Genomic DNA, 120,725 nt, shown 5'->3' with positions numbered 1-120,725 from the left:
GCAGGGGATTGAAATTAGACAGTCATTCAGATAAGTTCTGTTCTATAGTAAAGATGAATCAAAATTTAGCTAAGTTCTACCGAAATCCCGAGGTTCCAAGTAGCTTCGGTGGCCCGGAAGCTTTACACCGTGCTTTAAAAGGAAAATATAGTAGAAAAAATATAAAAAAATGGTTAACTCAAAAAGATTCTTATACACTTCATAAACCGGTTAAGCATAAATTCAAAAAGAATCGTGTGTTTGTAAACGATATTGATAAACAATTTCAGGCAGATCTGGCTGATATGCAATCCTTATCAGGGTTTAATAAAGGCTACAAGTACTTATTAACCTGTATTGACATATTCTCAAAATTTGCGTGGGCAATACCCTTAAAAGATAAGTCTGGAAAAAATGTTAAGTCTGCACTAGAATCTATTTTTAAAAAAAGAAAGCCTAAAGTTTTACAAACAGATGCTGGCACAGAATTTACAAATAAAATAGTTCAGAACTATTTAAAAAATATGAATGTCAAATATTTTTCGACCAATAATGAAACTAAAGCCAGTATAGTTGAAAGGTTTAACCGTACAATAAAAACAAAAATGTGGAAATACTTCACAGAATTTAATACTAAGAATTACATTGATGTTATAGATAAACTAATATATAGCTATAATCATTCATATCATCGATCGATTAAAATGGAACCTGCTTCCGTAAATAAACAAAATATGAAACAGGTATTACATAATTTGTATGGTACTCCAACAAACGAGGAATCTAAAATACCCAAACTTAAAATTGGTGATCTTGTACGCATAAGTAAGAAAAAACTTCACTTTGAAAAGGGATATGAACAAAATTGGAGTGTAGAACTTTTTAAAATTTATGAAATCATGCAAAGAATTCCAGTTGTTTATAAATTGAAAGATTTGGGGGGTGAAGAGATAAAAGGTACTTTCTACGAAGCAGAACTGCAAAAAGTAAAAGATTCAGGCTTCTATCCAGTCGAAAAAGTGCTTAAAGAAAGAAAAAGACGAGGAGTAACTGAATATTTTGTCAAATTTATGGGTTATCCTGAAAAATTTAATGCTTGGGTAACTGATATTCAAAAAGTATAAATAGTAGAACTTGTTTATTACAGATTCATTTTCAAAAATGTCTTTCTACGTAACATTGCCTTCTGATAGTTCCATGCAATTCTTTCCTGAAAACAAATTATCTCATTTTAAGGCTCAATTACCTGTTCCAGTTGATTTAAATGGACAATGGGAAGTAGGACTGTCTGAAATAATCTATCCTCATTCATGGTATAACGTTAATGAAACTAATAATTATTTTCTATATAAAATTAGTAATGGCAATATCACATCGACTGTTAAGAAAACAATTGACGTGGGTTGTTATGAATCAATGTTCGATATTGTATCAGCTATACAACTCACTTTACCAAAAAATCCTAGTCGGTTTACATTACATTATAATAAAGCTACGAAGCGAGTAAAAATTAATGCAGTGGAGGGTAGCAGTCTTCATTTAGAGAAGTTAGGTGAATTGCTAGGATTTCAACGTGATACAATCATAACGGGTAGCATGAAAAGTGAATTTGCTGCAGATGCATTGTCTAACTTTTCCGTTTTTTACGTTTACTCAGATTTAATTTCACCACAAATTGTAGGCGATATACAAGCCCCTTTATTACGAATCGTTCGAATCAAAGGAGAAGATGGGGAAACGATTAGTCAGTATTACGATAGACCACAATACTTACCGTTAATGAGGCATTCATTCCAAACTATTCAAGTTGAGCTGAGACTCAATTCAGGAGATTTTGTTCCCTTTGAAAGAGGTAAAGTGATTATAGTACTACATTTTCGTCTGAGGCAAATACTATAAATAGTATACAACAATTAGTGTATCCTCATTTAATGATATAGCCATCAAGATGAATGCACCATATGTTTGCTGCACTAAAAAGTTTGAAGACCATTATGCGAGTCAAATTGGCTCGGGATTAGCCTATTATAAAGGTGCTAATTTCCAAAAAGGTTATGGAATCGGAGGGATATTTCGTCGATTATTTAGAGCGGCATTACCTTTTTTAGTAAAAGGAGGTAAAACTGTTGCAAAAGAAGCATTAATAACGGGCAGTCGTGTCGCGTCGGATGTATTGTCAGGAGAAAATTTTAAAGAAGCACTAAAAACAAGAAGTAAAGAAAGCGGAAAGAATTTAACTCAAAAAGCCCTCGATAAAGTACAGTCAATGGTAGGGAAAGGAGGATATAAAAGAAAGCGTAAGAAAAAGAAAACAATCATTTCCTCCAAAGCACGTAAAGTGAGTGGACGCGATATATTCGACCCGTAATAATGACATTTCTATTGAAAGATCCCCTCGAATGCGTGAAGTCGGAATTGGAACTTTTTAATTTACCCGGAACTCAAACAGTTATTCAAGATGGGCAGTGGATACAATTTCATCCACTTTCTAATGTTTTCGGTAACGCACCTGTGGAGTTTCACATTTCTGGAAGTGGAGAAGACTATATAGATCTCAGTCAAACGCAACTATATGTGAAAGCGAAAATAGTGAAAGCTAACAATTCAGCTATCACTAAAGATGATACTATAGGACCTGTGAATTTATTTCTTCATTCTTTATTTTCTCAAGTAGATGTATCCCTAAATGATCGCGTGGTTTCTAATTCGAATAATACCTACCCTTATCGAGCGTATATTGAGACGCTCTTAAACCATGGATATGATAGCAAAACTTCTCAATTAACAGCTGAATTATTTTACAAAGATAATGAAGATGGACTCAAGAAAAGAACTGAATTTTTTAAAGAAAGTGCTACAGTAGAAATGATTGGCTGTATTCATTCAGATTTATTTTATCAAGATCGTCTCTTACTTAATTTAGTGGATTTGAAAATAAAATTAATGCGAAGCAAGCCTGAATTTTGTTTACAGGGATCTGAAGGTTTTAAAGTTGTATTAGATCATGTTTCCTTATTCATTCGAAAAGTACGTGTTAACCCCGGAGTTATTCTTGGTCATGCTAAGGCACTGGAGAAAACAAGTGCAAAATATCCTATTAATAGAGTTCTTTGCAAAGTGTATTCGATTCCTAAAGGAAGCATGTCTTTCATTCAAGATAACATATTTTCAGGACAAATGCCAAAAAAAATTATTGTAGGATGTGTAGAAAATGACGCTTTTCATGGAACATTTGCGAAATCACCCTACGAATTTAAACATTTTAATTTAAATTTTATCGGAGTGTATGTAGACGGACAACCCGTACCACACAATCCTTTGGAACTTGATTTTTCTCAAAATCAATATATACGTGCCTATCAAACTCTTTTTGTTGGAACAGATCGAATGGGTCAAGACAGAGGAATATTTATTTCCAGAGAAGAATATAAGAACTCTAATACATTATTCGGATTTAATCTTTCACCGGATTTATGTTCAGGAGAACATTTAAATTTAATAAAGCACAGTAATTTGCGATTAGAACTAAAATTCAGTCAATCATTAGAACACACAGTATGTGTTATCATTTTTGCTGAGTTTGAAAACTTAATTGAAATAAACAAGTCTAGAAATATTTTGTATGATTTCGGAAACTAAAGAATGGATGGATTGCAGCTATTTCATATTTTATCTAAAGAAAAGATGACATCCCCTTATTTTCGAGGGGTGTATTCTATAGACACCCTACCGATTTTACAAGAAAATTCGTGTGTGATAATGAACTCTGATGAATCCTCCCAACCTGGAACCCACTGGTTGGGTATATTTATCAATGAGAAGAACGAGTTAGAATTGTATGACTCCTATGGCAGACCACCCAGCTTTTACGGCATGAATACTTCTCCTTACTCAGCTGTACAATGGAATTCTAAAGTATATCAATCACTGACTTCAAATGTGTGCGGTCAATATTGTATTTATTTTCTACTTAAACGCTGTCAAGGGTATTCTATGTTTCATATTTTAAATCAGTTGTATATAAATGATTTTCGAGTGTATCAATTTGTAAAAAAAAGATATGGTGTAAGATTTGTGTTTAGAAAATAAAAATAAATTAGAAAATTTAAAAATTGTGTATGCTTTTCTATTGTTTCATTTTTTTATTTCCTTACTTAAAAAAAAAAAAGAAAGTCTAGCATTTTTATTTATATTAAAATTATTATTTTCAAATCATATTTTTAAAAAAAAAATAAATAAATAAATAAATAAAAAAAGCTAATTTCGAAAAGTAATATTTAAAAAAAAAAATAATAATTTCGAAAAGAAATTATACCTAAGAAAAAGTTTCTTAAAAAAAAAAATTTCGATTTAACCGAAATCTATAAATATTGTTTAATTTCTTTTCTAAATATAAAATTTTTATCTGAAAAAGGAAACTTTGAAGATAATGACAAAGACAAAAAGTTTGCATTAATAAATATTTATTTTTTTAAAGTTTCAACCAGGCATTTCTGCGAGCATACATAACAGGTTTCTTAACAATTTTGTTTTTACTATACAATTTTTTATTTACGTCTAAATGTGTCGGTAATTGAACATCATTTAATGTTTTTAAAAATACATTTCTCCCCACTGGAGCTGATTTTCGATTTCGCAAAAAGTCATTTATAAGATTTACTATGTTGCTTCCAGGAACAGCCTTGTCTTCGTGAATAATTTCACCTTTAGTATTCCAAAGGAGAGATTCATTGCTCTTTAAAAATTCGTATAAATCTTTAGCTTTTTCTTGAAATCGAGGTGGAACTACAGTTAGAATTTTTTCCTCCAAGTCCTCTGTTTCCTTTTTAATATTTGAAGAATCCTCTTCTGCAGACGCAACTATAGGATTTTCTTTATTCGGAATTTCCTGCTCATTCGTTTGAGGTTCTGGTTTATTCGGTTTCAAAATTGAAAAATGTGTATACTTCTGTAATATTTGTAAATACAGAGCTGCTTTCTCGTGATCTGCTAAATCCTTATTCTGTAATATATTTTTCATTTGTTGATCTAATTCAGATAAGTGTTCTTGAACTTGAACCCTGTCTTCTGGAACTAGTACAAATTTCTTACTGTGCTCCATGAATTAAAGAACTAATAATTGATATAGCAGCTGGTAATAAAATAGACAAAAATCCTTCCCCTTTTTGAATAATAATTTTCTTTTTCTTATACAGGGGTATCTTTTTGTTTGAAAGTTTTCGCAAGCTTTCTTTAAAAGGGTATAATCGACTTTTTTGAGTTTTTGTCAGGGTAATGTTTCCTCGCAGCACGTTTAACACACACTCACACAAAGTTTTTATCTCAGTTTTTGAACACTTTTTCAAAAGAGACTTTGAGTTTTTAGTTTTAGAAATTAATTTTAAGAGCTGTAAAGTTTGTTCAGTACACACTGACATCTTGTAATCAAATGATTGATGTAATTATTATTCGAGTCTATTTATCATTCTCTAAAAATCTAGCAAAAGCTTTCACCTTATTGAGTGCGCACCTATTAAAATTAGAAGTGTGAATGGAACAAGAGTTTAAATTTCTACCTAATTGATCAATTTTTGGACATCCTACATCTTCTAAATTTTTACAAAATCTTCCAATCAAAAATTCTATAAATCTCTTTTTCTCTAATCCTTTAACATAAATCTGAGTGAATATATTAGACAAAAAATTCACCACGGTGTGCAGTTGGTGATATGGTAGTTCTCCTTCATCCCATTCTATTGAATGCATATGTTTTGTTACCCATTTATATTGAAATTTTTGATGATGAGTAAGTTCTTCGAAAGAACAGGGGGGAAGAAAATGAAAATTACCGACGAAGGAATTACTATTTACGGCCTGAAAAGCAAGTTCCTTCACGATATAGCCCCCTGAAGGTAATTGAAACCCCTCGAAATCTATAATGACAGCAGACATGTTACTTCCACAAATTCGTTTGCTTTAATAATATTATCGTGGTTGGTAAACATAATAAGTATCTCCAGGAAACAAACCTGTACGCATGCGTAAAGTTTCATCCGTATCACTTTTTAAATCTAATAATAAATAAGAATATGGTTTAAATGTTGCGTCTTCAAAGCTTTCTTGAAAGAACTTTAAGTTGCTAGGATATAATTGACGACCTAGATGTGTTATTTGAGATTGATCTCTCCGATTCTTAAATAATACGAGATAATGTGCGTTTAGGGATATTTCCCGAATTTCCTTCCCTTTATGAAAAATGTTTTGAACAATGAATATAACTGAAATGTTTTGGTGGTGAGAATATTTTGTGAAAATTTTAGTTAATTTGGAATTATTTCCTAATTCACTCATTAAATCATCCAGTATAATTAGAGTGTCATGCAGTTGGCGTAAATTGGATGGAATCCCTTCATAAAAAGTTATGTTTTTCATTTCAGAGTATGATTTCTGATAAACACCAAATTATATTTTTAGGAAAAGGATTAATCATTTTAAAATTAATAAGTTTCTTAACGAATTCTGTTTTTCCACACCCGGATGGACCCCCAACGATCATTGAAAATGGCCCCTTCATACGTAAAATATCCATTTTTTTTTTTCTGTTTCCTTTTAAGAATTATGTGCGATGAACTTTTTCTGTAGCAGCTGTCAGAGAATAAATTTAAAGATAAAAAAATATTGATGTCATTAAATACATGCAATTTAAAAATAAAATAAAAGTGGTATTAAAAATAAAAGTAATTGATATAAAAAGAAAAAAAAACATGAAACTATTATGATAGAATAATAATAAAGTTTTTATTCAAACATCAATGAATCATATTTAGAAGCATATAAATACAAGTAATTTTTTTTCAATCATTGATTCACAATGAGTAATGTCCAAACGGTAAAGTATTTATACCATCGGGGAGCACATGTCTTTTTTGATCTTTAGGCGAAAGAGCTAATTTATTAGCTTTAATTGAAAAAACCTGATGTTTGGTTGAACGAATTAGATTCATGGTGGTCATCTTATTCTTGTTAAGAAACAGACAGTTCTGATAATCTTCGAAGGAAATCTTATTCCTAATGACTGATTTTTTGATGCCTTTTAATTTCTTCGTAACTTCGCCTTCAATTTTATAGGCATATGATTTCGATCTTAAACCGATAAACTCGGTCATTATTTTTCCCTGGCATTCATCTTTCATCTTACCAAGCACTTTTTTATTTATTCGGGGCATTTGATAAGGATTATTAGCTGGATAGTCTGAGGTATCGTAATGCGATATATCATTTTTGATATCCTCATAGATGTTAGATGTTTCAATGCTGTATACGAAACTGTCCGTATCCATGTATAAAAGATGTAAGTTCTCCCCATACTTTGGCTTCATGTTTTCATAGTGGAATGAGTACATTAATATTTTCGAGATGTCTAAAATACTCATTCCAATAGCAATAGGCTTGTTAAAAACGAGATGTGTTTTTTGCATGTGGAAAGCAACCAAATTTTCACTGAAAATGGTTCTATCGTGAAAATTAGGTTTTGCTATCAATTTTTCAGCCTTTTTTCCATTAGAACAGAGCCTCACATCTACCCTCTTCCGGATGTTTTCCATAGTCTTGCCGAATATGGAGTTGTTCATGAGCTTATAAAAGCTCTTTTCGAAATCATTTTTGGATAGAGATCGCTTCTGTGTATTCAAATCTATATATGGTTTTAAGAACGGGGCTTGATCAAATTGTAACACCCGGTGAACTTTTTTTACTTCCAACCCAAATTTCAAGCATTGCTTTAAATTTCTATAGTGTATGACATAACCTTTTTTTTCCCAAAAAGTAGTCATCAATCTTTTTTCTGTGCAATCGGGAGGTAATGCAGTTTCAGGGGCAAAAGGCAAATCAGAGTGGGCATCATGAATTGTGTCAGGATATAGAAGATCAACTTCTAAAATGTATCCCCGGCTATTATCATCAGAAATTTGGGTGATGTCGACCGTTTGCGGGTCAACCCATTTAAAATTTTTAAGGGGTAGGGGTTGGGACATAGCCCAACCATAAAGATTATTGGCATCTAGGTACATGATATAATTATCGGGCTTTGAACTATCATAATCGATCATAAATTTGTTATTTGCTCTTGCATAACGCTTCGAACATTGCGAAATTCCTCCCCTCGTTCCCTTTTCTACAAAAAGTAGCATGTCGTAATCTTGAAATATCTCTATTTCTATTTTTGTTATTTTAAGCATGGCATCCCAAGATAAACCCGGGGACGTATAGTACCACGCGGGATCTAATGAGTAAGTACCCATACAAACTTTACGGAAATTTTGAAAAATGTCCACTAGAAGTAGAACATCAGTTTTTAAATAATGATCAGAATAGTCGCCGAGTGTTGTAAAATTAAAAGTATTCCAAATTTCACATGCATAAGCGTACTCATCGTCTGTGATGGGCTCTTCATTTAATTTGTTAAAAAAACATTCTTTAGGGGGTAGAGATCTCTCGCTAAATTTGCTATGATCAACTATATAATCATAAGGGAAAACACCTTTTCTGAGGATTAGTGAGACTTTGTCTACGGGAAAAAATTGCCGAACTGAATGGAAGTCATTTGAATTGAGATTTTTGGATAATTCATCCAAACCGCTTGGCATGAAGCGAAACGAATCTAGGAAGCGAATTTTGAAGCCACCTTTAATCTTTTTTGAGAAAGATATATATTTCTCGGTATTTTGAGGAATGACATCAATATCTTCCTCATCTTCTCCTAGTTCTCTTACAAAAAGATGACTATCATAACCGCTTAAGTTATGAAAGAAAACTGGCAGGAAATCCGGGATCTTTGCCTTCAAATTACAACGAGCACAGCTTGCTCCTCTATAACGACCAGTAACATGACAATGATCATGAACCTAAAAAAATTTTAATCATCTGAATATATATAAATAAAGAATATGTTTTTTTTTTTTTTTTTAAATTTAAAAACTATATTTTTGCTTGATTCATGCGATTATTTTATGTAATATTTTTTTACTATTTTTTAACTAATGTTTAGTTTATTTATATCAAGAAATATTTGAAAGACATAAGAAATATTTGTTTTTACTCTTTTTATTTATTTATTTATTTATTTTATCTTTTTTTTTTTTGTTTTCCTTTAAAAAAAATTGTATTTTAGTTAACCTAAAAAAGAAGAAGAAAAATTTCCCAGCATATCTGTTAAAATATACGTATAATCATAAATTCTAATCTAACACAATAGACTATAATAAGTTCTTTTTTTTTTTTTTTGTTTACATTAGGCTAATATATATTACTACATATATTTTTAGTTAGAATACCAACGAGATAAATTTTGTTCTTATAATTTAAGTAATAAAAGAAAAAATTATATTAAGAATGTTACTTACTTTAATATTTTCCGGCGAGAACTTTTTCTGGCACATATAGCAGCACGCAGCGGTCTCATACTCCTCTATTTCTAACAAAGAAAGAGATTGCATAGGTATAGTGTTCTTGTAGATTGTTTGGATTTCTCGAGCTTCCTCTTGCATAGCTTTGAAGAACACTTTGGCTGCATCAGGCCCTCTGTATAAAACTGGATCTTTGTAATGACCTCCACAATAGGTAATATAATAGCAAAAACTATATGGCTCATGTTTTTGGTAAGCAGACATGTATGAATGTTCATTGGAGGGATCACAAGTGTCGATTGGTTTCGTGAAACTTTCAAAATCAGCAAAAGCCACGTAGGGCACCTCGAAAGTATGCCTAACATTTTCAAACGTTAAAGTTTTGTCTTTGGGCATTTCCACTCGAATGGCATCATGCTGTTGACAGTCCTTCTGATGTTTCAAAAGTAGCTCTGAACTACCAAAATGCAGTAGACATAGTTTACAGATAAATTTCCTATGATAATTTAAGGAAATCTGTGTGGATACCAGACGAGAAAGATCTTTTATCCAAGTGTAATGTGAAGTGGAGTCGGAAGTTATGTATAACAAGTCCACATGCCTTTCTCGTTCTTCCTTGGTGATAACCAATGGAAACACTTTCATTTTTTTGTCTAAACCGTATACATTGATAGATATATCGTTCATTTTCTCGAACTTCTTAATGTCCATGAGTTTTACGGGGAACTCTAAACCATCAAACTTTAACTCGTGTAAAAATTGTTCATAATGCATCGTTCTATAAGGATGATTATGGTGATCTGTCACAGGGTGTAGTGCAGAAAGAACTGCCCATTCAAAACAGCGATTGTCATTGTTTTGAATATTCAAAACGGCATGTTTCCTTTTGATGACGGCTGGGAGTTCAATGTAAGTAGAACCTCTTAGGGGATTATATTTGTTGACTCTCACTTCCAAAGAGAGTATCTCTTTTAAAACCCATCCTGACTCTTTCAGCAGAAATTCTTCGCTTTCTCGAATTAATTTTTCCATGGTCCATGAATATAATTCCCTTAAATCTGTCGATTGAACCACAACCGTGTTTTTTGTCTTGAAGCACTTTTCTTCAGTCAGCGGGACAGGACCCATTGTGTTTTCATAAATGCACATCAATCGACAATTAACTTTTAAATCATTTTCAGACAATTCGCGAATGATGAGCTCAATTACTTCTTCTTGAAGAGAATTTAAAAATTCTCTAATGTCTTTGAGTCCGTCCCAATTTTCAATGTTCCAAGTTTTCACCCGATTGTTTAAAGCTGTTACATTGGGCCTGCGTAGTTCCTGTCTATGGGCTGTGCTGGTGCTTGCTTCTCCAACTCCCGAAAAAGGTATTTTAGTTTTCTTAAGTGCTGGTGCATTTGAAGCTTCAGCATTAGATGCTTTCCTTTTACAATGTAATTTAACATGCTTCAAAAGTACGTCACGACGACTAAAATTTCCACCACAGTGATCACACTGATGAATTTCCTTATTATGTTTAGATCGCTGATGACGATATAGGCTTTTCCTGGCAGTAAATGTAGTGCCACATTGATCACAAACAATTTTATCGTTCTCCATCTTAATTTCGTAAAATCAGATACAGATATATATATTCTGTTTCATAATCTTTAAATTAAAAAATCACGTGCGAATAAATCGTATTATTGAATCGTTCTAGTTTTACTAGAGAGCTTATACTGAATCTTCACTGGTTAAAACACGTTTTGAGTAGGTGGAGCAAAAACTTGCGAATCACATTGTCAGCTATCAAAAAGCGAGAACGATAGGTATTGGTAAAGTGCTTCTTAGGTGGTCCACTTACTATTGTTAGTACTATTCATGATGTATGACAGTAACATTTATTCTATATTTTTAAACATATCTGTACGTCCTGTTTGAATTTTTACTACGTGGTGGGTAGAAATAACGTGTTGAACCGTGTATATTCATTGTGTTTTTTGAGAGTGAAGAAATACCTTTTCTATTGTAATACTTATCGACCACCCTTCTCGCAGAATCAAGATTCAACAGGATAAGACATGGACCTCCTTCTGGAATACAATCTTCTGCAAACTTTCCATTACTCTAAAGTAGAAAAAAAAAAAGAAAAATGCTTTTAATTACATAATAAAGATTATAATACTTTCAACAGTGAAAAAAAAAAATATATTAAATTTTACTTTTATTACTTACATTTGAAACTTTCGTTCTTAACTTCTTGTTGAACTCAGTTGTAGATGATTCACTTATATCTCCAATCTTTCTCTTCTCGCTGCTTATATTAACCATTATCAATGTTAAATGTGCGTCGCTACCGAGAAACGAGAGTTGTGTGCTTGTAAACTAAGAACTCCAAAATGATAATACTATAATTGCAGAGAATGCTGTTGCCATTCTAACAAAGTAAAATAAGTAATATCCAATGATAAAATTTGAAACAGTCACGTGACTAACATGTCAGTAAAAAGAACTGAATTCAATACTCATACGTCATGGACCAAGACCAACCCTGTTGAATCTTGTTTGAACTGGATATCTCACGATTCGTAGCGTGTAAAAGTGAAAATGATATTACATCATCAATTTAGAAGCGTCATTGTGGAGCCGTTGCCATTTTTATTAATATAAATAAAGTGTTGCCACAACTCTAAAGTAATATTAAAATAGAAACTGTAAGTAAAAATCAAAGTAGCTAGTTCGTAAGGCGGGCAGAAATAGTCAGTGCTGCCGTGTCATAATAAAATCAACAAAAAAGATTAAACTGAAATTTTATCCGTAACCGCGTGCGAGTTTAAACTTATTTCCTTAAAACTATAAGTGTTCCTTGTATCTGTATGCGTCTTTGGGATACTGGTTAGCGTGCCTGAAAAACCAGTATCTCATGGAAGCATTTTGCCCTGGAGATGGTGAGTTCGAATCCTCAATTAAATATGAGCATTTATATTATTTATTTTTAATAATTAAATTTTTCCAATTTAAATGAACGAAATTAGTAAATATTTTTGACACTAGATGGCACCATCAATACAAACATTTATATCTAGAAATTAGTTGCTATTTTAATCACTAGATGGCGTCACTAAATGATACCACCGAAAATTAGGCAGTGCCAGTAGATGGCACCACCGAAAATTAGGCGGTGCCAGTAGATGGCACCACTAGCTGGTACCACTCGAAAATCATGAGGTGTCAAAGAAAACCGTCTTCCTATTTTTTTAAAACCAAAACTTAATTAAGTGTTGCCATCCTTAATAGTAATTTTATATAAATGAATGTTGCCACCGCTAAAAAATAATAATAAAAAAAAGGAAATCCGAAACTTATTTTATAAGCGGGCAGAAATAAGCAAGATGACAGAAATAGGTTAAAATGGACTGTTTTTTAAAAATCGAAATCGAAACTGAAAAAGAAAATCGAAACCTATGCTTAATTATGTGTTGCCACCGGAATTTAGAAACTTTAGAAACCGAAACTAAATTAAGTGTTGCCACCGGAAGTAAGAAACTTTAGAAACCGAAACTAAATTAAGTGTTGCCACCGGAAGTAAGAAACTTTGGAAACCGAAACCAAAACTAAATCAGGAGGGGAAACAACTCAACTCAACTCAGCATCAGGAGGGAAACAACTCAACTCAACTCAGCAGCAGGAGGGAAACAACTCAACTCAACTCAGCAGCAGGAGGGAAACAACTCAACTCAACTCGACGGCACCTTCGGCACCGTCGGCGCAGAAACGGCAAAAAGTAACTACTGGTTATGTTAATACATCTACAATTTAGTAGTAAGAATTATGAAGTAGAAAGAATTGAGAATAATATTATTTGTATATACGAGCGTTGTACGTTACGAGCGAGGTTCCATTCAATATATGTATATATTTTGTTTTGCTAGTTTCAGTTAAATAATTTTTTTTTTACTTTCGTTAATTTTTAAATTTAATTAAATTTGAAACCTTGTGTATTGAATCTTATCCTTATCATGTATTGCATTATTGAATGTATTTGCGGTTCCATTGCAGTATAGATATTTTGTTTTTAAATTGAAGCAAGAATTTTATGTTAAAAACCTGAAGAAAAAAAAGTATTATTCTGAAAAAGAAAATTCATTGCTGCTGAAAAAGAAAATTTCACAATCCTCTGAAAAATGAAAAGTCAGTAAACACATAGAAAGAAAAACAAAAATGTGTAACAAACTAATTACATTTATTCAAACAAATATATTTAAATAATTAAAATAAATTAAAAATCATAACTACAAAAATCCTTCCTTGCAGCAGCAATGCATTCATCCAATCGAATATTTTTTTAAATAGTTCTCACTTAAAAAGTCAATTAATGGTTCTTGATCTCGGAACAACTTGTGATTGTGATCTAGCTCAAAGTCTCTGGCTATTGCCACAACATTGAGATACATATAAGACTCATTAAAGTCTCTGATGGAGACTAAGTCAGAGATTTCAATCTCTTCGTCGCAAATTCGCGTAGGTGGGCTAAGACCTTTCTTTTCACCTATGTGTTTGTATAACACTATAGCAAGACAACGATTCATATCACCCTCTGCTTCTTCATAGCGAGCACTGTTGGGTTTCTATATTGGTAATATACGTTTTGACACCATTTTAAGAGTTTTTAAAAAGTCTCTGTGCTTGTACTTCAAGGTAATGTAACTGGAGATCACATTATCGTAAACTCTACGGATGGAGTGCCATTGGGCGTAGGTGATATCTAAACGACTTTTCGAAGTTTCAAAAAAGAATAAGATATCGTCGTAAACTTATTCTTGATCTAAGATCTCGTTTTCGAAAAGAATATTTAAGTCAATTGATCCAAAGAAGGAGCCACTAGAAATTTTGCTGTTGGAGAAATAGTCTTAATTGGTAATGACAACAAAAAACGTTTGAATTGGCCCTTAAGTAAAATAGTGGAGCTAATAACTGGAAAAGATGGGAAAATTCGTACTCTTAAGCTCCGCTGTAATACCAACATACTAATCAGACCTGTTGGTAGAATCTATTCTTTACAAGTTCCAGCAGATTCCATCTTGGAAACAACACCATGTTCTTGTAGTGAACCATTAGTAGCTCCTGACAGCGAGTTTTCTGCAGATCCAGCCCTATAAACTACTGTTCCTTCGGCAACCAGTGATCGGGCTCAAGGGCCTCTCCTCCCACTCATGAGTGACAGAGTGTCCAAGTATGGACGTAAGATAAAAAATGCCAAACCGGCTGGGATTTGACATCGGAACCCACGTTACTTTGCAAAGGTTCTACAAAAGAAGAGACTTAACTAGACAATTTTGCACATCAATGTGTGTTCTATCAGAACAAGAGTTAGTGAAACTCTCGGGTGACCTCGATCTACAAAAAAAGATCGCATCCTCTACCCTCTTATTTATATAGACAAATGTGTTTCCCAGGTGCTGTGCTGAATGAAGTGGAAAAACACCAACTTTCAACAATTCCAACTTCCTTGGAACTCTAAGATGCTGTGGATGTGCTCACTACCTCACTGTTGGAGTTATTTAAGGAGCACATCGAGGCGAATGTGAACACGGTATTCCAGTGTTTTGGATGTGCTGAAAATTACGCGAATCAACTTGGACAAGAATGCATGACATTCAATAACAAGCACAAACTTTTAAGCTGTGAAGATATAGCCATTTTAAGCATTGATTTAAATCAGTTGAGTCAAGACTTTGTGAACATAAACACCCACATTTTAAACTACATAAATTCAGACTTTTTTTCAAAACTGAATGAATGTGGAGATGTTAATAAGTAATGCTGAAGACTTGTATGTAGCGTCGGACCCTCAATTTTTCTGTATTTTCCTCGGAATGTTGCGCCATTCTTCTTGCTCTACAATTTCTTTCGAAACAAATGCACAAAAAATTGTTTATCTTTTCTGACTCAAAAAGCTGTATTGATGCTATAAAAAATTTCAGCAGTAAACCACACTCTATTATACCACATATTTTAAATTTATACATTGAACTCACTAACAATAACTACGAAATAATATTTGGTTGGATTCCAGGACATATGGGCATTAAGGGTAACGAAACAGCAGACTCAATAGCCAAATCGACTCACAATCTTACAAATAAACCACACTGTTTACCTGACATTCGAAATTTAGTGGCAGACGCTCTTACCCAACTCAGACAGACCAACTGGAATAATGAATTAAACAACAAATTACATGAGATCAAATCAGATATTAAACCATTTGCACCACTGACTAACTACAACAGAAAAACCCAGGTACCTATCAACAGACTACGCATTGGGCACACCCACTTGGACACACAAATATTTAATTTTAAATGAAGCACCTCCACAATGCAATTTTTGCAAAGAGTCTCTTACAGTAAAACATTTTCTGACCCAGTGTATGAAATTTAAATCTAAAAGACGACAGTACTTTAACTGTGACTTTCCGACTTTATCATTTTTACTTGGAGACACACCTCATCCAAATTTTATACTGTACATCAAACATATCGGATTTTACAATTTGATTTAGTACAGATATAACCTAGTTGACAAATTTTAAATTAGTTGTTTTAATTTTGAACAAGTTGCTCATTTCAGCCTAATTGTTCTGATTTTAACAAAGCTACAGTAATTTCTACCTAGGTTTGGGCGTGGTATAGCCAAAATAGCAAAATAGCGGTATAGCAAAATTTACATCAATCAATCAGTCAATATATATATATATATATATATATATATATATATATATATATATATATATATATATATATATATATATATATATATTAATTATATATATATATATATATATATATATATATATATATATAATTAATTATATATATATTATTAATTATATATATATATATATATATATATATATATATATATATATAATTAAATATATATATATACTAGAGGGCTCCGCCCCCTGCTCGCCAACCCCCGGAGAATTGCTTCGCAATTCTTGCTTGGTTTGCTTCGCAAAACCAAGAATGCTTTGATTTCATATATTTCAATATTAAACTGAATATTAACTGTTATCATTGAAAAGAATTAATTTTCTTAAATGCAGAATAAGCAGTGTGTCAATGTCACTTTTTTTCGTTGACTACAGTTCCTTCTATGTTCTATTTGTTCTCTAAATGAGCCAAAATTGTCAGAAATTAACATCAATGTGCAGATATAACCTTAATATGAAACTTGTTTAAAAAAAATGATAATCACAATAATACAGACTTTGTCCCAAAGAAATGAATATATTTTTAACACATTTAATTCAATATATATATATATATATATATATATATATATATATATATGCAAACACTATAATATTTTTCAATAAGCAATATTGTTAAGAACAGGGTAATTTTTAAAAAAATATTTTAATAATATTCAGCAAAATAACTATAAATGAAAACATTAATTTTGCGGAATTAAAATAAACAATGCACCAATAGCATTTTCTTTACGCTAAATACATTTATAAATTTGACATTATATATATATGTTATAATATTTCTCTATATACAATATTGTTAATGACAGGATCATCTTTAATAAATATTTTAATGTTCTCCTTCGTTGTGCATCTTGACAATGCCACATATAATTGACCATGAGAAAAAATAGGCCGTTCAATATATAGCCCAACTTTATCGAAAGTTTGGCCCTGGGCCTTATTAATTGTTAAGGCATAAGCTAATCTAACAGGAAATTGTCGTCGATAAAGCACAAATGGTAAGGAAGAATTACTTGATAATGTATTTAATTCTATTCTTGGAAGATTGACAATACTACCATTTTTATTACCAGTAGCAATTTGGCAAGTCAATACTCTTTTCCCTATTTTAAGAACAGTCAATCGAGTTCCATTGCAAAGGCCATCAACAATAGATATGTTCCTGATCAGCATTACAATGCATCCAACTTTTAATTTGAGCTGATGAGGTGGCAGTCCCGGGAGATTTATGGAGTTTAAATATTCAATAGAATACCTTAAAGTAGCTTCTTCTTCTCTCCCGTCTGATTTATCTACTCCATATAGTGTGGCCTTATCAATACTATAACTTATAACCTCTTCACCTGGCACACGTGATAAAATATTTTCATTAACTTTGTTAACTTCATCATTTTGCGGTGATAATATGATGTGATTAATGAAGTTAGTATTAAGACAATCGATTTTTTCAAAAAACCAAGAAATGATATCTTTACAATAAAGATCAGGAGTGCTTGCATCAAGATGTAAAAGTTCTCCATTGCCAATTGTCAACAACCAATTGGCAAATTCTTGGTTACCAGCTTTAACTCTCATATTAATTGTCAAATGGAGGATTTCAAAAAATGGCCAAAGAAAAGAGTATTTTATAGTTTCATTAATAACCTGCATATGTGTAGCTTTTTTAATGACAGGTAACACTTGTCGAAAATCTCCACCTAAAATGATTATCTTACCACCAAATGGTATCTCATTAGCTAGAAGATCACGAAAAGTTCTATCGATCATTTCTATTGCTTTTCTGGGAATCATACTTGCTTCGTCCCATATAATAACGTCAACATTTTTTAAGCGAATCTCATCACATTTTTTTAAAATACAAATCCCATCGTCACTTAGATCAATAGGCAGATTAAAAAATCTGTGTGAAGTAGTTCCAGATGGAAGTAACATTGACGCAATGCCAGTCCAAGCTACACAAGCAACTTTCATGCTCTTTGACACAAAATAATGATATAATCCTTTATATAGGAAGGTTTTGCCAGTTCCTCCTGGACCATCGATAAAAAACAAGTCCGCTTTCGATTAGCTTTCGCATTGAGTTGCGACTTTTTAGTAATGTTAGGTCTTTTCTTTTTAGGCATTACTTGTAAATAAACAAATCGAATTAAGATTTAAAACCAGATTAAACTTACGAATTAACGTTTTAGAAAACAAATAATCAGATTAATCAATATATCAATACGAAATAAGTTGAGATGTTGTAAAACTGAAGAATGAAATTCTAACTATTTTGTGATTGGTTGCATCTCTGAAAAAGAAAATTCAGACTTGTAAATCGCTTTTTTAAGCTTGCCGTTTTCAGACATGTGATTGGCTGTTGTGAACGGCGGTTATTCTTCATTATTAACTGCAAAATCGTGCTTTAAAACTAAAATAAATAAAAATTTAAAATTATGTAAAAGATTTGAATGCCCTAAATGTCTTCCCTGAAAGATTCTGAATGAATTGATTCCTTAATCTTAGATTTTCATCACGTAGTTAAAAAGTTTTTCAGGGGACAAAATTAACTGCAAAAACTTTTTTTTAGAATATATATATATATATATATATATATATATATATATATATATATATATATATATTCCTTTTTTCCTTCTCTCTCCTTTAGAATGCAATTGAATGATTTGTATAATGACCCTGCACTACCGGGAAGTTTTGGTGGGGTGGAATCTTTGTTTCGTTCCATGAAGGGAAAAGTGTCTCGGAAGGAGATAAGAAAATGGATATAGTCTCAAAATTCGTATACTCTTCACAAAGGAGTGAGAAGTAATTTTAAGAGGAATAGGGTAATGGTTAGCGGTAAGAATATTCCGTTTAAATCTGATATAGCAGATTTAAAAGGGATAACGAGGTTCAATGATGGTTATCGCTACATCTTAACATGTATTGATAAATTTTTAAGTATGTCTGGTCTAAAGGCGGGGAAAATTTAGCATAGCAGTAAGAACCATAATTTACTTCTTTTCTTAAAAGATTTAGAATTACAGCTTGAAGATCCATTAAATGGTACTTATGCCTTAATGCGTTGTTTTCAAGGAAAGGACATAATGAGGAGCGTGAATTAGCTACCTCCTTTTTTCGCAGTTGCAATGCTATATCTCTAAATTGTAATAGTTTGGGAGAGCAAATTAATTGTGCCATCGCGAAAATTATTTCATCATTCGATGAATTTATCGATAGAGGGAGTGGGTGGATTTTGGAGGAGGTGAACTATTTAGAATTAAATACTTCAAAATACGTACCGTTAAGCGGTTCATCTTATATTCCTCTTCCCCTTGAAATAGCGAAGAAGAAAGCGGTTTTAAACATAAATTCTGACTCTGTTTCCTCTGGGCAATTTTAGCAAGCCTCCACCCGTGTAATGATACCAAGAATGCGAATCGCTTTAGCAAATATAGAGAGTTCGAGCATGAGCTAAATTTAACAGGCATAACGCTCCCCATGAAATTAAACCAAATATCTAAATTTGAAAAGTTAAATATTTTGTCAATAAATGTATTCCGTCTTGAGGAAAGTAACATATTTCCCCTTCACTTATCTACAAATCGATCCGATGTACATCATATTAATCTCTTACTGATAACGCAACATTTTTTGTTTAATTAAAAGCATGAGTAGATTGCTATTTTACTTAACTGCGCATAGGGCGGCCACTTTTCATTGTGACTTTTGTCTCCATCGCTTTTACTCTAGAAGTGCACTCGATGATCATATTACCGATTGAAAAGAACATAAAATACAAAAAATAGCAATGCCTAGCGAGGAGGATCGTATTTTAAAATTCAAATCAGTGCATGTGACGCATAAAATACCCTATGTCATCTACGCTGACTTCGAGTGCATTTTAGAGCAAACTACCTTAATTTAGGATCGCACACAGAAATTAATTCTCGGCATGTTCCTTGCGAATATATTTACGTCATTATAGACATTGAAGGGAAATGCGTTAAGCCACCACTCGTATATCACGGGAAAACGCTGCAGAACATTTTATGCATTGTTTATTAGGTGAAGAGAAAATGATTCTAGATTTGCTTTCCATCAATAAGCAAATGCGGTTGTCTGCAGTGGAACAACAGGCATTTTTAAACGAAACCCACTGTTTCGTCTGTAAAGAGCCATTAGGTAGTGAATGAGTTAGGGACCACTGTCATATTACATCTCAATATCGCGGTGCATTGCATCCAAGTTGCAATTTAAATTATAAGTTGATAAAAAAATTCCAGTTATCTTTCACAACTTAAAAGGGTAGGACAGTCATCAATTTATTAAAACTTTAAGCAAAATTGGAAGGAAAAAAAAATCATGTATTGCAACTAACGCGCAAAAGTTTATCACATTCTCCGTCGGTCATCTTCAATTTTTAGATTCATTCCAATTTTACTGGCCTCCCTGGATAAATTAGTCTCCAATTTAGATGATGACGAATTTCCCGTGTTATCTTCCCAATTTCCCAACGATCAGCTTCCCCTTTTAAAGCGTGTTTACCCCTATGAATATTTCGATTGCATGAGTAAATTTGATGAAACTCAATTACCTCCACGTGAGAGTTTCTTCAATAGTTTAAATGATGAGCAGATTAGCGAATCAGAGTACAATCATGCACGCGCTGTATTCCAAACTTTCAACATGCAAACATTGAAAGACTACCATAATCTGTACGTAAAAACAGATACACTCCTTCTCGCCGACGTATTCGAGAAATTTAGAGCTTTGTGCTTAGATTGACCCAATTCATTGTTATACCGCTCCAGGGGTCAGTTTGGTCAGCTGTTTAAAGATGACCAAAGTAGAATTGCAGCTGCTAACGGATCCAACTATGCATCTCTTTGTCGAAAAAGGGATACGAGGTGGGGTTTCAATGATCTCAAATCGCTATGCCGCAGGCTAACAATTAGTATATGAGTGGTGGCTATGACGCGAACATTCCCTCCTCTTATATTGTATATCTAGATTATAACAACTTGTATGGGGGAGCAATGCTGTCCCACTTACCAACAAAAGATTTTCATTGATCTGAAAATTTAGATGTCAGTGAAAATGACATTTTAAACATGACTGATGGATGATCAAGAGGAGGGGATGATATTAGAAGTAGACTTAGAATATCCTGCAGGCCTCCATGATTTACCAGTAGCGCCTGAGCAACACCTACTAGAAGGTCAAGGCCTGCTGGCTGAACAATTTCTACTCCGTGACGTCACGAAGAGAAGGCAATAGTGTCTAAAGTAGGAACGCCATTTAAAGCGAATATTTACAAGTATATTTGCGGCAAAATTTGATTATAAACCGAAGATTTCAAGAGTTATCGAAGTAAGTAAAAGTTACTATTTTTTTTTATGAATGTGTTATGTTTGATTTCAATAGATTTTCCTCTAATATGTTATAAATTAAGTTTGAAATCAGAATGAAAGCATGTATATAATTTAACTTGCATTGGTGTTATGTTGTGAGACGTTATTTAAGTCTATAATGTATTTAGTATATGTGTTCTCTCATCTATTTCCATTTGGATTATAACATAACTTAATTTAGTATTCAAATATAAAATTACAAAATAATTCGATTGAATTTTATATTCATACTACATGAGCTAAAACATCTTAAATGAATCTAAGCGATTTATATGGACTTCTCAAAATTTTAAATAGCCCTAGAATTGTTTATAAAATATATTAGTTACAATCGAATATGTTTTACTGCTTAACTTTTTAGTGTTTGTAAGAATAAAATATGCAATTTCTTGAAATACTAATATGATGTTTCTAATGTTTTGTACATCATGTAAGTTAGATTAGAGATTTGTATATATTTTTCTCAGTAAAAATACCAAATAATTTGAAATGTAGAATTAGCTGTTGGTATAATTTTACCAATATTTTAAAACTGCATTTCACTAATTATTATAAACAAGAATTACAAAGAAATTTAAACTGTTTTGGTGTTGAAAAGTAGTTATTTTTAACTCTAATGAAATTAAATTTTAACACATTTTAGTACAAAAATACCAGATGTGTTTATCTGAAGAATAATGATACAAATTACATTTGTTTATATTTAGCTATTAAAATTTTAAATTTAATATGCCTGAGAAGAATTTTAATATTGAAGAAATTCTAAATGTACCAACATTTCTGGATAAAAATATTAGTTTCTAATACTATAACAAGGTTTGGTGTCTTTGTTAACATATAATTCTTCTAGTGTGCTGTTAAAATACTTTTAAAAAAGTTTTTTGAATAAAGACAATTTTTAACAATAAATTCTTTAATTGAATTTTATAGATTGTTGACTACATTTACCAGAACTTTGTTTTTATTTATCAAAACTGTAGAAAATTTATTTGAGAATCAGTTAATTAGAAAATATATTTTGTAAAAACAATTTTTGGAAAAAAAAATTAATTTTCATTATTCTAATTGCAAATTAAGGTATTGATAAATACTTTATTTACAGCCATGAGTCTTAATGTCTATTTATTTTTCAGGCGTCAAGCATGGTTTATTTTTGTTGTGTCCCGATGTGTCGTGGGAACTATGATGAAGAGAATAAAGTTTCCATATTTCGGTTCCCTCAAGACGCAGAACTGCAGCAATTGTGGTTGAGAAAAATCCCGAGGAAAAACTACAAAATAACTGCTCACTCAAGGGTAAGATTTGATCATTTTTAAATTTAAATGTCAATTTTCATATAATTTCTTATTATTTAATACTTTTATTTTACTCAATGATGAAAGGGTTTATGCTAACATCATTCTTATTCACATTTTGAATTTAATTTTTTTTTTATTTTGAGCGATAATAATAATAGCTGCTAATAATAATTTGAGAAATATATATAATATCTTCTATTAATTCAAGGAAATTCATTTTTTTTTTCATTAATAAGCATTTATTTGATATAAATTAATTATAGTTGCATTGATCTCATTGAACATAAAAAAAGCAACGGTACAAAGTGTTATTTAACTTTCCTTTTATTATAGGCACTTATTTGATATAAATTAATTACAGTTAAATCTAGTAAACAAATAGACATCATTAAACATAAAAAAGCAACCAAACATCAAAAGTGTTATTTTAAGATAAATAAATAAAAAATCACCTTATGCGTATCTGTGGTTGCTCAAACTGAAGAAATCTTCTGGTTATAAATGCCAATAATAATAATAATAATAATCAAAATACAAAACAATTAAAATTTAGAAACAAAAAAAAAAAAACTTAAATTCAATTATATTATATTGTGAATATTCATTATGTGTCATTAATTATAGGTATGTGAAAAACATGTTCGGGCAGAAGATATCAGAAGAGAGGCCTCCCACTTTGATGAAAAGACTGGAAAATATATTTCCTACACACTGGACCGGCCTGTGCTGGAGAGAGAGGCAGTTCCCTGCCTGTTCGAGAACTGCCCGTCTTATCTGTCCTCAGCCAGTTCTTCAAGAGAAGCTGCCAAAAAGCAGAAAATTGAAGAACTACAACTAGCTGAGGTAATAAAAGCTAGTGAAGAGGCAGCTACGTTGTACGATTTAAGTAATTCTTTTGACTCGCTGTCAAAGCTGAAAAGGCTGCTAGGTGATAAAATTCTGCCGAAAAACTGGCATGCTTTTTTTAACAGGACAAAGCAGGTGAACTTTTTGAACTTTTCTGATGAAGATGTACCAAATGTTTTATATGTTGTAACTGTATATGATAATTTATGTATGCATATTAGTTTTAAAGGCCAGAAACTGCTAAGACATGATGGTAAAAAATTACCTATAGCTGTTGGCCAAATAAATGACATTTTTGATACATTGGAATGTCTTGAAAAGCAACAAATTGATTCGAAAGATCCAATTACTTATTATTTGGAAATGGTTGAATCTTTGTTTACTTCTTTGAAGGATACTGTTGAGGATAAACATAAGATTTCCCTTGATTTTATTTTAGAGCAATTAAACTTTTTAATGTGTAAGCCTGAGAGGTTTAGGAATTCTTCTAATACTTTAATCCTCTCTTGCTTGTTATTTTACATTTCCCCCCAAGCGTACAAATTCTTGCGTCAGTCTGGTACTAAATCCTCTAACGTTTCAAAATTAATTCCTAATTTAAAAGAAAAGAACCATTACATTTTACATTACAGAAATTTAAAGTTATATTTACAATTAGGATTGCGATTAAAGAAAATACATAAAATTTTATGTTTTAAACAGTGTTATGTTGGTATGTTTAAATTATTTTTGTTAGTTATTTATGGACACAACTTTATTTTTTTTTGGGCACCGCGTTTTAATTTAAATAATCTTATTCTGTATTTTAATCTATTTTTTACTTTAATCAACAACACCATCCGATTTTCACCTACACCCCTATCCTTTAACACCTTCCAATATTTTTCCTTCACCCCTACTTGAGAATGGATTGCTTCACAGGTGTGAAGAGTCGAACGATAGTAGCGCCGCCTTTGGCGCGGATGAATACACGAGCGGGAAAAAGAGCGACAATTCGTTTTTAGGCAATTCCTGTGCTGACGACTCTTGGTGAACGGGACGGAGGGATGATGCGGGGGTGGCCGGCCACGCGCGCTTTAGGATAAGTCCTTTACTTTTATTTATTTTTTTAAATTTTTTTGTTGTTATTTTATTTTTATGTGATGTTAACTAAAGAAAAAAATGATTATCTTTAAATAATCTGCAGACCTGATATGTCAAGTCATGTAGCAGTAAACTAACTCTTTTTAAATTGTAAACTAACTTGACTTATGATTAAGTTCTTTAAATAAAAACATTTAGTCTAGATTAGTTATGTTGTTGGATGTGAATCCTTTAAGCTTAATTTACCTTAATCCTTTAAGCTTAATCTTTTCAGCTAATCAAGATTATTATTGCAGTAATAGTAAACGTGCTAGTAATTTTAAATTAACTTAAGTCACTTCTACATGTTAGATCTAGTAAATTATGTTAGTTAAAGTTAAAAATTCTCACAACGCAATATTTTAGTTAATCATTTTTGATTCCTTAAATATATTTTTCTCTATTCAAAAATAAGATATAACAACAGGAAGCTTGGCTTCAACCATTTATTAACTTTAATACCGATATGAGGAAAAGAGCGAAAAACTCTTTCGACAAAGATTTTTATAAATTGAAGAACAATAGTGTTTTTGGCAAAACTATGGAGAATCTTCGAAATCGTGAAAATATAGACATTGTAATTGATAAGAAAAAAGCACTAAATATGATTGCCTCTCCTTTTCGATATTTCAACATCATAGATGATAATTTGGTTATTATTTCGCGACATGTCACATCTCTTACTCTGAATCGACCATTGTACACGGGCTTTTTCGTCTTAGATATCAGTAAGATATTTATCGATGAATTTCTCTACCTACACATAAAAAATAAATATGGTTCTAATGCAAAATTGCTATTTACGGATACAGATTCGCTCTGCTACGAAATTCGAACTGAAGATAGTTACCACGACATGCTCGAAAATATAGATTTATATGATACATCAGACTATCCCCAAAACCATTTTTTGTACAGCGATAAAAACAAGAAAGTCCTCGGAAAATTAAAGACGAATTACACGGCGTTATAGTGTTTGTTGGACTCCGTTCCAAAATGTACTCTTTGTCAAGCGAGGAGGGCGAGAAAGAAACAGCTAAAGGTGTAGTCAAAAATGTTAGAGAAAAAAAATTAAAACATAGTAATTATAAGAAATGTCTTTTCGAGAAAACATGAAATCCGTCGTCTCGAAAAATCATCAGCTTTATTTCGTAACTACAAATAAAATAGCTCTTTGTCCTCTCGACGACAAAAGGTATGCAGCGGATCGTCTCGCCATTACGGCTATAACGAACTATCCTGGAACGCCGGTTTGGCGTGAACATTCAAAGTTGGCAACCCTGCCACAGAGACTGTTTTCCCGCATTCGGGTTACAGCTTCGACCAGTGTATCGTCGTAATTTTCACGTTCGTGCTAAGACACGTGTTTATTTTATTCAAGATGTAAATTTCCTAATTTCCTATTTCATTAAATATGTTTAACTTTTTATCTATGACTGGCATATATTAATTTCCTTTTAGATGTTTATTTAACTTTAAGTATTAATCTTTAAGTAATTAATTTAATTGCATGTGGCTTACCCATGTGCACTTAGGTACATTTTGGAAAATGGATGTGACACATTGGCTCATGATCATTTCAAAATTAACACAATGTAATTTAAGTGTTCATTTAATTAATTCATTAACTGCGTCTCTTTATTTCGTTTAGTAACTTCATCAATTATATTTTAATTATTTTATTGATTTATTTATTACAATTTTTGCGAATTGAAGTAATAACAGTAATAATAATAAACAATTAAATATATGTTATTGAATGTAAGTCATCAATATACAACTATCTATTTCATTTTATTTATGCCTTTTAATAATGTGTAAAGTTTATAATTGTTGTATACAGTAGAAATGCTACTCCACCTGTTTATGTATTAAACACTCCACTTTTCTGTTCCCTCAAAATTGTTTCTGTGAATGAGGGCTTTTGTAAAAACTATTTGTTTGTATTCTTAACAAATCCTGTAAATAAAGGTGTTTATTCATTTTATATTTTTGTTCGTATTTACTTTATAATTTTTATATTTCTTTTGAATGACTCAGTTAAGTGATTTAATACTTTAAAAAAAACATTCATTATTCATTTTATAGGATAATTGCTTAGAGATAATTTTATTTTCCTTGCATTATTTCAAACTGTTACTCGTCATTCATCCTCAGGTAATATATTCATATATCTACATAATTTTTTAAAATCACAAATTAAATTATGTAAAACAAAATTAAAATATATTTATTAAATTAGTTTAAGGGGACACGGTACTTTCAAATCATCAAATTTTCGAAAAAATTTTTTTGGCTAAAATTGTGAAGAAAATGATGCTTTATCACATGGTGTTGAAATTTTTCAGTTACGATGATTTTTAACGATTTTATGGCGAATTTTCGAAAAAGTGGGCGTGGCCGTTTTGACAGTTCAGAAGCTGTCACGTTTGTTTACATTCTAGTTTTCAAGCATATTTCTATTTTTTTGTCTAGATTTTAATAATTATTATTATAAATATTTTAATTACTATATTTAAACAGTCTGGCAACATATACTTTAACTTTAACCGTGCTTTTGTTTACATCTTTGCATTTGTTTATGTTTATTTTTCGCGACGTTTGGTATAATTTTGAACTCGTGTAAAATACTCTAATCGTTGATTTCTTTCGTTATGTTTTCATTTTTATTGTTTTATTTTCGTTTTTTACTGTTTTATTTTCATTTTTTATTGTTATCTCTTTGTTTTTACTGTTGCGTTTTTTTTGGAAAACCATGGATAAAATCAATTCTAGATGGCACAAACCGAAACCTCACCGGAGTAAAAAGCATATAAGGGCTATTGAAAATGCTAGAAAAAGATGGAATAAACCATCTACTGTTCCTCTGAGCTCAGTAGATGACACTGGAAAATCTTCTGAACTCAATGATTCCAGAACTGTAAAAAAATTAAAACTTTTTTCTGATACTGCCTGTACTAGTGATTTGCCATCATCTACCACAACATTGATATATGATGAAATGTGGTCCCCTCTGCTGAAAGATCTGAAATGTGGTAACTGTGATCAGCACAGCCTAAATGTCAGAAAGACAACAGAATATGGATTTGCTGCAAAGATAAACATTTTCTGTGAAGCATGCGGAAAAGAATACTCCAGCACATTCTCCAGTCCACGCTTGGAGAACGAAAAGAAATTTGCTGCGAACAAAAGTGCTGTGGCAGCTTTTCTGAGTTTTGGTAAAGGTCACACGGCTATTGAAAAATTTGCCGGAAACATGGGCCTCAACCCAATGAATCGAAAGACATTCGATTCATATGTATCGTGCTTGGCCGAAGAAAATAAAACTTTCAAAAATGATGTTCTCGAGAAATGCAGGTCAAAAGTGAGAGATGAATATGAAAGATTGAGCGAAGAGGAAGAAAGCGTTGATAAAGTAATCAACATTGGGGTATCCTTCGACGGCACCTGGCAAAAACGTGGCCATAGTTCATTATACGGCATTGGCTGCGTCATCGATATTCTTACTGGAATTGTATTAGACTTTGAAGTTGTATCGAAGTACTGTCACTTGTGTGAAGTGACTAAAATGGAACTCGATGCTTCTTCTCCTGAGTTTGATATCTGGTTTCAAGCTCATAAAACTTCCGGTTTATGTGATAAGAACTTTGATGGCTCATCAAATGCGATGGAAATGCACGCAGCTGGCATTTTGTGGTGTCGCTCTGTGGAAAACTGCAGCATGCGTTACACCACTCTTCTCTCAGATGGTGATTTTTCGAAAACCTTTTCGCATTTGAAAGGGTTGAACATTTATGAAGGCTTTGATATCGAAAGAGAAGAGTGTGTAAATCATGTTGCAAAGAGACTTGGTACAGCGCTTCGCAACAAAGTGAAGGGTGTAACTTTGGGGGGCAAGCGAAAAGGGCATTTGACTGATGCATTGATAGCAAGGCTTACCAACTATTATCGAAAAGTAATAACTTCAAATGCCCCTGATATAGATGCCATGAAAACTTCCATTTTCGCTTCCTTATATCATTGCTCTTCCACCGACAGTAAGCCGAAGCACTTCAAATGCCCACAAGGTGAAACTTCATGGTGTTTCTTCAACCGAGTTAAAGCTCTTGGTGAGAAAGCACCAAGTCACTCCAAAATGAAAGCTCCCCTTAACGATAGTATTGTTCCTGAAATTCTGCCTGTCTATCAGCGATTAGCTTGTGACGACTTGTTGAAGCGCTGCACATCAGGGCAAACACAAAATGCAAACGAAAGTTTGCATAGTGTGATATGGCAACTGTGCCCAAAGGATGTGTTCGTTTCGAAACGTCGGCTGGAAATGGCTGTAACAAATGCCATTAGCCAATATAATGTGGGAAGTGTGGCAACTGCAGCGATAAAAAGTAACACTTCATTTTTTAAGGTTGCCCACAAAATAGATGCTCGTAGGATCAAGCAAAGTGTCAGGCGGCAATCTAGTGCTTACAAAAAGGCAGCCAAAGAAAAAAAATACAACAAAAAAAGTGCTGATAGTAAAGTAAAAAAGACTGAAGGTGTAACATACAGCCGTGGAGCATTTTGATGTATAGAACATTTACATCCATGAACACAAATTTTTTTTACCCTTTATGCTGGATATGGTCATATATATTTGTTATGGGTGATGTGTAGTGTACTCACTACGAATCATGCCACACATTTTTATTGAAAAGCAATCATTGTAAAATTTTATCTGTTTATTATTTTTTGTTATTATAGTTTGTATTTACTATAATAGTTTTTTTTATAATGTCTTTTGCTTTTTGTTTACATTTGAAACTACAAAACATTTTACAGCATGCATTAAATGGAATTATTTTTACTACGCATTTGTGCTGGCAATAATATAGTATTTATTACTATAAGAAACAAACAGGAAGGTATTGTTATGTTTTATGTATGATATTATCTCTTTGAACTATATTTGGCTCGTTTACACATAAAAATTCTTTTTTTTCAATAAAATTGTCTGTAAGATTCCTCCTGTTCTTCGTAATCAGAGCCTGAATTTGTGAGGAATTTGCTTTAAATTTCTTCTTCTGTTTTATATGTGTATCATAAAGAATTTGTATCAATACTTCTTATGAAACTATGATTAAAAAATCTTTTGCACTGGCTTAATTGCAGCTAGAAGCAAAAATTGTCGACATGTTAATACTTTGATAAAATGCATAACGAGAACTCTTTTCTCGTAAAAAGGCAAGCATTATACATTTCCTGGTAATAATATAGTGTTTATCTCTATAAGAAACATACAGGATGGTGTTAATATGTTTGTTGTATAATTTTATCACTCTTTGAGGAATGTATGGTTCATTTACACAAATAAATTTGTTTTTCTCTGATAACTTTTTTTGTGTATTTTCCGTCTTTTGTTTGAAGGGCGTGTCTGAATTTTTGACTGATTTGCCTAAAACTTTTTCTACTGTCTCATATAAGTATTATAAATAAAGTTGTGCATGAGTTTTTATGAAACTATCTTTTAAAAAAAAATTGTAGTGGTTTAATTATAGCGAGAAGAAAAAATTTTTGAAAAAAAATTATCGATAGTGAAAAAAAAATTTTTTTTTTCAAAAACTAATAAAATTAAACAATAACTGTTTGCAAGAAAGTGTTTATATTATCATTACCAGCGGGTGACCGAGCTCCGCTCGGAGAAAACAGGTATCGAAGCTAACTCGAAGATTTAAATTTTCAATTGTGATTTATCAAAACAATACATGCCATAAGAAAATTTGTGAAACCATTGGTGAAAAGATAACCGGTTAAAGTGCACCATTGTAAACTATCTAAACAAAGTTTGGAAAGGGAACTATTCTATACAAAGGTAAAGTTTGAAAAGTCATAGGAAATTAAATGTAATTGATAACAAAAAATTATACAATTAAAGACACTGTTCACAACGAATTCGTAAATTTGCTTCCGTTCATCCGCTTCTTGAAAATTCTTGTCCAGGAAAAGGCGTCGATGAGAGAGGTATTGTCGAGCATAAAAGACGATGTAAACTCCGCAGGAAGACGCGTCATCTTGGTTGTAAGCGTTGCGAGGTTTCACGATGCATCCTTTCAGCTTTTCATTCGTAACAACGGTATTCAAAACGTGTCGCAGTATTTTTCTCAAAACAGCATCGATGGGCTGCGGGTTGTCGACTGGATCGCAGACTAATAGTTGACGTTGTCCATAGCTTGCTTCGTAAATTCCTAGCATCCAGTGCTCTCCTCTATCCATTTGAGCTCTCTTGTGAATGGGAATGAGTAGCACGTCGAATCCTTGTTGAACGCCGTATAGATAGTTGGAAGCCTTGTTCTGGTCGCTGATATCGTTGAGAAGAGCCATTCCTTCATAAGCGCCATCCGCTGTTGTAACGTAGAAGCGTGCGACAAATTCAGGGTGAAGTACGGCAACTTTGACGGTCGGGTAAGCTTGTTCGGCGTAATGGAGAAGCATTCTGACAATCTTCTAGTTGTCCATTTGCGGGTAGAATTGAGTTGATCGCTTGTTGTTCCAAAATTCCGGCTCCTTGAAGAATTTCAAGTAGAGGTGCGTTCTGCATGTTGAAAATGTAGCTTGAAATCTGATGAATGTTGAAATGTCGGACTTTGTTGACGGTGATTTTAACACAAAAGTTAAACTTTTCTCCACTTTGATAAATGTAAACTAATGCGAACCTTACAATTAAATTGTTAATTCCTTCGTATATTATTGGTTTAAGTTGTCGAAAGTTAATATTTCAATTGTAAGGTTCGCATTAGCATACATTTATAAGAGTGGAGAAAAGTATCTATAGCCATTATGGCGAACTAATAAAGTTTGAAAATATCCTATCTGTAACTCCGAACTGCTCGTGACCGTAGCGCTTCAAAACCGGCGCCAATCGATTCCTCGTGGCCAAAAACCCCAGACCCCCAAGTTTACCGGAGTTTATTAATTCTGGGGCGATTTTCGACTTGGCAACCATTCCTCGTATTATAGTATAAGATATGTTTTAGGAAAATTTTTAATAATATTTGGGTGAAATTTCAGGCGCGGCGTTAAATTTTTGTGTTTTTCCATATTTTCCTATTTTTTAGAAAATATTATCAAAAATGTTTCAAATTAGCTTAATATTTAAAATTTAACAAAGATATATGTAAATAATGCTAAAATACGTTAAATTAGAGTAAAAAAAAAGTTTTTTTAAAATCTTCATCCGAAGGTACCGTGTCCCCTTAAGAAATACTTTTACTTAATTACATTGATAAACAACGAGTAAAAATATAATCTACTCCGTGCAAGGGTTTCATTTTTATAAAAGCAACTGAAAAACAACATGTATTGATTATCCATTTACATGTCTCAATAGTATAGAGGTTAGGACGAGCGTTTAACCACTATGCTATTGAGACATTTTAAGTCGAAGTGATGAGGTTGCTGTTTCGAGGCTTGTCTCATACATCTTTATGTATAATTTATTTTTCAAATATCTCTTCATTTTTTTAAACTTCACTGTTTAACCTGTAGATGTCGCCATGAGCATCATAATTTTTTTTTTTTTTTTTAATATTTTCCATTTCACGCAATTAAAGATGAAGTTTCTTCACCAGGTGGCAGCATGAGCAATGATATAAACTAAAAATTAATCAACTGAAAGAAAAGAGTAAAACTTTATATTTCTAATTGCTCTACGTACATTCCTACCATGTTGGTTAGCGTCGTGGCTAAATCAGCATAGTAGGAATGTATTTTATGCCAAGATCATGAGATTGGGGGTTCGAAACTTAATTTAAATATCTTTATTTATGTACACATAAATATTTTTACTCTATTTAAATAGACAATGGTAACTATTTTATTCACTCGATGTCAGTAGGAGCAACAAACAAAACAGCTTTGAATATTTTCATTTTCTTAGAGTTTAGTTCCTCATTCTTACACTAGGTGGAGCCATGTGTATTGAAAAAGTTAATTAAAATTTAAAAATAAAAAAAACTTCTTTGACCGGAAAGAACTGATAAGTCGCGAGGTCATTGAACTAAGTGAGGTAGAATCCCCAAATGAGGGAGTATCTCAAGGTAGTGATTGAAGTCGTGAGGTCATAGACCTTAAGTGAGGCAAAACCTCCTTTTTTCCACTACTCATGTGAACGAATATTTAGCCACGTTACCAAAATACTAACTCAGTTTCGATCTTCTTTAACGAAACAAAACTTAGAAAACTTATGACAATTAAGGCAAATCAAAAAGAGTTATGCTTCCAAAGAAATTTTGATAATAATTTTTTAAATAATGCTACATCAGCAACATCTGCAGTTTTAAAGCAGTAGCAGTTTTAAAAAAAATGTATTAAGTATTGTATTCATTATTGACATATTTTGTTCATTTTGATACTCTTCCTAAATTTTAAAAAATCAAAGGATATGTTAATATAATTCTAAAGAACCTTATATTTTATAGTAAGAACACATATCCTCATTAGTCAGTGTCAGAACCTTATTGTGATCTATTTTATTTAATGTAAATAATATATTTTGAAATAAACTTCTTGTAAGAAATGTGAATCAGGTTTAATTTTTAATATTGCGCTATGTCGTGATGCAAAAAGAGTCTCCTGCTTTTTTAGTTTCTAAGGTTGGCAGGTCTGCAACATGAAGATACTTAACATGATAGTATTTAGCGATTATTTCAGTTAACTTACATTTAGAAGGCAGTAAAAAGGGATGTTTACTCGAGTACGATAATTGAGAATTTTCTAGTCTGCCACCCACTCTCAATAACCCTTCTTCATCTAAAATAGGTGATAGATTAAAGATCTCACTTTTATTATAAACGCTACCTCCCGACTTTAGAGCAGTTAATTCTTTTGGAAACTCTTGCTCCTGCAAGCAGCGAATTAGATAGGTTTCAGCATTGGACAATTCTTCTACCTTCAGAGGACCAAGAATCCTTTTCTCTGGATTTCTCAAGTTATGAATGTACCTGTAAAGATAACTACAAATTCGAACTATAGTTAAAAATCTATTGCTACGATTAATCAGATTATCAAAAAAGGTTTTGTCATGATTTAAAGTCAAGACTGTAGTTTCTACTGAGTTTTTGGATTTTAGTTCTGGTAAATATTCTTCTTCATTTGGCACTGGACAGTAAAATTCACTCACAAGTTCATCGGACAACAAAAATGAAGGACCATGCCACCACTTTTTGCTGTGTAGAAGCGATTCTGCACTGAGACCTCTTGTCAACAAGTCTGCGGGATTTTTTTTCCGGCGCAGTGAAACCAAGTATTAAGATCAGTCAGCTTAGTGATTTCTCGAACACGATTAGCGACGAATTGTTTCCATTTTTTCTGAGATCCTCTAATCCAAAACAAAACTACTTTTGAATCGGTCCAATAGAACACTGCGCACTGTCTTTTCTGATTGATGATTTTCAGCACTTTGGAACTCAGACGTGCAGCTACTAAGGCTCCTAGAAGCTCAAGTCGAGGCAAAGTAACTCCTTTTAGTGGTGCAACTCTGCTTTTCGAAGTAACGAAATTTACATACACTTTGTCTTGTATTTCTCATATCTCTTTCTCCAGCAATTTCGTCATAATGTTTTTTTTTTGTTTTTTTTTCAAATTCTTTTTTTAAATATTTTATTTATTTCCATTTTATTTTTTCTGAAATCAACAAGAATTTTGACTGATGATTTCTAAATTTATAATAATTTTCATTGTTGACAAACTATTTGAGAACAATTTTTTTAAATCGAAATCGAAAAATGAATGCTTTTGGTAATTAAAAAATAAATTTTAGGCGATAATTGAAAAAATAATAATATGATTAAGTTACATTTCATTTATCTAGTTACCTTTTTTTTTCCCTTTCTTTCTTGATAATAGGTTCATGATCATAACCATATTAATGGACGGTATCGTGGGGCAAGCTGTTCTCGATGCAACATCAAAGCTAAGATCCCTGACTTTTTGCCTGTATTTTTTCACAATTTAAGTGGTTATGATAGCCATCTATTTGTAAGAGAGTTAGGGACTGATGAGAAAGATATAGACGTTATTCCCCAAAACACTGAAAAACATATTTCGTTTTCAAAAAAAATTGAAGGTGGGTTCAAAATTCGCTTTCTGGAATTTAAATTTATGTCCAGTAGTATCGATGAACTATCAAAAAATCTTGCTCGAGATGACTTTCAAACAGTCCAGCGTTTTTTCCCGATAGATAAAGTCCCACTTATTCTAAGAAAAGGAGTATTTCCCTATGATTATGTCACCGAACATGAAAAATTTAGTGAAACGACCCTCCCAACGAAAGAAAATTTTTACAATGAGTTAAATGAGCAAGATTTGTCAGAAGAAGACTACGAACATGCAAAACAAGTATGGTATGAAATGAATTGTAAAAATCTCGGCGAATATTCCGATCTTTATCTTAAAACAGACGTTTTGCTTTTAGCAGATATTTTTGAAAATTTCCGTAAAGAGTGCATGGCAACATACGCGTTAGATCCGGCGTGGTATTACACATGTCCTGGGATGCAATGTTGAAAATGTCTAAAATAGAAATTGAATTGTTTGATGATTATGAAATGATACTTTTTATTGAAAAGGGGAGCAGGGGGGGAATTTCACAATGCTCTAAACGTTATGCACTTGCAAATAACCAATATACGGAAGATTATGATAAGTCTAAGCCGGATACATACCTTCTTTACCTTGATGCCAATAATTTATACCGGTGGGCTATGTCCCAGCCCCACCCCTTAAAAAATTTTAAATGGGTCGATCCTCAAAAAATAGACGTAAATCAAACACCAGATAACAGTAACCAAGGTTATATTTTAGAAGTCGATCTTCTGTATCCAACCGAGCTTCATGATGAGCACTCAGATTTACCTTTTGCATGTGAGAGTGCCATCCCCCCAAATTGCAAAGAAAAAAGATTACTTACCACTCTATGGAATAAAAAAAATTATGTAATACATTATCGAAATCTCAAACAATGTTTACAATTTGGCTTAAAGTTAGAAAAAATTCATAGAGTTCTAGAATTCGATATATAGATTTAAATACTAAAAAGAGAGCAGAGTCTAAATCTGATTTCCAGAAAAATTTTTACAAGCTTATGAATAATTCCATCTTTGGGAAAACAATGGAGAATATCCGGAAAAGAGTCGATGTAAGACTATGTTCTAGCGTAAAAAAAATGTGAAAAATTAATTGCAAAGCCTAACTTTCTTGATCGGACAATATTCTGTGAAAAACTAGTAGGATTTCACATGCAAAAAACCCACCTTCAGTTTAACAAGCCCATAGCAATCGGAATGAGCATATTGGAACTATCTAAAACTCTAATGTACTCATTCGATTATGAGAAAATGAAACCGAAATATTTGGATTTCATTAGCCTATTATATATGGACACAGACAGTTTTATTTATAGTATTGAGACATCCAATGTATATGAAGATATAAAAAGTGACATTGAATCATATGATACATCCGATTACGCTATTGGAAATCCGTACGGAATTCCGAGGATAAATAAAAAAAATTTGGGAAAAATGAAAGATGAGTGTCGAGGAAAAATTATGTCAGAATTTTTAGGAATACGCTCGAAATTATATGCCTACAAAGTTGAAGGGGAAGTCACTAAAAAGTTAAAAGGCATAAAAAAGTCTACTATCCAAAATAAAATCACTTTTAATGACTATAAGAACTGTCTGTTCCATAATAAAGAGCTAATGACATCCATGAATTTAATTCGCTCAAAAAGACATGAAGTCTTTTCTGTAAAGGCTCATAAACTAGCCTTATCTCCTCAGGATCAGAAGAGATATGTCTTACCTGATGGTATAAATACTTTACCTTTTGGGCACTATGCCATTGAAAATGTATAACTTTATATTTTTATATCAAACATTAAAAAATCTTTAACTGTCTGAAATTGGTTGTTCTGTTTATTCATGTTTTCTTTCAATATTTTCCCAGTTTTACTTTTAAAATTATTTTATTTAGTCTAATATTAGTAATGTTGGTATATTTTCTAATTGAAAAAGCAAAATATTTTTAAGTGAGATGGATACGTTAAAGTTAAAGTCGCCTTTCACAATGATCGTTGCGGGTCCAACTGGGTGTGGGAAATCTGAATTTGTGAAGAAGCTCATTAATTATAGAATGATAAATCCTTTTCCTAAAAATACAATTTGGTGCTATGGAGTGTTTCAAAATCTTTATACGAAAATACCGGGAGTTATATTTAACGAAGGAATTCCTTCCAATATAAATAAATTAACTGATACTTTAATTATAATCGATGATTTAATGAGTGAGTTAGGTGGTGACTCGAGATTAACTAAAATGTTTACAAAGGGATCACATCACCAAAACCTTTCAATTATATTCATTGTTCAAAACATATTTCATAAAGGTAAAGAAATGAGAGAAATCTCTTTAAACTCACATTACTTAGTGCTTTTTAAAAATCCGAGAGATCGATCACAAGTAGCTCATTTAGGGAGACAATTATACCCATCAAAATCAAAATTTTTTCAAGAAAGCTTTGAAGACGCAACATTTAAACCATATTCTTATTTATTATTAGATTTAAAAAGTGATACGGATGAATCTTTACGCATGCGTACAGCTTTGTTTCCTGGAGATACTTATTATGTTTACCAACCACGATAATATTATTAAAGCAAACGAATTTGTGGAAGTAACATGTCTGCTGTCGTTATAGATTTCGAGGGGTTTCAATTACCTTCAGGGGGCTATATCGCAAAGGAACTTGCTTTTCAGGCAGTAAATAGTAATTCCTTCGTCGGTAATTTTCATTTTCTTCCCCCCTGTTCTTTCGAAGAACTTACTTACCATCAAAAATTTCAATATAAATGGGCAACAAAACATATACATTTAATAGAATGGGATGAAGGAGAACTACCATATCACCAACTACGCACCGTTGTGAATTTTTTGTCTAATATATTCACTCAGATTTATGTTAAAGGATTAGAGAAAAAGAGATTTATAGAATTTTTGATTGGAAGACCTTGTAAAAATTTAGAAGATATAGGATGTCCAAAAATTAATCAATTAGGTATAAATTTAAACTCTTGTTCCATGCACACTTCTAATTTTAAAAGGTGCGCACTCAATAAGGTGAAAGCTTTTGCTAGATTCTTAGAGAACGATAAATAGACTCTAATAATAATTACATCCTTCATTTGATTACAAGATGTCAGTGTGTACTGAACAAACTTTACAGCTCTTAAAATTAATTTCTAAAACTAAAAATTCTGAGTCACTTTTGAAAAAGTGTTCAAAGAGTGAGATAAAAACTTTGTGTGAGTGTGTATTAAACGTGTTGTCTGGAAACATTATCCTAACAAAAGTTCAAAAAAGTCGATTTTACCCTTTTAAAGAAAGCTTGCGAAAACTTTCAAATAAAAAGATACCCCTATATAAGAAAAAGAAAATTATTATTCAAAAGGGGGAAGGATTTTTGTCTATTTTATTACCGGCTGCTATATCAATTATTAGTTCTTTAATTCATGGAGCACAGTAAGAAATTTGTATTAGTTCCAGAAGACAGGGTTCAGGTTCAAGAACACTTATCAGAATTAGATCAACAAATGAAAAATATTTTACAGAATAAGGATTTAACAGATGACGAGAAAGCAGCTCAGTATTTACAAATAGTGCAGAAATATACACATTTTTCAATTTTGAAACCCGAACCTCAAGCGAATGAGCAGGAAATTCCGAATAAAGAGAATCCTATAGTTGCGTCTGCAGAAAATGATCCTTTAAACATCAAAAAAGAAACAGAGAACTTGGAGGAAAAAATTCTAACTGTAGTTCCCCCTCGATTTCAAGAAAAGCTCAAGATTTATACGAATTTTTAAAAAGTAATGAATCTTTCCTTTGGAATACTAAAGGTGAAATTATTCATGAAGATAAAGCTGTTCCTTGAAGTAATATAGTAAATCTTATAAATGACTTTTTACGAAACAGAAAATCAGCTCCAGTGGGAAGAAATGTATTTTTAAAAACATTAAATGATGTTCAATTACCGGCACATTTAGACGTAAATAAAAAATTGTATAGTAAAAATAAAGGAGATGTATTCATGCCATAAAAGCTGGGTGGCCTACCATACGAATCATACAATTCTAACTCGTTCTTCTTATTGATAAATATACCCAGCCAGTGAGTTCCAGTCTGTGAGGATTCGTCAGAGTTCATTATCGCACACGAATTTTCTTGTAGAATCGGTAGGGTGTCTATAGAATACACACCTCGAAAATAAGGGGACGTCATCTTTTCTTTAGATAAAATATGAAATAGCTGTAATCCATCCATTCTTTAGTATCCGAAATCGTATAAAATATTTCTAGATTTGTTTATTTCAATTAAGTTTTCAAACTCAGCAAAAATGATAACACGGTTCTAGGGGTGTTTCACCGAACGTACCACCTGCGGTCTTTACCCTCACCCCAACAGAATGAAAGGAACCCCTGAAGTAGGTATACTGACATCGAAAACAAGTGCAGGGGTTAACATACGATAGATTTTTGGCATAACACTATGAAGTCAAAAATCTCGCCAGTGATATGCTTGTAAACTACACCTTCCCTCTTACACACGAATTAGCTGCGCATGCTCGACAAATCGAAACCAAAAATCGAAATACTAGATCAGTTGTGACTAGTATTGATGTCTGTAAGTATTTGTTTAAGGAAAGTTACTTGTAAGTTATAAGCTACGCACATTTCTCACTAATATGTATCTTCATACAAGGTCTGGCTATTAATTTCCAGGACTCATGGAATAACTCAGAAGAAAAAAAAAACACATAGCCATTTAATATTATTCGAAGTAATCCCCATCAGCCGTAATACACGTCTGTGCTCGGCTGTACAAATTTCGGAAAGAAGTTTTAGAGTCCACTTTTGGAATGCTCTTTATTAGTGACGTTACAGTTTTCGTGAAGGCTTCGACATTCTGAAATCTTGTTCACTTCAGTGAATTTTTCTGCTTAAGAAACAGGAAAAAGTGTGTGCTAGGTCTGGCGGGTATGGTGGATGCTGCGACTCAACGACACCATGCTGAGATGAGAATCGCCACACAGCAAACGCAATGTGTGGACGCGAACTTTTTCAATTGTTTCCGGCTTGCGTGCGAACTGCGGCCGAACTGTGTGCGGATCATCCTCCACGCTTTCGCGTTCGAAAGCGTTTAAACCATTCAAAAGTTCTTGAGCGAGATAATGCTTCCTTGCCGTAAACTTGTTTTAACAATTCGTAGGTTTCTGCAGCTGTCTTGCACAATTTGAAGCAAAATTTAATGTTAATTCTTTGCTCCATTTCACTTCGACAACAGGAATTTAAGAGCTCCGTTTTAATGCGCCGTTCCACGAGAACCACTCACTTCAGAATGGCGCCGATTGCACTGAACATGCGCTAGAAAACACTCTTCAATATGCAATCATTAGCGCCATCTTCCGGCTTTTCTTTCTCCTACAGTTACGTCAGTCCTGGAAATTAATAGCCGGACCTTGTATATCATAGTCAATCGACTTAATTTTTTTTAGTTCATTTTTAGCATGGAATTTTAGGCAATTCATTAGGCATTTTTTCTCTCGTTATAATGGATACAAATACTTTTCATTTTATGCCCTCAAAGAGAGGAGGTAGAGTGTTAATATTCGAAGAGGAAATTTTTAACATTTTGAAAAAAAAAGGGGAGACTACCTATTGGAGATGCTCCCAATTTTGGAAATGTGGGTGCACTGCACGTGTAACGTTGAAAAAAGACATGTTTCACTCTCGAGCGGAAAACCATAACCATTCTTCAAGTGAAGGAAAAATAGCTGCTCGGAGTTTCAAAGAAAAGTTAAAAACTAGAGCAGCTGGAGAAACTGGTACTCCAATATCAAGATTATACAAGTAAGTTTCTAATGTTTTAATGATTCTAATGTTTTTGTGAAAGTCATTCAAAATGCGAGCGCTAAAAAATTTGCAATTTTATGTATGTAGTTAAACTATGTAAATATATATATAAATAAATTTTTTTTTTGTAAAAATTCAAATATAGTTTTAATAATTTCTTTACAACTAAGCCAACTGTTTTTAGATATTTTTGTCCCATTAATGTTAGTTTTATATTTTGCACTTTCATTAAAAATAAATAAATGCAAAAAATAATTAACACATATTTTTATTTACTTTAATAGTGATGATAAAATTTTAATAGTAAAGTAACAATATTTTGCTGTAAATAATGCAATCTCAGAAAAATTTTGATACACAAAATAATTGAATTGTTTATGAAAAAAATTTAAAACTTATATTTTTATTTATTCAAACTAAAATTTTGAGATTATTCATATTTCTCACAAATTTCGACAATAGAAATTATATTGTAAAAAAATGTAAACAATTTTTAAATTTCTGTAGTGAGAGTGATTAAAATTACAAATAACTAAATCATTTTAATATATTTATGCGACAAATATATTAAAATTATTTAGTTTATTTATGCGACAAATGTTTTGTGCCTTTCCTACATCTTGAGTGCTTATTTACTGACAGAATGGATATGTAAAAAGATATTTTTTTGTGCTTTTAGTAATAAAATATAAAATTTTAGATCTTAAAAATGATATTAATGCTTATGATATTAATTAGAGAAAGGCTATAGTACAAATTAAATTTAATCTGAAATGGCAAGAAACTGTGAAGTTTTTTTTCTTCCTAATTCCATTACATGATTCACCAAGCTTACTCATTGGGCTAGAATATATATATATATATATATTATTTTTTTGTTAAAAATTATATTTAGTATATATTGTTTTTTGTACTTAGACAGTCAAAAGTAGTTCATTTCCATATTTATTTTTTAATAATAATTTTTTAATAAATTTTTCCTTGCGCAAAGAAAGCACTATATTGCAATTCGCTATTTTTTTTAAAAGGTTATAATTTGTAGCAAACAATTATTTCATTACAAAGAGAGTCTTACAATATAGATTATAAGTATACTTACTGTAAAATAATATAGATTAACAAAGTAGAATAGAAACTTTTTTCCCATTTTAATAGCATATAATAAGTTATTTGTACAATATATTTATTAGCCATGCTTATTCAATAGCGAATTGTCAATGTTTAATTTTTACTTGGCATAAATATTTAAAACTCCAATTCTGATTTAAATAAATAATTTTAAAACATCTATAATGAATCCAGGTATTATTTAGTATAATTTTTTTATGCATGCTTAGATTTCTTTTTCCTTTGAAACAACATTATTCTAAGTTTAAAAAATTATGCTAGTATCTAATATAATTCACATTTGCATGCATTATTTTTCTTTAAACTGATTTGTTCCTGTCTTTTTCTGAAATTTTAGTGAAGAGATCGGTAAATTAGCTACCTCTGCTGAAGCAGCTGCCAATCTTCCGTCATATGACTCAATTAAACAATGCCTGTATAAAGTGAGACATAAAGAAAGGCCTAATCTTCCTCATAGTTTAGATGATTTGGTTTTGCCTCAAAAATAACAGTATGTGCGAGATAGAAAATTTTTGATGGTGGACGACGGCTCAGGAAAGGATCGCCTATTGGTAAATATTAAAATTTATAAATCAATCACATTTTGTGAGTTATAAATAAATTAGAAATGTTTTTTTTTTTTTTTTTTTTTAAATTTAGTTTAGACGGAATGATCTTTTTAGATAATTATAAAGGAAAGACTTGTTGATTGGATTATATTTTATTGTTCATATATGGAAGGGTATGAATGGAGAAATCTACAAAGTGTACATTTTATTACATTATATGAGTAAAATAATTATAACTCAACTATACTAAAACTGAGCAATTCATTTTTTTAACTGTTAGTAAAATATATCTTTCTTCACAGAAGGTTTTTGAATGCTTAGTAGTAAAATTATAGTTACACATTGAAATTTTTCTGTTGAAATGATTTGTTTTTAATTGTTGGATATATTGTTTTTAATTATGGAATTAAAAAATAATTGCTGGATATATTGTTTTTAATTATGGAATTAAAAATAATAGCCGAAACAGAAAAGGGTTATAATATGACTAAAATTTTTTACAAATAACTTTTCGTAATAATAACCATTTGAAATTAGGAACATTTACATACGATGATCATCAAGTAATATCTAAAAACAAATGTTCCCTTAAAAACCGAGTAGTTCTACTGTAATGTTTTCATTGCTATAAATTTTGATGTTAGTGAAAATCAGCAGAGTGATTTTACATGTTCTTATGATATGGTTTAATATTTTTAAGTCAAGCATACTTTTACGCCTTTTTGAAAAATATCTTCTGGCAGTAGCTAAGTTTATAAAGTTAGGTGTTTTATATTATTCTTTCTCATATGGATTTGATTTTTAGTCATTTTTCTTCCCACTGTAAAAGATTCAAAAGTTTAATTACATACAATCACGGAAATTTTAAAAAATATAATTGATTTGCTTTAAGCTACAGATAACATTTTGTTACAATATCATAATGAATATTGCATTTAATATTTATAAATTGTGTAAATATAAACAAAATATAAAATTAATAATCTTTTTTTAAGAAAAACTTTTCATGCCACAATTACAAGAACAACAAAAAGCATTATATACAATTTTTATTTGGCCTATTAATAATATGTTCATTGGAGGAAGCAATAACTATTGATAGGGTTGATAACTGAGTAATAATTTATTAATCATGAGAAAACATTTCAAATGAAAAATTTTCTTTAATCAACAGATAAAAACAATTATTCTTCATTAATAAATTTTTGAAAGAACCAACCATCTTAAAGAAATATTGGAAAAAAGGAACTTGACATTCTTTGGAGGCAATGTTTAAAAAATAAACATTCGGATGCATGGTGCATGCAATATTGCACATTTGTAAAGCAAAATTGTAGGGAAAAAGCATTTTTGCTATATTACGAATGCAGCCAATAAAAATATTCTTTATAATTGTATGCATGTGTCTGTTAAAAAAGTTTAAGTCATACGTGTTTTGAGATTCACAACCATTTAAAATTTCTTTTATCTTTTTAGATATTCTGCACTGAGGAGAATTTAAAAGTGCTATGTTCTGCCAATAAACTGTGGATGGATGGGACGTTTAAGATTGTTCCTAGATTGTTTAAACAATTATATACCATCCATGCACAGTTTAGAGGCGAAATATTTCCTCTAGTGTTTTGTCTCCTGCCCGACAAAAAAAAAGTACGTACAAGAGGATGCTTCAGAGCATTAAAGCTGAAGCCACCAAACTACAGTTGAATATGAATCCTGAATCATGCCTCCTGGATTTTGAGCGTGGGGTTATGAGCATCTTGGAAGAGGAGTTGCCAACTTCTTCGGTGAAAGGGTGTTTTTTTTCATTATACCCAGAGCATTTGGAGAAAGGTAAATACAAACATTTACAAAATTTAGTTTCTATACACAAAATTAAGTTCATTTGCATCAGCATTTTTTTAAAAATTTCAATGCAAGTATCTTGCAATACAGTTTTATTTATTAGTAAATAAGAAAAATTTAATTAACAAGAACTCCCTTTTATTATGTTTCTTGTTCTAAAATTAACCTTTTATATTTCATTATTTTTTTTTTTAAATCTTATAATTTCTGCATCAAGACATCTATTTAAAAAAAAAAAAAATAATAATTATTATTATTTTTAAATATATTCAAGGTCCAGAAGTTTCAAGAAATCATCGATCACGTTTATGTATAAAAATTTGTCTCTTTTATTTAAAAATATTAGAACTAGAATTTATTCTTGACATTTTTTTTTATTTGTTTATAAGTAATTATAAATTTAAATTATGCAGCGTATATTTATTTAGAATTTTATGTTTTTAAGATATCAATGATTTAAATTTATCAAGACATAAAATTTTTGAAATGCATCATTAGAGATTTTACTCGAGAAATTTTCTGGATTTTTGAGTTGGCTCACAATCACTCCGGATTATTAGTTTTATATTTATTTTTCACCTTTTATATAATGTTCAGATAAAATTATGATATAATTTGAGTAAAAAGGTTTTGGACAGGACATATAAATCGTGGATTAAACCATTTTGTCCTAAACCTTGCCAACCCTGATCTAAATAGAATTATAAAACACGCTAACGGCTGTTACCTGCTACACAAAACATATTTTCTTACTAAATATGCCCAAAGGTTTGATTACTATAGAAATTTTAATTTAATAATAAAGCTTGTTTCATTTAAAAATCCTCCTGAAGCATTTTTCTTTCTTTTAAAAAAAATCTTTTTTTTTTTCACGTATTTTTGTATTTAAAAGTCAACTAATGTTGACATTTATAACATTGTGTCATACTTTTACACATAATTTACAAAAATAATTAAATTCAAATGTGACACCTAATAAAATTGCAAGGAAATATTTTACTTTCTTTCAGGTTCAGAGTCTCATATGTTCAGTACATAATAAAGCGGACCACGCGGAATTACTTTTGATCGAATAGTCGGATTCAGAGGCCCTGGGGGAGATGGGGGCCACTGGTCGGATCTTAATATTCTAAGACTCAACCTAAATGGCTCGGGGGAAGGGTGAGCTCAAATTTTCTAATTAATAAGGGCAGACGATATTTTAAGTTTCTAAAACAACACAAAAATATTTTTACTCTAAATAAACATACATGTTCTTTGACGGATTTTGATTTTTGATCCCCTAAAGAAAGGAGGTAGCCGCAATCTCGTAAATATGGTTGGACGCTTGTACGTACTTTAACCTTATGCATATTTTAAAATATCTCGAGAACATTTAAATGAAAATAAAAAAATTGCATTGAATTATAATATTCGTTTATCCAAAGGTTATTTTATGAAGGGTTAACTAATTAGTACTAAATATGCTAACATATGTATTAAATATTATACTTATATAATTTGTGAGTATTAAAACACCAATGCTAATTAGCTTAACTACCGAAACCTTGGAAATAAGTGTTTTACTTCCTCTCGAAAGGGACATGTATCGAAGATAATTACTTGACACAGGTAAATTTTGAAGAGTATGAGTTAGCCATGAAGAATAGCATCACACCAAGCAATGCTGAATGCATTTATTTTTTATTCTTATGAAATGAATTACACAAAACGAGTTTTTATTTCAATAACGTAAAGCCACCAATAAGGATGCATTATTAAATAAAAGCTATATTAATTGAGTCAGTGTGCGGGTGGGTGACCACTTGGATCAGTCTGCGTAGGGACCGAGGGTGTGCGGTATTGGTCCTCGTTAAACTGTTTCTACCGTAAAGTGCTCGACTTCGCGTGCAGGTCGTTGGGCTACCGAAGCGGGGGTGCCATTCCCTCTGCAGAGGATCAAAATTGTGATGGCATGTCTTCGGATCATCCTCAGGGATGTTTCCCAGACCGTCGCCAATAGCCCATTGTGCAGCTCTAGTGCGACGTAAATGGACAACAACAGCTATATTAATTAAAGAACTTAGTAGAAAAACGAGGTAAGTGATGTTCGTATAACAAAAAAAAAATGCATCCGAACTATTTCATCGCCAATTTTTATTAGAAGCCGGGATAAAATTCTCTTCTTTATTTTATTTACCTGTGCCATATTTGAAATGAAAATCTTGTAAGCATACTGAAAACTTATGCGCTTGAGTGAAGTTAAGATTAAAATTAAAGTTTAAAAAAATTAATTGATGATTAAAATGAATCATTTAAGCAACCACTATTCATATTGACGCAACCACTTTTTGTTATTTTTTTTCATTCATAATTTTCTCCTAAAAATGTCACTTACCTGGTTCTTCCATTAAGCTCTTTAATTGTGTCGATATATGTTTTCCAGTTTTGAGCAAGATATATTTTATTTAAATTATATTTTTTTTAAGTTTTTTTCCCAAGTTTTTTTTTTTTTTCTAGTATAAGATAGGTCAAATTCAGTTTGGAAAATGATTACTTCAAATATACGGGGAAAGTAGAAAATTGAAACTGATGTACTTTAGTACTATTTGTAGTTATATCATTAATTTTCATCACATCGGTAAAGATTTTTTAATAATGTAATGGGAAATCCAATGTTAAAGAAGAAAAAAAAATCAAAAAAATATATCTTTTTTCTGAATTCTAAAGTTGTTCATTATTATACATATTTTATTAGTTAAGAATACTCTAAATGCCTTTGTTTGCGAGAGATTAATTAGTCAAATAATTTCTGAGAAATCGAATTTTGAAAAATTTGTATTTGTTATTTAATTTCTCAGAAGCGATTTGACATACTTCACTCGACAGATTTTTTTCAATCACACACGCACACACACATATATATATATATATATATACACAAATAATATAAAATAGAAAAATATAAAACTATTGAAGGGAAACAGAAAACTCTTTCTCAATACACATATTTTGCTATAATTAAATGCGATATTTCTGCACTAATTAATTAGTACATTTGAAGTACCCCCACCCTTGGACCTTCAAGATTGAGTCCTTGAGCATGAAGCTCCTATTATTAGATCAAAAGACCGTTTTTGTATTTTGCGTATTGTGCATCATACAGAAATTCAAAATTAAATCTAGCGTTGTTATGAAAAAAAATCATACTTAATATTTTGGAATTGTCCTATGACTGCAACACAAATTAAATGATCGCGTTAAACGTTTTTAATATTTTAAAAACTTCTCTCTTTGATTTTATGTAAGGACAGTGTTACATTAATATCTATGATTTTTTTTTTCTAATCACACATAATTTTTTAATGAATAGCAGATTATTAAAAATGCAATGTATTTTTATAAGCAATAATTGGTCATGTCTATTCGTTTTGAGCTCTATTATATCGTGAGAATTACATTTTATTGATTGTTCAGATTGTTTACAGTCAGAAATTAATTATTTTTATTAAATAACAGCTTACTTTAATTATTAATAAGGAATAATATTTATTTCTAAGTAGACAAATTGTTCTTTTTATTAAACTTAGAGCAAGATTTTCATGTGTGGAAAACTTTAAATTGCAACGATGAATAATTAAATCAGTTTCCCATAATCCCTCCTTCACTTCCTTAACCATTTTAACATAGATAAATCAATTTCCTTTTTGAGTCATTTGAAGTGAAAGTATTAGAGTCTGATAAAAAAATTTTGTAATTATTTTATATTTCTAACAATAATCAACTGTGACTTCAAATACGCTTAAAAGCAATATTATTAAAATAATATTGCTTTTAATTAATATTGCTTAAAATTGTTATAATTTAAAACAAGTCTATTTTTGATGCTTTTTTTAATAGCTAAGCCAAGATGTTTACGCACATTAAATAATGTTTCTGTTTCGAATCTTATAAAAATAAATCGAATAAAAAATACAGAATACTTTATTTTAATAAAGTGTACTAATTCGGGTTAGGAAGCTCATTACCGGCTCAAAATTAAACAAGAGAATAATTATAATTCTTCAGAAACAAAGAAGTTATAAAGTGAATGATTTTAAATTAAAAAAAATAAATAAATAAATAAATAAACTTCCTTGTCATTCTAGAAATAAAATCTTGTTCTTTTAAGTAATAAACAAAACCAAGTATAATAAAATAAATTAATTAAAAAAATAAATTAATAAAAAAGGTCAAAGTGGGCAAACTTTCAAAGAAAGTTTTCAGATTTAGTTTTAGTTTCTTTCTCGAGAATCATATATTCTCCTCGTACTTCGACAGCAGACGACTACAAACGAATATACCGGTTATGTTTTAAGAAAGAGCCATTCCTTCCTATAAACTTTCACCTTTGGCGATCATCATTTGGCATATACTCGGGCGAAAAAGAGTGCCAATCTAGTAGGTAATAAAACCTAGACTTAGTTGAGAGTATGATGATTGATCATCCCCACGCCCATAAAAAGGGGGAAGCAGAGACATTCGGTGAAACACCCCTGACACGGATAACACATACTGTGTGTTCTAATGATTGACTGAATTTTAGTTCTAATCGCAAATTACTGTGCTTTATTAAATTTAAATGTTCTCCTGAACACCTGAAATCCGGTGAAAGATTAAATCCGAATAATGTATTAGAGTTCTTATATTCTTCTCTGGAAATAAATATTCCTCTGTCTTGACCCATTCGATCTGTCCCAACAAATAGAGTTTGATAGGCACGTATATATTGATTTTGAGAAAAATCAAGTTCCAAAGGATTGTGTGGTACGGGTTGTCCGTCTACATACACTCCGATAAAATTTAAATTAAAATGTTTAAATTCGTAGGGAGATTTTGCAAATGTTCCATGAAAAGCGTCATTTTCTACACATCCTACAATAATTTTTTTTGGCATTTGTCCTGAAAATATGTTATCTTGAATGAAAGACATGCTTCCTTTAAGAATCGAATACACTTTGCAAAGAACTCTATTAAGGTATCTGCCTACGTTGAAACGACTGATTTTGACAAAAAAATCGTTTTTCTGTTTATTGCATTTTTGAAAAATATAGACTTTTAGGAATCCGAAAAGGTTTTACTTTTAAATTTTTGATAATTCTGAGCAAAGTTATAGCCGATTTAGAAACCGGAAGTTACATTCCGAAACACCGGAAGTGAACTCAAAATGTCAAATTGAATACAAATAATGTCATTTTTTGACGTTTCTTTTTCTATTCGCGATCGCAACGCTCGAGTACGCCGTCTAGCGGGAGCCTGTAAATATCAGACATTAATTTATCACGTTTTCATTTAGTTCCATCAAAGTCATTGACTGAACCAGACGCCATTTTTTAGCAGCAAATAAGAAACAATATTTCCCTAAGTAAAAGGCCAAAGAACTTGAAAAAAATCTCCAGAATATTAGTAAATCTTTCAGGAACAGAACACGGCAAACATTTGAAGAGAAATTAATCAATAATTTTTAATTTCTATTATCAACAAACTTGCAACTGATGACTTCCGATTTCGGATACTGTTACAGATGTGTGTATTAAGGTAAAATGCATTTCTTCTGTCTTCAATTCATTACGAATTAAAGTGAAGTCAACATTGCTTTCGTCATTCCAGTGAATAAATATGAATTCAGAACATACAGAATTGTAATAGTTATAGCATATTCTTCTTCGTTATAGAATAGTATATATTTCTGTATCCATATAATTCGGAAAACAACAATAAAAAATTATCCAAGTTACTTGAAATAGTGCCATTTGTGCTGATTCTTAATTAATTTTAATCGTTTTCTTTAGTTTTGAAAGAATAAGTTCAACTAGAATTCAGCTATTCTGTTTTTAGCTACATATTCAAATTCATATCAATTATAAAATTTTACTGTGTAGTATGTTATCTAAAAGTAATGAAGGGATAAACTATGCATATATTATTTGAGAATAAAGTTTTCAAACAAGGAACTTATCATTTTGGAATTCTCCGGGAATTATAAATCAGGTAAGTGCAATGATTTTTACAATAAAAAATTTGCTTGTAAATATTTTTTTTTTCATTTGATGTTGGTTCTCTACAGAATGGTTTTTTACGTCTGATTAAGAACTATAAGAATAATAAAAAAAGAAACAATATGAAAGTTTTTATTTCAATGTAAAGAATTCTTAAAATCGTTTTTTTATCCTAAGAATTCTTTATTTTCCGTTTTTTAGTTTATAATTTTTTGATAAAAATTGTTCTCAAAATACTTTTTCTGAAAAATTAAATGGTATAACATTATGTGTTTATGTATACTTCTTGTATATTCCAATGTTTGAAGTAATATGATTCAGAAAAGTATGGAATAAAAATTCGGTACTTATTAACGCCACCGCCGCTACAGATTTGGCGGTTTTTAAGTGCCGCCAATCTACACTTAAAATTTTTGCGACAATTCATAAAATAAAACACTTTATTTAAAATCAAAATAGTTAATCGGATTTCGGTGGAAAATGAGCCGATATAGAGTTTAGCATAGATTCAAAACAATCATATCGCCATATGAACTCTGATAAATAAGATTCCAAATGAAATAACATTTCCAAAACGTACGTTTACCAAGATAAAGTTTTATGTTGTGGGAATTGGTACATTTTCGTTTTTTCGGTAAAATATTTCCCTCCTGAAAAAATAAAATTGCTTCTTGTTTTGTTTTTGGCAAATCCCAAAGACGAATTTTCGTAGCACTAAAAATGGCGACAAAAAAGAATTGTTTTTTTTTGTTTTTGTTTCGTCGGCATTCTTTATTTTACGTTTCTTAGTTTCTAAATAATGATTTTTATTGAAACTTGAAATTTTTTGATAAAAATTGTTGTCAAAAAACTTTGCTTACAAAATTAAATTTCATAAAATTATGAGGCTTATGTATACTTTTTGTTCATTTTAATTTTTGAAGTAATATGATTCTTAAAACTATAGAATGTAAAGTTTAAATGGGCCTTTCATGTTATATCATTAAATTTAGTAATACTATTTCTCGGGAAATTAGGTTTTAACTCTTATAAGAAATATACATATTTTTTTCTGTTAATGTACAAATATTTTTCCGATGCGTTTTGGATATTCCTTCTCTAATAAAAAGAGATACCATTTAGTTTTCGTTTGCAGAAGAAAGAATATCAAGCATTTTTCTTTTTTAAATTTAATTAGCCACAATAAAGAAGGAGCGTTGCAATGCTACACGCTACGTTAACGACGTCTCCAGAGTAACTGAATGACGGTTCATATAGAAATCGCAGGTAAGCGGCTCACACAACAACGCCCCCTACAGTTCGTTGCGATCGCGAATTTTGATTAAAACAGTACAAAAAACATTTTTTTTAAATAATTACAAATATATTGTATTTAAAATAAAATCATAAGTTTTAATATTTTATTGAATGTCAACTTCTTTTAGTTTGATAGTTTGTTTACTTTTAGCGATATTTTGTGATAGTCTGTTAGGTTCTCTCAATTTATTATTCAGTATCACAGTAAATTTTCATATATATATTTTATTTTACCAATTTAATTTTAACTTACTATGGTAAAATCACGATCAGCATCAAAAAGATCTAAGAAAAGATCGTTCTATGGAAATCGTTTTACTGCTAATGCAAACAGTAATAATTTGTCTAGCACTGATGAATTAAAAACTGCAAGTGCTTTGAAATTAAGCCTTGAAAATGAAAATGGACAGCAAAATGTGGACAGCAGTGCTGAATTATTGGAGGGTAATAGAATTTTTGATATTTCATTGCTGATATCTGTCATTTCTATTTTGTGCTGCCCAACTTGTTTTGGAAATGAGTTAAAAATGACAGAGGATTCAAGATTTGGAACTACTTCAAATTTTTCAATTTCTTGTAAGTGTGGATTTGTTAAAGCATTCTCATCAAAATGATTGTTAAATGGATTTGTTAAAGCATTCTCACCAAAGCATTCGCTGTGGAGTGTCTGTGGATGGAACGTGGCAGCGACGTGGACATACATCTCTAAATGGTTGTGTATCTGTTATAGCTGTAGATACCGGAAAAGTTGTTGATATTGAACTAATGTCTCAGTACTGCCGGATTTGCAATAAAAAACAAGAAAAAGAACATCAATGTGTAAACCACAAAGGATCATCTGGAAGTATGGAAGTTGTGGGTGTTGAAAGAATATTTAACAGGTCTCATAAAACTCGTGGTCTAAAATATACAGAGTATTTTGGGGATGGAGACTGTAAAGCGTTTTCTGCAGTGAAAGATGTTTATGGTGAAAACTCGGTGAAAAAGTATGAGTGCATTGGACATGTTCAAAAGAGAGTGGGAAATAGATTAAGAAATTTAAAAAAAAGTAAAAAAGGATTGGGTGGAAAGGGTAAGCTGACTGACAAATTTATCGACAAGTTGCAGAACTACTATGGAATAGCCATACGCAGTAATGTTGGAAATTTGCAAAGCATGCAATCAGCAGTTATTGCAGCCTTTTTCCACTGTTGCTCTTCAAAAAACAAGCTCATGCATGGACAGTGTCCGAGTGGAGCAAACAGCTGGTGCAAGTACAAGAAATCGTTGCACGATGGTTTACCATTTGTTGAAACTTCTTCTGGTCTTCAGAGCTCAATCATAAACATTGTAAAGCCAGCATACATGAATCTTTGTGACAAAGAGCTCCTTTCAAAATGTTTGCACGGTCGCACACAGAACGCAAATGAAAGTTTCAATGGATTGCTTTGGAATATACTACCCAAAAGTACATTTGTGGAATTGCAAACTTTAGAACTGGGGGGGAAAATAGCTGTTTTATTATTCAATTCTGGATTTTTAGGTTTGAAGCCAGTGTTTGAAAATTTAGGCATTAAATTGAATGAAGAAACTGTGAAAAGATACATGCATTTTGATAAAGAGCGAATCGAACACTCAAAGCGCTTTTCCTTACCCGCTGTTAAGATGGCGAGAAAAAAAAGGAGGGCCGTAAAAAAGACAAAAACAAATAAATGTGAAAAAAAAGAAGGTTTAACATACAAAGGAGGGGAATTTTAAACAAGTGAATGAATTGCCTTTTAATGTTGTTTGAATTTGCAAATTTCTTATAACATTGTTTTTCTTTTTTATTTCTTATATTTGTGTTTCTATTACTGAAAATATACAATTTTTTTATTAAAATTTCATGATATTGTTAAAAAAATACTTTTTCCTGTTTTTCAAACAAAAATTATGAAGTAATTGATAGGGAAGATAGTAAATAATAGTTATATACAGCAAAATATAATAATTAAATAGATTAATATTTTTTTGTTTGTTTATTTATTTTCGTCTGTGGTGCGGAATTAACTAGAAAATGTAGAAAACTTGTTAAAAAGTACAAATTGTGCCTAACTGAACTACACAAAGGTTCAACTTAAACTGTCTGAAAATATTAAAATATTTGAATACATGAAACTTATTTTTTTTTTATGATTAAAACTTTAAATGCGTTTTCCAAGAAACTATGTTTTTCAAAATGTTACTTCACGCTGGACATCATTACTCAAAAACTATTGAAGATTTTGTAATAAAATTTGGTAACAATATATTTTATTATATTTTCAATGTTTTGAACTAAAACTGAACTTCTATTTAAAAATTTTGTAGTTTTGCAGACATTTAAAGACAAAAAAACTTCGAAAATTTCAAGAAATGTACAGTTTTTTGACAAAAAAAGCTATATATCAGTAAATTTTTAATATTTTTAAAAGCTTTTAGTTCAAAACATAGAAAAAGGTCAAAATAGCATGTAGTTCGAAGGAAACTATATTCTATTGGTATAAAGTGTGTAAATAGTGTCTGGCGTAAGACTGAAATTTCACTAATTTTTAACCCAATTTTTCCAAAATTTTGAAAAATATAGAATATATCAGTAAAATTTTACTTGTATATATCACTTTATGTCACACTTGTTCTATCTAAATATGTGTTTCATCCAAAAATTATTTTTTTCAAAAAAAGTGACCCGAACGTAGGCAGTCGCCAGGATATTTTGCACTTGTTTTCTCCAGTGCTTTAGCATGACCAAGAATAACTCCGGGGTTAACACGAACTTTTCGAATGAATAAGGAAACTTGATCTAATACAACTTTAAAACCTTCAGATCCTTGTAAACAAAATTCAGGCTTGCTTCGTATTAATTTTATTTTCAAATCCACTAAATTAAGTAAGAGACGATCTTGATAAAATAAATCTGAATGAATACAGCTAATCATTTCTACTGTAGCACTTTCTTTAAAAAATTCAGTTCTTTTCTTGAGTCCATCTTCATTATCTTTGTAAAATAATTCAGCTGTTAATTGAGAAGTTTTGCTATCATATCCATGATTTAAGAGAGTCTCAATATACGCTCGATAAGGGTACGTATTATTTGAATTAGAAACCACGCGATCATTTAAGGATACATCTACTTGAGAAAATAAAGAATGTAGAAATAAATTCACAGGTCCTATAGTATCATCTTAGAAGAATCATCGAGAATAGTGATAGCTGAATTGTTAGCTTTCACTATTCTCGCTTTCACATATAGTTGTGTTTGACAGAGATCTATATAGTCTTCTCCACTTCCAGAAATATGAAACTCCGCAGGTGCGTTATCGAAAACATTAGAAAGTGGATGAAATTGTATCCACAGCCCATCTTGAATAACTGTTTGAGTTCCGGGTAAATTAAAAAGTTCCAATTCCGTCTTCACGCATTCTGGGGAATCTTTCAATAGAAATGTCATTATTACGGATCGAATATATCGCGTCCACTCACTTTACGTGCTTTGGAGGAAATGATTGTTTTCTTTTTCTCACGCTTTCTTTTATATCCTCCTTTCCCTACCATTGACTGTACTTTATCGAGGGCTTTTTGTGTTAAATTCTTTCCGCTTTCTTTACTTCTTGTTTTTAGTGCTTCTTTAAAATTTTCTCCTGATAATACATCTGACGCAACACGACTGCCAGTTATTAATGCTTCTTTTGCAACAGTTTTTCCTCCTTTTACTAAAAAAGGTAATGCTGCTCTAAATAATCGACGAAATATCCCTCCGATTCCATAACCCTTCTGGAAATTAGCACCTTTATAATAGGCTAATCCCGAGCCAATTTGACTCGCATAATGGTCTTCAAACTTTTTAGTGCAGCAAACATATGGTGCATTCATCTTGATGGCTATATCATTAAATGAGGATACAATAATTATGGTATACTATTTATAGTATTTGTCTCAGACGAAAATGTAGTACTATAATCACTTTACCTCTTTCAAAGGGAACGAAATAACCTGAATTGAGTCTGAGTTCAATTTGAATAGTTTGGAACGAATGCCTCATTAACGGTGGTCTATCGTAATACTGACTAATGGTTTCTCCATCTTCTCCTTTTATTCGTACGATTCGTAATAAAGGGGCTTGTATATCTCCTACAATTTGTGGTGAAATTAAATCTGAATAGACGCAAAACATGGAAAAGTTAGACAATGCATCAGCAGCAAAATCACTTTTCATGTTACCCGCTATGATTGTATCATGTTTGAATCCTAGCAATTCCCCTAACTTTTCTGAATGTAAACTACAACCCTCAACTACATTCACTTTTACTCGCTTTGTAGCTTTATTGTAATGCAATGTAAACCGACTAGGATTTTTAGGTAGAGTGAGTTGTATAGCTGATACAATATCGAACATTGATTCATAACAACCCACATCAATTGTTTTCTTAACAGTCGATGTGATATTGCCATTGCTGATTTTGTATCGAAAATAATTATTAGTTTCATTAACGTTATACCATGAATGAGGATAGATGATTTCAGACAATCCTACTTCCCATTGTCCATTTAAATCAACCGGAACAGGTAATTGAGTCTTAAAATGAGATAATTTGTTTTCAGGAAAGAATTGCATGGAACTATCAGAAGGCAATGTTACGTAGAAAGACATTTTTGAAAATGAATCTGTAATAAACAAGTTCTACTATTTATACTTTTTGAATATCAGTTACCCAAGCATTAAATTTTTCGGGATAACCCATAAATTTAACAAAATATTCAGTTACTCCTCGTCTCTTTCTTTCTTTAAGCACTTTTTCGACAGGATAGAAGCCTGAATCTTTTACTTTTTGCAGTTCTGCTTCGTAGAAAGTACCTTTTATCTCCTCACCCCCCAAATCTTTCAATTTATAAACAACTGGAATTCTTTGCATGATTTCATAAATTTTAAAAAGTTCTACACTCCAATTTTGTTCATATCCCTTTTCAAAGTGAAGTTTTTTCTTACTTATGCGTACAAGATCACCAATTTTAAGTTTGGGTATTTTAGATTCCTCGTTTGTTGGAGTACCATACAAATTATGTAATACCTGTTTCCTATTTTGTTTATTTACGGAAGCAGGTTCCATTTTAATCGATCGATGATATGAATGATTATAGCTATATATTAATTTATCTATAACGTCAATGTAATTTTTAGTATTAAATTCTGTGAAGTATTTCCACATTTTTGTTTTTAGCGTACGATTAAACCTCTCAACTATACTGGCTGTAGTTTCATTATTCGTCGAAAAATATTTGACATTCATATTTTTCAAATAATTCTGAACTATTTTATTTGTAAATTCTGTGCCAGCATCTGTTTGTAAAACTTTAGGCTTTCTTTTTTTAAAAATAGATTCTAGAGCAGACTTAACATTTTGTCCAGACTTATCTTTTATGGGTATTGCCCACGCAAATTTTGAGAATATGTCAATAAGTACTTGTAGTCTTTATTAAGCCCGGATAAGGATTGCATATCAGTCAAATCTGCCTGAAACTGCTTATCAATATCGTTTACAAACACGCGATTCCTTTTGAATTTATGCTTAACTGGTTTATGAAGTGTATAAGAATCTTTTTGAGATAACCATTTTTTCACATCTTTCCTACTATATTTTCCTTTTAAAGCGCGGTGTAAAGCTTCCGGACCACCAAAACTACTTGGAGTTGAGGGATTTTTATAAAAAATAGCTAAATCTTGATTCATTGTCACTGTTAAACAAGACTTTGCAGAATATGTTAACAATAAAAATAAATAATAAATCGTATCAAGAATAGAAATATAAAGCAATATTAATAATAATTAAAAAAAAATGGTAAGTAAAATTAAATATTGGTAGTATCAAATATAGTAAATTAAAAAAAAAAAACAGTATAAGCGAAACAGAATAATATTTATTAAATTTAAAAATTACTCAAATATTTCACAAGAACAGAACTCATTTTTAGCTTTTAGTAACAGTTGATCCAAATGGATCTCGTTCAAATATTGTTCATTCATAAAGTTCATTAAAGGAAAATTTTCAGGATACAGCTTTTTCTCCTGTAGCTCTTTTTTAAAATCGTGAGCTATACTATATACATTTAAATACATACATGATTCATTAAAGTCAGATACCGAAACAACGTCTTGAGAATCCAGTAATTCATCAGCTATGATAGGAGGACTTAAGCCCTTTTTTTGACCTATATGACGATAAAGTACTTGTTTTAGACACTGATTCAAAAGATATTCAGCTTCACTGTAGCGGTTGCTTTCAGGCTTCTCTTCACTTATGGCACTTTTGATACACATTTTAAAAGTTTCTTTAAAGTCTCGGCACTGATACTTCACAGTAATGAAGCTTGTATTCACTTCATCACGAATTTTTCGTATTTGAGACCACTGAGCAAAGGTTATGTCTGTAGGAAATTTGTAAACTCGACCGCTCCTACACGTGTATTCGTGAGTGAGGGTGTAATTTCCACTATCACTCATGAGTAAATAAAAGTCTCTCACTCCATGAGGACTAACAGCTTCTAACTGTAGATTTATTTCTACTATATCAAAAATAGATGTTGGAGGTTCATGCGAGAAACACACATTATATTGTTCCGGCTGTAATGTTATTCCATCTGCTGAAGGATAATACATATCTCCATGTTTGTTATATCTCCGTATATGTATACTGATCTTTGATTTGTATTCACTAACAGTCAGAAAGAAATTGTCACCGAGAGGATACACATGGTCAGGAAAACATCCATCTTTGAATATTCCTTTTCTTGTTACACCCTAATAAACAATAAAAATAAAGTTTTGAATCATCACAATAATAACAGAAATCAAAGCATCGAAGTTATCAAATGTAGTGAAACATGTGATAGGACTGTATAGATTAAAGTAAAAATTTGGACTTATTTAGATAATTAATTATGAAAAAGCACATGTAACGATTTTTCAAAAGTATGAAATTATTTTAAACTATACTAATTACAGCTAAATGTTATGAAGCAAACTATCAGTAAGTAATAGAAAAGTTATGTTAGTTAAAACATTTTATTTAAAGGAACGTTATTGCTAATAATAAATATCATTTACAAGTATGCTTTTTTTTCTTTTCTAAGAATAGAATTTTAAAATATCGAAATAAGTACTTACTTGAGTTTCAGCATATTTTCTCTTTAAAGATGTATTTCCGTCCATAATGAGGAAAAATATGCAATGTTAAAATTGCTATAAGATATAAATAGAAGTTTAAACAATTACTTCAAAAAAAAAAATAACGTTCAACAAAGTGTGGTGAAATAAAACTCTGAGCACTAGAATGTGAATAAGAGAGAATTATGAATACACGAAGACTTTGCTATGCTAACCGTTGCCAAATTTAAAAAGTAATAGTCCAACAACCAATGAAAAAACATTAAACATTCACATGCAAACTATTTGAAGAGAACTGAATTCAATACTCATACGTCACTAACATCAAGATCTAACTTGTTCAACCTTGTTAAAGCTGGAGAGAATGGCTCACAGCTACAGTTGTGACGTCATATATAGATTGCGGAGCTGTTGCCACAGTGATTCAAAAAATAAAAATAAAGATGTTGCCACAAAATAAATAAAAATCTCACGAGTTTAAACTATTTTAATTTAATATTTATGTGTTGCCATTTCAAAAACAAGAAAAAATGAAACTACGTTTTTTATCCATAACCGTCTGCGAGTTTAAATTTATTTTCCTTAAAATCTTAAGTTTTCCTTCGAACGGTATGCATCCATTGGATACTGGTTAGCGTGCCTGACAAATCAGTATCGAATGGAAGCATTTGGTCCTGGGGGGCACGGGTTCGAATCCCGAGTGAAAATATAAAAATAATTTAGTTTTTTAAATATTTTAATGATTTTCTATTTTAATATAATAAATAGTCAATAGTTTGTTCACAAGATGGCGCCACTAGTATCACCAAGCCATTATATCTAGAATTATTTATTATTTCCCTCACTAGATGGAGCCACTAGTATGCAATAATTTCGTTTGGAAACCGAAACTGAGCCGCCTGCTTATTTTGTTAACAGATTGAGTGTTGCCACCCATAAATAACCAATCTAAATTAATGTGTGTTGCCATCGCTAAGAAATAAAACTGAAAATAATAAATTCAAGTGGGCAGAAATAAGCAAGCGGGCAGAAATAGGTGATATACTGCTTTTTTAAAAAAAAAACTAAATTAGATGTTGCCACCGGAAGTTAGAAATTTTGGAAACCGAAACCGAAACTAAATTTAGTGTTGCCACCGGATGTTAATAATTTTGGAAACCGAAACCAAAACTAAAGCAGGAGGTGAACAACTCACCTCAGCAGCAGGAGGTAAACAACTCAACTCGGCACCGCTGGCCCAGAAACGGCTTTTTCCATCTACTCATGTTGTATAGTGTAAAGAAATTCTTGAGCTCCAGTACTGACGTCAGCACCTTATATTAGTTTTTAAACCATAAACTTGTTTCCTAAAAATTTGCGTCTATTGGCACTTCAATTTCGTTCTTTTTACACCTTGTTGTGAATGAGTAGATTTTCTTCGAGTTGATTGCAGTTCAGTTAAATTTTGATTGCGAAAATGAGCAAACGAAAAAGACCTCTTACTCAGGCGGAAATCGATGAGATTTTATTTGCCTCAGACACTAGCAATGATGAACTATCCAGTGATGATGATGGTTAGCCACTTCAGTCTCTTTCGACAAAAGACAATGATGAGAAACGAGAAGAAAGAAGATGAGAAACAAGAAGTAGATGAAGTGGAAGAAATAGATCTGCCTTCTTTAACGTGGACAGAAAATGTATCTGATGAGAAAAGTACTGATATGACTGAAGGAGGACCTGTGTACAATTTAGCACCTGGATCTACACCCTTACAGTTTTTCAAGCTGTTTCTCACAGATGAAATGTGTAAGACAGTAATGGAAAACATCAAAAAATATGCTGAATTCGCTCACCTAGGAAAAAAAAACTGACGAATACGAAATGGGAGCCAATAAGACAAATTGAGGAGATATAGGCCTTTATTTCTTGCCTCTACGTCATGAGTCTTGTAAGGATTCCGAGAATAGCGGATTATTGCTCCAAAAATCCGATATTCTCGAATTTGAAGATCAAAGCAACTATGAGCAAGGTTCTTTTAAATGTGGAGATTTTTTCATCTTTCAGATAGAGAAAACGAGGTTCCAAAAACGTATGCGGGATACTACCTCATGCAGAAAGTGGATCCTTTTTTAACGGAAATGAGAAGAAATTTCCAAAACCATATCATCCCTTATGAAAATTTATCTGTTGATGAAGCTATCATAAAATATAAAGGTAGACTAGGCATCATGCAATACATCCCCCAAAAGCCTGCTAAAAGGGGTATTAAAGTATGGATGCTTTGCACCTCGTTCCTAGGATATGTTTTGAATTTTGAAGTATACTGTGGGAAAAATGATAAAATTCCTCGTAGTGGCAAAGGAATTGGTTACGATGTTGTACAGCACTTAACTGGTGTTCTTATCTAAGTAATTAGTCATCACATTTATTTTGACAGATATTTCACTAGCGTGCCGCTCTTATTGGATATGTTGAATAAAAATATTGTTTGCTGCGGAACTCTAAACCTTAGCCGAAAATTTTTGCCCCATGATGTAAAACGCTGGAACCTGGTGATTCAAAAGTCTTCCAGTGTGTTGAATATCCAAATCTTTTGTGCAGAGCGTGGAAAGATAAAAAAGAAATTTTCATGCTCTCTACTAATGAATATACCACCACATCTTCTGCAAACCGTCGCATAGGTGGCAATGTTACTAATATAAAGTGTCCAACAGTGTTTGTTAATTATTATAAGTAAATGGGTGGCGCTGATCAGAAGCGAAAGTACTATGAATCTTCACGAAGGTCTAGGAAATGGTGGCTATATATTTATTGATTTCTTTTAGATACAGCTGTACACAATGCGTATATTCTATTCTCGCTTTCTCAGCTGCTAAATGAAAAACGAAAAACATTGTTGGACTTCAAAACTGAGCTTATAGATGAATTGGCCCATGTTCGATACCAATTGATTGATTTCTATGCTGGTTCGTTTGTTAACAAAAGAATAAAATAGCGATTGGACTGTATTAAAGATTTTATTATGATTGGTGCTACGAGCACGCTATAGCTATAAAATCAACAACTAATTTTCAACTGATTGGGGCTACAAGAAACGGTGGCGAGGAAGACAAGACAAAGATGCCAAGTTGGCGCTATATTTCTGAGATATTGAACAGCCCAAGGGATTAATAACAGAAATTATTATTCAAGTCCATCTTCCCGAAATAAGTCAAAACTTTCAACGCCAAGGTTAAAAGGTCAAAACTTTTTACGCCAAGGAGATGTCGCAGATGTGCGAAGCGGAAAAGTAAAACATCAGGAAATTACGCTGTACGAAGTTCTTGGGTATGCCAAGCATGCAATATGTGTCTGCATAGACTGTTTCATCCCATACCACGAGGAACTATTAAATTAGTACACATAATTTTACGCAGAAAATTCCTTATGAAATCAATCTACTTACATTTTTTGTTTAAATAACGTAAGTCAATATCAAACTTTTTAGAATAAATTTAAAATTATCATAAATTGTAACTAATTTTAAAATTTCCCTTTTCTTTTAATCTAAATTTTCGATACATTAATTAAAAAAAAACTAAATTTCTAAAGTTCACAATTTTTTAATACAAGCATAATTCGTCCAAACGGTACTTCGTGGTATTATTTTTATAATATTAATATCGTATTTCTTATCCATCTAATCTATAATTTTAAAAATAAGTTTAAGCTTTTTAAATTTTTTGTTGTGAATTTTTTATGCTTTTTGAGTTAAAAAAACACTGTTAACATTAATTGCTTATAGACTGATCAGTTTCTTTATATTAAATACTATTAAATTATATATATATTTTTCTTAAAAAAATTGTTTTTACAACATTGAGGTTATGTTAATACATCTACAAATTTATGTTGCTTTTTAATATTTTATTTCGACACTAAAAAAGTAGATGATATTTTGAAGTAGAAAGAATTGAGAATAATGGTATTTGTATATGCTTGTACGTTACGAGCGAGGTTCCATTCAATATATATATTTTGTTTTGCTAGTTTCAGTTAAATAAAAATTTTTTACTTTAATTTTTTTTTTTTTAAAGTTAATTAAATATGAAACCTTGTTTATTGGATCTTATCCTTATCATGTATTGCATTATTAAATGTATTTGCGGTTCCATTGCAGTATAGATATTTTGTTTGCTATTTTCAGTCAAATACAATATTTTTAATGTCGTTTTTTTTTCTAATTTAATTAAATTTGAAACCTTGTGTATTGAATCTTATCCTTATCATGCATTGCATTGTTAAATGTATTTGCAATTCCATTGTAGTATAGATATTTTGTTTTTAAATTGAAGCGAGAATTTTATATTAAAAACCTGAAAAAAAAATATTCTGAAAAAGAAAATTCATGTCTGCTAAAAAAGAAAATTTCACAATCCTCTGAAAAATGCAAAGTCAGTAAACACATAGAAAGAAAAACAAAAATGTGTAACAAACTAATTACATTTATTCAAACAAATATATTTAAATAATTAAAAATCATAACTACAAAAATCCTTCCTTGCAGCAGCAATGCATTCATCCAATCGAATATTTTTTTAAATAGTTCTCACTTAAAAAGTCAATTAATGGTTCTTGATCTGGGAACAACTTGTGATTATCAACAAGTTCTAGTTCTAAATCTCTTGCTAATGCCACAACATTGAGATACATACAAGACTCAGTAAAGTCTCTGATGGAGACTAAGTCAGAGATTTCAATCTCTTCGTCGCAAATTCGCGTAGGTGGGTTAAGACCTTTCTTTTCACCTATGTGTTTGTATAACACTATGGCAAGACAACGATTCATATCACCCGCTGCTTCTTCAATGGTCAACACAGGTCCCTGGGAAATGAGACCTGGTTAATGAGAGGCATAATGATTGGGATCACCAATTGCCTTATGCTTTGTTGGTGTTACGCACTGCATACTGCATGTCATGACTCAACTAAATTTTCTCCTGCTTACCTTGTGTATGGTAGAGAATTAAACTTACCTAGAAAATTTTTGGATAGTCCACCACCCTTTTCTTATTCTGATAAACTTGATTTTGCTAACATTTTGCTAAAAAACTTTCATAAAGTTTATAAAGAGGTTAAGGAAAATTTAAATAAGGCGGCAGATGATAATATAAATCGTAGAAATAATAGTAGTATATAAGTGTCTTTTAAAATTGACGATGTAGTTTATTGGTTTAATCCACGTGTTACACCAGGATTATGCAAGAAATTTAATAAACCTAATTCTGGCCCTTATAAGGTGGTGGAGGTCATCTACCCTGTGGTTGTGCGAATCCAACATATTAATCAACCTAATAATAACAGGTTAGTGCACATCGAAGACATCAGTCATATGGAAAAAAGGCTGGATTGTCTCAACACCGACGACGAGAATAATGAGATTTTGCAACCCGTTCCTATACAAAGTGAAGATATTTCTTCTTACCCTTACAATCCTAACAATTTGGGAGACAATGTAGTAAACAACGAATAATTTGGGGAAATGCAACTTTTACCTACTAGGGGGAGATACAATTTAAGACCTCGACAAAATGGTAGAGTTAGACATAATTAAGTGTTTTATGAAAATGTATGTATGCTCTTGAAAATAATTGTTTATTTTCATGTTCCATAATTTTTTGGCTGTTTCAAAATAAATTAAGGAGATATTTGATATTGCAAATTTAAGTATTATGCTTATTGAAATGACTTGTATCATGAAAACAGAAAATTTTCTTATCCGTTAAGGCAATAGGTTTCATGGACTTATGATGTCAAGATTACTCCGATATAAATCATTTTATGCAAATTATAGTATTATGATTCAAGAATTTGTTATTTTTGTGTATCTATTTCATGTGATATGAATGATGAGAATGTCACAGTGATGTTAAAATCCGATCTTGTGGTTCAAATGTGATTATAATGTGATAATGTCAGATGTTGTTGTTTAGCGCATATTATACTCAGGAATATTTTTATGTGATTTGTATTGTTAATTGTGATGGTATTTATTATATATGTTTGGTGCTAATTTTTGTCCTGACTGGTACCAGTACCTTGACACTTATGGTTATAATGTAATTTAATTTGGGGGTTGATTTTTGAAGATTCAAATTGTTTAACTCATGTTAAAATTTAATGGTAGATTTTTTTAAATGTTATTTAAGTTTATGAATTAGAGTTTGATAAATTTAAAAATTAAGAACATGAAAAAATTTTTTAGTATGGTTTTCTACTTATCTCGGCGCCAAGTTAAGGTGATTACCGTATTCACGGCTGAGCTGAATTTTGATTGCATTCAGAGGAGTTTGAAATTAAAATTTCTTTGTGGTGCTTCTTGTGAAGTGAAATAAGTTTTACCTTGGCTATAATTTTTTTTAGGTGAATTTAATTATGATGTAGTTTTATAAAGCTTATTATTATAAATTTTTTTTTGTTGCTCTTTTTCGTAAATTTCCTTTTGGTTAAAAACATACAAATTTCTTTGAGGGACGGGGGTATTTGTACTGATAAAGTTCCTTTACAGTTTCTTTTTATTTACTAATCTTTGTGCCAATAGGTGGCAGCATGAGACTTAATTTATACTAATGACAGTGAAAATAAACCTTTTTTCTAAACTTTTAATATTTTTATATAAATGTAATAATTAATTTTATTGTTCAATATTATAATTGTAACTAAGAATAAGTATTATGTAAACCTTTAATTTCATACATTTCACTTTTCGATTGCAAATTTAAATTATACATATTTACTATTTGTGGTGGAAACCCGAGGGAATAAGCTTCCTTAGAAGAAGTAAGAGTCAGTCGGCACGGAAAAATGAGAAAAGTTGGTGACAACAAAAAATAGATGGTGTGATGGCTAATATCATATGATGTGTGGGAGTTATATACAGAGGTAATAAATTAATAGCTTTCCCGTGAAGTAGGGAATTTCTACGAATAGAGTATGTTTTGTGAAAATGAATTTCGGTGCTTTTCACCTCAAAGGACCCTGAATAATGGTAACCATTGCTAGCTTCCACACGTGGTGGATATCCATAGCACGTGTTGTTCGATCTCCATCTGAATAAGTGTGGCTAAATATATAGCAAGGCATATATGGTAACTGTATATCCTTTCTCTCATTTTGAATTGATAAGTCAGTGTTTGATGTCAGATCAGTGGGTGCCATATGTTGCTGTATTGTGAAATCAAGAGTGCTAAATATTTTCATTCTGGATGAATAAGTGTAGCTATGTATATAGTCATGAAAGTATATTAACTGTATATCTTTTCTCTCATGATGAAATTGGTAAGCCAGTATTTGTGGAGGTCCGATCAGAGGGGACCACGTGTGCATGTATTGTGAAATTAGAGTGCTAATGGTTTTTATACGGTCCCTTAAGGACTGTTTTCTTTTAAACTTAATAAACCTTTTATTTGTTTACTACCTCAAACTGTATTTATTTTCGTATGGTATGATGATAGTGTTATTTTTTACTTTACATTGGAATTGGAATTGAATGTTGGGTTTAATGGCACAAAGTCCACAGAAGGACATGCTGCGCCAAACAAACGGTTTTAAAATAAAATCCTAGGTAGATGTATACTACAAGTTTTCCCCTTCAAAATCACACGGCATTTATAAAACTGAATACAACGAAACCAACGCATTCAAGAGTAAGTAAAACAAGATAAAATTTAAATGTAGTTAAGTATCATAAAACAGTTGCATTCAAAGCTGAATAAAGACACATAAAATTGTAAATAGGATAAAAACTGTTATATACAGTATAAGAGACCAATTGCGCGTAGAAACGCAAAAATGTTAGGATGGTTCGCCCTTTTAACGTCATATTCGCCCTTTTAACGTTCGCATGCGATCACTTATTGAAAATTTGTCTATTTGTGATTTGCCATCACAATCAGTTGAGCATTTGCTTATTTCACCATGGACCATCTCACAATACCAGTTTGATTGTCAGTTTGTTGCTTATAATAAGGCTCAAGTGTCTCCTATTATATTTCAGCAACTTTTCACTTCCCATCGTCATCAGTTTTCTCAATACGTCCCTGTATTTACAGATGGCTCAAAATCTCCAGGACATGTCGGTTGTGGCGTCGTCATTGCTGATGCCACGTACAATTTTAAAATCCCAGATATTTGTTCAATTTTCACTGCCGAAGCTGTAGCTATTCTTTTAGCTCTGCGATTGATCTCATCACTGCCTACTCGAAAATATTGCATTTATTCAGATAGTTTGAGCGTGTTGCGCCAATTGGGACATTTCGAAGAATCGACTCACCCAATTTTAAATTTTATACATCATCTGTTAAATTCTTTTCATAAAAATGGGTTTGATATTTTATTTTGTTGGGTCCCAAGTCATGTCGGAATTCCGGGCAATGACGTGGCCGATGTTGCCGCACGATCTGCTACAAACCCTTTCTCTCTGTCTATACCATACCAAGATATAAAAACACACGTACGACAGCTTACAAAGTCTCTATGGTTGCAGCAGTGGGATCTTCAAATTAATAATAAATTGCGCGCTATAAAAATTGATTTCGATCCATTGCCTGTGCTACGTAATCGTAGGGCAGACGTCAAACTTACTCGTCTTCGAATTGGCCACACTCGATTGACCCACCTTCACTTGCTGTTTGATGAACCCTCTCCTCACTGCAATACTTGCAACGTTTTACTCACAATCCATCACATTTTAATTTATTGCCCATGTTTTAACCGTCATCGTTTAACCTTTTTTGGTAGTTCTATTTTTTACTTTACAGATAAACAGGTAAGGTATCCCATGCTGGAACTGAGGTCACTTAGTTTAGTTTAAATAGGGCAAAGGAGGAACACAACGCGATGGTTTATTCTTAAATGACAAATCTATACGGTACAGCAGCACGAAACGTTTGAATTTCAGGATTTTGTTTTTCTTTTTTGGTTGCCATTATTAGAGATGCATCACTACCGGAATCAATCAAAAATGATTGACCCGAATTTTTGTCCATGATAAACAAACGGCGAGATTGATTGGAAGGCAAGGAATTACTCGCCGCTATTCCCTGACCACTTGTGATTTTTTGAAAAATCACAAGAGGGCACGCATTTATGTGCGTTTTCCTGGAATTTACGATGGTAAAAGCACAACTTCGTAGCACTATTTCCAGAAGCAGTGGAGGAGGAGCGAGGGCGCGAAGATTTTCGAGTATCATTTCGAAACCGAAACCTGCTTCGAAGAAAGTTCACCTCCTTCCGTAATGATTTTACTTCCTTGTACAGCTGGGAGAGAGAAATTTCATCCACTTTCGATGAAGAAGGAGAGAGTGGATGAAATTGGTGTTGAGAATCCCGTGGGGTTGTTGAACTCTGGGTTGATTGAATGTAGGGTTTAATGGCACAAAGTCCAAGGAAGGACATGCTGCGCCAAACAAACGGTTTTAAAATGAGGTAAATGTATAATACAAATTTTCTTCATTTAAAGTCACACGGAATTTATAAAACTAGGTACAACGTGACAGAGTATTCAAAAGTGAGTAAAAGTAGATAAAAAGGATAAAACAGTTATATACAGTATAAAAGACCAATCGCGCGTAGAAACGCAAAAATGTTAGGATAATGAGAGTCACCTAACAAATCCTGTAGAGTTAAAATAGAACTACCAAAAAAGGTTAGACGATGACGGTTAAAACATGGGCAGATGATTAAAATATGATGAATAGTTAGTAAAACTTTACAGGTGTTGCATTGGGGTGGAGGTTCCCCAAATAACAAATGTAAGTGTGTCAGCCGAGTGTGGCCGGTTCGGAGACGATTTAATTTTACATCTGCATGCCGCAGACTCAATACAGGATAAGGGTTAAAATCTGTTTTTATTGAGTGCATGTTGAACTCTGGGATGAATGGAGTGAGGGAAGTGGAGAGGATTCGAGATCGCTAATATTCTGTCAGCAACTTCGGCAACTTTTTCCGTTGACAAGGGGGAAATAGAAGCAATGATTGTTTGGACGGGGAGAGGCATCGCTTGGATAAATAATTCGAAAAGCAGTTCGTCTTCAATTTTGTGATTTTCCGCTCTGCGTTTCATATCTCGCAAGAGCTCACTTGGTTTTCTATCCCCAAGATTTTCTCCAGCCAATAGACGTCGGATCTCCTCTGTTTTAGATTCTCCACAGCGTTCGATGATTTTGGATATCAAGTCCATGTAAGGATCAGTGACATCCGGTTGCATGATCACATCTCTCACGATCGTCGCCGTATCCAGTGGCAAATGAGCGACGACGTAATTATATTTGGTCTTCGCTTCTGTGATTGCCTTTGGAGCTGCTAACGCAAACGTCGATTCTGGCATAAAGAACCAAAGGGCGGGGTCAGCTCGAATGAAGGGAGGGATGACTACGGCGGCAGCGTCACCTATTGTTCTGGATCAGAAGATTTTTTTATTTATAGTCCGGTCACCAATTTAGAGGTTTCAAAGTGTAGATTATTTTCCTCTAATCACTAAATATATTATGAGGACTCCAATGTGTGAAAAGAGCAAGGATGACGATTCTAAAACTTAACATAAATTTATTGAAACTTAACAAGTTTTGTGCGACTGTTCACTGACGGGATACTCTCTGGAATGAATATAAAAATCCTTAATCCCGACCTCTCAGGGTAGGCTGAAGAGGCACAATTTGGGGGTTTGATCTAAAAATAGATTTTCTAGAAGGGAATCGCTACAGTATCAAGATTAAGTTAAGTTAACCCTTTTGAAGGCTGTGGTAAGTATACTTACCACCACGTTTTACCACTTTTAATTTAGGTTTCCATTTTTCAATAACTTCAGCTTTTTTGAAGTGAGTTTGAATAAAATTGGTAACCATTTGTCACTTTTAAAAAACGTATAAAAGTTATAAAATGCATAATTCCTTTTGAAGTTTGTAGCATTTAAGGAATTTATTTTATAAATAAAGAAAAATAAAAGTCAGTAAGTTCCTAATAGGTCATGTTAAATATATTTACCACCAAAAAATGGCATTTTTATAAACTAAATGGTTTCTTTTTTTATATATTAATTACTTACAACAATTTCAATTCCAAAAATACTTTAATTTACCTTTACTAGAAATAAAGGGCCCGTTAAAGGGTTAAAAAGTGTGGCAATAAGAAGTCACCTTAGAAACTAAATAGAAAAAGATTAAAAAGTGATTTTAATGAATAACAAAAAAAATGTGAAGACGCATAGATGAAATGTTGATCTTAGATTGTCATTAAAGCCACGTTCGAAATCCAGATGTGATTGACTTGGCCAGAGTAACCATGTGACAATCATCTCCCTTCCTCCACCCACAAATTGCAGCCCCTAGATAGGACTTTTATGGGGCCTCTGAAAACGTACTACAACGAGACAGTGAGAGTATGGTTGCAAAAGAATGTGGGCGTCCTCTCACACCTTATGATGTTGTGGAGAATTTTACCCAAGCCTACATTCGTACTAAAACGGCTGAGATAGCAATAAACGGGTTCAAAGTAACTGGAATATACCCTATGAACCGCTACATCTCCTCTGACGCTGACTTTATAGCTGCTGAGTTGGATGCAGGAAAAAGTTGCTCCATAGTTTAAAATGTTTCAGAATCACGTGTACCTCTACTTGTTATCTCTGGACCATCAACATCATTTGCCTCTCCTTCGAGATTACCTGATATACAAGCACATAAGGTTCTAGTTATGTCAATTGATAAGGCAGCTGAAATACCGCAATGTTCCCCGGGAACTTCAAGTGCAATTTCTCCGTTCGACATATGTCCTGTTCCCAACCTTTAGAATAGAACCACTACTCGTGGACGCAAAGCAGTAAGGTTCAGCCTCATCACCGGATCACCATACAAGGGTCAGTTGACCAAGTCGCTTGACAAAAGTGCTCTCAAGAAGACGTTCTTGAGTTTTTTCCCGATGTAAGAGACCGGCCGGGGAGCAGGGATGGGACGAAAGGCCTTCAAAAAAAGAAAATTAGACCCACGCAACGATACGATTCATCATTGGACTCATCAGACTACGATGACCCTTCCCTTATGGACAGTGATAATGATACCAATCTAGATGTCAACGGTGGGGATAAACCAGACTCAAGCGATGCAACTTGCATTTTTTGTGATGGAAAGTTCTCTGAAGACACTTGGAAAAAAGTGTGGGTGAGATGTGTTATGTGCCAAATGTGGGCACACTTAGATTGTGCCGGGGCTGAAAGAGCCAGTTATGTTTGCGATTTCTGTAAATAATTATTTTCCTGTAATAAATAAATTCTCTACCATTTTGTATTGTTTTATCCTGTTTTTAAACTATTTTTGGCCACTTTTTTGAAGAGGGCCCATATTTACACCCCATTTTTTCTGGTGCTTTTTAAAAGATTTTTGAAAATCGCCGTTTTTGAAATAATTGATGTTAATCATTGTTTTGCCTTCTCGCATTTAGGAAACTTGTTATAGTTGTTAATGAAAGACAAAAATCTAGAATTTTTCGAATTGAAAATAACTTTATCAAAAAAACAAAAGAGGGTGCCCATATTTACATCTTTTCCTCTACTAATTGTAATTTATATTAAAAAATACATTTCAACACATAAAAAATATCCAAAAGATCTAAAATTTTATCTACTCATAGAAAATGAAAAACACATTTCAATAATAATTTACTTAGATATGGGAATTTCAAAATCCTGTTCTGTAGATATATGTTATTCAAATTACTGCTTTAAAATTTGATCTTAAATATTACTAAATATATATATATATATATATATATATATATATATATATATATATATATATATATATATATATATATATATATAAAAAGTTATGTTCAAATAAAAATAGGAAAAGACATTTGGTGACCACAAGCAAGAACTGTCATGGATTTTTGCTATGTCATTAATCTGTAATTATTAATAAGCTAAGGGAACACAAAGCTAGCCCACCTTACTTTCGAATTTTATTAGTGCAATGTTTACCTGAGTTTGGTCGTATTACAATATAAAGAAATTTGAAAATAAGACATTTTTTTGAGAAAAACTATTATTTTCAATATTTAAAAGAAATAGTAATATCGAGGAATTTTTGAAGCCCCGCAGAAATTGTGGGCCCTAGGCCCATGCGTATTGGGCCTAGCCAATGATCAGGCCCTGAATTCCGTTGATTTTTAGAACGTTTTAATTAGTATATATAAATTACTAATGTTTCTTAAAAGTTGTGTTTTTTGAATTATTTTTTAATTTTTCATTATATTACAGGCTTCTATTGTTGGACAAGCTGCAGGAAAAGTTCTTTTTCTTGGAGTGAGAACCAAATATTACTGCATATGCTCTCGAGCAACCAAGCAAGTATCACCTGTGAAATATATTTATTATAAAAATTGGTCTGGGAGCTCTTCAGCTATGGAATCGGACATTTTAGTTGAAAGGTTTAATAATAGCATTCAAATGCATGGATTAATTTATTCAAAATTCATTGGAGACGGGGACAGAAATTTCTATAAGAAGATTTTAGATTCTCGGCCATATCACACTGTCACCGTCGAAAAAATTGAGTGCACAAATCATCTCTTGAGAAATACTTCTAATATGCTGAAAGAAATCGTTAAGTGTGGTAAATACGGGCATCACACACTAAGGAAGTTGCTCGATGATAGAATACTTAGATTTCGGACAGCATTTACCATGGCCGTTCGATTCAGAAAAAACGAACAAAATGTACCCGAAAACAACAGAATCCGTGCTTTAAAAGAAGACATTTTACCTATACATATTTTTGGGTGCCACGACCCTTCGCGATTCATACTTCAGCAAAAAGAAAGAAGATAAAAGATTTTCCTTTTATCTGAACATCACCACATATATTTCTGGTGCCGTGACCAGGATCGCCAGACACTTCTAATTAATATTTGGTTATGTGGAAGTATTTATAGATACTGTTATTTGTATATTATTTTATAGAGAACATAAGCAATTAAGTATGGCAAAAGGATTGAAATCCCCATTTCTATTGTCCCCAATCTAACTAGTGATAATTATAATGAGTATTTTCAGGCTCTTGAAACTACTGCTAACTTAGCAGATTGGGAAAAGGAGCAATTAGTAATTATAACTAAATTAAAAATGAAGGGCGCAGTTAGAAAATTGTATAATAATTCATTAGAAGGGAAAGATTTGGGTAATGAAGCTTTAAAGAATTTAAAAAAAATAGAATTTTTTTTGAGAAAAACTTTTTTTTTCAATATTTAAAAGAAATAGTAATATTTTTACTAAGAATATAAAAGACATAGTAATATTTAGACTTCTCACTAATTTTTGAAGCTCCGCAGACATTGTGGGTCCCAGGCCCATGCGTATTGGGCCAGCCGATGATCAGGCCCTGAATTCCGTTGATTTTTAAAACGTTTTAATTAGTATATAAAAATTACTAATGATTCTTAAAAGTTGTGTTCTTTTTAATTATTTTTTATTTTTCAATGTATTATAGGCTTCTATTGTTGGACAACATGCAGGAAAAGTTCTTTTTCTTGGAGTGAGAACCAAATATTGCTGCATATGCTCTCGAGCAACTACCAAGCAAGTATCACCTGTGAAACATATTTATTATAAAAATAGGTCTGGGAGCTCTTCAGCCATGGAATCGGACTGATTGATTGATTGTCTGTAGAGTTTAATGGCACAAGATCCAAAAGAGGACATGCTGCGCCAAACAGTTCGTTAATGCAGCTGAAAATGTAAATGTAGAAAAAGAACATTTCTTTTTCTATAAAATACATAAAGGTAATAAAACCGTCAATAACGAGATGAATATATTTAAAAGTCACTAAAATCCAATAAAAGGTGTATTTATATAAGGTAAAACGGTGAATGGATAATAAATAGGAGTGAATAAAATCAGATAAAACCTTCTATATACAATATAAAATACCAATAGCTCGCATAAATGCGAAAATGTTAGGATGATGGATTTCACCTAACAAATCCTTCATACATAAAATAGTGCTGTTAAAAAAGGTAATACGATGTTGGTTAAAACAGGGACAAATGGTTAAAATGTGATGAAGCGTAAGTAAAACGTTACAAGTGTCGCATTTAGGAGGAGGTTCTCCAAATAATAGATGAAGATGGGTTAATCGAGTGTGGCCGATTCTGAGACGAGTAAGCTTTACATCTGCACTACGTCGACGCAATACTGGTATATGATTGAGATCAGATTTTATATTATATAGTTTATTTTGAGTTTGAAGATCCCAATGTTGTTGCCAAAGAGATACGATAATCTGCCGAATATGTAATTTAATATCTGAGTATGGTACAGAAATTGATAAGGCAGTAGTGGCAGATCGTGCTGCAGAATCAGCCAACTCATTTCCTGGTATACCGACGTGACTCGGTATCCAGCAAAATAAAATATCAAATCCCTTCTTGTGAAGAGCGCCATGGAATCGGACATTTTAGTTGAAAGGTTTAATAATAGCCATTCTAATGAATGGATTAATTTATTGAAAATTCATTGGAGACGGGGACAGAAATTTCTATAAGAAGATTTTAGATTCTCGGCCATATCACACTGTCACCGTCGAAAAAATTGAGTGCACAAATCATCTCTTGAGAAATGCTTCTAATAAGCTGAAAGAAGTCGTTAAGTGTGGTAAATACGGGCACCACACACTAAGGAAGTTGCTCGACGATAGAATACTTAGATTTCGGGCAGCAGTTAGGATTTAGCAGTTAGCAGTTAAATTGAGGCCGTTCGATTTAGAAAAAACGAACAAAATGTACCCGAAAACAATAAAATCCGTGCGTTAAAAGAAGACATTTTACCTATGCATATTTTTGGATGCCACGACCCTTCGCGATTCATACTTCAGCAAAAAGAAAGAAGAAAAAAAGTTATTCCTTTCATCTGAACATCACCACATATATTTCTGGTGCCGTGACCAGGATCGCCAGACACTTTTAATTAATATTTGGTTATGTGGTAGTATTTATAGATACTGTTATTTGTATATTATTTTATAGAAAACATAAGCAATTAAGTACGGCAGAAGGATTATAATCCCCATTTCTATTGTCCCCAATCGAACTAGTGACAATTATGATGAGTATTTTCAGGCTCTTGAAACTACTGCTAAATTAGCAGATTGGGAAAAGGAGCAATTAGTAATTATAACTAAATTAAAAATGGAGGGCGCAGTTAGAAAATTGTATAATAATTCATTAGAAGGGAAAGATTTGGGTAATCAAGCTCTAAAGAATTAAAAAAAAGAAATTTTTTTGAGAAAAACTTTTTTTCAATATTTAAAAGAAATAGTAATATTGAGGACTTTTTACTAATTTTTGAAGTCCCGCAGACAATGTGTGCCCTAAGCCCATGCGTATTGGGCCTAGCCGATGATCAGGCCCTGAATTCCGTTGATTTTTAAAACGTTTTAATTAGTATATAAAAATTACTAATGTTTATTAAAAGTTGTGTTTTTTTAATTATTTTTTATTTTTCATTATATTATAGGCCTCTATTGTTGGACAAGCTGCTGGAAAAGTTCTTTTCTTGGAGTGAGAACCAAATATTGCTGCATATGCTCTCGAGCAACTACCAAGCAAGTATCACCTGTGAAACATATTTGTTATAAAAATTGGTCTGGGAGCTCTTCAGCCATGGAATCGGACATTTTAGTTGAAGGGTTTAATAATAGCATTCAAATGAAGGATTAATTTATTCAAAATTCATTGGAGACGGGGACAGCAACTTCTATAAGATTTTAGATTCTCGGCCATATGATACTATCGCGGTCGAAAAAATTGCGTGCACAAATCATCTCTTGAGAAATGCTTCTAATAAGCAGAAAGAAATCGTTAAGTGTGGTAGGAAGGAAACTTTATGGAACTATTGAGACTTCGCAGTGAATATAGGCAAAATCTAAAACAATGGTTAAAAAGAGAAAAAAATTACACCCATCCGGATATTCAAAACGAAATCCTTGAAATATTTGGCAGGGAAATAAGTCTTACTCTCATCGGGAAAATGAAGTCAATTTCCGTAATTTGTGATGGAACGAGAGATATTTCAGGGGTTGAGCAAGAAAGCATTTGCATAAGGTGGATAGATGACAATTTAAAACCACAAGAAACATTTATAGGATTTTATAAGACCCCGGCAACAACTGGAGAAGACATTGCATCACTAATAACGGATGTCCTATTGAAACTTCAACTTCCCTTAGAAGGATTGAGAGGGCAAACCTATGACGGAGCAGCAAATATGAGAGGAAATAAAAAGGATGTCCAAAGCATCTTAATCGCAAAACAACCTCTTGCTGATTATATTCACTGCGGTGCCCATTGTTGCAATTTAATTATGAAAAATGTTTGTGATTCTTCCAAAGAAGTTGTGCCCTACGCGATGGATTTACAGGCATTCTCAAATCAACGAAGCTCTTAAAAAGTATGACATAATCTTAAAAACCTTGGAAGAGCTGACATCGAAAAATTATGATGGGGCAAGTGGCCTACTGAACACTTTCCTAAATGGAACGACATATTTAAGACTGATAATGGGGAAAAAAATAATCGAAATGCTGGAGACAATCAATAAATTATTTCAAGGTAAAAAAAAAACACTTTGTCGAGTCTATGTAAATCTATTGAAGTCATGATTCAAGGATTGTCAGATCTGAGATCTGAAGAAAACTTTTCAAAAGTTTTTGAAGAATGAATTGAATTGAATGTAAGATTTAATGGCACAAGGTCCATTTTGAAGAATGTTGAGCAGCAATTCAACAAAATGATCTGGAAGAAGTATCACTTCCAAGGCAAAAAAAAAACCCACCTAAGAGATATAGTGGACCTACTCCTTCACACGGATATAATTCGTGCGAAGAATATTATCGCCAACAATTTTATCACATGGTTGATACAGCGATAAGTGGGTTAAAAAATCGTATTTTAGATCAACCAGGTGTAAAAAAACAAATTTTGTTGGAAAATGTTCTGCTTAAGTTCGAAAAATCGGAAAGCTTAAATTGTTATCCAGAAATTGACGTAGATGCCTTAAAAATTGAGCTCCAACTTTTCCATAAAAACTTTAAAGTCAATTGCTTGCGATGATGCGAAAAAAGCACTCTCTTCAACAATCAAAGAAGTTAGATGTTTATTTAAAAGTGTTGAAAATTTGGTAAGAATCCTTTTAGTTTGCACTGCTTCGTCTTGTGAAGCCGAAAGAAGCTTCAGTGCCTTAAGAAAATTAAAAATGTATTTAAGATCAACAATGACCCAAAAGAGGTTAAACCATGTAGCATTGTGTTACGTCCATAAAAACATTTTAGACATTATTGACAGTAAAAAAGTTGCACAAATTTTCATTTCCCAGGTGCAATCTAGGAAAAATATATTTGGCGTAATTTAAACAAGTTTTTCTTAATATGCTCTAACCTTATGTTCGAATACATTTCAATCTTAGTATTTTTGTATAATTTTAATTTTTGCACAAATATAATGAGTAAAAATTGCGGCCAGTGAAAAAATAAAAAGGATTTAAATATTATTGTATAATTAATTTTAAAATTGTTAAGAAGTAACGCAACAAACTGGATTTGTAATTTTATAATTATCAGAAAAAAGTGGTATGGTACAAAATTAGTATTTCAATTGATGTCAATATAGAAGAAATAATATGAAGAAAAAAAAAAAAAAAAGAAATTGTGAAGCTCGTGTAAGAGTCATTTTTCTGAATTACTTTTAATATTTTAGTTTTCATAGAAGAAACTATGACAACGTTAGATGTTTTTGACTAAGTTAGGTATCGGTTTTATACCATGTTAATCTTGTCTTTCATGACACGAGGACGTGGTTTCTTTTCACAGCATCCCTTTTTACCATTATTGTCTTTCAATTTTAAGAACTTACAGAACTCTTTGAATTTGAACTACCTATCTTTATCATCGCAATAGCACGAATATTTATTGTAGAAAGAAATTCCACCTGTTTTTCATGATCAGTTAACCTCTTTATTTTCGGCAATTTTCACAAAAAGCACCAAAAGCTCGAAAAAATGCAATAAAAATTGCGAAAAAATGCATGGCAAATTTGCAAATAGAAATGTTTTTACAATCTTCGTAGTTGTCATAGTATTTTTTTATTATATTTATTTCTAAAAACTACTAGTGATCCTTTAAGTTTTTACTCAGGGTCTCAGACTAAAATACTAATTGTGAGCATAATTTTTTTTTCCTGAATACTATATAATTATAAATCTTGCTTGTCAAGTTATTTCTTAATAATATACTTTAAGAATTAAATAAAAGGAATTTAAATTGTATTTATCGATTTTCTTATATGTTTTGACTAGTCTTCATGTTGTATTTTATTAGAGATACTACAATTGATTTGTAATTCTCAGTTCACTTAATAGTACTTTTTAATGGAATTGTGTACAGGATGTTCCGAAAAGACTATTTCTTCAATAAATTTCTTGAGTTCTTGTCACAAATGAAGTGTAAAAAAAGGATTACAAATCAGTACTTAAGTTGAGAAAAAGAAAATCAAAACATGACCAATCATCAATTGAGAAGATGAGATAAGAAATGCATGTGTAATTGCTGAAAAAACATAGGGGAATTGAAAGACATTTTAAACTTCATTCGGCAATCAAACTCGTTTTAAAACTTTATTTCCGTAAGTCTTAATAGCGATTCTTAAGATTTTCATATCGTTTTTTTCCAGCTCTTAAATGGTAGTTTGCGATCCCTAATTTGTATATATATTTTTAAACTATATTCTTAAAGATTATTCCAAAATTATATATAAGGACGTAGAGTACGGAACACTCTACATCATAGAATCAAGATGTTCAGTTCAAGATTCTATAATCAAGATGTTTCAGTTTTCATAATTATGCATTGCATTGAATTTCAATAATTGTAGTATAAGATATTGACAGGATTGTAAAATATGATATTTTTCTGTTTGATGTCATGTTTTTGTTATACATTAAGAAAAAGCTACATTTATATATATATATATATATATATATAAGAAACTTGAAAAATAAAAAATAACAGTCTAAGTATGCCCCCCCCCCCCCAATAAATTTTATCTGACGACGCCAATGGACTCATCGTTTGTTGAGTTATCGTTGTCTAATTTGGGAAGAGGGATATCCCTAGCTTTGTGCCCACTTCGGACAGTTTTGCTTTTCTTTCAATAGGATTTTACTGAAGTAGGAGTTGGCTCTTCACTCCGCCTGTGCACCCAGGTAATAAGCGAAACTGCATGCTTACAACCTCCAATGAAAAATGCTTATACTTTAGAATTCAAGCAATAAAAGTACATAACATTTCTATTTTACATCAATACAAGTCGATTCTTTTTTTTAAAATCATATATTGTAGCGACATGTACTCATTATAATGACAAAAATAGCACTGATTACTTAGTTTGCAAAGGTAGTGTAAAACAACAGACGGAAATATTTGAGTATAAAATTCATATTTTATCACTTTTAACCCTTCGACGGTTAGGGAAATGGGCAGTTTTCGTGAAGTTAACTCGCGCAGTATTACTAGTAAACAGTAGTCGAAAGTGGCAGATGTTTCCCCCCACCATTCTGCCGAAAATGTCACCCTTTTCTAGCGATGCCGTAGATAGCTCGCCTCGCGCGTTTTAAAAATTTCTTAAAGTATTTGTAGTACACAAATAATAGTTTTTACTCACTTTAAAATAATTAATAAATGATACTTATTAAATAGTAGATTATAGTTAATTATAAATGCAAGACAAATATTAAATTGAAAGTCCTAAATGAATACAACTAATGTAAAACTTTATGAAACATTTAAATACAGTAACTACCTAAAAATCTTTTTGAGTATGATATACTTTAAAACATGGAATTGCACATAATGGGGCATTACAGTCTTTGCAATAAATACGTGTTTCACGGCGAATTCTTTTTCCATTGGCATCATTTTTGCTGCAACATACCACTCATCGACTAGTAGGTTCTTTCTTTACTTCTGTAGGCGGAATATAATCAGGAAAATGGCGTGCTGACAATCTTAAAGTATTCAAAACTGTTTCAGCTGGTTTTGATTTCACATGTCTGTGAGTGTGATATTTTTCAACAATTCTTTCAGCTAGTTTAAGTCTGAATTCCAAATTCGATTTTTTATTCCCTTTTTCCTCCACAGCTGAAAAGAATTAAAAATTGTTATGTCCAATAAATAACGAAATATTTTCTTGTAATATTTCCTTTGACGATGTTATTTCTTACATCATTCTTTTGTTGGGAACGCATATATGTTTTTATATTTTGTGTACACTTGTGACAGTAAAAGAGTTTTGTTCTATGAGATACTTGTTTTAGTGTTGATTATAATTAGAAAACATTTATGTTTATAACCAGCCCATTTTGGTACCGAAACAACTCGGTTTAAAATTAAGTACGAATGATTAGTAATTTACGCAGTCACTCTTTTAAAAACTAACGAAACGTCAAACATCAGTATTACTCAATGATGGAGAAACAAAACAAAAAAGAACTTGGCGACAGTCTGGCACTCTTGAAAAGAAAGAAAAAAACAGTGCAAGGTAATGTAACTCGATTTATTGCGCAATTAAATTCTGACATCTAGTAGAAATTTGACAAAATTGTACAAGCAACAACAGGTTTTATTAGACGAATTTTGGAAGAAATGGCACAAGGACTATTTATTGCAATTACGATCTTTCCACCAAGTTCGTAACATTCAAAAATCATCTCATGTTCGTGTTGGAGACATGAAGATGTAAGACCACGACATACGTGGAAAAGAGCATTGGTAACTGGACTAATTAAAGGACGCAATGGATAAGTCCGCACTTGTACTTGACGTTCTGATGGCAAGGAAATATCTGGACCTGTTCAACTGATCATACCCCTTACGGTTGATCATGGTGGGGAGGATGTTTCAGACGCAAGTGCATCAACGCAAATGCAATGATTATTTCTTACATCATTCTTTTGTTAGCAACGCATATATGTTTTTATATCTTGTGTACACTTGAGATAGTAAAAAGAGTTTTGTTCTATGAGATACTTGTTTTAGTGTTGATTATAATTAGAAAACATTTACGTTTATAACCAGCACAGACGAGATCGAGTTATGTCATAGTATCCAATTTGCTGATCCATGCGATCTACACCACCCATCGTATTATTATAATCTAAAGCAATCTTAGGCTTCTCTATTTCCACATTTTTCAATTTATTTGGGACTTTTACGATTTCAGGATTATGAGTTGAGCTTTTTAAGTGGTAAGTATTGGGTCCCAGAAAGTCTCCCTTTATACAGCTATAGACTTTCATCAATACATATGTCTTGTTCGGGTGTATAAACTTCCGAAAAATTTTTCTGTAAGTAATTTAAAACGGTCCATATTTTTTTTTTTTTTAGTTTTGGCTGAGGAAGAGAAGAATTAGTGTTTTCATTCCTATCAAAATGAATAAATTGCATAATAAGGTCAAACCTTCTCGAACTGATGAGGTTAGAAAAACTAGGAGTTTCAATTAGCTTTCTTTTTGACCAATACATTCTTACAGTGTTGGTTTCGCAATTATTCCTTGCAAAATTAATGTTGCAAAAAATACTCTCAATTCATTCGCATTAGTTTCAATCTAATGACGAGTTCGGGAATGTTCTTTGCTCTTAAATTTATTTAAATTTTCAGCAGCAAAAATTTTGGTTTCAGTAACAATATGATTTACAATGTCATCAGTAACAGCTCGAAGTACTCTAGTGGATCAGAAATATTTGTCACGCAAGCTTTCATGCCCGCATTACCATAAATCGTAGGAGCGTGAGAACTCAATTTTACACCACAGTCGAACACTCGAAAAATCTTCCTCATCGCTTGAATCGTCTTCTGAGCTTGATATACTGTGAACAAAGCCTTCATCAGACTCAAAACTTGAAAAACTTTCCGTATCATAATCATCATAAATATCTAACTTTCGCTTTTGAGATTCTGTGATTCGGAATCATCATCGTTGGAGTTCAACTGAGATATTTCAGAAGCTGTAAGCACTTCAGTTGGAATCAGAACTGAGTCATTGTCTGGCTGACAATTCGACATTCCACAAGTGCTAATTATATTTTGTGTAACTATCATGATAGCTCTCTGTTGAAAAGTCATGTGCAGTTGGGTGATCATTGTTTCCACCACTGAATCTAACAATTTAAACTATTTTTTTATTTATTTAGAGGAAAATATAATAAATTCAGGATCAGTTTGATTGGCAGCATGGCATTATAAAATGTTTAGTAAAAAATTCTTTAATAATCGTATCATAATTGTTGCTTGTTTATACGTTTAAATTATCCAAACTTATTCTTAAAAAATTAGACAGGGATAATTTTCAGTTATTTTAATTTCTTTAATTAAGTACATGAGGAGACATTTGATCCTTTTGAAATATTTTGTTATAAGTTTTTTTTATCTACTTTTGCAACTCTGAGCAGATTTTTATTTTTAGTCCTACTCGAAATTAATATAAATAAAATTATTTTTATATATCTGTACTAAGATATTTCAGACATATTTATAAAAAAATGTTTTTATGACAAACATGTGTCACATGCGAGACAGATCGTTAGAATCCCTGAAGTAGTTCTGAATTATCTCTTATCACTATTTTTTGTTTAACAACGAGATTTTTGATATATATATATATAGAGTTGAAGGCCACAATTTGTCTTTGGGACTAATAAAAATAATTATTTATTCGACGAATCAATTTAAAATATCTTTATTGAATTTTTTATTTCTAACTAAGCAAAATAATGCATAGTAAATGATAACTACCAGTTATTCTTAGGAAATAAACTATTACGATGAATTTTTTTTTCTTTCAAATTTACCTCTTCACTTTCTCAAATTCATTACACAACATTCATATTTGAAGAGACTTTAATATTTAAAAAACATGCTTATTTTTTTAATTATATATATATATATTTTTTTTAAATTTAAATTAACAAGTTTAGGTCATGACCAACAGAATATATATTGTATTCATTTCTAATCCCGAGCATAATTATATAGTACATATTATTTTAGTTATTACATATTATTTATTACATATTATTTTGTTTATAATTTATATTTTATAACATATGATTTATAATTTGTAATTAAGAGTTCGAATTAGATTTTTGCTCGCATAAACTTACATATTATCAATTAAAATTAATTTTTAGCAGAGTAAAAAATATATTTGAAAGCAAGACTTTTTTAAACAAAACAAAAACTAATATTCTGATTTTTCTTGTAGGCTGCCATAATTGGTTTTCAAACTAAAAAATGCTGCACCTACAAGTTCGAAATAAATATTGTTTTACCTGCGAAGTTTCCCAAAGAAAAGAGGTTGAAGTGCCACATCACAAATATTATAAAAATTGGGAAGGCAGCTCTACTTCAATGGAATCAGACATTATTGTTCAAGGTTTCCTTCAAAGCATGCCATTATATGTTGCAAAATAAGTAGCTATGATTGGAGATGGTGACAGTAATGTGTACAAAGAAGTTTTGGAAGCTAACCCATACGGCACCTTCGAAGTTGAAAAAATTGAATGTCAGAACTACCTCTTAAAAAATTCCTGTAACAAATTGAAAGAGGTAGCAAGAAATACAAAATTAGGACATGCCGCAGTTCGCAAATTGCAAGACAAAAGAATACTTAGATTAAGAAATGCAATTGTAGAGGCGTCAGAGCATAGAAAAGATCAAGTAAATGCACAAGTTGATCTAATAAAGGATATGAAAAACGCTCCACGACATGTTTTTGGAGACCATACACACTGTGGAGAAGATATAAATTATATCTCAGAATTAGAAAAAAGTGGGATTTTGTTTAAAATCATGAAAATTATAGGGAATTTGACTAACCATGCCAGAAGCTTGCTTTATAATTCCACTAATAATGCGGTGGAATAATTTAACGTAGTAATTGCCAAACATGTCGGGGGAAAGAGGATAAATTTTTCTTTAAAAGGGTTTTATGAAGCGAAATACAATGCTTCTTTGTTGGCTTTTAATACTTAAGAAAAATATAGTAAAATTCATAAAGAAGTAACAAACAATAGTCCAGGCCAATTCTGTAAAAAAAAGAGAATAGTCTTCAGCTAAACGTAAAAGAAATATAGAAAATAAACCAAAAAAATGTAGACGAAGAAAATTGTTTCCTGATGATGCTTATGGTCCAAATTCTTAGAAACCAGATATTCCAAAAGAATTGTTTGGAACAAAAGAAAAGCTGAATTTCTAAATGAGTTAGAAAAAAATTCAGAAGAAAGATCTATATTAGAAAAAAGAGTTGCAGAGAGATAGCCCACTTTGGAAAGAAGAAAGGAAGAAGTTGCTTATGTGGCAGCATCACGAGCCTGCAGAAGGCCTTGTATGCAACACTAATAATTCCAACATTTCGAAACTAAATTTAAATTATTTGCTTTGTCACAATAATTGTAATTTGTTTATTTATTAATTTTATGTTTATTTATTAATTTAATGTTTATTTGTAATTTATCTTATTAACTGTACAACTTCCTTTTAACTGTAACCACTAATAGATTGATAATTGATATAAATAAGCTTCTCGTAAAAAACACACATGTTGTTACTGAATTATGTAAGATCTAATGAATTATAATGTTAAAATTAAATAACTGGAACCTTTAATAAATGAACTAATGGAGTCAGAATAAGTGTATTTATTTATTGTCAAAGAAAGACAAGAACGCTTACCTCATCGATGTTTGCAACTGTATGTAATAAGTTACCAACAACCAGCTGTAAAAATATTGTCAAAAGCATATTGTACCAAAATTTTGACACTCAGGCCATGATGCACGGTCGGCAGAAGGAAAAAACAGCAATACAAGCTTTAGAAGAATTTGCAAATATAAAGGTTGAAGAATGTTGACGAGAAATATAGTTTCTTTGGTGCCACTCCTAACGGAATTGTACAGGATTTGGACGAAAATAAATGTATTGTTGAAGTTAAGTGTCCTCTGACTTGTAGAAATTTATTTCCAAATGAAGTTATACTTGACAGAAAATTCACCTTTTGGAAGACGGACGAAGAAAAATCTTGCATTACAGAAATAAACAAAAAACGCAATTTTTATTTTCAGGTGAAAGGACAATTAATTGCACGTGACAAAAGCTAAGTTCTGCTTTTTTACTTTTTGGACCATAACGGGAATTAAAGTTGAAAAAATTGAAAGAGATGACTTGTTTTGGGCAACTGAAATGGAAGAAAAACTTAAAGATTTTACCTTGATTGTTTGTTGCCTGAAATCCCAGATCAATGACTATCCGAGATCCCGACTACATACTGGCAGCGATAGAGAAAAAACAGAACAGTAAAAAAAAATATGATTACAAAGACTGAAAATTCTGATAGCAAAGTCCTTCCTCTTCTAATTCTGTGGTAAGATTTATGTATAAGCCAAAAGTACAAATGGCAGTATTTATCCAAAAACAAGTCGAGTGGAGATTTCTTCATTTGATTAACCTGGTCATTATTTTGATATTTTCAATGTTTCGTATGCATACATTCATAGTCTTTAGGACATTTTTTAAACATTTATTGTATGAAGGAATTGTAACTTGTTAAGAAAAAAAAAGTTATATTTAATTTTAGTAAAACGCGATAATTAGTAAAAAGATTGATATCGATCGAATTTAAATCTATTTCTTTAATTGTCATGATATTTACAGAATATATATATTTTTTTCGAAAACTGATAACTATCAGTGGGATAATTAGTTTTGTAAACAAAAATAAAGGAAAGATTTTTTTTTTTATTTGTGTGGCTTTCTTATTTTTTTAAAAATATAATTAATAAAACATTTAGCGAAATTTTGTGTAATTATAAAGTGGACAATATATATATAATACTCGTTCGATTTGAATTTCATATTATCTTGCTTTTTGTGAATGCTGTGGAGATAATAAACTATCGAAGGAAAAGAAAGTAACTATGATACCTTTAAAATAATAATGATAACTATAAAATATTACGCTTTACTTAGAATTGTAGAAAGAACACAAAATACATATAAGCTTAATGAATCTTCTTAGAATTTAAGCTAAAAAACTTTGAAATATCTCTAAATTTAAAAAACGGAAAAAAGTAGCAGTGAATAGAAGAACCAGGTTTGGAATTTAAAACACTATGCATGTAACAGTTTTGAATAAAATTTAAAGAGTGAATAATGAAGCGAAAGAAATATCTAAATTTTTTTTATTAAAATTTATAATTTTACATTAATTAAATTAATAAGATTTCACGAAGTTTAGTTTATTTATTATAAAAAGAAAAACTGCTTATTACTTCAAAAAAAAAGAAAGAAAAAAAAGGCACTATTTCATTCACCAGAAAAGTACGAAATTTCTGCTTTTACTTATTCCTTTTCTGAAGTAAGGCATGGTCAGACCTACCAAACAGTGTAAAAAGGGTATGAAATGGGGGTGTTGACGTGATTGACGAACTAACTGTACTACTTGGGGGAAGGAAAAACACTAGGCTATATTTGTTGGAGTGTTTAATCGAAGTTTTTCCTGACTCCAAGACACCCTTAATAACCGAGCTACCAATTTCATACCTGCAGCCAGGGTAACTTGCCATCCCAACAATGGCAGGAGATTTTCTAATTGGAAACTGAATATTTTATTTCAATCTTTGTACAAAATGTTCAAAGACAGTCCGGCTAGACGTGCAGACTTCATAGCTTTGACAAATTCAAATGTTTTTCCATTAAAATTTTATCAAATAAGATGGGTCGAAAATGTTTCTGTGGCCGAATTAGTATGAGAAGTTTTTCCACGTGTTTTCAAATATTTTAAGAAATGCAGAAAAGATCTGCCCAAAACTGTGACTATTGTAAATATTGAAGATGCTTTCAGAGATAAACTCATTTTTTCCAAGATAGCATTTTTCATTTCAGTCGCTGCACTCTTGGAACCTCTTTTAAGGTTATTCCAAAAACCTGCGCCAAAGGTACCATTTTCATTTGGTGCTTTATCAGATATAAAGTTAATGTCTAGATTTATTACACAAGAAGAGTTGCGAGACGCCAAAACACCTCTTCAACTTCTAGAAATAGAAGTAGATAACGTTAAAACACACAAAAGAGGCAGTGAGCTAGATATTAGCATTTCTGCGAGGAGCTTTCTAGTTAAAAGTGGGGCCTCTGAAGCAGAAAAAATAAATATCTTTAAAGAATGCAAATTTTTTTTTTGTAAAGATGACTTCAAAAATTAGTGAAAAGTCACCTGTAAATTTTGCTATAGTAAAAGCTATGTCATGCTTAGATCCTCTTTTGTTACATTCAAATGCAATTTTATGTGAAAATCGCATGGATTCGTTATTGCAACTTTTACATGAAAGTAATATTTTACCTGCACTGGCTGCTGATCGTTCAAAACACCATGTTTCTTTGTTCACAAATAGTGTTAAAAATAAGTGGAAAACAACTTTTGTTTCATACTCTTAAAAAGACACACCTCTGGGTGTTTTTTTCTTCCAGTTACCTAGATAAAAAAAAGACAACTTTAAAGATTTGTGGCAAGTAATAAAAATTGTGATGACTCTTTCGCATGGGAATGTCCATGCGAAAGAGTCAGAGAATCCTGAGTTCGGATTCTCAATCAACAAAATTATGTTGGTTGAAAATTCGCTTGAAAAATCTTTAGTTTCGCTCGGTTCAACGTATGATGCCATAAAATCATCTGGGAGATCATTATCAGTCAATATAACACCAGATATGCTTCAGCATGTGAAAAGGAACACGATACCACATGGCACTTGACGAGAGAAAAAAAAAGCAAGAAAAGGGTAAAAGAGCTGAAAACCATAAAAAAAACGAACATTAGCTCAAATTAAAGTCCTCCCACAGAAAAAAGCCAGACTTGCGACTGATCTTAATACTGAACAACAAAAAATTGATCAAGAGATCAATGAATTGAAAAAAATATTATCTAAATTTGTAAATAGAAAATTCATTATATTTTTATAAATAAAGTAAACCTTATTGTGTGTTACTTTGTTTTCAGTTTTCATTTCATATTAAAAAAAGCTAGTTATTTGTGTATAAAGTTGACAAATTAGAAATCGGTAAGTAAAAACTTTAATATATTTTGCTTGTATTTGTGACAGACAAGACTGTTTCTCCAATAAAACACTAAAGTTTCAAGTTTATCAGTAATTTTCTCTAGATGAAAGTTGAAGTTTTATTTTAGTTAACGTAATTTGTTTATTTTGACTTAGTGCTCTTTCTGCTCTATGTTGTTCAGCTAACAATTGTAAAAGCTAAAGAAAATTCTTTATATTAGTTTTTTATCCAATAGCATTAAGAGATATTTTACTCAACTCTCATATTAGTCACTTGAAAACTATATATATATGTATATATATATATAATGTTAAGGCCATGGAATTGAACATAACCATAAACGCCGCTAGATGGCGATAACTGATCACCAGACTATATTGTAATAAACGAAAAGACAATGACGATCTGGTAACGAGATGTAATGTACGAAGTTGATGTTTGAAGAGAAGAGACGTTCTTCTTTGTTCGCTATATTCCATATTTGTTGTTTTTGTCCTAACTAATTTACTTTTGTTATATTAAATATTTAGTTATCAAGTACATGTATTTATTTACCACTTCCTACTAACAAATGGGGGCACGGCCTCCTTAACCCTCCCCTAGACTGTAAACCTAAAGCGATGTTTCGAATTGGATATTTATCGATAACGAAATTATCTTCTAAAAGAAAAAATAATAATAACTGTATTAAATATCAGCAAAAGAGAGCTGATTATTTGAAGTGAAAAAGAAAGACGACAACAAACCGGTGAGTTTGTTCAGATTTCTACTATTTTGAATTTTTAAATTGTCATCATGATTACTTTGAATGAAATACTGTAAAAAATTATTTCTTCATTCAACTCAATTAAATTCAATAATAATTCTTAATTAAAGGTAAAGGCAAAATTACCTTACCTGCAATTTCTGTTGTTCTTCAATTTTCCCGGTGAGAAGATGGAAAGCTTTTCTTTCGCTTTAAAAAGGATCGCTACTCTTGTAAAAATAAAAAGATGTCAATAATAAAAAGTAACAAGTTCTGCCATTAAAGGAATTAACGATTTCTTTTCAAAACATTTAATATTTAACACAAAACGTAACAAGAAACATAATTGATAACGAAACATTAAGCTTTTTTGAAATGAGCATTACATATCAACCTCTTCTCTCTGAGGCGATCATTCCTCTTCTGTTTACAAAACTTCCGCCTCGCTACAGTTACAGTTAAAATTTTAAAGTTAGATTGTTCATCGCAGTTTCTCGACACTCCCCTCTTGAGTTTTAGAGATGTCGATCACTGAAACTCAAAATATTACTGTCTAAAACGTTGAGGCACTCTCACAACCCTACCAGCTCGAGTGGTCACAGAATCAGTTTTTCTGTAGTTATCAGTCACTGAAGGGTTAGGGTTGACACAATCATTCGGAGTATTATTGGCAATAACATCACAACTATCCAGTTCCATAGGGCACAGTTTCTGAACAGGGCGAATAAAGACACCAGATTTTGTCTTTATTTTCGCTAAACGAACAAGTCCATCTTGACTGGGATATGTTTCCAAAATTCGTGCCATCGGCCAGTTAAGTCTCTTGATGTTGTCACTCCATACGAGTACTATGTCACCTACTTTAGGAACAGGGACGTTATTTTTCTTTCTGTAACTTTCTCGTAGTTGTCCTAGGTAATCCACTCGAAATCTCGAACGTAGATCTTTTAAAATTCTTAACCGGTATGCCAAACGTTTATTTAAACTTTTTCCATCTGTTTGGCTGCATTGGTCAAGATCTGTAACATCATTACTTTTGTTTTCTTGCAAAAACATTGCTGGTGTAATTGGATTCAAGTCATTTGCATCATCAGAAACATGGGTAAGTGGTCTTGAATTGAGAAGACACTCACATTCGCACAAAACAGTAGCCATTTCCTCATAACTTAGCGAAGTTCTTCCCAGCACTCTTCTCAAAATCTGCTTCATTAGACCTACTAAACGTTCCCAGAAACCACCCCACCATGGAGCTGAAGGTGGTATAAATTTCCAAGTGATGGGAGCGATTTCACCTTTCAATCTCTCGAGATCAACATTTCTTAGCAGTTTTTCAAATCCGACGAAGTTAGTCCCATTATCCGAATAGATCTTCGAAGGTCTTCCGCGTCGTGAAATGAACCTTCTTAGAGCCAATAAGAAGTTGTCAGTGGATAATGCAGTCAAAAGTTCCAAATGAACTGCTCGGTAGATAGCACATGTTATTAGAAGTATCCACACCTTTTGCCTTTCTTTAAGGTACAAAGGACCCGCCACATCTAAACCAATTATCTCAAAAGCAGACGCTTCCTTTACTCGATCTTCCGGTAATGGTCCTTCAGGAATACTAGCTGGTCTTGAATTGAACCTTTGGCATACAACGCACATCTTTATGGCTTTCTTTATGGTTCTTCTACTCTTTAAGATCCAATAATTTTCTCTTAAGGCAGTCATTAAAAATGGTACTCCGGCATGTCCTAACTCTTGATGTTTACTGATTATTAGACTTTTTACCACGTGATGATTTGATGGTAAAAGTAGTGGAAGTCTAAAATCCTCTTCATCTATTCTCATGAAAACTTTGGTTTTAACCCTTAGGAGACCATCATTGTCTGTTATAATTTTTAGAGACTTCAATTGGTTTTCTGTTCCTCCAAAGAATTCTTCATCCTGGACTTTCTTTAGAATTTTAAGTTCGGCCTTCTTCAATTCCTCAGCACATAGTTGTCCAGATCTTTTATCACTAGGCGTCTTAGCATTTCTGAAAAATCTTAAAATCCAACCGGTGATTCTTATTATTCTTTTGTACGAAGAAATGCGATGATAGTATTCGTCATTTTCTTTATTCAAGGAAGACACGACAATTTTCTTCTTCTCAGAGTTTATCACCTTTTCATCTGGAATCAATTTGTAATTAGGCCAGCGGTCTCTAGAGTCTTTCAGCCATGGTGGCCCCTGCCACCATTTTCCCTTGATAAGCGTCTTCACCGAACACCCCCTAGAAGGTAAATCGGCCGGGTTTTGAATTCCTGGAACATAATTCCATTCACTAACTTGGGACAAACCTCTTATTTCTTTTACCCTATTGGTCACAAATACAACCCATGGACCTTCTTTCTTTATCCAATACAATGCGTCCATGGAATCAGACCAATAAAATGTCTGGATATCCTTCAAGTTCAGATCATTTTTTACAGATGTTGCTAGTCTCACTCCGATGTTACAGGCGAGTAATTCCAATCTTGGGATAGACACATTCTTTAATGGTGCCACTCGTGATCTAGCTTGTAGTAACTGACAAGTCACTTCATTTCCCCGTTCTGCTCTCAAGAAAATTCCAGTAGCATAAGAAAGTTTGGATGCGTCGCAAAAAACATGCAAAGTCAATTTTGCGTCATTCAAATCCAAGCATGAGTAATTTCGAGGAATTTCAATGTCTTTCAAATCTGAGATTTGGTTTCTCCAATTATTAAACTTTTGAACGATATCTTTCGGCAGTTCAGCATCCCAAGAGACTTGAGCTTTCCAACAATCTTGAAGAAGTAGTTTCGGTATTAGAGTCACTGGGCACGTGAACCCAATAGGGTCGAATATCTTATGTGCCAATGATAATATTTTTCTCTTAGTTATGCTTTTATCATCGATACTGATATCGTTAATATCGCAAGACAACGTATCGTTCTTAAAGTTCCACAAAAGCCCTAAAACTGGGACTTTAAAGTTTTCGGAATTCGCAACCTGTAAATTTTCCTCAACTTTATTCTCTGAAGTGTGTGCATTATGTATCCAGCCACGCAAGTCAAATTTTGCAGATGCTAGCAGTTTTTGAGATTCTGATCGAAAATATTCTAGTTCTGAAACAGAATCAACACTTGCTACACAATTGTCCACGTACATGGAGTCTTTTAGTTTCTTAGCCAAATGCTTTAAGTTTTCTGGTGCGTTTTACAAATGGTGGTTTAAAACGGCAGCTAGCAGAAAAGGGCTGCACGAAACACCAAAAACAACGCGACAGTGCCTGTAAGTAATTAATTTGCGAGGGTCACCGTCTCTCCACCATAAAAACTTCAAAAAATTCCTATCACTTTCTTGCAGGCTTATTTGTAAAAAGGCTTTGCGAATATCGGCTATAACACCGATTTTACCCCATCTAAAACGATTTAAAACTGATGGTATTAGCTCTATCAAATTTGGCCCTTTTTCAATACACTCATTTAACGATAAAGAATTACGAGTTTTAGCTGACCCATCAAACACGGGACGAATTTTAGTCGTTGAATTCTCTTTGATGACTGGTCTATGAGGTAAGAAGTGCTCTGCGGAGTCTGCATTATTTATATTGTTATGATCTGACAAAACCTGCTCTATAATGCCTTCTTTTTCCCACTCATCAAATACATCTTGATACGCCTTTAACATATTACTACAATTAAGCGATTGCACGGTATTGCTAAGCCTTTTTTTGGCCAATTCTTTATGATCCGACAGTGTTACACGACCCTCCAACCAAGGTAAACAAACCTGATACCTACCGCTTTGATCTCTGGTTAATGTTTCTTGGAAATGCTTTAGAACAATTTCCTGTGTTTCTGTTTTTGTTTGTTTTTCACTCATATCGTGTATTCCTAAAGAATCTAACTCCCAGAGATCCGATATTTTAGCATAATCTACATGTAAAGTCAATAATAACTGAGGAGTATTAAATGCGTTTTCTCGTACAGATTTTCCCAGCACTGTCCACCCAAGACGCGTATTCGCAGCTACTAACCCTCCTGATAGATGTTTAATATTCCCCGTTAGCAAGATACTTGCAAGATCTGCCCCAATAAGTATGTGAATTTCATTTGGGTTTTTTTCATACAAACAAGAATTTCCTTTTAATTCGATATCACTTGCATAAATACCCATACCTTTTAATTCATGTTTACAGTTGGAATCACTTATTTTAGGAATAGGAGCACAAATCTGCTTCTGATCCATCACGTCAAATTCACAGCTGAATTTCTCATCCAGGCTAGTTAGCTTAACACTATACCGCTTATGTTGTTCAGTATTTTCAATACCTCCAAAAAGTCCGTGGGTGACAGTTTCCTCCCCAACGCAATTTAAACCCATTGTTTTAGCAATAAATTTAGTACAATATGATCTTTGCCTACCCAAATCAATAATTATTCTTACTAAATTTTTAGAATTCTGACCATGAACATATACAATTAAAGTTTGTAAATAAACTTCATTAGAACAACAATTATTAGTTAAAACACTACTTTCAACAAGTTTATTACTATTATCAAAATTGTCGGATTCATTCCCTTTTAAATCATGATTTAAATAACACATTATTGATGCATGGCGCTTCGAACAAAATGTGCAAACAATTTTTGAATAACACTGATCCGCCCTATGATTCATAATTAAACAGCGAAAGCAAGCTCGTCTTTTTTTCAAAATATTCTTTTTTTCTTCTAACGATAAACTTATTGCTAATTTACAACTCGCTGAATCATGCGGTTCCTCACAAAAAACGCAGAAAGATTTTTTATTCCTGTTCTGTTTCATCTCAGAGCTCAATAAATCTGTTGCCGTATATTTCGGTTTCTCATTTTCACGTGATTGAATATTTAACTTTCTACTAGAGGGGGAGAAATTTATTTCTTCATTATGGCGCCGACTGATGTGTCTCGGATTTCTCCGATCCACTTGATATTTATTTCCAAGGTCACTTACTGCACTCATCTGAATTGAGCGTTCTCTACAACTTAATGCTTTCGAAAGAAAACTTAAAAGCTCTTTTATATCTGAATATACATTTTCATTTTCGATTTTATTATACTCTAATACTAAATCTGGGGGTAATATTTTAAGCAACATAGGACACAATACACTTCCATAATTTTCCGGTTTTAATTCTAATGATTCTAAAATGCGTATATGTGTCATGCAATTATCATAAAATTTTCTAAAAGAGCGAATATCGTTTGAACTTTTTAACGGTTGCATATTTAAAATAGCGCTCATATGTGTGTGAATAAGTAAATCTTTCTTAGCAAATCTATCTTTTAATAATTCAATTGCGGAATCATTGAAATTGAAAAACCCTCAACCGTATTTAAAGCAGATCCACCTAAATGCGCCTTCAAATAGTTAAACTTATCCACTTTATCTAATAATTCATTATTGTGAATCGCTGTTTCAAAACTATTCCAAAAGGTTAGCCATTGGCTGACATCACCATAAAATTTCGCGATACTCAGTTTCGGGAGTTGAATGCGCACCTTTTCTGCTGCTGATTCGTTTATTTCTGTTTTATTTATTGAACGTTGTAAGGTTATATTTTTGCTTTCCATATTCTTTACTGACGTTTGCATTTCATTTATTTTCTTTTTTGCTCTTAGTTTAGAAATAACTACCTTATCTTGATACTCTTCTGTTTTTTCAAATTCTGATTGATATTCATCATCGTTGAAGAGTGGTTCTAGTTCTTTATCAACAGAACTCAAAGAATCAAATTTGTTTGTTAATGTTTCGATTATTTCTTCGATTACACTGACATTTATATCTTCCGTTTTCGAAAGTTCTGCATCTAATTTAGTCAGTGTATTTGTTACGCTTGTTCTTAAGGAACCTCGTTTTCTTTTTAAGTGTTTAATTTTCTCATCTGCCGACATCTTTTTAAATTATATATCAATTCGATAAATACACGATCTTTTAAGAAAAACTAATCGGTCTTCTCAGTCCCAGCGGGGATGCCATGTAAAAAATTATTTATCATTCAACTCAAATAAACTTCAATAATAATTCTTAATTAAAGGTAAAGGCAAAATTACCTTACCTGCAATTTCTGTTGTTCTTCAATTTTCCCGGTGAGAAGATGGAAAGCTTTTCTTTCGCTTTAAAAAGGATCGCTACTCTTGTAAAAATAAAAAGATGTCAATAATAAAAAGTAACAAGCTCTGCCATTAAAGGAGTTAACTATTTCTTTTTAAAACATTTAATATTTAACACAAAACGTAACAAGAAACATAATTGATAACGAAACATTAAGCTTCTTTGAAATGAGCATTACATATCAACCTCTTCTCTCTGAGGCGATCATTCCTCTTCTGTTTACAAAACTTCCGCCTCGCTACAGTTACAGTTAAAATTTTAAAGTTAGATTGTTCATCGCAGTTTCTCGACACCGATTATAAGAAACTTTCTTAAAACTGCACATTCATCTACCGTGAAATTACTATTCAAATGCATTTTTGATGAAGAATATGATAGAAATTCAAGGAAAAAATTACGTGTTTTTTCGGGATTTCCCCCTCAAACGGATATCGTTAAAAGAAAAGATAAAGTATTACAAGAATTAAATTCAGCGCAATTAATCATAGTTTGCAATAGTTTAGGAATAGAGTGTACCGGTACTGCTGCGTAATTATGTGAAAATATTTTTTCCAATTTAAACGATTTGGAAACACTTAAAAATTCCATTTCTGAGTCATTAACTGAGGATGAATGTGAAACCGAAATTGAAGCTTCAACTAACCTTGAGAATTATAAATTAGCGTTTTCGAGTGATTCTACTTCCGCGTTCACAAAAGATGAAAATTATTCAATTATGCGAGAACTTATTTTGACAATGAGGCAATTTAACGGTACGGACAACTATTCCATCCAACCTTTTTTTGCCAGCTGCGAAGAAAATTTTACTTTCGTAAGAAACATTACGGATGCACAAAAAATAATATGTGTTAAGCGTTTACTGAAGGGATCCGCTTTAACATTCCTCCATACTTTAAAAAATATTTTCTCATATTCGGAATTAAAGAACGCTTTATTCAAGGAATTTTCGGATCAATTAACTTCTTTTGAAGTACATAAAGAAATGCAGAATCGAAAATTGCGAAATAGAGAAACTTTGTTTGAATATTTTTTAGCGATGCGCGAAATCGCCTCTAAAAGTAATGATTATGGCCATATATCCTGTGATTGCCCGGTGCCCTAAAACCATTGCTTATTGTAAGAAATGTAAAAAGCAAGGTCATTGCATGGCCAACTAGAAGGGGAAAGGCCGGAGAACTAGCTTATGTTTACTTGTGACGTCACAAATTCCGTCCGACCGGCGAACGTCGCTGAAACGAAGACGAAGTGAAAGAATTAGTAAATCCAAGTGGCGTGCGTTGTTTATATTGAATCGTTTACATGCTTGTTTAGTGCTAATTAATCTGTTACATGCTTATTTGTTTAAAGTTAGGCGTTGTTATCAATTTTTAATTCGTTTATAATGCCTGATAGATGTTGTGTTACTGCGTGCAAATCAAATTATGATAAAACTGGAGAATATGTTTCAGTTTTTCAATTCCCTAAAGACGAAACAGTGCAAAATTTATGGATTAAGAAGATACCCAGGGAACATTTTGTACCTTCAGATCGAAGTGTTGTGTGTGAAAAACATTTCACTGATGAGTGCATTATAAGATATGATGAGTATTGGAAAAATAATGAATTGGTTAAAGTTCAAAGAAGTCGGCCGAAATTGAAGGCTGGTTCGATACCAACATTATTTCCTGGTTGCCCAAAGTATTTGTCCGAAGCTTCTTCATCTAAAAGAATGAGCAGAGATGAAAAGATAGCAAAAACTGATGAAAGGAATTTTAATGAGTTTTTGGCTAATGACAGAATTAAGTCATTTGATGATTTTAATTCATTCTTTAAATCTAAAATCGAACTACCAGACAATGTCCTTGCCTTAAAAACAAATAAAAACATTACACTTATTCTTTTCATGGATTTTGATAACTGCCCAGAAGTTGTTAAGATTATAAAGATTGCACCTTCTTTATCTTTGCAAATTTTTATTGGCTCGCAGGAATTAGATTCCAAACAATACTCGCATCTTCTAAGTAATGGCATATTAACTTTTGTGTCCATGGTTAAAAGCGCCTCAAAAACAAATGTTGAAGTGAATGATTTAGATGTAATTATAGCTCACTTTCACAAGTTAATGGATCAATATTCAGATTGTGAAAAGAAAAAAAAACTAATATTCATTTGTGAGCAGTTAAAATTGGCATTAAAGCCTAAGACCTCCAGGAGATACAGTACTGACATGTATCGCTTTGCTGCATCTTTATTTGTTGTGTCCCCATCCTGTTACAGATCAATATTAAATTGTAAAATGTTGACACTTCCTTGTGTGGATTCCATTAAAAAGTTGCTAAATGTGTTAAGCTTGAACTGTAGCACAACAGTAGAGGATAATATCCATTATATAAAAGCCAAATGTGAGAAGCTTACTTAAATTTGAAAGGCTCGTAAATTTGTCACTTGATGAAATTTACATTAAGCCAAAGATTTCGTATAAAGCTAATTAAATTACTGGTTTTTCAGAGAACAAAGAAAATGTGGAAGCTACATCTATTCAAGCATTTATGATTGCTTCGATATATTCTCCTTATGAGGAAGTGGTGGCGTTAGTGCCTGTGAGCAGAATGACTGCTGAAGACCTTCTCCGTCTAACAAAAGAAGCTTTATGTATTTTGCATAAGGCTAATTTTAATGTAATTTCTCTTATTGCTGATAATAATGCTGTTAACCGAAATATGTTTAAAGAACTCGCTGGATGTAAATTATCGAGTGAACCTTCGATAAACCCAGCAAGTGGGGCTCCACTATATTTAATTATTGATCCGGTTCATATTATGAAAACAATACGCAATAATTGGATTTGTCAAGCAGATGTGGAAAAAACTTTTGTTTGTCCTGTTTTCAATAATTTGAGTAATATTATGAAGCCAAGATTTTGCCTATTGAGAAATATGTTTCAATATGAAAAACAGAATGCTGTTAAACTTGCATTTAAGTTAAATGTAAAGACTGTTTACCCAACCAAAATGGAAAGACAGAATGTGCTGCCAGCACTAAATGTTTTTCACGAAAGTAATAGTGCTGCTCTAGAGCAGCTTTCAGAAAAAAAATATAGCCTCGATACACACAGTGGAAGACACCATTGCTTTCTTGAAATTGATAAAGAGATGGTGGGATATTTTAAATGTTTCACACGAGAATAAAGGGATTTTCATAAGAAGTTTTGACTCTCTTCCACTCAGTGAAACAAATACTGAAAGCTTTGAGTTTTTGGAAAAATTTTTACTGTGGATTAAAAAGTGGCAAGAGATGAAGCAATTGCCAAGGCAGGGTTGTTTCTCTAAAGAGACATTTTTTGCCCTTATTCAAACAACATCAACAATTGTGGCCGTATCAAAAAGACTCTTGGAAAATGGTGCAAGATATGTGCTAACTACTAAATTTCATAGTGATGTCCTGGAATTCCGTTTTTCACGGTATCGACAGTTGTCTGGTTCGAATTATCATGTATCTTTGCAACAAGTCCTTAAATCTGAGCGTAAACTTCGGGTAAAATCACTGCTTAAGTTGCATTCGAAAACGTATGGTGATATTTCGCTCCGGCTTTTTTTCTCCGACTTTGAATCTCCCTTGGAAGAAACAAACATCGAGCCATTTATCGATATTCTTGAGGATTTAAATGTGTCTTTCGATAGCATTGAAATTCTGACCTATATTACTGGATACTGTGTATACAAGCTTAATGTTGATTGTGATGCATGCTACGATTTATACCTCAGTCCTTTCGATTTGAATGTGGATTTTGATACAAAACTTTTGTCATCAGAAACTGAAAAATTTCATAACAGTTCCTATCTTGATATGCTTAATAGAGGAGGCTTGAAAAATCCATCTTGTGACATTGTTTATATTGTTGCTGTTTGTTTTGCTATTTTTCAGAAATTAATATCTAGTAAGTATGAAAAATTGTATCAATCTCTATCTGTTAATCAACATAACATTTTAGTTAAGCTAACTGCATTACATTTGTATCAAACATCAATAGTTGATATGGAACAAATTTGTGAAAAATGTAACTATAATTTTTCTAAGCGTGTTTTAAAAGTTATCAATTCATTTTCTAATGTGTGTTTAAATAACTATTCAAAAGCTAAAACTGATGAATGTGTATTAAAGAAAATGAACAAAATTGAGATGAAAAAAAATAATGTTAATAAGAAGCGTAAAGCTGAAAATACTAATAAAGAAGAAAAAAGAAAATTGGATAAATTTTCTAAATAATAACTTGCTTAAAACATTATCATGTCTTTAAATTGCTTAATACTTCCATCTGTTTGTTTATTATGTTGCAAAATTATAGAATTCCTTGTCGTAAATTTTTATAATTTATATAACAATAGTAATTACAAAATATTATATTCGATAAATAAGTTCTATAATAATATTTTAATGTTAGCACATTTAATTATAAAACTTTGTAACGTGTTAGTCGATAAATAACTATTAGTCGGCTAATTTTTATTTACTGTAAAAACTTTATTTTTACTTTTAGGTATATTTAACTATTTATTCTTGGTAATTATAGTATAATTATTATATCACTTATTTATTATTAATCAATCGTATTATTTTATAATTTGATGTTTTGAATTTACATAGGTCTGGAAATTTTGTATATAATTGAAAGTATGATGCATCAAAAAAATATTTTTAATTTTTATACAAGAAAAAACAAAAAGAATAAGGTGTAAACAAAAGGAGTATGTTACAAATTATTGAAGTAGAATGTTATAAAGTTGAAATCTATTGATGTGTCTCTTTATAAATTATTTAGAATTAACTGTAGGAATAAGTAATACTATTATCTCAATCTTGGTCATAAATAATGTTTCTTTTTTATAATTGATTTAATGGTAATAAAAAAAATCTCATTTTTAAGATATTGCTCATTTTTATATTTTATTTTGTCTTGTATTGATATTTATTAATAAGCATGCGCAACAATTAGTGAACTGATTTTTCATTACTTTAAAAGCATTTACCTGTAACTTTGCATAAATCTGTTTTTATAATAATCAGAATTTATAATAATTTTGGTAGCAGATTTTACTTAGACAATCTGCATCACAATTTTTATAAATTCATAGTTGTCTGTAACATAATCAGAGACTATTTTTTGTAAAATTTGAACCTAAACTAGCTAACTGTTGCATGTAAATTTCAATTATAAATTGGATAAAAATAAAGTAAAAATTTTTGTTTTTTAAAACTCATTTGAGGTTTCTATACAACTTCAAAATATAATTAATTCTTATGAAATTAAAATCTTTAATCAAAATGGCTGAATATTTTCAAACAATATTAAAAAATTATTAATAGTGGAATGCTATTATTATAATACTAATATAAAATATATAAGCAAAGTGTTAAAATTTTTCTATTTCTTAATTTTTCACTGCAGTTTTTTAGTCGTTGCTTTTTCTTAAAAGAACTGAAATGGAAAATAATCATCACATACTGGAATAATATTCAAGCACGTCTTATCAGTATGCAGTATTTCTGCTAATGATAATTTTAAAATAAATTCCTTTCTTCATAAAATATGGAACTATATTACATTCTGAGCAATAACCAAAAGATTGATTGAAATATTGCATATTTCAAAATTCTCAATTAGTACTTGTAAATTAACATTATGACTGTAAGTCATTCTTGTTTTATGTTGGCACATAATTGGACTTTTTATTATGTTTTCCACATATTATTTCTTTCATTTTAATGTTCAACAACTTGTAAATATATTGGTTCTTATCTTGAATTTCAAACAGCTTTTAAATAATATATAGTATTTTAGACTCAAAAATGTACAAATAAAAGACTTACAAAAAATGTTTTGTGTTTATTTATTTAATTACTTTTTCAATTGAATCAATTCATAAGATTTTTGTTATTTACTTGTATTATTTTGCACTGCAATGCTTAAAATAAATTCATAGAAAGAAGTATTGTAATTTTATTTATTATAATCTAAACATAAGATTTTTTTAACAGCAGTTTGATGTTTTACTAAAATGTATCTTCTGTTTAGTTTTATTATTAATTTAAATTTTTTCTTTTAAATCTCATTATAAGCAATTTTGTAATACACATTTTAATACTTGACACAATTTAAATGAAGAAAATATAAAAACTCTTTTCTGCTTTTTGATTTAAATTATTAATAAACAAAAAATCTAACCATGCAGATGTTTTTATTTACATATTTGTTATGTAGTACTTTTATGCTTGAAATAAAAAATCTAATCCTAGATAATTTTCATTTTAATACTTGAAATAAAATATAAAAATCGAAATAAATAGTATAAAAAATACTATTCTATAATTTAATTTCTAAGTATCTTTTATATTTAAGACCAGGGTTTGTTGATTTAAATTAGCTTGATTTAAATAAACTGTTTTATATATATATATATATATATATATATATATATATATATATATATATATTGATTTAAAAAGTCAAAAAACTGTTTTTTTTTAATCATAAATCAAAGTTCTTACAGTGTATTAAAATAAAAATAAAAATGCTATTTGAATCAAAAAGATCCGATTTCTTTTTATTTATTTATTTTTTTAAATTACGAGACTTATCTGAGACTAGAAAGCGACATCAAAGATAATATCAATAAGTAAATTTTTCTTAATCCCAAAGACAATAAGTTAAAAGAAAAAACGCAAAGTTTTATTTTCCAAACTTAATTTGAAAAATATTATTTTAAACTTAAAAATCTTAAATATGCCACTGAGAATTCCTTAAAAATCTTTTTTGAATTATCCTTTAGTAAAAATAACGAAAATGCGGTATTGATGCGTTTAAAAGTCTTATAGCGGTTTTCAACGGAGACTTCTAGATCAGACGGAATGTTGAAGCGAGAGAAAACGTTCTCCGGCCTTCCCCCTTCTAGTTGGCCATGGTCATTGTCTGCGAACGTGTTAGTCTGAAACCGATCAAAAGCGAAAATGGAATAATTTATCCGTTAGTCAAAACAACTCGGATTCAAGCACATCATTGGCGCCTACGAATTATTTGAAAGATGCTTTTATTTATGGTAATGATGACGGCTTTAATTGATACAGGAAGTAGCAGTTGCCTTTTGAAGTAAAGTATCGCTTTAAAAATGAATCTGGACTTGCAACCAGATAACAGTGATTTATTTGGTTTCGGTAATCAAAATAATCCAGTTACGAAAGCTATAGGCAAAGCTGAAGTACATATTCGGGTGGATGACGTAGTAGGGAAATTTATTTCTTTATTAATTGTTAAGGATGATTCACAACCGTGTGACTTAATTTTAGCAAGAACTTGGCTAGACTTACTTTACATTGCTTTTACGCGTATTGGAGGTAATTTAAAATTTGGATACGGAAATAATGACGTTTTTTCTGAAATTCAAGTAGATATCAGTAAAAATGCGGTTAAATTGAAAAGAATAAACGAAGCAGAAATCGAAAATAAATCAATTAATTTAATTAGGGTTAAAGTCGAAGAAAGCGAGAACTCTATTGTTAATGGGATAATTTTAGTGAAAAGTGTAGGCCAGAATTTTGATTCTATTCTTGAGGTAGTAAACGACGAAACGATTGTACCAGTAGTAAATCAGGAAGAATTCAACTTAAAAATTAAGGGGAATGGTGGTAAGTGAGGAAAGTTTAATGCTGTCTAATAAAGTGGAAATTGATAATGAAAAGTTTCCTATTTTAATGAAAGACATTAATTTCGACGAATCCTTAGAAAGTGTTAAAAAAGATAACTTATTTCTTTTATATCTTCAACTGAAACAGGTATCAATGAAAGGTTTCTCACCTGTTCTTCAACCCGGGCGGTTCGTATCTAAATAAATCAAAATAATGACCATAAACTCAAGAAAAGATACTCCTTCGAATTAGTTAACATGTGTATATTAACAGCACTACAGAAACAACGCTACAAAATTAAATAGTTAAATTTACTGACATCATCTAACGATCTGTCTAACGATCTGATTATCGATGTTTCAAAAGAGTTCCAGAAAGTGAGCCAATCACTTATATTTCCCGAAAATTTCGGGATTATTATCTTCGGTAATTTAATATTCCGCATTTCTGATTTCGTTTCTACTTCCACTTCGCGATTAGTAGTAGGAGCTATATGTTGGTGGAAATTGAGAGGTTCTCGAATATTTTTCTTTTGATTCAAATTACACAAATATTTATTAGCTTTAAATCTCCAAGTTACTATCTTTTCACGGTATTCTTCGGCGGTTTCTAATTCTTTATCTAAATCCTCCGGTTTAAACAGATTCTCTAATTCAGAATCAACTGTTTTGAGAGACTCGAATTTATCATTTAATTGTTCAATAATTAGATCAATTTCGGTTTTTTCATCAGTTATCTCGTTTTTTTGAATTTCTGATTCAATCTTTGAAATTAGCTTAGTAACTGATGTTCTTAAAGTAGTGCGTTTCTTTTTAAGGAGCTCAATGTCTGTGGCCATTTTAGGGTTATTATTATTCACTGAAAATGGTATTCGGTTTTTAACAGAAAGTATTAAAAGATTTGAAGTTTATTAAATAAATATCGTGACTGTTTTGCTTTAGACATAAGTGAGTTAGGCTGCACGATAGCAAAGTAATAAATAGTTTTCTCATCAGTCTTGTTTGAGGTCGTTTTGTTAAGTTTTAATAAAAAAACTCTTAAAATAATTTTGGCTCGCACTGAATAATTTCAAACTAATAGCCTAAAAGATCTCGTGACGTAACATCTGGCACCCAAAGTGGGGCCCTCCCACCAACGAAGACTGAATTCTGTGTTGATGATCTCGATCAGAATGATATGCAGAATCTTCGCAAACGTGCGAAACATCTTATCTCCGTTAAACAAAAACACGTTTCTATAAGGAATATATTTCGCTCCTTAAGCAATCCAGATACTCTCATCAAACCCCACTTGAAGTGGGAGATATGATTCTAATCAGTTCAGATAATAAAAAACATGTTAATTGGCCTCTAGCCAAAGTAATTGAAAGTTGTAAAGGAGGTGATGGTGTTTTTCGAGTTGCAAAGGTTAAAACTCAAAATGGTGAAATAGTTTGACCATTTCAACGATTATTTCGATTAGAAACAATAGGTATTGTAAGTAAAACTCTATAAGATCAACAGTCAAACCTGTTAAACTATAATATTCAATTTTGTATTAATATACTTTAAAACTTTGTCCTTTTCGATATATATTTTATGTATTTGCATTAATTTTGTGTCATATTTCTAAACTTAATACTTTAACTTTTATTTAAAATTTTGATAATTTTAAACTTTAACCTTTTGCGGTTAGAGGATGTTGCATCTTCCTTCCATTAAATGAATAATTTTACCTAACAATAGATGGCGCTGTGTGCGCATCTGTAAGGATAGCAAAGTAATACATAGTTTTCTCACCAGTCTTTTGTTTGATGTCGTTTAGTTAAGTTTTAGAATTTTGGCTCGCACTGAATTATTTCAAAATAATAGCTTAAAAGATCTTGTGACGTAACATCTGCAACAAAGCAACAATGAACATTAAAGAAATAAAGGGCAGTAAGCCAATTTTTCAAAAATCATATAAAACCAATTCCGAAGAAAGAAAACAAATAGTCTCCGAATGGAAAAAAGTATGGAATAGTGTCAGACACAAGATCTCCATATTCCAGTCCTGTATAATTAGTCAAGAAAAAACAGGAGAACAATGATTAGTTATAGATTTTAGGAAATTGAACTCTCAGACTGTTAAGGATAAATTTCCTTTACCCAAAATTAACGACATTTTAGAATGTCTTGGAGGGAGCAAATTTTACACGACTTTAGATTTATCAAGTGGATATCTACAGTTACCATTAACTGAAGACGCAAAATTTGAAGCACAGCAATAAAAATGTTCAGACGGCGAGTATTCCTGGTGTTTTTATAAACGAGCATTGAGTTTAAAAGAAACACCAAAATCGCACAATGGAATAAAGACTCGCTTATTAGAGGAAGTCGTTAAAAAAAATTTACCTGTTTATCAACGTCTCGCCTTTAGTGAAATGCTTACTCGATGTTCCTCTTCCAAGACACAAAATGTTAATGAAAGCATATACATTTGCATTTGGCGTACGTGTGCAAAAGAAGTGTTTGTATCCAAAAAAAAATTATTAGCACTTGGCGTTATTGCTGCAGTTGCCGAGTACAATTAAAGTTACGTTGAGACATAAAAAAATCAACCTATTAATCAGAGCTATGAAACAGTTTCTGAAAGGAAACATTGCAGAAGTGCAAGTCTGAAAAAGCGAAAATCCTCTCAAAAATTCAAAGAAAAGAGAAAACTCTCCCTGAACTGGACGATCGAAGCACGCACGTTGCCGGGGGCCGTGCACCTATGTAACTTCTTATTCATGTATAACCAGGAAATTGTCTTTATTAAAGTTTATGTTTGTTTAATGAATTAACCATCATTATTGAAGGTAAAAAATCAGTTAAAAGAGAAGAGTTTACATATGGCTCATGGGCTGCAATAGTAGTACAACTAAAAAAAACATGCGTTTTGGACTAACAACAGGTGTGAATAGGAAAATACACATTCATTTTAGCAGCAATACTAGCACTTTCATAATTCAACTTGAAGGTAATCTTCGTTTAACAGCGTGCGTAGCGTTTCAGGGTTCTAGCTCAATTATTTCAACAAGAAAAAAACTTTTAACTATCAGAACTAGAACAGACTTTTTTAGGACTAAAAAAAAAATTAGTACTTGATGTAAAGTAAAAATAACATAATTAATCTATACATGATATTAAAAATATACTGTTTCACGATTCATGAAGTAAAAATTACATCATTAATCTATACATGATGTTAAAAATATACAAATAAAGTGTTAAACAATTTTAAGGTGATGTTTTGAATTATACTAGACAGCAGTATGAAACTGAACAATTAGAACCAGTACAATGTAAAAAAATGAAATGTTTTTGTGCAAAAACGATTGTTTTACAATCATTTTTATTCCTTAGACTTAAGGCAAAAACATTGGGTAGAATTTATTTCTTTATTTTTCGTTGTTTTTAGGCACCAAATTGGTTTTTGTACATGTAAGATGTCCCAAGGTACAACAAGACTTAGGCAGAGCTTTTAACTAACTTTTATGGCTGACAATATTCTATTTTCAAAGTGTATGCATTTTTAAAAATGGATTACAATAAATTTTATTATGTGTAAATGTTACAATGTATTTAAATATTTTTTAAGATATTAAACCAGATTCTAAATATGAAAAGTGTCGCAAGGTACAACACGCTCCCCTAACAAAGCCGAAAACACAGAACATAAGACATGAATTTATGGTGTGAAACAAGAACAAAAAAACAAAGATACACATACAAACATAACATTTATTTGTTTCAGACAGAAAATGGAAGAATTTTAATTGCACAAATGAACTGCATAATAAATAAAAAGGGAATTTAGTTCCTTTTTAACTACTCAGAAAAGATTTATTCAGCAGTTTTCTTCCACGTTTCTAATTTCACTATTTTTGTTTTGTTTTTTTCTCAGCAAGCGATTTCCTCAAATTATTTGATTTTATGAACAAATTTATATCTCTCTTAGTTACATTAATTTTGGACTGTTGCAAACAGCATTTCTTACAACAGTTTATTGTACATTTCTCTAGTCTTGTCCTTTTTTGGACCTTGTGCCATTAAACCCCACATTCAATTCATTTCCATTTTTCTTTTTAAAATTTTTTGTATGAAATGGTTGGTCAAAAATTTTGTGTTATATAATGGTTACAAGAAGCAAAAAGACATAGTATTTTATTACTTAAAAAGTTAGGTTTAAAACAATTTTTAAAATATATTATTCTTAGTAGAAAACCTGTTTTGCAAAAGCAATATATGTAAAAATAATCTTTATTTAATAAAATATTCTTAATGCTGCATAGTCTTCTAAGTTTTCCATCCAGTGAAGTTGTTTTTAGTAGTAATTAAGTAGTTAATAAAACTACAGGCTTCAAAATAACTAATGAGTGGTTTTTGTTTGTTTTCAAGATTCACAATAAGCAAACATGGTGAAGACATATAGAAGGAAAACAGAAAGAGCCTCTATTTCTGAAAAATGTGTGGGTGATGCAGTGTCTGCTGTGATTAAAGACAATATTTCTAGTCGAGCAGCTGCAAAGGCATTAGGTTTAAAACCAAGCATGGTTTTCAATCGAGTGTCAGAGTTTCGTATGTTACATAAAGAACCAAATGAAATTGATCCTCTCCCACTCACAATGAACAGTGCATTTTATAGCAAGTATGCAGCCACGCAAGTATTTACTAATGAGCAAGAAATTCTTCTAGAAGGATATCTTAAAAAACGCTCTAAAATGCAATATAGCCTTACTTATAGATGTGCCAGGCAGATGGCCTACAGTTACGCAAAACATCTTAAACGACCACACCCACCTTCTTGGGAAATAGGAAAAATCAGCTGGAATTGACTGGATAAAATATTTTATGAAAAGACAAATCTTTGTCTTTAAGGAAACCGGAAAATACCAGTATAAAGAGATCTTTAGGGTTTAGCAAAGCCAACGTTGAACAATTTAAAACTAATTACCAACATCTTCGGCATAAGTTTGAGTTTGCTGTACTGTTGAAGTAACTTCACTGTAATATTTTTAGTTTCTTCTTTTGCCAATAGGTGGCAGCATGAATTTATCGTAAAATTTTATAATGAAAGTGATAGTTAAAAATTTTGTTTCTTTATAATATTATGTAAACTTTAATTTAAAATTCAATTTCAATAGATTAGATGGTATCAGCACATAGTGTCTATAATTTAATAAATAATTTTACATCATATCAAATTTATTAGTGTAAATCTTTATTAAACCCTTTTGTATGTAATTACTGTTTGTGGTGGCAGCCCGTGAATGAATAAGCTTCTTTGGAGGAAGTAAAAGTCAGTCGGCACTGGAAAATGATGGAAGTTGATGACAACAAAAAAATAGTATGATGGCGAAGAAAAGATCATGTAAGTGAGCTATGTATAGCTTGTACGCTATAATTGAATAACTTTCCTGCTAAATATGATATTTCACGAGTAGAGTATGGTTTGTTGAAGTGAATATCGATGCGTTTCACCTCGCATTAAAATTACACCTGTGAATTGTAGGAAACCATAGTTAGATTCAACACGTGGTTGACTCATGTTAACACGTGCCGTTCAACCAACATCTGAACACGTGTGGCTATCTGTATAACAATGGAAAGAAGGTAACTGTATAGCCTTCCTCACATTTTGAAATTGGTGTAAGCCAGTGTTTGATGATGACCGATCAGCGGGTACCACATGTATTGTGAAATTGGGGTGGAAAATGATTTTGTTCCGGTCCCTTAAGGACTGTCCTTTTATTCAACTTAATAAACCTTCTTTTGTTTTACTACCTTAAACTGTATTTTTACTTGCTGTATGACGATTGTGTTTATTTTAATATTGCAGATATACAGGTAAGGTAAGGCTGGGAACTGGGGTCAATAATTAAATAACAACACGAAACGGTGGTCATTGTATTAAAGATAAAATTTTTGATTATTGGACAAAAAGAGCTTCCTTAGAAACTCCATTTTTTAGAAATGTTATGAGCCTTGATAGATTTAAGCAGATACTGAGCAATTTGCCCTTTGCAAATAATAACGAAGCCCCAGATAAAACCAATTCGAATTACGACAAACTATGGAAATTGAGAAAAGCAAATTTCCAACTTTAAAAATGCTTATACTCCAGCACAAAATTTAGTTGTTAATGAGGTTATTTTAACATTTAAAGGTCGAGTAGTTTTTAGACAGTACATACCAAAAAAAAGCACAAACGCTGGGGCAGTAAAATTTATAAACTTTGTGACGAAACTGAGTATACCTTGGACATGAGAGTCTATCTAGGAAAAGACAAAACAGAATGCTCGCCAAGACAAAGTTCGGCATCATCTTAATCTTATTAAAGACTATAGAAATAAATCTTATTAAAGACTATAGAAATAAAGTGCATAATTTGTTTGTGAATAATTTTTCTTCATCCTCTGAATTATTTGCAGAATTGAGGAATACTCATCAAATCAACAGTTGTGGTACAGTTCGAAAAAATTTTCCTAAGGACTTATCATGCTCAAAAAAAGGATCAGTAAATGCCAAGACTTCTAATGGATTAATGGCTGTGTGTTGGAAGGATAAAAGAGAAGTGTTTGTTCTTAGCAGCATGCATGCTGCAACAGCTGAAAACTTATCAACTGGAGATGATAATAACAAAATGCCTATGGTTGCGCAATGCTACAACAAAAATATGGGGTTTGTCGATCTTAGTGATAGAATGGCAAATTCTTATGGTTTCTCTAGAAAAACCCAAAAATGGCCGATAAAGCTGTTTTTTCACTTATTGAATATAACTGTTTTAAACTCATTTATTTTAAAAAAACTAAAATTTAAAATTGATCAGAGACTTTCTCTAAACAATTCATCATCTCCAAAAAGAAATATAACAAATTCTGTTGGTCATTGACCCGAAAAAACTCTGAAACGGAAACGATGTGTCCAATGTCAAAGATAGAGAAAAAGACAAATGTACAATGCAAAGCTTGTGGCTTAGGACTTTGTTTAGGACAATGTTTTGAAGAGTATCATATCACTTAATAATAGTTTATAGGATAAAAGAAATGGGTTTGTAAAAAATTGCCCTGAGATTTCTTTACATTTTTTTCCATTATTATTAATCAAGAGTTGTACTTTCTGTTGATTTAAACTCTATGCATAAGGTAGCACTAATTCTTTTATTTCACATGTCAGCAAATTATTGTTGTAGGAAAAAGTAATGTTTATTATATTAAATATATACAAAAAATGTATTCTTCATAGTACAATATTAGTTGAGGGTCATATTATATGTTATGTAAATAAATAGAAATTGTTTTTAAAACTTTTACTCCAAAATTTTTTTCACAAAAACTGCAGCAATTATAATAAAAATTTTGAAATTCCATTAACTATTTTTAAAACAGAACCTAAAAAAGCTTTATTTATTTGAGTTTAAGTAAAATATATTGCTTCGATATTTTATTTCAATTTGATTTAATTCACTTAAAAGAACGCTTTTCGATTCTGGATATTCCATATTTTTTCAAAAAAAACCCTACAACTTGAACAAAAAAATTTATACAAAAAAGAAAATAGCAACATTGAAAGCGACTAAAAAAGAATTAAGAAAACGGCAGACAAACAAGCAAGTACCGGAACTTGAAATAGATGTTTGAAGGTAAGTGGGAAAAGTAAAGAAACTTTTCTCCCCTTAACTTATAAAGGTGAGACCTCCCGTAGTGGCTAAAACAATAAAACACATCTCCCTGTAACTTGATCCTCTGTCTTAACTGTGAAAGAGATTTCCTCCTCTATTCCTACGCTGAAAGTGTCACATGCCCACCAGTGGAACCAAGAAGACGAGGAGACTATTCGTTCTGTCGTGAATTGCGGAGTGTGTGATCCAACCCTCGGTGATGTCAGAGTTCGTGATCACGACCATCTCACAGGAGTTAGACGTGCACCCCTTTATCGTTCTTGTAACTTAAAACTTAAATTAACCAAAAAAATTCCAGTTGTTTTTCATAATTTAGAGCATTACGATATTCATCTCATTGTGCAGAGTTTGGGGAAACATGAAATTCATAGTTTTAGTGTAATTGCCAACAATATGGAAAAATATATTTCTCTTAGCATTGACAAATTTTATAATAAAATTAAAGTTTCTTTAAATTTCATTGACAGTTTCCAATTTATGAATACGTCATTACAAAAATTAGTATCAAATTTAAGTTTCGATCATTTTAAAAGGAAATATTAATCATCCTTCTCTAAGTCTACTTCTAAGGAAGGGTATATATCCATACGAGTATATGTCCTCCTCTGATAAGTTCGAGGAAGAAGCGCTGCCTCCTATATCTGAATTTTACAGTTCTTTTACTGGAGAAAGTGTATCTGATGAGGATTACCAACATGCCCAAACGGTTTGGAAATCTTTTCATTTAACTTCTTTGGTGGAATATCATGATTTGTAAATAAAATCTGATGTGCTGCAGTTGGGTGATGTCTTTTAAAATTTTAGAAGCCTGTGCATGCAATACTATGGGTTGGATTGTGGTCATGTCATGACCACCTGGTTGAGCATGGCACGCTTCTCTTAAACTGACGAAACAGCATCTCGAATTATTCACGGACATAAACATGCACTGCATGTTTATCGAACGTGGTATTTCCATGATAAGTCACCGTCACTCTGTAGCAAATCATGTGCTTATTGAAATTATAGCTCGGAGGAGGAGTCCAAACATATAATATATTTGGTTGCCAATAATTTGTACTGGTGGGCAATGTCCCAGTATTTACCATACGGTAACTTTAAATGAGTTACACCCACTGACACTTTAATTAATCACATTTTAAACTTAAAAGACAATAGTGAAGATGGGTACGTGTTAGAGGTAGACTTGGAACACCCCCCTCACTTGCATGATACTCACAATGACTATCCTTTGGCTCCTGAAAAGATGAGTATTACGGCTGAGCATCTATCACCGTTCGCAATTGGGACGTTAAACGGTGTAAAATATACTCCTTGCACTAAGCTAGTTCCAAATTTAAATTATAAGCAAAACTATATTACTTACCATAAAAATTTACAACTTTACATATCTTAAGGTTTGAATTTAGCTCGCGTTCATAAAATTTTAAAGTTTAAACAAAAACCATAGCTTAAAACCTACATCGAATTTAATACAAATCAACGTAAAAATTCTCATTCGACCTTTGGAAAAGATTTTTTAAAACTAATGAATAACTCGGTATATTGTAAGACTATGGAAAAGGTTTGTAACCATATAGATGTTCAGCTAGTTAACACAGAGCGAAGGGTTTAAAAATTAATTGCATCATCATCCTTTAAACGTTTTTAAATATTTAATCATGATCTCGCGGGTGTTGAGAAGAGGAAAGTTCAAGTAACGCTCAATCGTCCTACGTATATTTGTTTTGTTATATTGGAATTGAGTAAGGTACATAGGTATGTACAAATTCCATTATTATACTATCAAACAGACATATGGTGAGGACACGGATTCCATTGTGTGCATGCTTCAATCAGGATGTTTTACACCCTTTGAAAAATGTGACAATGGCATCACTCCGTCAAAAAACTCGAGAAACCAGTAGTGATCTTTGTTCTCTTGAATATAATGTAGTTGAGGTGAACACGAGTTTCTCGAGTAACACGAGTTTCTCAAGATGTAGAAGGAGAATGATGATTTGCAGCAATTCCTGAAACACCATAAATTGCAAGACCGTTTAAGACCCCGGGATGCCTTTTTTGGAGGGAGAACAAACGCTGTCAAATTATACCGCGAAGGAAACTCCAATTATGTGAACTTTACATCGCTGTATCCTTGGGTAAAAAAAAAAAAATTAGTATTTTGTTGCTTTACTGATTTCTGAATTTTTTTGTATAAATATTAAGTAAAAATATCTTTAAAATGCTCTTTTGTAATCATTTTCTTTTTCTAGGTGAACAAATATTGTACATATCCAGTGGGTCATCCTCAAATCATCACTAAGAATTTCAAAACTATTGACAATTATTTTGGGATCTCTAAGTGCACTGTCATACCACCAAGAGGCCTGTATTTTCCTGTACTGCCATACAGAAGTCAAAATAAGCTTATGTTTCCCTTGTGCAGAATCTGTGCGGAAACAACACAGCAAGGAGAATGTTTGCATTCAGAAGAAGAAAGGGAGTTAACCGGTACATGGGTGACCGAAGAAATAAAATTGGCAGTTGAAAAAGGATACATCATAAAAGAAGCAAATAGCTCTTCTCATTTATAATATTCAACCTTTCTTAGGGTTCATTGTCCATTATTACAGTTTTTAAAGTTATTTGAGTAGATATTTTTTATTATAATATATACAATCATTCTTTTTTAAACAGATCTCCGAAGTTTATCACTTCGACGAAACATCTGATTCACTGTTTCGTGATTTTATTGATTTATTCTTAAAAAATCTAGCAGGAAGCAAGGGGGAGGCCTTCAAATTGCGTTACAGAAGAAGATAAAATGAGGTATATAGAAGAGTATTTTGAAAACGAAGGAGTATCTTTGGAATATTCTAAAATCTTAAAAAATTTGGGAAGAAGGCAGGTGGCAAAATTGCTATTGAACAGTTTTTGGGAACGGTATGTAAAAAATTAAATCCCCTTTAATATTTAAATGAAATGAAATTTATTAATTATTATAATTGTCGCTTTTTTTCTGATGGGGTATGAAGTGCAATAAAGCTCGCCTAACATACGTAAACGCTGTCCCGGAATTTAATAAAATGTTTGCTGATCCCACAAAAATTGTATGTGAACTTTTATTACACACTTTTTCTTACTATTTTTTTCAGTGTTATTGTACTTGTAACATATTTTCCTATTTAGATTAAAGATGTGTTTTTACCGAATGATGAGATAGCATGCATTCATTGGGAATCACAGAAACAATTTGTGGCCCAGGATTCTACCACCAACATCTTCATTCCGGCGTTCACAACAGCCAGGGCTAGATTGAAACTTTACCCAGAAATGGATAAATTGGGAGAGAATGTCTTATACCACGACACAGACTCCATAATTTATGCTCAAGACGGAAACAATGATCACCCTCTTGGGAATTTTCTAGGAGAGTTCAAGGACGAGCTAGACGGGGATACCATTACGACATTTATATCTGGTAAGCACTTCTCTTCTTTTTTTTTCCACCATTGAATTTCACAAATGTATGTTATTTTATCAAAAATTAACATTTGTTATTTTAGATGGAACGAAAAATTATGCCTACGATTCTGCTTCTGAAAAAACCTGTTGTAAAGTTCGTGATTTTATATTATATTTCAAAAATTCTGAAAAATTGAATTTTGAATCCATTGAGAAGATGGATTGTGAACTCAGCAGTGACCAGGGCTGCCTCGAAAAAAGGAGGAGTTATAGTTGAAGAGGGGGCCTCGGTACTGTAAATGATCTTCAGCTCAGACGTCATGCATCACGATTCATGTTTCAGCTAGTTTGTTGTGTTGTGGTGGTTTTATAGCGTGCTAGTCTGTGGTGGTTTTATAGCGTGCTAAAAATATCTTCTAATATCGTCGTCAAAAGTAACTTTACTGATTTAATTTAGGTAAGCAAAGTTTATTCATCTTCTATTTACTTATAAAAACTCTTTTAATATTGTATCAGGTCTTCATTTCTAACTGCAATGTTTAACTTTTATATTTAGGTTAAGCCTACATTAGCGAAAGAACATTTCATTGTAGAAGATCTTTTTAGCTGATTTTGAACTGCCATTTAAGTAAGTAATTTTTGTTTTTTAACTTTACGCTAATTTTAAATATTATTATCGGAATAATTTCTAATTAATGACATAAATGTATTGTCCAAGTTGTTTGTTCTGAATTGTTTACTTCTTGTTTACTGGCATGTTAAATGTTATGTTTTACAATCGATCTAATTTTTATTAAATAAATTCTCTAGGTTTGTGAATATTTTTATATAAGATGAAATTTTTCTAATGTCATCTATTATGTAAACAAGGTTCACAGCATTGTAGTTATGAGTGTATAAATATTTTTCTTAAAAATTAAGTCTGTCAACGCTAATTCTGTGTGCTTATTAACAGTTAATTCGTTTTAAACATTAAAAATTTTACTAAAATGATATAAGTATACATAATTTATCAAAATATTAATGTAAGTGAATTGTGAAAGGTTATATAGATTTTAAAATTTTGTCTAAAAGTAAAATAGGCAATATGAAAATATTAAACAATTTAAAGAAAGGAAATACGTTAAACTTTTCAATTTCTAAAAACAATGATATTCTATTTACCTAAATTTAAGCCAGTCTTGTAAAATAATTCTCTAAATAAAAGTTCTTAACATCATACTTAGTTTATGGTACAGGAATGATTGTTATTGATTACTACTAATAATTTTTTGTTTTAAATGTGTTAGATATCAAGTAAGGTATGTGTTTATTATGTAACAAGAATATTCTAAAGGAAAATCAAAATAGATACTACTAAAGGCTCAAATCAAAATAGAGATTAATATGTTTATTAAAACTTCTTTAAAGAATTTTTTGTTTTCTAAAAGTAATAAAAAAAATTATGGATAAGAAAGAGAAATTTAATTGTCAAAAACAATATCAAAATGTGTTAATATACAAAATATTAAAGCTGTTCCAACTTTTTTTTATCTTTAAAATAACTCTTTAAAAACTGAAGTATAATTTGCATAAGAGCGCACCAACTGAAACTTGTAAGCTTCTAAGATTATGGTTAGAAAATATTACTCAAAGCTTTTCTAATAAAATATTTTATTGTATTATACATCAGGGTTTGAAAAAACCTGTGCATTTTAGAAAAATCCCAACCCGCCGGGGAAATTGGGTTCTTTCTGATAATCACACGATATCAAGAACAGATCCTAATGATAGGGTGTTAAAACAAATTGCTAGGGAAAATCAGAAAATTGAAGATTTTCTTTCTAGTGAAGTCATTAAGTCATTTAAGGAAGTAAAAGATTATTTAATAAACAAACCATTATGGTATTCTGCTTTTGATAATGATCAGGTATTTTTCTACAAACTGGACTTTTCACATGCACCTTTAAATGTTTCATCTAGTGTTGTGATTTCATCCGATTTAACTGTTGAAGTTTTCTTAAAACAAAAAAAAAAGTTGCACCTGAGAAGTTAGTTTGGCTATTAAAAAGAAAAGTGACTTCATCTTTATTAGAGCGCTGGTCTCAACTCGAGAATCTATTCGTTTTTATTGAAAACAATGAAAGTTCTTCTGCCTTAACATTGGATCAAATTTTGGCTGATCTAAATGATTATTTAGAGCAAGAACAAAAAAATGGGGCTGATGATCTTATAATGTATCGAATGAAATTTCTGTCTGAACAACTATGGTTGTCAGAAAAACATCCAAAGGAATGGCGATACAGCCCAGAACTTTTTGCATGGGCTTTCTTGATCCACACAAAATCTCCTGTGTGTTACAGAGAAATTTATGCTAATGGAGTTCTTTGTGTGCCTCATCCAAGAAATCTTGACAAGTTAGCATCAACTATTAAAGTAGATGGCTCTGAAGATTCTACATTTCTCAAAGCTAAAGCTGAAAAATTGGAGCCACACAAATTAGTAATTAATTTGCTTTTAGACGAAATTATAATTAGACCACAAATTAGTTACTCAGCATCTGCAAATACTTTAACAGGCTTTAGCATAAATAAAATCTTGCAGAAAGCAAACAGTGTTCAGTGTTTTATGATAAGCTCCCTATATTCTGAAAACAAAGATGTTATTGCTTTGTTTCCTGTAAAAAATTTAAATGCTAAGGAATTGTTAGGCATGACTAAGGCAGCAATAGCTGCTGTAACAAAAGCAGGATTTATCATAATTGCTGCTATTGCTGACAACAATAGGATAAATCGAAATATGTTTACTGAGTTGTGTGGAGGTATTTTAAAACCATGCATTCCAAATCCTTTTAACACAAATATTCCACTTTTTCTTATGTTAGACTCTGTTCATATTTTGAAGGTTCTTCGAAATATATGGCTGAATCAAAAGACTAAGGGTACTACTCTTTTCTTTCCTTCTTTTGAGAACTTTGATGAAATTATGGAGGCATCATTTGATGATTTACGCAACATTCACTATGGTGAAAAAAATGAAATAAAGAAGATGGCGCCAAAGCTAAATGAGAAAGTCCTTTTTCCCAGCAGTGTTGAGAGACAAAACGTAAATTTATGCCTGCGAATATTTCATGAATCTAATATGCATGCACTTACAATGTTGGATGAAGTGAAGTATAAGGGCACCATAACCTTCCTTCACATAATAATTAAGTGGTGGAAAATAGCCAATATTAAAAATACAAGGAAAGGCTATGAAAAGCTTGACCACGATTCTGTGCCTTTTTTCCTTCGTGAATGAAGCAAGAATAAAATTTCTTTCTTGTCTTTCAAGTTGGTTGAAAGAGTGGCAAAAAAAAAAAAGAAATCCCTGGATTTAAAAGAAATCAAGGCAAATTGACATCCGAAACATTTTTTGCGTTTCAACATACTGTTCAAGCCCTGACTGATGTTATAAAATATCTCAGTGAAAAAAAAGATAAATTTGTTTTGACTGGCAAATTTCAAACAGACAACTTGGAAGGTCTGTTTGGTCAATTTCGACAGTTAAATGGAGACAACTACAACTTATCAGTTGACCAAGTGTTGAAGTCAGAAAAGAAACTCAGGATTACAAGCTTATTAAAATTAAGATCTGAATCTAATGGAGAAGTGCCCATCTCTGACTTTATGGCAGATTTTTCTGAAAAAATTGACACGGAACAAGCCAATGATATGGAGGAAAAAAAATTACCAATTAGAATTATGGATAATATTCAATTTGAAAATGAAGAGGATATTCCACAATCTATCTATATTTCTGGTTATGATGTCCATCAACTGAAAAAAAAGTTACATTGTTCTTCGTGTACTAAAATGCTCTCAACAGAAAAGAGTTTAGTCATGGAGAATGATAACTCCTCTCACAATTATTTCAACCTGGTAGAAAAGGGTGGGCTGATGTACCCAAATGAATTCACCACTCGTGTGTTTTTGTTGTGCTGGAAGGTTTTTAAATGCGTGTTAAAACATGACAATGAACATTTGCTACTCAATGATAATGTAAAAAAAATTCTTACCTCTATGACATATGACAAAGTTGTTGTAATGTATGTCAACCAATTCTGTCCTTCTTGTGGGGAAGGTACTCATGATTTATCTTTGAAATGTATCTCTATATTTTTTAATATATTTCTAATTAATTATTCTAAGTTAAAAAATAATGTTGTCCATTCATCATGCCAAAAGAGAAAATATGATATGTTAATGGCATCTATACAGTGAAATTATTTTTATTCTCTCTTCAAAGAGAACATTTTTTTAGTTAAGAATTACCTATTTTCTAAATTAGTAAAAAAATGTATGATAACCATGTTAGATAAGTTTAATATCTATGTCCAAATATGGCAAGTTTATTCTACAGAGAAAATAATGAATGCACTACTAGTTATTATTTTAATTGTTCTTGCTTTGTTCTTATTCTTTGTTGTATGATTGCATTAAAAAATATTAGCTTTTCGAATTTTAAATATTTTCATTAAAATTCTAAGCAATTTCTTCTAAGGCTTATTTAAAATTTGTTATTTTACGAGTGGAGATGAAAAAAATAATAAATTGGCAGATTTCGCTTACGAGTGGTAAATATGCAGATAGATGAAAAAGTTATTTCTCTGCACTACTTCACATAAAAATAACTAAATTAATATTCTTTTGAAATTAATACTAAAGAAATACAATGTTTTCGTTAAAACGAAGATTCCCTTTCTAGCAGAGCTTGAAATTTTATGAATAAAGCTATCTCTTTTTGACAAAATTCAAACTACTAAAGAGAAAGTGAAGAAAGAGCTGGATCGTAATGCGTGACGTCACAAAACGAGTGCCATGGGCCCCCTAAACTATAACTCCCCCTTCTTTCGAGGCGGCCCTGCAGTGACCCTATTGCTCTGCAGAATCCAGCGAAAATCTGCCGCGATGCGAAAAGTGATCAACAAGCCCGAGACAAAGCTGTATAGGATCGTCTACGATAAGAGAGTGATTCAACCAGACCTGACGACGCTCCCTTATGGTTATTGATGATTTAACAACAACAGTGTTTTGTGGGTAAGTCTAACTGTATCCCTTTGGCATTATCAGTTCACCTAAGTGAGGATTAGGGCTCCTGGCGATTGACCTCTTTAAAAAAATAGCATCTTATCCCTTACCCCACTCGGCTGATGAGGAAAAAGGGTTCTTTAGTGTTTGCATGAAATGTGTGTGTGCGTGCGTGAGTAAATAAAAATGAGAGAAAAATAAATTTTTTAAAAAAATCATTTATTGAAAAAAAATAATACTTATAACATATTTTCCTTTTTAGATTAAAGATGTGTTTTTACCGAATGATGAGATAGCATGCATTCATTGGGAATCACAGAAACAATTTGTGGCGCAGGATTCTACCAGCGCCTACCAGCAACATATTTATTGCGGCGTTCACCTGGGCTAGATTGAAACTTTACAAAGAAATGGATAAATTGGGAGAGAATGTCTTATACCACGACACAGACTCCATAATTTATGCTCAAGACGGAAACAATGATCATCCGCTTGGGAATTTTCTAGGAGAGTTCACGGATGACCTAGATGGGGATGCCATTTCGACATTTATATCTGGTAAGCACTTCTCTTCTTTTTTTTTCCACCATTGAATTTCACAAATGTATGTTATTTTATCAAAAATTAACATTTGTTATTTTAGGTGGACCGAAAAATTATGCCTACGATTCTGCTTCTGGAAAAACATGTTGTAAAATTCGTAGTTTTACATTAAATTTCAAAAATTCTGAAAAATTGAATTTTGAATACATTAACATGGTTTGGTTACATTAAGATCAACAAGCACGAGACAAAGCTGTATAGGATCGTCGTCTGCCATAAGAGAGTGATTCAACCAGACCTGCGACGCTCCCTTATGGTTATTGATGATTTAACAACAGTGATTTGTGGGTTAGCCTAACGGTATCCCTTTGACATCATCAGTCCACCAAAGAGAGGATTAGGGCTCCTGGCGATAGACCTCTTTAAAAAAAGCACATCTTCTCCCTTACTCCACTTGGGTGATGAGGAAAAAGGGTTCTTTACTGTTTGCATGAAATGTGTGTGCGTGTGCGAGTAAATAAAAATGAGAGAAAAATACATTTAAAAAAAAAATCATTTATTGAAAAATAATAATAATTCAAATATCTCACAATATTTTTAATATTTCTGCCATTTAGTCTTCCTGGCAAACAACATAGATGAAGTATTTACAGAAGGTGAGTCATTTAGCATTTTTTTATTAATAACAAATTTTTCAGGTACTATTTTCATTACTCTTAAAGCTTGGAAAAATTCTTTTTGTCCTTTGGGTTGTTTCTTTTCATTTCTCAATATATTGTTTATTAAATGAGTGATGTTGGTTCCAGGTAAAAGTTTTTGTCTATACAAAATTTCTCCCTTTTCAGTCCACGTGAACAGACCTTTATTCTCTTGTAGGAATTGTAAAAGCTCTTTAGCTCTGTCCTTTTGATTCTTGGGTACGACAGTCCTTAATTGCGTTTCTATCAAGCTATCACTTTCTGTCATTTTTTCTTCTTTAATTTCTTTAAGATTTTCTTCCACTTCATTTTCCTCCACTGCTTGAGTTGGTTCGCTTCTATTTTCCAAAAAAGGAGGAATTTGATATTATTTTGAAGAATTTGCAAATATAACTCTGCTTTTTCATTGTCGAAAATATTTTTATTTTTTAAAATATCATGCATTTGCCTGTCCGACTCGGGTAAATATTCCACAGTATTAGTTTGTAATCTATCTTCTGGAACTAAGATAAATTTCTTACCGTGTTCCATAGATTAAAGATGTTATGGCCGGTGGAATCAGAAATGCTAAAAATCCGTCACTTCGTTGAACAAGAACTTCTCTCTAACGGAATAGAGGTACTTTTTTGTCGGCAATCTTTCTTGGGGGGTCAGGACCCTTAAAACTCTCAAAAAATCGATTTTTCAAGAATCATTTTTTTTTATTCCCTGCATTATTCTGCGCATTTTCATATCTTACATTTCGAAATCTTTCAATTGGTTCAAAAGTTATAAGGGTTAGAAGTCAAGTCACTCACCAACAATTGTTTTAGTGGGCGTGGTCGCGAATTGCTTCATTTCGGGCTTATCTTATAGTTTCTAATAATAATCTGAGATT

The 120,725-nt window shown here is 31.6% G+C and overlaps 8 protein-coding genes and 1 pseudogene across 9 annotated transcripts; 4 read left to right on the top strand and 5 right to left on the bottom strand.

Moving 5' to 3' along the window:
- Window positions 1–4,425: 4,425 nt before the first annotated feature.
- LOC147806516 (uncharacterized) lies at window positions 4,426–13,070 on the bottom strand. 2 transcript variants are annotated; one of them, XM_087169305.1, is made up of 3 exons: window positions 11,580–13,070; window positions 9,360–11,471; window positions 4,426–8,861 (listed from the first exon to the last, which is right to left on the bottom strand). In XM_087169305.1, exons 2-3 carry the CDS (start codon window positions 10,962–10,964, stop codon window positions 6,825–6,827), a joined length of 3,642 nt encoding a protein of 1,213 aa, XP_087025431.1. In that variant the 5' UTR covers window positions 10,965–11,471; window positions 11,580–13,070; the 3' UTR covers window positions 4,426–6,824. The 2 variants fall into 2 exon arrangements, with proteins under 2 accessions (XP_087025431.1, XP_087025432.1); XM_087169306.1 differs by lacking the exon at window positions 11,580–13,070 and having other exon boundaries at window positions 9,360–11,553.
- A 9,417-nt stretch (window positions 13,071–22,487) lies between these two features.
- Window positions 22,488–25,804, top strand: LOC147806515 (uncharacterized). The gene is made up of 2 exons (XM_087169304.1): window positions 22,488–22,816; window positions 23,444–25,804. The coding sequence occupies exons 1-2, from the start codon at window positions 22,664–22,666 to the stop codon at window positions 24,566–24,568; spliced, it is 1,278 nt and encodes a 425-aa protein (XP_087025430.1). The 5' UTR covers window positions 22,488–22,663; the 3' UTR covers window positions 24,569–25,804.
- Window positions 25,805–26,860: 1,056 nt separating this feature from the next.
- LOC147806514 (uncharacterized) lies at window positions 26,861–39,426 on the top strand. Its single transcript, XM_087169303.1, has one exon. The coding sequence runs from the start codon at window positions 27,543–27,545 to the stop codon at window positions 29,346–29,348; it is 1,806 nt and encodes a 601-aa protein (XP_087025429.1). The 5' UTR covers window positions 26,861–27,542; the 3' UTR covers window positions 29,349–39,426.
- Window positions 39,427–58,701: 19,275 nt separating this feature from the next.
- Window positions 58,702–62,186, top strand: LOC147806513 (uncharacterized). The gene has a single exon (XM_087169302.1). It carries the CDS (start codon window positions 60,215–60,217, stop codon window positions 60,566–60,568), a length of 354 nt encoding a protein of 117 aa, XP_087025428.1. The 5' UTR covers window positions 58,702–60,214; the 3' UTR covers window positions 60,569–62,186.
- Window positions 62,187–62,535: 349 nt separating this feature from the next.
- Window positions 62,536–70,500, bottom strand: LOC147806512 (uncharacterized). Its single transcript, XM_087149658.1, has 3 exons — window positions 70,344–70,500; window positions 68,574–69,139; window positions 62,536–68,170 (listed from the first exon to the last, which is right to left on the bottom strand). Exons 1-3 carry the CDS (start codon window positions 70,498–70,500, stop codon window positions 67,760–67,762), a joined length of 1,134 nt encoding a protein of 377 aa, XP_087005784.1. The 3' UTR covers window positions 62,536–67,759.
- Window positions 70,501–70,770: 270 nt separating this feature from the next.
- LOC147806511 (uncharacterized) lies at window positions 70,771–85,358 on the top strand (annotated as a pseudogene).
- A 3,814-nt stretch (window positions 85,359–89,172) lies between these two features.
- LOC147806510 (uncharacterized) lies at window positions 89,173–91,779 on the bottom strand. The gene has a single exon (XM_087149657.1). The coding sequence runs from the start codon at window positions 91,777–91,779 to the stop codon at window positions 89,173–89,175; it is 2,607 nt and encodes an 868-aa protein (XP_087005783.1).
- Window positions 91,780–91,827: 48 nt separating this feature from the next.
- Window positions 91,828–92,997, bottom strand: LOC147806509 (uncharacterized). Its single transcript, XM_087149656.1, has one exon. It carries the CDS (start codon window positions 92,995–92,997, stop codon window positions 91,828–91,830), a length of 1,170 nt encoding a protein of 389 aa, XP_087005782.1.
- Window positions 92,998–93,941: 944 nt separating this feature from the next.
- Window positions 93,942–94,550, bottom strand: LOC147806508 (uncharacterized). Its single transcript, XM_087149655.1, has one exon. The coding sequence runs from the start codon at window positions 94,548–94,550 to the stop codon at window positions 93,942–93,944; it is 609 nt and encodes a 202-aa protein (XP_087005781.1).
- Between the last annotated feature and the right edge of the window lie 26,175 nt (window positions 94,551–120,725).

This window comes from Parasteatoda tepidariorum, chromosome 8 (genome assembly GCF_982258835.1).
Source record: "Parasteatoda tepidariorum strain Cologne lab strain chromosome 8, Ptep-v5.0, whole genome shotgun sequence".
NCBI classification, from domain to species: domain Eukaryota; kingdom Metazoa; phylum Arthropoda; class Arachnida; order Araneae; family Theridiidae; genus Parasteatoda; species Parasteatoda tepidariorum.
Note: the sequence above shows the minus strand (reverse complement) of the source record. Positions and strands in the feature narration are given on the sequence as shown.

Excerpts from the sequence above, each read along its gene's own strand:
- LOC147806516 (XM_087169305.1), bottom strand. The coding sequence starts at position 10,964 with ATGGAGAACGATAAAATTGTTTGTGATCAATGTGGCACTACATTTACT. Across the intron at positions 8,862-9,359 it reads TCTCGCCGGAAAATATTAAA|GTTCATGATCATTGTCATGT; the intron begins GTAAGTAACATT and ends AAATTTTTTTAG.
- LOC147806515 (XM_087169304.1), top strand. The coding sequence starts at position 22,664 with ATGGTTTATTTTTGTTGTGTCCCGATGTGTCGTGGGAACTATGATGAA. Across the intron at positions 22,817-23,443 it reads AAATAACTGCTCACTCAAGG|GTATGTGAAAAACATGTTCG; the intron begins GTAAGATTTGAT and ends CATTAATTATAG.
- LOC147806514 (XM_087169303.1), top strand. The coding sequence starts at position 27,543 with ATGGATAAAATCAATTCTAGATGGCACAAACCGAAACCTCACCGGAGT.
- LOC147806513 (XM_087169302.1), top strand. The coding sequence starts at position 60,215 with ATGAGATTTTATTTGCCTCAGACACTAGCAATGATGAACTATCCAGTG.
- LOC147806512 (XM_087149658.1), bottom strand. The coding sequence starts at position 70,500 with ATGTCGAACGGAGAAATTGCACTTGAAGTTCCCGGGGAACATTGCGGT. Across the intron at positions 69,140-70,343 it reads TCCAGAGATAACAAGTAGAG|GATCCAGAACAATAGGTGAC; the intron begins GTACACGTGATT and ends AAAAAATCTTCT. Across the intron at positions 68,171-68,573 it reads CACTCAATAAAAACAGATTT|TACATTTACCTCATTTTAAA; the intron begins TAACCCTTATCC and ends AAATTTGTATTA.
- LOC147806510 (XM_087149657.1), bottom strand. The coding sequence starts at position 91,779 with ATGTACGTGGACAATTGTGTAGCAAGTGTTGATTCTGTTTCAGAACTA.
- LOC147806509 (XM_087149656.1), bottom strand. The coding sequence starts at position 92,997 with ATGGGTTTAAATTGCGTTGGGGAGGAAACTGTCACCCACGGACTTTTT.
- LOC147806508 (XM_087149655.1), bottom strand. The coding sequence starts at position 94,550 with ATGTCGGCAGATGAGAAAATTAAACACTTAAAAAGAAAACGAGGTTCC.